The 105,118-nt window shown below is 37.9% G+C and overlaps 7 protein-coding genes across 11 annotated transcripts; 5 read left to right on the top strand and 2 right to left on the bottom strand.

The window, feature by feature from the left end:
• Positions 1 to 11,902: 11,902 nt before the first annotated feature.
• On the bottom strand, positions 11,903 to 31,868 carry LOC114541372 (non-structural maintenance of chromosomes element 1 homolog). Of its 2 annotated transcripts, none has more exons than XM_028561310.1 (9): positions 31,680 to 31,868; positions 17,238 to 17,359; positions 16,499 to 16,576; positions 16,087 to 16,188; positions 15,526 to 15,567; positions 14,901 to 15,017; positions 14,399 to 14,466; positions 12,465 to 12,538; positions 11,903 to 12,320 (listed from the first exon to the last, which is right to left on the bottom strand). In XM_028561310.1, the coding sequence occupies exons 1-9, from the start codon at positions 31,783 to 31,785 to the stop codon at positions 12,232 to 12,234; spliced, it is 798 nt and encodes a 265-aa protein (XP_028417111.1). In that variant the 5' UTR covers positions 31,786 to 31,868; the 3' UTR covers positions 11,903 to 12,231. The 2 variants fall into 2 exon arrangements, with proteins under 2 accessions (XP_028417111.1, XP_028417117.1); XM_028561316.1 differs by having other exon boundaries at positions 11,903 to 12,317.
• A 1,644-nt stretch (positions 31,869 to 33,512) lies between these two features.
• LOC114542265 (nuclear inhibitor of protein phosphatase 1-like) lies at positions 33,513 to 42,701 on the top strand. 2 transcript variants are annotated; one of them, XM_028561948.1, is made up of 8 exons: positions 33,552 to 33,576; positions 33,647 to 33,707; positions 34,003 to 34,073; positions 34,462 to 34,615; positions 35,488 to 35,738; positions 37,205 to 37,349; positions 40,006 to 40,070; positions 40,793 to 42,701. In XM_028561948.1, exons 3-8 carry the CDS (start codon positions 34,056 to 34,058, stop codon positions 41,108 to 41,110), a joined length of 951 nt encoding a protein of 316 aa, XP_028417749.1. In that variant the 5' UTR covers positions 33,552 to 33,576; positions 33,647 to 33,707; positions 34,003 to 34,055; the 3' UTR covers positions 41,111 to 42,701. The 2 variants fall into 2 exon arrangements, with proteins under 2 accessions (XP_028417742.1, XP_028417749.1); XM_028561941.1 differs by lacking the exon at positions 34,003 to 34,073 and having other exon boundaries at positions 33,513 to 33,576; positions 40,793 to 42,699.
• An 8,672-nt stretch (positions 42,702 to 51,373) lies between these two features.
• LOC114541833 lies at positions 51,374 to 53,310 on the top strand. Its single transcript, XM_028561648.1, has 4 exons — positions 51,374 to 52,232; positions 52,535 to 52,644; positions 52,781 to 52,972; positions 53,230 to 53,310. The coding sequence occupies exons 1-4, from the start codon at positions 51,480 to 51,482 to the stop codon at positions 53,234 to 53,236; spliced, it is 1,062 nt and encodes a 353-aa protein (XP_028417449.1). The 5' UTR covers positions 51,374 to 51,479; the 3' UTR covers positions 53,237 to 53,310.
• Positions 53,311 to 53,941: 631 nt separating this feature from the next.
• On the bottom strand, positions 53,942 to 55,895 carry LOC114539559 (alpha-protein kinase 2-like). The gene is made up of 2 exons (XM_028560206.1): positions 55,543 to 55,895; positions 53,942 to 54,823 (listed from the first exon to the last, which is right to left on the bottom strand). Exons 1-2 carry the CDS (start codon positions 55,867 to 55,869, stop codon positions 53,942 to 53,944), a joined length of 1,209 nt encoding a protein of 402 aa, XP_028416007.1. The 5' UTR covers positions 55,870 to 55,895.
• A 495-nt stretch (positions 55,896 to 56,390) lies between these two features.
• LOC114539553 (cell division control protein 2 homolog) lies at positions 56,391 to 57,465 on the top strand. Its single transcript, XM_028560193.1, has 2 exons — positions 56,391 to 56,527; positions 56,941 to 57,465. The coding sequence occupies exons 1-2, from the start codon at positions 56,492 to 56,494 to the stop codon at positions 57,463 to 57,465; spliced, it is 561 nt and encodes a 186-aa protein (XP_028415994.1). The 5' UTR covers positions 56,391 to 56,491.
• Positions 57,466 to 63,753: 6,288 nt separating this feature from the next.
• Positions 63,754 to 77,516, top strand: LOC114541998 (putative ankyrin repeat protein RF_0381). 2 transcript variants are annotated; one of them, XM_028561780.1, is made up of 4 exons: positions 63,754 to 63,843; positions 74,613 to 75,998; positions 76,422 to 76,551; positions 76,621 to 77,516. In XM_028561780.1, the coding sequence occupies exons 2-4, from the start codon at positions 74,688 to 74,690 to the stop codon at positions 77,247 to 77,249; spliced, it is 2,070 nt and encodes a 689-aa protein (XP_028417581.1). In that variant the 5' UTR covers positions 63,754 to 63,843; positions 74,613 to 74,687; the 3' UTR covers positions 77,250 to 77,516. The 2 variants fall into 2 exon arrangements, with proteins under 2 accessions (XP_028417581.1, XP_028417580.1); XM_028561779.1 differs by having other exon boundaries at positions 76,422 to 77,516.
• Positions 64,778 to 73,076, top strand: LOC114542024. Of its 2 annotated transcripts, XM_028561786.1 has the most exons (6): positions 64,778 to 66,132; positions 66,218 to 66,350; positions 66,444 to 66,583; positions 66,664 to 66,842; positions 67,096 to 68,567; positions 72,996 to 73,076. In XM_028561786.1, exons 1-4 carry the CDS (start codon positions 65,023 to 65,025, stop codon positions 66,688 to 66,690), a joined length of 1,410 nt encoding a protein of 469 aa, XP_028417587.1. In that variant the 5' UTR covers positions 64,778 to 65,022; the 3' UTR covers positions 66,691 to 66,842; positions 67,096 to 68,567; positions 72,996 to 73,076. The 2 variants fall into 2 exon arrangements, with proteins under 2 accessions (XP_028417587.1, XP_028417583.1); XM_028561782.1 differs by having other exon boundaries at positions 66,444 to 66,842.
• Positions 77,517 to 105,118: the final 27,602 nt, after the last annotated feature.

The following is a 105,118-nucleotide window of genomic DNA, read 5'->3' as shown; positions in this document are numbered from 1 at the left end:
CGTGGCGGTAACAACATACCAACCAACCGTAACAAATTGACAATATCATAATGAGATTTATCTCCGCGTTAAGCTCCCTCTTACAAAATGCAAACAGTGAGTCTCGAACATGAAATCTATCGTGTAGAATCATTTGGTCACCGAATATTGCTTTCATTACGATGGGATATCGTGCTAGTAAACTTAGCGTATAGGTCATGGCGTGCGACCGGAAATATGGCTGCGTATCAAAAAGACTGCGCTCGAGTCTTATCGCTGTCGTCATCTATATATAAATTAAATTGCTTCCACGAGACAACACGTGCCTGATGTCAATAATACAGTGGATGACACAGCCGCACACTTATTGAGTCATATCATAATGGCTTACCGTCGAGCTGCGCAGTTGGGTTATCGGAACGAAGTATAAATGAATCAGCAAGCAGTCTCTTTAATCTTTACAAATGAGTCAACTTGATGTTAAAGTTCAATAGTTGCGAACAGTCGAGTTTATCTGTAGCCAGGGTGTAGGTTTATGCATTCTGTAATTGTAGCATTACGATGGCCTCCTACACACCACAGGCATCCCTTGTGTAACCAGAGATGTCAAGTGAGAGACATCGCGTTAAAAATTCAGTTTTAACAGGAACTACGAGTATAACTTTGCGAGATTCGTCAGGTTCACGTTTGGCTACGCGGGTTTTTCCGCTTTCAACCGCGTGTTTTTTGTACGTACGCGCGTATACGCACGTAAAAGCTTAAGCCTTCTAAGTTGTTGTATGGTTAATTTTATGGCCGAAAAACCACACGAAATCATTAACGGAATCCAAACTTCCAAGCGTCTATTCAATTGTTGATTTCATAAGTGTCATTTGATTTTAAATCATTTTAAACTTTTACGTGCAAGTACAAAAATACGAATACAAAAAACGCGACAGTGGAATGCAGCCCTTAGTCTATATCTCGCGAAAGTAAGCAGTGAGGACGGCAATTTTAGTCTACAATTCACTATCAAAATCCTGTCGACTGCTATAGATTTCCCAAATATTGCAACATCTTAGTGAAAAAGTGGAAAATTCCCAGCATATAAATTTCATGAATCCACTATCAGTACAGTTACTGCTGTATTATAACTAAGCTTTGGGGAAAGTATATCTTAGGCTCTAATGTTAGACATGCACGCAAAGAAAGAGCACTTCTTTTTTTCCACGCATGCATATTCAAACCAGAGCATTAAACCAGTATGTAAACACAAACTTTATTCAGAACCTGGCATCAAATGTGGTAGAACAACTGCCAGTATAGACGAAAAACGTCTCGACGTTTCGGCCAGAGAGGCTATATTTGTGAGGAGAAATAGTAAGATAATATCATTGCTGTTATACTAACTCTCGTGACGAAGGCCTTTCTTAGGTTGAAACGTCGATAATTCTTTTCTATTTTAGGCAGTTCTTATGCCACATTTGTTGTTGCGAAGTTGTTTGAAGTCGCTGCCACACTGGCTGCTCCCTGGTTATATTTACTCAGAACGTAAAGAAATTGTCGCAACAACTTGCAGGAACTTTCAAATTACTTGTTGAGAGCTCTGAAGTACATTAATTTTTATTTTTCTTTCCTATTCGGTGCTGTGTATATTGCGCATGCCTTCACATATCGTCCAGTGAGCAAAAACAAATAAACCCTGGAAGAAAATCTTTGATAATGAGGAGGAAGGAACGCATGCAATGATTCTTCGAAGTAACCTCAAATAAATCAACTATCGATATATATATTTAATTTAAACATCTCATCCCATTCCATTCCGGTGTTACGTCACAATAATTCAGGTTAGTTCTTCCGTGGCGGCCTAATTCAGCGCTGGGAATATCAATATTATATATAAGATAGGGATATAGGAATGCGGCCTAGGCTGATGTTAGGAAGGATCACAATTGACTTTCATTTTATGGATTGAGTGTTTCGCGTGTAAAAAATAGCCCCCAATCGAAAAACGCAGACAGTTCCTCGACCTTTTATACGCCTAGCTTGCAGTGCAAGAATTTCTTGACGGTGAAATGTCTAAAATAACGATTGAACCAAGGCAGATTAAGATTATGCTCACGAAAATTGGTAGTTTTGATCGAAAGATGTACTTTTGTACATTGCTTTTGAAGCGATTTTAATTGAATAATATCAACTGTTATTAAAAATCATTAGTCGCGATGTTCGAAAAGCCACGAAATTTCTTTGAGGTCATCAACAAGGCGCCCGTCGTTAAGTATTTTAATTACGCCAATAATGAGAGTTTTAATTTTGTCTGGAATAACGGCGGGTTTAAATGATAATTCAGCTAATGAGATTTATGCGGTACAAAGCAAAAACCTCAATGACTTTCATTTTGCTTCAGATCATCTGATTTTAATATTTCATTAAATACACGAAGTAAATATATATGCACGATATATATTTGCTCTTCTTGGAAAACATTTAAACTGTGGTCAAGAAAATGCGGTTAAAAATATTGATAATAATAAGATAATAAGGTAATACAAGATTGCTTTTACCGATCGTCAGTGTTATCAAATATACCCAGGTGATTTTCTGTAGTATCAGTAGCAATTTTCAACTTTTCAACATTTCAAAAGTGTCAACCGGGGTTTTTTATTTAACTAGTAGGTTTTTTCTACACTGCCTTATTACTATCATCACAGTCACTCACAGAAGCATAAAATCAAATTCTCATTCGCCTAGTTCATTACATGATAATCTGAGCATTTTAGGGCTTAAAATGCTACACTGTTTTGCGAGGCATAAACATATAATACTGTTTTGAGAGGCTGATACTGGAACCTCTCCATATATTCCAGCTTTGTGTGGTGAGGAATACTTGCGTGCAGCGTCTGAATAACGAGCAGAAAACAACGGAAACAGAATAAATACCATTGTTTAGAGTCTCAAAAAAATTATAACATGAAAAATTAATGCCTGGGCGTGCGACGATAAATCCCTTAACAATAACATGTTATTAAAAAACCTACAAAATTGAATTCTCGACACAGACCGAACGCAACGCAAATTTTTAGTTTTTAGAAGCATGTATATATGATTAAATTTTGGAAGCATAAAAGTTTGGAATCTACGCCTATGGTCTATGGATGCCAGACCAGTAAAATGCATTATCGTTAAGTAATCTGCAAGAAACAGCATGCATGCATGATAGATTAAAATTTATTTACTTTTGATAAGTAAAAAAAACTATAAAAAATCGCGTCGCGTTGCCAAATCGCGTCCTGTCCGTGTGCGCCTTAATTTACACGGCATGATATTGAAAAACACTGGTAAATATAAATTCTTACACCCTATTAAATTTTGAATTTGTAATAGGAGCCGAGCTCGTGCATTTTCTTGCGAAATAAGACTAGATAATATTGATGCAAAGGAAATCATGACGCAAAACTAATCGTCCAATACAAACATGGAAATACAGCTAATACACGCTTGAAATATACACAACATCTTTATTGTTTTAGCTCTTAGACAGTAGTCGTTTGTGGGATAGCCTCGCACAGTTTAGTGACTCAGCAAAGAATCCAGTGTTAGTATTACGAAAATATGTACGATATCAAATAAAGTCAATTCAGGTGGGTAAACATGACAAGTTAGCCCAAGAGCAGGATTAATTTTGTGATTAAATCATCTTGACGTATTTTCCTAAGCTGTTTAATCCCTTTAATAAGCACACGTGTGCATCACAAATATTGACATTATATCTTGGCGATCGTACAGCATGTCTGATGACCCCTGGTCTATTTATATATATATACACAATATAACGTGCAAGCATTGCATAAAATTTCTGAAACCATAGTATGGAAATTCCGATGCAAATTCCATTTCCAAACAGATGAGGATAACTTCTTGCAATTGTTTCAACCTGTATGCTAAGCCCCCATAACTATGGACTAATAAGAAATCACATACAATCGCTCCCAAAAAACTTCAGGATAGTAACTTTATTTTATGGTGCGACACCTTGAATTCAAGTACTTTACCCTAAATAGAACTATCGATTTATTGAGGAGATTTGAGTTGAGTAACACTAGGTTTTTGTTGGCCTTAAAGCTTCAATGTTGCAATACCACGGTGCAGTGAACCAAGACTAATTTGAATATAGTATATATGAAAGACAAAACATCCATACATATATATATATATATAGGAGCTAATTCTGATAGGTGTAAATTACTTTCAACGAGGACTGTGGTGTGATGCAGGAAAGCTGAGGCTTACTCATGAGCTATCACAGTAAGATTGTGGCTTGAATCAGCACGCAACAAAATGTTTTGAAGAAACAGTTTAACTTTTTGAATGATGGGTATTATTACTAGGGCATTGTATACGCTTTTAATTGAAAAAGAGCAAAGAAAGTGGATCTAAAAAGAGCTTAAAAACAGTCGCTTCAATATGAAAAACATTAGGCTCACTTGATTTGTGCGTTGATTATTTTCTCAGTTCTCTTAATTAAAATTGCAGAGCAATGCCCTAAAGACGAGAATTTTAAAAGTGTAACTAGATGTGGGCGTATCAAAACCTGCTAGTTCCCAGATAACAAGTATATAAAAAAAGGAATTTAAACACGTGCAATAATGGCCATGATTTAAGTCCTCTAAAATCCAATAAAAGCATGTGTTGCGTTTAGGTACAAATCATAATTGATTTTATTCTTATAAAATTCCACAATATCAACACAGCCCGGAAATTTGATATGTTTTGAAACACGGGTAACAACTAAAATATATCCACATTTGCATGTTCATGAAGAAATATGTTGAGAATTTGCAAAAAAATATTGTGATATGTCGATCTTAATTGTTTTGCAATTTGAAACAGTTTTATAAACGAATTTAATTTGTTTATGTCAAATCAATTTAGGTGGGACATATTATTAGGTATAACAAGTCTACGTTAAAGACCTAATTAACTCAGACTGCAGTCGATTATAGAGGCGAAATCACGCCTAAGAACATACAGTATTGTCGTAAGGACCGTTTACACTTGCAATTTTTGCTGCGATTTTATGTGCGATTTTCATCTTTTGATAGATGTGAACGAGTAAATTAATTACGAATGTTCAAATATATAAGATGTCTTACACATCAAAAGATGAAAATCGCACATAAAATCGCAGCAAATATCGCAAGTGTAAACGATCGCCTGTAGAATGAATGTACATGAGGAACATATACAGAATAAAGTCCCGAAAGCATATATAGGAGCATATGCACTCTAGGGGGAAGTAATGCTAGATCTTTTCCAAACTCGCAAAATACAAAACATAGTGGTATGGGTCTAACCAAAAAAGTTATTTACGAGTTTGGATCGTTTAAGAAAACAAAGTTAAAACGTTTTATTTGCATGTGACATCAATAAAGTTCCAATTGGATATATACTGGCCTAATCATGACGTGTTGGTGTGGTAATGTTGGTCATGTTTCTGTTGGAAGTGCAAGCTTATCTGCTTGAAATGCGAAATTTTCTTTCTGCAAAAGTTTACGTTGATTTTGACATCTGATACTCTCACATCGCAAATAGAAAGTGCCAGAACTATCCTGAAATGCCCAAAAATAGTAAAGATAGTGAGTACAAAAGAGCCATTATGGCGTCAATGATTATCATATAATGCTTGTACTATCAAGACCCGGTTACTTTTCAAGCATTGTTATACCCTTCAAGGCTCACTTATTAGTTTATTAAATATCAAGGTTACCTACAGTGCAGGACAAATGCACAAAGATGTTATTAGTCAAAGGAGGAAGCTAACCAGGTGTATGATATGACAAAACAGCGTGAAATGTCTATACTATCACACTCAAAGAATGATAAATGATCCCAGACAATGGTCAGGTGTAATTACATATCACACAATCTACCATATTACCCTTGACTTCACATTATCAATGGAAGAGATGGTATCATAATTAATAAAAGCATCTTAAAAAGACATACGAATGCAAAACTGTGTAATTGAAAAGGGTAATGAAAGATCGTATGATCCACCTCTTATCAGATCGGGGTACCCTTGAGTAATCACTTTCAATACAATAGAAGTGCTTAAATTATTTCCACAGATTACAACTACAATACAAATAGAAGGCTTTAATTGACAGAGACTCGTGCTTTAAACGAAATTTATACGCTAGGAATAGGCACGAGTCGTGGCATGCTGATGTCAAAACTATATGATCTCCAATTTTGGCTCAACCAAACCTAGCTACATAATATATGTTTAGTATAGTATATAATTCTGTATATATGCATGGTCGTAAAGTTTTGCAGTATATATGATCTATGATTATAGGGAACCCTTAAACAAGGTAATAATTTACCTAAATAGCTAAATAGCCAAAGCTTGTGAGAAATAAAGAATCTATTTACAGTACTTTTTGTGTTCGTTAATCGGTAGGTCTACGTTTTCAATAAGACGATGTTTTGTCTTGGAGAATAGCGTAATAGTATACATGCTCTTCTGTAACCGCAGTTTTCGCGCCAAATGTTGAACAAAGCACACCATGGGTTATTATTCATCTATTTAGCTAATAGTAAACTGAGTGCCTCCATGAGTTTCCAATAGGAATTGCGTAACAAGACTTATAATATTATACGTGAAGCAAAATAATTTTGCATTACGGTCATAAAGTGGTATATCGATTAAAACTCATTTTGGGTGGGTGTTTAATTTTAGCACAATTATTTACGAAGACAACCCGTATTCTTATTCGAACCGATCGACCAGCTTATATGATATAGACGATATCTATTTATCTTTAGTATACACCTGACTATTGTCTATTACAAATCCTACATTCTGATTGGCTACTCAACCATCGTCTATTCGTGATAGTGCACGTTTGGGAAAAATTCGCTCGCGCGACCGTATAAAATTGAATTAATTAAATTATTTTTCGGTGAAATTTTGCGGTGTATCGATTATTTCCTCGAAATTAATATATCTAAGTACAGGGTGTATACTAAAACAATTAGACAACTCGCCTTCGTTGCCTATGAGCGGATAGTCAACTCAGGCTTCGCCTTCGTTGACTATTCGCTCATAGACAACTCGGACTCGTTGTCTAATTGTTAAATGTACGTACACTCACAAAAAATCCACAATGCATAGCGCTACGAATTGATAATAAGGGAAGCGAAATATCAAGAAATCCCCAAAGAATCTCAGGTACATAGAATATAATACGCTAGATGGTTCTATTAAGTAAAAAGGTATAGTCTGTTTATCACACCATGATTCATTCTTTGAAGCTACTAAACTTCCAATAGCGGCAACCCACCGTTCCAAATAGTGAAACATTTTAACGCCGTTCAATTATACAAAAGCTTCATAAAGCGTATTAACAATGCAGAAATATTGGCTATGTCGTAATTGTTTTCCTAGTGGAAAGAACTATTAGATCAATAGCAGAACCGTGCACATGAATGAACGTTTTAAGTAAGTCTACAATGTCAATATGATCACATCCTAAAATAGCCGAACGTATATACGGTTATCTATAGCTCACTTGAGCTAAATCTCTTTTCAAACGGCATGCATTATAAAAGCCTTAATTCTATATATAGTAAAAACGCAAGAAATTTCGATATATATATATATATATATATATATATATATATATATATATATATATATATATATAATAATACTTATATGAAGTACAAAATTATAGTTTCAGGAAAACAATTTAACAAAAGCTTAATACTTCATCACAATTTCTTTGCACTTTTGTAGAACTTAATCGTAATAGCCTCACATGCATGATTTTACATACACTGTGTACTATGTAACATATTTCGATACAATAAAGCTTACTCTGAGGACTATAAGAGGACTAACCACGATTGTAATTCACGATTTGCGCAATTTCGTGCTTTTTGATCTACGCAAGATAATCCAACCAAATTACCACAGCTGCATGAAGAAAGAGTATCAAAATTAGTGCAAATGCAAAGTTTGGTTGTGAAATGTCGTAACATGCGAAAAATATAGCCTTGCAAATTTGGCAAATTTGTATATACTTTTGTAAATTGTTACCACATTCGGGCCTTTGCAAGGCTATATTTTCCACATTTTGCGACATTTCGCATGCAACCCGAGTAACTTAACATTTTACTAATTGTGATTTGATTGGATTATCTTGCATAGATCAAAAAGTAGTGTATAATGTAAAAGATCTATTAAATCAACATCTATTCATTGACCATAGTATTATATATTTGCCGACACATATAGCAAGAGAGATTGTTAAAATAAGGAGCCTATTGTTCGCTAGTGAAACTTTTGCTATATGCATGCGTAATTAATTATTTAAGATAAGCAAGTGAAACGGTCATTGCAAAATAGAGCAGTCTTTTTCACATTAACTATAATTAATTGTGTCGAATGATCAACGATATCCAACTTTAGCAAACAATTATACACAAGTTAAAATTACACTGGCTCCAGGGGCCGGTTGTATCAAGCCCGTTTAGCTTAAACGGTGTTACTTAACGGTGATACTAAAAAAAATTACAATATTTTCTATCTTTATATACTATGAGCAAAACTCAACTAAGGCGCAGTAAATGACATATTAAAACTGCACAGCATTTAATGCTATTTTTTACTCAACGAGTAAAAGAAATATAATTTGAACTTTTTCATACGTGCGCAGAATCATTTGCACCATTTGAACTTTACCGCGCGTGCGCAAATGCACGCTTTCATAAAGAAAGTGCTTGAGTGCAAAGCAGACGTATAAGTATAATAAAGTAGTTTACTATAGTTTCTAGTGAAGCTTGAGTTTCCTTTGCCGCACAATAGAATCACTATAGACTGAGTTAATGAGTTAAACTGTGTATATATATATATATATATATATATAATTTCTGAAGAAGGCTGCGGCATGTGGCCGAAAATTTAAGCTTAGTATATTTTTAATAAAATCTTTTAGTTTTACTTCTGGCCGTGGTAGTTACAATTGTTTCCTATATATATATATATATATATATATAATAATATATTATATATTATATATATATATATTATATATATATATATATATATATATATATATATATATGTATATATATATATATATATATATATATATATATATCTATGAGAAAGGTATCTAACATACGGCTAACGCACTCATAGTCATAGAACAACTGCATGCAAGACTTGTTTATTGTACTTGGTATATTGTTAAATAAATTTAGCCGACGTGGATGTACCTACGCACATGCACGCATGCACGTATAAAGATAAGAGAAAGCATTTTGTATATACAAAACTCGGAAGCTGCATGGTTTGAAAATATCTATAATATATATCTGGATGCAATGAGCGCTCATGCAGGGTTTGCAAGAAACGTATATACGGATTGAAAAACGTTTTAGGAACCCTTCAATCAGGGAATAACATGGAAGAGATTGAAAACTATGTAAGTCTTTAGAGATAGATAGGGCGCTGTTTAAGGATGGAAAGCAATGTTGTAGCTAAATAAGATCAGTCGAAAAACATTGAAAAGGATTTCAATGAAGAAATTCGAAGACGTATATTTAGCATCACTTTTCTAAATTCAACGAGGTGCATGGATTGCATGTGTAGCTTTATTCTGAGTTATTAATAGACTTCTGAATCAAAGTTCTAATGTCGCATGCATGCGTGTTGTAAGACTGCATGGAACACCCCACTGTCAAAACTCGTATTAGTTTAATAAAGAATTTTTAATTTGGAGCCGAACTGTCCCAGCTACAGACTATACAGCGGCGTCATTTTTGGAGCGATGCCACGAGTTCACAGGGGGCTCTATTGACTAGAACTCCACTAAACTTGCAAGTTGCATGAAGCTATTGTGAATATGCCAAAACTATATAGATAGAATGGAGTATATTTATATACAAGAAGATCATTAACTGATAAACATGAGACAGCCTTGACCTCCGACAATTTCAAGCAGCCAGATACATGCAAAAAAACACTCCATGCTGGCTAATATAGAACTGAACTAACTTTAAGATACAGATCAACATTGCACCAATTTGAGCAGTTTCTCCATTAAAGCATTGAAAAATTTACTTTAACCAGTCTATTGTCGTATAAAGATTAGTCAAATTAGCTTGCTGTTTGAATTTCCAAAAATCTATAGCAATGAAGTATTGATCCACAGTTGATTCGCACTTATACGTCTCCTCTAAAAGCTCATCACATGCATGCACTGAAACTTATATTCAATGGGAGATATGACATAACTCTACATAACGATTCCTTTGCAATATTTCCAGTCGAATATAGTGCTTGATTTTCAATGTTTTACTTCATACCTTTCCATTGATTAAGAGAGGACCATCTCTTTGATCAGTAAAAACACAATTTCTTTCACACTCAATGTGTGTGAATGTGAGTGAGCTTTTTGAATACAGGCGTTTTATTAACAAATCCTATATATGCACTGCCTAATTTTTCATTTCTGTATGTTCGGCCATGCATGCATATGATGAAAAGGTTTGCAAAATAATTGCAGCACTCTACAGATAATATTGAGTTTATTAAATAGACTTTAACAAATTCCTATTAGAACCTAATTGGGTTCCGGAGGATTATTTTGTATATATAGTATACAATAAGTTATAAACAAGCGATTATATAGTTACAAGTTAAAGTGAGTCACAACTCATGTATTCATGTATTTCCCAATATAAAATATTACTTTTGACTGAATTTTGACGTTTGGTTGAATACCATGAAGTTTACATAACCCCACATCAGTATCTATATAATATGTTCACCTTTGATGAAAGTTTTCACTTTGCAATTAGAGTTACCTCCTGGACCCCCAGGATAAAGTATAGTGCTAAAGCTTCCATAGCGTCCGAACCTTTGGAGCCGTAAGGCAAATCACAAAAGAGCAGCTGTCAATCTCGTTCTGATACGCGACGATTACGAATCTTCTCTATGGTCTGCAGAATCTGACAACTGAACAAGCGAAGCAGTGGGGCGTGGGCGCCGGGATTCCTCCGACGAAAGGAAGGATATTGGCCCTGTTCTATTATTCAAAATAATAACATTTTAATTAACTTCTTATTAGATGATTGTCATTGTGTGTATGATCGGCGTTTCAACTCTTTAAAGCCCGTTAGCCAGTATACAGACAGCGTTTGTACATAATTGGTAGATCATATAGTTGTTTTTTTATGACATACTTATAGCATAGTTAAATGTTTTATACAACTGCGCCAAGTTCAAATGTTCACACAAAATGTTCACACTTTTTGCGACGATTACAGTCGCTAATTCCCTAATCACGTTGCTGAATTTCGTTGTCGGCGCGGACAAATTTGCGTCGTGGAAAACAGTTAACGATTGGCAAATTCTATCGCTCTTTACTTTATACACTAGCTCTAGCAAAGGCTTTCGTCAGAAAGATATGGTCGTATATGTCAGAATGCAAAAAAATGGAAAATATAGTTTTGAAAGCAAAATCTCAACATTTCGTTTCGCGCGCTTTTCTCAACCCTCGCAACATTCCCGCGTGTTTGGATCAGGCCATCCAAACACGGAAACCATCAAGAAATTGTTAATCATTTATAGTGAGGAGAATTGAGCAAATTATTTCCCAAATTATTTCGTCGAAATTCCCCCCAACGGATGAATGGATGGTCTATAAATAATACAATACGGTATACTGTCTGTAGGTGCGTGTAGTCCACGCGAGACGTGACGTCAGATAAATAGTATCACATCCCAGCCAGAAATTGGGGACTGGGATGTGACATCCCGGAAAATCAACTGCTCATGTGGTACAAATACTGCTTTCCAATTGGACAATTTGAATTGTAAGCATAATATACGCCTATATTTGTACTCTCGAGACAAGGCAATGTTCGGCAAAAGACCATATGATCTATATTTATTGGCCGCAAAGTGCGACTTTTGAACACAACAAAAATTAACAATTTTTTTAAAATAATCCCCAGATAATCTTAAAACGAACGATTGTTCGCCACCGTAAAGCTGTAACATGGTCACGTTGTTTATGTATCCAGATTTCGTCGGATTAATGTTTAAAACGGTTGCAAAACCTACTCATTTATGTTACCATCGATCCTGCGCAAAGTCTCTTGTTCTGTGCGCATCAACTATTAATGACTTTTAAAATAATGTCGACAGTCAAGCTGTAATCTTTCGCAAGCGAATATACGCATCTGATTGAAGATACATCATCGCCTGGTTCTCTTTCGACCTGGACGAGTTACATTGGACGACTGTCTTGGTTCCTCAGGTTGAGAGTTCGTCGCAGTATCAGCTTCTTAAATGATAAACGCGGTATGAATGATAGAAGCTTACTTAAGTAGGTATACTCAGCCTTTATTTTACGTTAATATATCTGTTTTTTACAGAACCTACAGTAAAACAGTTCTTACATGCACATATAAACACATAAGTGCATTACCTTCGTTTTGACAAAGTGTTTCATCGATTTCATGAGGCCAATCAATATTACAGTTAGAACATTTTCTTACGCTTCTATAACGACCAATAGAACAAAAAAATTAAAATATACTTTCAATACCGTTCTCATGATGTTATAACCTACAGTATTTGGGTCCGGGTGCAATTTAGCCTAATCCATCTGCCACCGCTAGTATTACAACTGCCCCTGCCACTACTGCTACTACTCTCACTGCCAAACCTATCTTCGCTGCCACCCCTGCACCCACCTTGTACCACTACCACTCTCACTTCTACGCCCATCTACACTGCTACACCCGCACCACTGCCACACCTATCTTCACTGCCACCCTTCCACCTACCTTGTAACACTACCACTCTCACTGCTTCCCCCATCTTCACTGTTACCATCCTACCTGCACCACCCACTGCGCCACACCTATCTCCACTGCCACCCTTCCACCTACTTTGTAACACTACCACTCTCACTGCTACACCAATCTTCACTGCTACATCCATTTTCACTGCTACCCCCGCACCACTGCCACACCTATCTTCACTGCCACCCTTCCACCTACCTTGTAACACTACCACTCTCACTGCTACACCAATCTTCACTGCTACGCCCATCTTCACTGCTACCCCCGCACCACTGCCACACCTATCACCACTGCCACACCTATCTCCACTGCCACCCTCTGCACCTACCTTGTAACACTACCATTCTCACTGCTACACCCATCTACACTGCTACACCCGCACCATTGCCAAACCAATCTCCACTGCCACCCTTCCACCTAAAACTCTCACTGCCACACCTATCTCCACTGCCACCCCTGCACCTACCTTGTAACACGACCACTCTCACTGCTACGCCCATCTACACTGCTACCCCCGCACCACTACCACACCTATCGCCGCTGACACTCCCGCACCTACTACGTATTACTATCTCTCCCACTGCCAAACCCATCTCCATCGCCATCCAGTAATAATCTGCTACTACCTCTTCCACTTCCACACCTATCCGCACTACCACTACCTCTGCCACACTTATCCACACTGCGACTTTTGTACCTACTTCGCACCACTACCTCTACCACAATTATCTACTCTGCGACTCCTGTACCTACTTCGTACCACTACCTCTGCCACAATTATCCACACTGCGACTACTGTACCTACTTCGTACCACTACCTCTGCCACAATTATCCACACTGCGACTACTGTACCTACTTTGTACCACTACCACTACCTCTGCACACTGCGACTCCTGTACCTACCTCGTACCACTACCACTACCTCTGCCACACTTATCCACACTGCGACTCCTGTACCTACTTCGTACCACTACCACTACCTCTGCCACACTTATCCACTCTACGACTCCTGTACCTACTTAGCACCACTACCTCTACCACAATTATCCACACTGCGACTCCTGAACCTACTTCGTACCACTACCTCTGCCACAATTATCCACACTGCGACTACTGTACCTACTTTGTACCACTACCTCTGCCACACTTATCCACACTGCGACTCCTGTACCTACCTCGTACCACTACCACTACCTCTGCCACACTTATCCACACTGCGACTCCTGTACCTACTTCGTACCACTACCACTACGTCTGCCACTATTATCCACACTGCGACTACTGTACCTACTTTGCACCACTACCACTACCTCAGCCACACTTATCCACACTGCAACTCCTGTACCTACTTCGTACCACTACCTCTGCCACACTTATCCACACTGCGACTCCTGTACCTACTTTGTACTACCTCTGCCACACTTATCCACACTGCGACTCCTGTACCTACTTTGTACCATTGCCTTTCCCACTGAAACTCCCACTACCACACCTATCCTCACGCCCACTTCCACTGATAATACAATGCAGAAAATGCAATTTGCTACATCTCACCTTCCTTTAAAATATCTTGCCGCGCAATGATGATGTATTTTGAAATCACAAGCAACACAACTTTGCCCCTAGTTAAGAATTAAAAGGAATTGGAAAAATTATACACGGCGACTAAACTGATTGTAAATCTACAGTCCAGGGGTGTCCAGTCGTAATATCAACAAACAATTTGTTTACATTTTGTTGTTAATTTTTTTTTAACTACGACGAACGGTCGCCTTATCCCAAACATTATTGGTTAAATGAATATAGGAATGAGTGTGCAGAAACGAGTGCGAGTCCGCATCCAAAACATGCGAAATGTATAAATCATTAAATACTTTTAGGCACGAAGCGCATGCTCGCTGGCCAGTCATTTTTGACACCATTATTCCCTTTTTAGTGAAAAAACAGCAAAAATAAAATACCACAGGCGACAGGTTCGATGAAAAGGTTATAATTTATGAAAAATGGAGTTTATCTGAAGACAGAAAATGCAGATAATAGGTGTGAATATACCCACCCGAAGAACAAAATCCATACATATTTTACAATCCATCACATAGTCTTCATAAACTCTCTTGAGGTACGGTTGAAGTTCCAGTACAGCTCGAGGACCGAGCCAATAATCACCTAACGACTAAATAAAGATTACTTATTTTAAATAGTTAGAAAAGAGAAAAGATTCACCACACTCACGAAGAAGATGGACGTTCTTGGAAGAAAAACCAAAAGGAGTCTATTTTCTTTGTCATGGTGATATTTTATGTCAATAGCCATTTTCTTTTTAATATTTTCCGGTCATGCATTCCAAGGAAACATACATCCTCTTCGTAATAGTAAATAGTTGCTCAATACTTTTATCCTTAATGATCATCTTTACGACCTTGTAACATAACACCTTGTAAATAGATCTAATTAGCTTATATATATTCAAATTTAGTCTGAAGATGTCTTAAGTTAAAGACGAATGTTTAATGGCTTTGTTAAAAGTTATATGTTGGGTTTTCATATTTATTCTAAGAATTCGTTTCCCGCCAGGCATATCTCTGGCTAGGATATTGATCAATAGTTGTTCAATGATCACGGACCATCGGTCATACATCATTAGAGATGAACTGCGACTTGTGAGAGCGAAGAAAGTTTACCTGAGAAAGCCACTTGCCTTTTACCCACATATTGAGAAGTTTCTAGTGATATAAAAAAGTAAACAGTTTTCGACATAAAACAATTTGTCAACTTAATATAAGAAAATATATCTAAGGAGAAACAGTTTTTAAAATGATCAATGATTTAAAATTTTCAAAAACACGACCACCATCTTGAAATGCGTTCGTGATGGATCCTGAGGGCTGGATGGGGATTTGACCGCTTTCACGTTTGTGAAAACGTTTTTTAGATCACTATCTTATAGAACAGCGAATTAATCGTGAATTTCATGTTCCAACCATAGCGTGCGTAAAATTTATGACTGCTGCTACAATGTCTTAAAGAAAGTGTTGTCCACAGTAAATGTGTCGTATGGTTCCTCATAGTAACTACTTTGCAATCGGCAGCACTCCCCTCACTAAAGAAGACTGTGAAAAATTGTCACCTGCAGTAAAGGCAGACTATGGAGAGAAGTACCTGATGCAAGGGATTTACTGCAGAATCTCTGTTTTGCATCTTAACTGCAGTTACAGTAAAACTAATAATCAATTGCCATGTACCTCAGCATGTGAAGCACTCATCGATTTCTGTAAATCAGCAGCGCCGTGAAGAAGTTCCACGGAAGTTGCCGTTCCATCATCCGACTGGACAAAAGTATCTAACTACAAAGATTAAAAAAATAAAGATATCATGTGATCCAAACATAGAGATTTAGACATCACGTGATCCAAACATACAGTATGGGGGAGGGAGAGAAAGCTCTGGGGAGGGGGGAAGCTTGGAAGATACGTGCTTGAGAGCAAATTTCCACTACCCTTAATTCCATCTATCATGCCGTGGCAATTATATCTGTGGTAACTAAATATGGTAACCTATTTATATATACATGTCTACTGTGGTACATATGGGTTATTATATCCAGTATTTAACGAATATATATTCATACGAAAACTGTTCAGCAAAAATTCTTACCACTTTCCTGAAATATTCGACGTCATGTGCCGTGTAGCTTGTCGCAAGCTTCGAAATTTGATCTTCACTACTGTTCACCTAGACCAACACAGCGAACACAGTATAAGCTTACCATCACCTACTCGCAAGCATCACCATCCACGCTCGCTCTGTTCAACCCCCGGTAGCTCAGTGACAATCTTGAGCATTCCTCCTTACACTTTTTTACGATTCAAAGGGAAATAACTCTGTTTTGTATTTGTAAATTTTGTATGGGGCAAACTGGAAATGGCAATTTAGGGGAAAACATTAACTCTCTTCGTGAACGTTCCAAAAATATTCTTGGACGATTGAAAAGGCGTATTGTATATTATATTGTGAGATTCATGGATAATTAACGAGTCTAATTTTGGTTATTTGTATGCATCTGTAATTCTCCAATTAGTAATTCATATATTAACTTTGATACAACTAATCTTAATTAGTATTCATAACTTTGTTAAGGCTATTCTCCATTACCGTCTGCTTCACTCGCGCAGCGGGGCGGACGTAATGGGGAATCGCCTTTATGGATCTAATGGACAGCGTTTACACACATCCTGAATATGCATTAAGCTTAATTTATTCATTTCACAAGCACGTTAAAATACTCGCGGCCGATCTGTATGGCATTTACAATGCCTCGTTCTAGTTTCTACCACTCGCCATTGTAAATAGCCATACAAAGCGGCGTATTTTAACTAGTAGCCACTAATCATACCAATCCGTAGTAATATTTCCCGTCATCTTCTGAAACGCCTTTTCGTATTTCCAAAAACAACGGTTGTAGAGCATTATTAATGGTGTTTATACATCTCTGGAAATTGGCTGGATCAAAATTATCTGTGAAAGAAAAGGCATTTTTAGCAACGCATCTTCTGCCCGATATAGTTACTACCTTTTTTTTACTTACGCAGTCATGTACGCAAAAAGACATGTACATAAATGACTAGCGGAATATTAAGGACGTGCTACACGGTGCAATCTTTTATGCAACTTGCAATCACAATTCTAGTTTGGGTATAGATGTAAATTAACAATTAGAAAACTTTAGTCTTTAATACACTCTATATGCATCGACTTTTATTACACTTTGAAGACTCTTTACTAATCTGAAAAATTGCATGGTGTAACACGGCCTTTAGGGTCGGTAAACTCATCCGAGACTGGAAACTCGACGGGGAAGGGGACAGGGGGAGAGAGTGCATGGGGGGAAGGGGGCGGGGGGAAACTCAGTCTGCACAAAAAGGCCTCGGTCCGTTAGGTCTCAGTAAAAAGATCGCTCTCGTTAAATAAGAGTTAAGTTAGTAATACGAAAATATCTGTAATTTGCGGCATGAAGGTGTTGAGTCAAATGGTAATCTGAATAATAATAATATGCTGTAAGCCTTTAAATTTCTCATGGTTATTCACTAATGGGTAACAAAACAAAATGCTTTATCACTTTATTCATAGTGCTCAGAGATATTCCAGTGTAATTCCACATGTAGCAATACGTACATTGGGCGCGAATGTGAATTTTTTGCGCAAGCAGCAATGCTTTTTAAAGCCTTCAAAGCTGTTAACTTTATTTGTTATATAGGTGGCATCCTATGTGATTGGTTCATTCGTAGTCACATGACTTTAAATAAATGCAATGTTTCCCGCCAGGGAAACAAGTGAAAAATTGTTGCCCGCTCGACTTCGTCTCGGGAAACATTCAAACTCTTAGGAAAACAAAACTCACTATTTTCCTCGGGAGCATACATTAGGTGTATAACATTTACTGGGATATTTTGCTTATGCTCTGGCTTAGAGGATGCAATTTTTCTCGCAACTTTCAATGCTATTCTACTTTTGGGAGATGTAAATTTCGCGAAACTTTCGGGCTCATTATGCCATACATAAATACATTTCGAAAATTCTTCACTAATTTACATCTCTCAAAAGTAGAATTGCATTGCAAAGTTCATGAAATTTCGCACCGTGTTAACGAGGGGCATCAATGTTTTTCGCCTTTGTCCGCCGGTCGAACAATGTTAATTAAGCAGAGGGAGCGATTTTTGTTTTGATACTTTTGTTTGCATAAATAAAGGCTATATCCAAGGAATGCAGTCATTACGCAATACAACAAAAATTTTCATTTCTCACTAGAGTCTTGACAGATGTGAGCTTTGCTTTCATGTTACACCATTTATATACGTACATGTGAGTCTCCAAAAGCTGCTTTTTCGTTTCAACGTTACGTGCGTGCACATACGAGCAAAAAACGCGAGAGAAGAAAGCAACCCTTAGGGCGAATTCATTATCGCAATTTTTTGCGCGTACTTGCAAGTACGTACACGCACGCAAAAGTCGAAAAACTTCTAAGATGTTGTATAATTAATTTTATGCCAGAAAAAAACACACTAAATCATCAACAGAATCCAAACTTTATGAAATCAACGATCTATTTATTCGATGATTTTTATTTGATGATTTTTATTTGATCAGTCAAATTATTTTAAACGTTTACGTAAGTTGAATCACCGACAATTCGTTTTGCAACTTTGTCTGAAAGAACGAAAATGCTGAAAAACAAAAACTTGCTTTTATATTAGGGTGCTCTTCCATTATTAGGTGGAATTCTACGAAATTTTACGAAATCTTTGGATCGATATTTCTTTTCAATTGTGCTCTGTCTGGCAAGTAAATCCTCTTCATAGTCGACTTTTTACAATCAAAATGAGATTGAGCGAAATAATTATTCCGTGCGATCGAAGAAACCCCACCTAAACTAGGAAACTGTCTTTAAACGTGCAATACTGTGGCAACATTGAGAAAAAGTATCGCGATAGCATGATATTGAAATGAAGCATAGATGCAAATTAGCGTTGTTAATTTTTTATTATCGCTCTTTGTTTTACTTTTATTTTGACTTATGCAAATTACGCGTCACACAGCGCCGGTTATTCTTGTCATAAAAACAATAATTGAACATTATTATATCTAAATTCTAACACGTTAAAACTGGCGGAACTTTTCCGAATGTTCCGCATTTTTCACGCCCGTGGTTTTTGACAGGGGAACCAACAGATTAGCATCGGCCCGTTTGAGAAACACTATATTCCTTAATAAAAAGTGTTTAACGGGGCTGAGTAAAAACAGCTGTAAAAACACCCCAATTTAGAAATTAAAAACATCGCAATTCAAGGCCCTGTTACACGATGCAATTTTTCTTGCAACTTGCAATGCAATTCTACTTTTGAGAAATGTTTTTGGGAACAACGTATCTTTTGTGTTAATTACACTTCATTCATTTTTCTTCTGCAAGACTCTTCACTAATTTACATCTCTTAGAAGTAGAATTGCATTGCAAGTTGCAAGAAAAATTGCACCGTGTCGCACGGCCTTTATTCACTGTCGCTGCTGATGCAAGTAATGAAAATTGAAGTTAGGAGTTTTTCTAGCAGTTTTTCCAAATATTTGATGAACTCCTTAAAAACCAACTGATAAATTTGAGCAAATGAATTACTCGATAGTTTTCCGAACGCTTCTATTGCAGCGACTGTAAGTTTTAGTTTTTAAGTTAATTACTTTAGTCGACATGCTGTGCAGTTTTCAAACTATAGGAGTACTAAGGGATTCAAAATCCCAAGCGAGTTATGCAATCTGCCGACTAAATTTCCAACTGCGTACGAAAATATATTAAAATTTACATAAATACAACAGTAATTAATGCTACTTCCCACACAATGGGTTTCTATCTTTCGCTTGCCCAAGTTCGTCCAGACGGATGATCGGTCTCTACTCTAGTATAAATCGGCGCAATCGTTACGATAAGAAAAATTGGGATCTCTTACACACAGAGAGCGAGGAGAAAGCTTTTCCTGTAGTGTTCACCTACTTCTATACTTATATAATCATATATAGTATAAGCACCTTATAGTCCTTATTCAACGGGCGCTTTTTCTCGGCCAAATGCGAAATATTTCTTAAATAAATAAATCGCTACACGCGAAAATTATCGCTATAGTTAGTAGTGGAAAACTGACACGGGGTCGGAACTGCTTTCTTTTGGCAAATGTTTGTTTTTCGCACAAACCGTTAATCAACTCGCATTTGGTCCTCATGTTGTATGAGAAACAACACTAAAACCGAATACTCGAAAGCAATATTCGAGATATCAAATACGTGAAAAAATTCACTCCTATAGAAATTGTCGCAAGCGCACTCCATATAGTACGATAGAGAATAAATTGTCCTTGTACACTACAACTAATTCCCAATCAATACAGGTAATAAAGTGGTATTATCAACGTAATACAGGCTGCAAACATCTAATACGCCCCTCATGAAAAACAGCAATGCTGATGAGGCTAGCACGATGAGCCTAGCAATCTTTGTACGCCCCTCATGAAAAACAGCAATGCTGATGAGGCCAGCGTGTTTAAATACGCAAAGTATTATGTATGTATGTATGTATGTATGTATGTATATATATGTATGTATGTAAGAATGCCAAAGAAAATTATTTCGAATGCGACTTAGTGACTGCATGACCTGACGAATTTTTAAGTTAAAGACGTTTTAATACCACTTTATTATTTATTATTATTATTTAATGAAACTAACATTGTAACCCAAAGGTTAAATTGCGTTAGAATTTACATACAAACGATATATTAAAAGCTATTTAAGTAAAGCTACTATACTAGACTATATTAAAAATTTAGAAAATTGAGGAATATTAAAATAATTGTTTTAAAACTCTTTGTGGAAAGAAAGAGTTTTTAAATCGTTCGGTATGGCAGCGATAATGATTATATAGATTGTTATAGCGTAGTTCATAGTTAGTCACTCTCTTTGCGGGCAGATACTCTTCAAAGTAGGCACTATCAATATTATGTTGGAAGAACCTAGTTGAAAGATTCTCTCGACGACCCTGCAACGTATCAAGATTCAAGTTGGGCCTTGGCGGGATGTCCTTCAATTGGATTTCAAGCGGGAACTCTTCTGGCATGTAACATTGGCGAATGTACTTTCGTCCATAACTCTGTTTCCACGTTTACCTTTCTGGCAAAATCGGCGGAAGTGTGAGCGGTATTTCTTCATGCCAAAGAAATATATCAGGGGATCAAAACACGAATTCAAGAATGCAAACGCAATTAGCCAACGATAAGCGATGCGTCTTTCATTCTTCGATAGACCTTTATTGGCTGTTGAAAAAATACGATATGTTGAATAGGGTAAGAACACTGCGTAGGCCGAACACACCATGATAAAGGTTACACAAATCGTCCGTTTTAAAGGGTAAGCTTGTCTTGCAACCGTCTTGGCACGAAGTTGTCTCTTGATGTTCTTCACTTGAGCTCTTGCTGTTCGTATTATGATAGAGTAGATGACGGAGAGCATAAACACATGTAGGAAAGACAAGGCAGTAAGGAAAAGTTCGTATTCTGTGTGGAAGAGAAACACCAAACTGAAATAATGACCGACTCCAAGCAAAATGGCCGTTATCCACGAGGCAGCAATGGCAATCCAAAACACTTGCGATGTAAAAACAACTGTATACCTTAATGGCCAAACTACTGCAAACCATTTTTCAATTCCTATCAGTACGATCGCATTTGAAGTTGAGAATGTACATGCAACAAATAGCGACGTGTAAATGTTCGAATTCGCCGTCACAGCATTGAGAAGAAGGAGGTATGATCTCCAAGGAACGTACGTAGCGAGAGCGAAAATGTCAGCTATTGTTAAATTCAAGATGAGTTTATCAGCTGCTGTTTTGAGGGAGCCTCTTCTAAGGAGGAAATACAGCAATACCATCGAATTTGCGATGCAGCCGAAAACGCTTTGACTAGCCGTGAACACGCTAAGAAACATCGTAACCCTTGTATTCATTAGATCCGCCATTACCAAAATTAATATCCAACTGCACTATCGGATCTTGTCAACACAGTCAATATTGATGACAGAACTATAGTCTATACCGTTGCAATATGTCTATATTTACATCTCTAATTCGAAGTTTAACAGCTATATAATTGAGCATCAGATAAATAATTCAGAAACGTTATAGGCTAATAAATTATTAACATATACATCAAAACATGGCAATCTTTCTCAAAAGCATACCGAATTGAGTTAACAGTCGACGCTTACGCAATGGGGCAGATTCATTTCTGCCTGTGAAAAACTGCTATTTCCCCAACATCGGCCCTGCGTTCGGCGCGAACATGTGATATAATTTATAGATCTTCATCCAAGGAATGATAATTTTGACTTCATACATAAAAACAGCACGGTTAACCGCCTTGTTTTTGTAAAAAGTTCGACTAAACACACCAGCAGCTTATCCTAAACACACTAGCCATTTATCCTAAACACACTAGCCATTTATCCTAAACACACCAGCCGGCAACGGCTAATTTGGCAGCTGTATATTCATGTGCGCAAAAAGACACTTTCTTTTTAAAAGAGTTATTACTTCGGAAAGTAAAATTTACAATCTCTCAACGCAGACACTTGAGGCCGGATTTGCTTTCTATTTTGAACTTATCCACCGTTTAAGCTAAGGCTTGATACAACCGGCCCCTGGTTTCCAACTGCATGGCCGGGTTACATGGATGCTGGGTTTCTTATAGAGGCCGTTAATTTAATAAATCCCATAGTTTTCATCATAAAGCAAAGATCAGAAAGAAACTTGTTTGTCCATGAAGCAGAGCTAAAACTGATGGCTTGGGTTATTAGAGAAATTTGCTGAGCAAACACGACGTGACGCCCAGGACTGTACCTAGGACGTCGCGAAATGGCGTGATATGTCCATCAATGGTTACGATTACGCCATATCCAAGCGCTATCTTCAAGGCGTCCTGTCCTGGGCGTCACGTCGTGTTTGCTAAATTTCGCTATCTAGAGATGTAAGACGGGTTGAAGACAACGTCAACACAATAGTCGCCATGGTTGGCTTTTTATCGTAATTGTCGTGAATATTTCCTTTTCACCGGCGAGAAATATTTCGGATGCAAATTTGTCCTTTTTCCTGTATTCATTCCAATCAGTCACTGTTGACAGCACACAAGTAGAAAAATCAATTATACATCAGTCACCTTGACATGTTCACGACAATTAAGAGGCCTGTTTACACTTGCCAAGATTGTAGGTGCGATTTTCTTCTTCTCATGGATGTGAACAAATGAATAAGTTATGCATCTTAGAAAAGCGCACGTCAGTGAACTCAAAAAAGACTGGAACGATAACCCATAACGCCACCATTTTGAAGCCAATTGAAGGCTTTCACAATCTCGCGATTTACTCTGGCAACGAAGGCTCTGGGATAATCCAAACTATTGTATTGAACGAACAATCACAATCGTTTCTGATTTCGATTATCCCAGAGCCTAACATCTGGAAAAATTGCCCGCGCTGACCAATATAATCGCTGCATGGCACTTGAACAAAAAGTTCATATCTCCGCAAAAAATTGAATAAAAGATATGTAATGAACGCGCCAAAGCAAATGCTTTCAGCCATCTTTAAAAATAAACCTTCCTCTTATTAATTAGGGATATAATTTAGTTAGCCAAACTCAGGTGTCAATCAATTTATACGTCATAGGTTATCAAATATGTAGGGTGGTGCATGAGTGTCTAGAGGGAGAATCGTGTAAGCCGTGATAGTGAGAGGGTGATTTATCTGTGATCCGAATAAAGAGAAAAAATTAACGGAGTGTGTTGGCTTAAACATAGTCTCTAACGGCAATCCTCGACACAAGTGGCACCTCCGCAACGGGATAATTATACTGTGAGAAATGGAAGAGTTCGAGAAACAACTCGACGCAAAACGCAAACTGATCGAAGCAACACGTGTAACGAAAGATTGAAAATCGAAACACAGCAAGCATTGAGCGACAGAAAACCACTTTAACCAAGAACGTGAATGAAATATACGAGCTAAAAGTGGAGGTACAAAGAAGTACGAAGAACAAAGGGAGATGATCAAACAGAGATTAAAACCTGGACGGACGCCATTGACAACGAGACTTGGGACAATGCGATCGCGAACGCCCTTAAAACAACGAAGGCATGAGAGCAAGAGGAAAACCAACATGAAAAACGACGTGAACAAAAGACCCCAGCGGAAGAACGGAACGACCGGCTTAGTGTAGTCCCTGACTGCAGGCTAGGCTTTTTAAGCACTAGAACTAGAACAAGAACTAGAACAAGAACTAGAACTAGAACTAAAACTAGAGCTAGAACTAGAACGGACGATGATGGAACAACAGATGCAACACGAACAGAAAATCAAAGCGTTACGAAAGGAAAACGAGGCTACCTAAGTTTGAAATAACGAAAGTCAACGGGACGCTTATATATTAGTTTCACTTCTGGAATCAATTCGATGCAGATATTGATAAAACCGAAGTTGCACCGGTAACGAAGTTTTCTTATACCTAAAGGAACTTGTATAGACCCCAAAGTGAGATCATCGATTGACGGATTGCCATTTTCGACCGAAGGATATGAACGCGCGAAGAACATCCTTAAAACAAAGTATGGAGACACGAGCGAGATTGTGAAGGCGTACAAGGAGCCAATACCGGTAAGATCCACGCCTTTTACAGTAAATTATTGTTTAACGTACAGTCTTTGGAAACATTGGGAAAACTTAAAGAAGTAAACGCGAATGTACAAAACATCATGCATCTGCCAACCATACAAGGAGCCAATACTTGTAAGACTCACGCCTTTTACAGTAAATTGTTGTTTAACGTACAGTCTTTAGAAACATTGGGAAAACTTAAAGAAGTAAACGGGTATGTGCGCATGTGTCTAGATAGTGGGATTTTATTAATCTAGTTGACGCTCTTAGGGAATGGACGGAGCGAAATCCTACCAAAAGCAACGAAAGACCATCATACTTGGCAAAACCAAACGCATTTGATGCGCGCCAAAGCGAGTGAAAACAGGGACGGTGCGCCTATTGTAGTGAGAAAAGCCACACGAACAGAGAGATACTGAACATTGTAATTCAGAAACCGGACGTGTTCGATCGATTATTGGAAAAGTGTAGCTTTTGGAAAACCCTGAGAATATGTGTATGGATCTCACGATTCATGCCTAACGCTGGGAAAGTGAAGAAAAGCAAACATGGTCCCTTGTCAACTGGAGATGCAAAAGAACAAGAGATTTGGTGGATAGCGAGGGTATAGCAAAGGAACCAGCATTTACCCGAATTCAAAGAAGATTCAACCGCGCGAGACTCAACCTTAACTCGAACGGAAATAAGATTCTCGAATGCCACGGTCGCATACAAGGAGACTATCCCACCTACCTACCAGACAACGACCCGTACACGGAGAAACCAGTAGAGCACTCCCAAAAGGAGACCCTCCATGGGGGAGTGGGGCTGAAGATGACGAAAGTGCGACAGAGATACTGGATTCCACGGCTGAGAATACTCTCCAGACGCGTCATTAAGAAGTGCTTCGGTTGCAAACGATTACATACGATTTCCTTCCCAAACCCACAACCCGGGAAATTACCCAAAGATCGAACCGAGGGAGCATTTCCTCTCCAAGTCGTGCGGGTCGACTACGCAGGACCTATATGGTACAGTAAACGAGGCAAGAAAGTGAGCAAAGCATACATCATCATATATGCTTGTTCATTGAGTTGCGCGTTGTACCTCGAGCTGACGACGTCCATGAGTACCAAGGAATACCTATAGCAACACTTAAACGATTCATTGCAAGAAAAGGACGGCCAGCGAAGGTCTCCGCGGACAACGCGAAGCCGTTCGTTACCGGAGCAAAGTGCTTAAGACGCATGACGAAAAGTTTAACGATTTCCTGGCAAAGATGTCAAACAAGTGGCAATTCAACTTGAGCCGAGCACCCTGGTGGGGTGGGCACTATGAGAGGTTGATTGGACACGTAAATCAAGCTTTGTGTAAGTCAATTGGCAACGGATATTTATCCTGGTTGGAACCGGAACAATTATTCTGGAAATAACCGGCCGCTGAGCTACGTTGAAGATGATGTCCAATGACCAATATTAACAACAAACGCGTTGCAAATTCGGCCAACCGAATATTCTACCAGAACAACAAGAGGATCGGATCGGAAACTCAGATCTCCGAAGCGAGCGAGGTACCTTCGGCGATGCAAAGACGTTCTTTGGAAGAGATGGTCTTGTGAATACTTGAAAGCCCTGCGTGAACGACATAAAATGAAACATGGCGGCAAAGTCCTCCGGTTAAAAGTCGGTGACGTAGTTATCGTGAAAGGCGAGGAAAGAAATCGAGGCAAGTGGAGAGTTGGAATGGTCGACAGACTAATAGTTGGGGAAGACGGCATCGCTCGAGGGGGGAAAGTACGAGCGGGCCAGAGCACATTAGAACGCGCAGTTCAACATCTGTACCCGATGGAGTTGTCCCGTGACGTGGCTGCGAAGACTACAAAGTCAGGATCAAAACCAGCGAAACTCAGAGCAGATGTTCCTGACCACGACGGAACGCAGCCGCGATAGCAGAATCTCGTATTCAAGACATGGCGGATAATGATCAAAACAAGGCTAACTTTAAATATACAATTTGTTAAGTATAGCGAACAATTTATATAGTAATTCCTAAATGTTTATTCAAAGTTTATAATTCGATCATTTACGTTAAATTAGCTATAATCAGGGTTATCATGGACGGTGAACGAAAACAATCCATATATATTCATTTCGCTGAAATGGAATAGGGTGAGTGTGTTGAGAACTATGGGGATATTATTAATTAAGGATAAAATTTAGTTAGACAAAATAAGTGTCAATCAATTTATACGTCACAGGTTATCAAATATGTAGGGTGGTGCATGAATATCTAGAGGAAGAATCGTGTAAGTCGTGATAGAGAGATCTATCTGAGAAAAACGTGAACGTGTTGGCTTAAACATAGCTCTTTTAACGGCATTTCTCAACAGTATATACAGCCACAGCGCTTAAAGAATAGACCAATCGTCATGTCGGAACCCTATAACAAAAACCACTAAAAAAAACGCGACAAGATAAAGCTCAACAAGCGATGTTTTGCAAACAGTCGCTAGTATGCGTCAATACAGAAGTGTTCTGTCACGTAAAAATCTGGTCGCTTGCTTTTGCATCGTTCCGACGTCCCCGCCGAAGATCTACATGGTTCTTCTCAAAAAATCCCTAAATGTATATTATTTTAGTTAGAGAGATATTTACAAAGCAACTAGCAGTATAGGGAAGATGTATGTTCCAGGCGGACGCCGTAATACACGTCAATGCCCATGCAGCTTAAATCACATCGCTCTGCAATTGAGACCGACTTTCTCTTGTAACATTAGAGAGCGCAGGCATTTCCTCTGCAGTTTCGCTGTTGATTCGTGATAATCGTTGTCTGAACCTTGTTCTGTATTTCTTCATGCCAAAGAAATATATCAAGGGATCAAAACACGAATTCAAGAAGGTGAATGCATTTAACCAACGCCAGGTGACATGTTTTTCATCATTCGATATACTTTTATCAGCAGTTGAAACGACTCGATACACAGCATAAGGAAGAAAGACCGCGTAGAAAAAACAGACGATGAGGAATGTTGTACGGATTGTTCTTTTCATGGAATAGTGTTGATTTGAAGTTGTACTTGTGAAAGAACCAAACCGTCTTGCCATCTCCCTTGCTTGGACTCTTGCGGTCCGGAGTATAACAGCGTAGATGATAGAGAGTATGATCAACTGTGAAAATGACAAGGCACAAAGCAAGAGTTCGTATTCTTTATGAATATCGATTTCATAACTCACGGCATGACCGACTCCAAGCAAAATGGCTGTCAACCACGAAACAACAACAGCAATCCATAACACATTCGACGTAATCAATACTCTATACCTTAATGGCCAAACCACTGCAATGAATCTATCAAATCCAATCAGCAATATCGCATTACCGGTCGAGAATATACACACGACAAACAGCGAGGTGTAGATTTTAAAATTCCCCGTCGTAGTCCTGAGAAAAAGAAGGTAAGATCTCCACGGTACATACGTTACGAGGGCAAAAAAATCCGCTATAGATAAATTTAGGATAAGTTTGTCAGCTGTTGCGCTTAGAGATCTTCTTGACAAAAGAAAATACAAAAGTACTAACGTATTTGTAATACAGCCGACAACACTTTGACTGGCGGTAAACACACCAAGGAATGTTGCGACATTTGAACTCAGCAGCTTCGCCATTACCAAATATTCAATTTTTCTTAACCGTTTTACATCACAACATCTCTTCACTGAAATGACCGAATTCGTCTGTGTCGATTGTTTAAACAGCGGTTTCTCAACATCCAGTTAACTCCGAATTAATGAGTTTTTAAGAAGCGAATGTAGCTTTTTATTGCAGATGAATTGATACGTCTTTAATTATGTATATTTGACCCTCGACCGATGACAAATATAGCTACATGACAAATATATTATACCAGCCGAGTAATAATTAATCAAAGTTATTTCGCTTATTTTTGCATGATCATTGTGAAACCAAAAGTAATAAAATTCTTTCTTTCAGGCAGCCGATTTCCAAGGACACGCGGGGCAGTTGTGTACATATACATGTACACGTTTATACAGCTATATCAATCAATCAATCAATTGTGATTGATGTCCAAAGAGCAGATGTTAAAGTCTTGCGGACATGCATTTTTTTTATCTGACAAAAAATTAAGACAAAAACTGTGACGAAAGTGACAAAATTAAAAGATTAGTAAAGAGGAACAGCAGTGCCAAACAACATCTTGTGGAAAATGAATTGGCATTTGGCAATTCCAATTCGTGCATCCATTTTGATTCCAAAGCAAAGGCAAAAGGTAAACCTAACGCTTTGGCAAAGCAAAAACGTAATGTCACAGGGTCAGGTGTACGACGCATGCAAGTCATTTGTATAATATATGTTTAAAGCTGATTGCGGTGACGAAATCCTCGCGCATTCCCGTTTGATCCCAGAATACAAGGCATGCCCACCTCCTTCACCCCCTTCCCAAGGGTATAATGCCGATACGGGCATTTAGCTCAACGGTAATATACAATGAATTGCCCAAGAAATTGAAGGCGAAAATTAAGTCGAAAATTGATTAGTCCGTGAAAATACTGTTACAAGATGAAGAAAATGAATTGCTCAAAATTTGTCAGAAAATGAATTGGTAAGATAATGAATTGCTCAAAATTTGTCGGAACGCTTTTATTTCCGCAGGCCACAGTGATATCACTGATCAATATGGGATTAATTGTCTTACAACTACAAGGGCCTTATCATAGGCTGTGTGTAGGAGGTCTAAGTATAAAACAAATACTGTCTTTTTCTCTTCCCATTGCCAAATGTGTCAGGAAAAAGTGATGCAAGTGCAGAAGTTAGGAAATGAAGTAATAAAGAGAGTCTTCAAATAACTCTCATAGTCAAATTGGATTAAGCTACGTACGCTGAATTTAAGAGAGGCAAATTAATATTTACCATTTCACATTTCAAAATATGGCACAAACTGTACTGAACTAAACTTTTGACTTCGAATTTGACTTCCACTGACATGTTTAGGGTCATTCTTATTTTGATATTTGGCAGATACTAGTCGTTGCTCATTTAATGCAAATGTTGTCAATTTTCACACCAGTTGAGCAGCTTATACTCAATGTCTTTGTGTGGGACTTTGTATGTCTTTGTGTCAATATCTTTTTTTTTAACTTTCCAATCCATTCTAATGCTAGGATAACTTTTACAGTTATCTTACTTAACTTAGACACCAGCCTTAAGTTGACAACATTTGACGTAGACATGCCATGCACGTGGACACTGGTGCGGGACTGCCCGTGCCACAAATCTTAATAAGTAGTTGTATTAGACGGTTTCCATTACTGCGTTAGCTGAATACACTACATAATGCTTTGTGAGTATTATATAATTCTACCTACTCTTGAATCATTCTTGTGGTGGTGTTCACAGTGTGTAGTGGGGGTCTACTTATTTATGGATATTATATATTTGTGTGTGTATTTTTGAACGTATTTCGTACGTACGGGGGTTGCACCTTGCATGGGACTTCGCTTCCCGTTTGTGCATACTCCTTTTAAGTCAGAAACTTACTCGTTATGCATAATATTAATTATATATGTAATGTACTCAATAAATATTAAAAGCAAGCGAGAAGTTGAAAAACACAGAACAGTATCATGCAAAATGGGATAGAAACAGGTCTATTTATAAAATAAATGTACTGCATGCAGATGGTAAAATTTCAAGATCAAGACATTTATCCATCTATATCATGATGCTTTGTATACAATTGTATAAGAACAGTCAGAATATTAAACATTACCTTGATTCACTATATTTATAAATGAATATCAGCTGGAATTTATGTCCAGAAAAGTGAGAAACATGCTAAATTTTAGCAATTCCAAATCAAAAAGCCTAGCCATTGTTACGAGCAGATATATATAAAGCAGAAGCAACTGCACCACTTTTTTATAAATATTAGAAATAGCCAGCACTTGTCCTTCGCACTAATCTAAAATATTGCAGGCTTTTAAATATACATACTCCTGCATCTGTGAATGACAGCACTTGGAAATTTAAACATGCAATGTTTCCATATCATGTAATGGAAGAAATTGCTATACCACTGTAAGTTTAATAAACTCACCAGGTTGTAGTACTGGGTTCAACTTATCTTCAGTCAAACCCAGTGTTCTGCAGTAACATTGCAACATTGCCCCACAAGATGGAAGCCATTTTGAGGAATGCAAATGTTGAATGTGCAATATACTTTAAAATCCATCAGGTGCAATTTGGAAAATATTCTGAGCATTGTGGATATAAATTGGAATGTTGCAATTGTTTATGGGCTAATTTAGTTAAAATCGGTCCAAACATGGTATCTGACACCAGTGGGCACCACTATAGCAGGACCATGTGTCAGAAATATTCAAATAATATATATTGTTATATAGGTGCTGTGTACTTTAAATGTGATTGGTTCATTCCTAGTAATTCGGAAAACAGTGAGTTTTGTTTTCCCTCGAGTCTCAATGTTTCAGACTTTTGGGAAAAATGTTTCAAACATTCAGACCCTTGGGAAAACAATACTCACTATTTCCCTCGGGAGCATACATTAAGTGTATAATATCGCTATTGTCATCTTCCATACCTTGAAATACTTCAACACAACTTGAATATGACTCTTTGGCTTCTTTCTCTGACATGAATGGCCTTGCCATAAAGCATTGAAGATAAAGACGGTGTGATTTCTGCATTTTGCACCTGAAATTTTTTATTTAGACTAATTTTAAAGTTCTCATATGCTGTGTGTTTACAGCATAGGTTTTCAGTGACAATTTTCCCGCGAACTTCTGAACGGCGTTGAATTTCACTTTGAAATGACGGGTTGCTCCACCCGATCGCGGGCAAGCAGTAAGCCAGTGAACTCTATATACAAACTGGAAAGCTAAGTAGCGATCAGTGATAAACTGCCTAGTGCAGTAGTGCCCAGGGGTGGCGCCAGAAGGAGGGCAAGGGGGGCTACAGCCCCTCGTCGGGGAGCTTTAGCCCCCCTGTCGGGGAAAAATTTACAATTCGTCGTGGAATGAACGGGAGATATATGAGTTGCCCTCTATTGTTTTTAGTTCTCTCATATCAAACAGATAAACTTCTTCAAAATTTAACTTAGTATTTCATATTGTACATGGTTGGTAGCATAAAAATTTTCATGAAAAAGTCCGTGATAAGACTCTGAAATGCAAATTTCCAAATATCTAGAGCAATCAAACTTCAAAAATTTCCACCCTCGGCGCCAACCAAGCTGGCGCCTCGTGAGCATAAGCTCCAAATCTAAGGCATGGGACTGTAGCAATAAACCGAAAGCTGGGCTTCCTACAATTACACGTTAAATAACCAGGAGTTCAGCCTAGGCCCCCCTGTCGGGGACCTTAGCCCCTGTGCCGGGGAATTCCTTGCGCCACCCCTGGTAGTGCCTATCCATTTATTCCCATATTCCCAGTTTTCATTGTATACATTAAAGTTCGCTGGCCTATCCAGATGATTCCAGTGAACTGATCTGGACGTTCGTTTTAAGATAATTGTTATATAACTATAGTCCCAAATTTCTACACTTAATAGAAACAGTAGCGTAGCCAGCCTGACGATTTTGTCCCGCATGTAAATTTCGAGTTATTATAATTACTCCGGCTACCGTAGGTACGCCGGAGTCTTAAAACACCAGCGGCCGGAAGTTTTGGGCGTCACAAATGCGACCTACGTTCATGGAGTTAACCGCTTTTTTCCCCGAACGGTTCACGGGCTCACGTCAAAATGGCCGTGGATTATAAAGGATTTTTAATTTTGGGTTTTCCATCAAATACTGCGACTGTTTTCCTTGGCATTAGCACTCGTAGTGCGTCGGGTTTTACTCGTAGGATTTTGGCACAATCAGTCGTTAGATCATTGGTGAATATTGTAGCTTCGCAGGTTTGCATCATATACAGTAACTTCGATTTTAATATACTGTATACAGGATGTGCCTGTTTATTAACGGATATTTTGTGGAAGATAAACGAATTTAACAAGCTTTAACAATGTGTGGAGATTTTACATTGGAACTCTAGGCCATTAAAACTCTACAGATGTCACGTATCATTGTTGTCTCCGTTTTATAGCTCATCTATTAAAATAATATTGGTAGCAACAGCTAAATTTTGCCCTCAAGAAAGAGCAATATTGCTCTCAGGCATCATAAACCCCTGCCCGGTCTCGTTATTTTGACGGACGCATGTATATGGTACGCCACCTGTGCCGTAGCCGGAGTGTACGCCTGCCCAGGCGTCTTGTTACTCTTGTCTTTAGAAATTCATTGTTTTCACAATCAACGAACTCCGAAATGGTTTTTCATTACGGTTTCGCTTTTGCGAGCGTGCTTGCTGGTTTACACGCGTGGCGCGCGCGAATGCTGCGTGACCATGCGTGCCTCATTAGTTCCCCGCGTGAGGAAACATGGCGGACAAAAAGCCAAAAAATGTTCCAAGTCCGGCTGCATTTACTCCACCAAAATGGTAGTAGTTTACTCTCTTTTTTTTAATATTTCGTCTCTAATTTTGTATTAACTCGTATGATTCGTTACAGGGCGGGAAAACCTTCGGCTGGATTACATTTGGACGTAACGAAGAATGGTAGCGTTGTTGAGGTGCAGTATGAGACGAGTATTGATCAGCTTGATAACTGACCTAATTGACAGTATAGATGCCTCAGTGATATGCTATTTTGTTGTTCCGTCGTTAAAAATCGATAATATGATCAAATTGACAGCAATTTAATCCACACAGCATATTCTTCTATGCTTAGCTGTTAACTGTTGTGTAGTTCATGAGGTATTCAGTCATTTCAGTGATATACTGGGGTATTGAGTCCACTGACTATCATAAGTGCCTTAATATTTTCATCTAGGTTTTAATGATTTCAGTTTTACTCATTTAATTAAGGTACTTTTATGCAGTAACACGAACATGCTGTCATCTTAGGGTTAGACCCCACTATGCCAAGTGCCAAGCAGGTACTTTACACTTTACCCAAGTAATTGCATGCATTAGTAGTCGCTAAATGGTTAATGTAAATACCTAATGGTTCATGGTTACAATAAGGGTTTTTAGGGTCAAATCATTTAGGGTTAAATCATTAAACTGAGGCGATAGATTACTTGGGTACGGCAAGGTGTAACATTTCCTACCACTAAGACATTTAAGAACTTTTTCTTCTTGTTTGTGAGCCCCCAAAATTTCCACCAAAATTTTTGGCAAAAAGGCATGATTTTTGAGGCTCTCTACTCCAGCCATAGAAATTTACAGCATTTTCTCTTAAATATTGCAAATATATTCCAGGAGGTCTAATGGTATGTGGGTTTTACAGCAGTGTGTGCTCAATATTTTTTGTTTCTTATTTAGAAGCTGATTATTGATCAAAAACCTTTCTATCTGTTTGGACGAAATAAAGATTCCTGTGATTTTCCACTCGATCACACCTCATGTTCAAGGGTTCATTCTGCTTTAGTCTTTCATAAACATTTAAACAGACCATTCCTTATTGATCTAAAAAGCAGTAAGTACAATGTTTTGATTTGAAGAACTTAAATAAGTTTACCAGGCTCTGTTTGTACCCTGAGACAAACTGTAATCCCAGATTGACTGCAACATATCGTACATGAATAATTCTGAGTGTAATTAAATATATCTTATTGTCTGAAAAACTGGACTGGCACCAGTCAGAATTTTTTGTGAAAAAAATTTAACTAAATGACTTTACTCTCCAAACATCATTAAGTAGGAATATAAATATTATTTATGTATCTTGGTGTGGATATATTTTTTGACTAGTGGTGCTAAATATTTTCATCCAAAATCATGAAAATGGAAGCAAATAGTAATGCAAACTGTATTCAGGAAAATGTTTTAAAATGGCAAAGAATTTTAAACCAAGCATTCATTGCATGACAGAAATTATTGCATGACAACAATTTTTGACAACAATTGGATTGTCTATGGTCTGCCCTATCACACACCTGCATAGCAATAAGAGGGTGGATGAAGGTGCAACCCTACCACACTTGGTACGTCATCACTCCAGTGATAATCTGTTGATGATTTGCAAGAAAAGCTTAATTCTGGTTTAATTCCCCACTTTTATACCCCCTCGCTCATTTTCAGCTGTGATGGCATAGCAATAGAAGGGTGGGTGAGGATGCAAGCCCCCCCCCCCCCTACAATTTCTTCAAGATCATATTTCTTACACTTCAAAGACCTGAAAGATAAAGGGCAAGGGGGTGTATGCGATGAAATGTTTTGCTATCAGCCATCATTCATTCCCTAGCCTCACCTCCCTCCCCTCACTCGTTTTGTGCTTGTAATACCTCTGTCACCCACCAATGCATCTGGCACATATTGATTTCATGTTTTTTTCACTTCACGTTTTAGCTCATGGAACATTCATTGGCCATATTCGTCTTGAAAGTGACAAGCCAACTCAACTTCCTGTTGAAAGTGTCATTCACTTTGGCGCATCAACACGGACGTACACGTTACGAGAAAAACCGACATTACCAAGCGCTATGCAAGCGACAATGCATGGTAATAGTGAACAAAATGTGGATAAAGAGGATAATGAGGATAATGAAGGTTCAACTGGGGGATTTTTAGGATTGCCGGAGTCCGATACAGATCTTAAGGTCAGTTCCGTTTTAACATCTCAACTTAAATTAGAGCTACAAAGATATAGAAGCTATAAAGGAACCGGTTGTACAAAATTCCGCATTACATTTCGGGCATTTGAATAGTAGCTAGATAACTCCCGAATTCACGATTCTGATTGGCCATTTCTGTTTTGGACTCCCAGCTTTGGTTGGTTCGCAGAATGGCCAATAACAACAATCACTATTATCATTTAGTATTCCACTTCTGTATTTATATGAACAAAGTCTAAACATCGATAGTGGTTTAGAGCATGTTTTTAGGTAAAGATACGAAAGTGTTCAATTGATTTTCCAAGAACGCTTACGTTTAGAATTTTCTCTAAGAGTTGTAAATTACTGGAAAGTGTTTTCAAAATGTATGTATAAGAAAACTTCCGTGAAGTGCACAAAAATTTCGTAGTTGCCAAATTTATATCTCGGAGAAGCTGAATCGGATTGCAAGCTTCATGAAAAATTGCAGCGTTCAACACGACCTTAAGAGCCGTTTAATACCACTTCGTTCTTCTTAACGTATCGTATTTATTTCCTTTTTGGCACTCGGCTAGAACTAGTGACTTTAAAACAATGGGTTACATTACGGTACCGCTTGAATTGGAGAACAGCCTTAAGAGTTTGGAGGATTAAGGGAATGCAAACCGTAACAGTGTGAATTCATAACTAATTTCTACCATCAGAGTACTCTGGGAAAGCTTGACGTTAGGAGTTTCATTACACTAGTGTGAAATGTTTTTAAGCGAATCTAGTCTTCGAAAGAATAAATTCCACAAAGGTTTCAGTTCATTTTGAATAACCGCTCAGGCTACTATTCTGTCTATTATGACCGGTTCGTGTAGCATATTGTCAATGTCGTATTTTACTGTTTTGTTTCCAAGAAGAATGAAAAAATATTGAATTCAACATCGTGTGAATGCAATGCTAAAAGGAAACATTTGAAACCGTGATTACTGTATGAAATATTGGCAGCTGAGTTTCTTAACGGCATCGTGTGAATTTGGTCCTAATAATGATATATGTTCTACCCTCTTTCTCCAAAGCCATTATCAAGCTTTAACACGAATCTACTCGTTTCACGAGAACGACACGAGACTGCAATCACAGCTTCAATATTTGAACCGAAGGGTACAGTAATTACCACCCACGCAGTACCACCCAGTTTAAGATAACTATTGTAAGGAACAATGAAGTTTCACTCAATGCCTAGCTGTTACACAGAGCATTTTTTTATACAACTTGCAATGCAATTATACTTTTGAGAGATGTATATTACTGATGAATCCTCAAAATATAAGTCATCGGTGGGGTGTAATTTACGCGGAAGTTTCGTTGTTACCAAATTTACATCTCTCAAAAGCAGAATTGTATTGCATGTTGCACTGTGCAACCGGGCCTTTACAGACGTTGAAACATGATAGAAGTATGATTTAAAACTCGTTTCTCACCAGGATTTGACAGATTTTAACACGGCGCATAATAAAAGACTATCGTCTATTGCAATTGAAGAATCCGGAACTGCGCTGCCAAAATTAAAGAGACGACGTGTTTCCACTGGTATATCATTTAAAGATGGTTATGAAATCATAAATCCAGGTAAGAATACATCATTCCGTATTAAACTAAATTCAGTTAAAAATAGCATCACAAATTTAGTCAAATTAGGAGGTTTTGTTCTGAAGCATTGAAGTAGAAAAATCTTCGCCGTGCTGTTACAACTTTTCAAAATGAGACGAAATTTGCCAAATTTGTACGGCGTACAGTATACTGTATATATTTCACATTTTCAGTAATTTGCACTCAAACTTTCCAATTTTACTTGTTTGGGGATGCTCTACCCTGATGTAGCTATAGCTACAACCCAGTGCTGTTGCATGTTTGTTCAGCATTTAGTTAATAACTGAGTTATTTCTGTTAAGAATATTTTCTGTTCCTCATATTGCTTGTGAGTTGTGGCCTTACAACCTCGTAAGCCAAGGCAGTGAGGCGTAGGTAGAAAAGTCTGGCTTGCGAGGTTTGTGGTCTCATTGCACAAAATGGTTTCCTGACAAAGTTCACTAATTTCGTATATTTCGCGGGGAGAAAACAACCACCTTTAGCTCGAAAGTACAGGGTTCCCAAAACAGAATAAAGAATTACTAAACGGTTTTCTACGCTTTCCATAGGAAGCCCAGACAAATGAGTTGAAGTTAATAAAAATCCGTAAAACACTTGAGATATGTGTTAAAATTAGTTAAAGTATGTAATATGCTACAAAACTACTGTTAGAACCATGTATGTAGCGTGCTTCAGAGGCGCTGCCATTTGACTATGCAACTAGTGACGTAACTTACTATATTATTAGGAAGGATGGAAACTCTCGCCTCAATTTTCAACATGTTCACAAATTAAAACACAAATTACTATAGTAAAACGGCACGTCGACTGCTAAATGCCTACCCTAGGTTTAAGTTGAATAATCAAACTATTTTTTTATCACAAAAATAATGCTGAATTCAAAAGAAAGCGCTGGAAAAATGTACACAAACTTTGTAAATTTGCCGAAACTTTCGTGAATTCATGCGGGATGTAAGTACCTACCCAAAATGGCGGCGGCAGAAGAATCTGATTGGTCGATCATTCTTTGTTTACCTTTCTCGACCAATCAGATTGGTTTATCATACTTTGTTTACCTTTCTCGACCAATCAGATTCTTCTGCCGCCGCCATTTTGGGTAGGTACTTACATCCCGCATGAATTCACGAAAATTTCGGCAAATTTACAAAGTTTGTGTACGTTTTTCCAGCGCTTTCTTTTGAATTCAGCATTATTTTTGTGATAAAAAAATAGTTTGATTATTCAACTTAAACCTAGGGTAGGCATTTAGCAGTCGACGTGCCGTTTTACTATAGTAATTTGTGTTTTAATTTGTGAACATGTTGAAAATTGAGGCGAGAGTTTCCATCCTTCCTAATAATATAGTAAGTTACGTCACTAGTTGCATAGTCAAATGGCAGCGCCTCTGAAGCACGCTACATACATGGTTCTAACAGTAGTTTTGTAGCATATTACATACTTTAATTAATTTTAACACATATCTCAAGTGTTTTACGGATTTTTATTAGCTTCAACTCATTTGTCTGGGCTTCCTTTGCGCTTTCCGAAAGTCTCGCAACATCCCGAGTACATGGATGACGCAATCCTGCGCCAAAAATTTTTGACCAATCAAATTGCGTGTTTCACTGTAATTATTATATAATCCGCTTTAATACTTATGTATTCGTTGGAACAATAATTTACTCTGTTATCAGATTGATTATTGACACTAGTTTAATAAACTTGACATTTTTTGTGCCTCTGGTATTTCATGTATTTTGTACTGTAACAGTGTAAGTGAAAGCAAAACCAACCAAAGGTATAAGAACCTTTTCTAATATCTATATGTTGTATGCGGGTTCCGTTTTTGTTTTTTTGGGCACACCCTAATTCCAGCCATTATGAACCTTACAGATACGGCTATATTTTCCCGCTTATTTAGCTAACAATTTAATCGCTGTGATGTTAGATCGCGTATTTCTTGGATGTTCGCACTCGTTTGGAAAAGTCGTCGTGTATAGAGTGTAATTTATTACTTTAAAGCCCAGTTTGTAGCTACTAAACTCAATTTATTTGCTCGCCTCTCCTAAAATAGGTATCCATAGGAATCTCGTCTGTGCTTGCGGCCTTCTTCCTTACACAAATAAAATTAGGTAGCTACGTGCAAGTTCATGCAGGAAAAGACTGAGGTTTTTGTAAACAGATCGTCAGTTAATTTCACAGCTTCCCGGTGATCTGTTTATACTAAAACCTCTTTTCCTGCTTGAAGCTGTTTCAAAATAGGGCCATTTAAGGGCGCCATAAGAATAGCAACGCTATAATACTTAAGACTGCTTTCCACCTACGCGTGTACGCAAAATTTTAAATGCTTTTAACTTTTTATTATTTAACATCTAGGTCAACGTATGCATACTAAAATATGCAGAAAACTAAGTTCCTTTGATTTATTCACTCAGTGTTTTCAAAGATAACTTGTATAAGGACTTTTACGTGCGTATGAAAAACGCGTAAGTGGAAAACAGCCTTTACTCATATATCCGTTGGCTCGCACGAGTTAGCTACAGTATCTAGGTTTCCAAGCCCTTCGTCGAACTGGCTGCGTCGTAAATTGTAAACACCCTGAATGCCGTTAGGTAGTGCGGTCTAAAAAAGTAACATATTTCAATTTGTTTTGCAGAAGACGTTGATCCCTCAGTTGGTAAATTTCGTAATATGATTCAAACGAGTATTGTGCAGGTTAAGGTATGATATAATTAAGCAGAGTAGCTGAAGCTACAGTACACTGTATCATGACAGCAGAATCCTTTGTTGCTCCAGGTTACGTCTAGAAATTTAGATTAATCACTTATTTTTTAAATTTAACTTATAGCTATTTTTATTTATTTATTAGCTTATATTTTAGCCGGGCAGTGTCAGCCAGCGCTCAAGAGGGTTGTAATCCATTTTGCTGTATATTATCGATTATAGCTACATTTTGTTATTGTTTATGAAACTATTGTCGAAATTTTGTGATCAATGTTTAGTTACAAGAACTATGGCGTAAACTGAAATAAAGTATATTTCAAGGCATATTAAAGCCTCGCGTTTACACTACGCTCGATTTATTGCAACCGCACGGCTAAAATAGGTACCTGCGTGCCCATTTCATCCGTGCCCGGCCTTTGTTTTGGTAGTCTAGGCACTAATGAAATTGAGTACGGGTACCCAATAAATTGAATGCAGTATAAACAGGGCTTAAGTTGTTTCGACCTATAATTTTATCAATTATTACGCATGTTTTGTTTCGAAAGTTGATATTCACATTTTTCACCATATTTTTCATAATTTGGCGCGTAAATGTGCTTCCGCGGTGTTTTCTGTACTAAATTTCAATTTGCGTCAAAAAACGTCGATGTTTCAACTCGAAATGCCCTTGTGTATAACAACCGTATTCGTAACGTCTTTCCGCTTTTTTTATTATCCAGGAACCAAGGCATGCATCAAAAATTGGCAGTATGACAGAAAGTATCACAAAGAGAATGAACAGTTTCGCTTATAAGGAAGAATTATACACAGACCTTCCAGCTCTTGACGGCCATGAACATGATACCACGTTACATTCAGTACAGAGTGGAAGTAGAGTAACGGCTGCACCGGACGTTGAGGGACCCGAGTATACTGATGTTGATAGAACTGTACATGAAAACACGTTTGCACCGTCTATGCCGCAAGAGGCGCCGAAGAAGAAATACGCAAAGGAGGCCTGGCCTGGCAAAAAACACGGCTCGTCGCTTTTGATGTGAAATGGACCCTAAAATTATCGCTGGCAAATCGATATTTGCGGATACTCTCATAAATGCGTGCAATTCCCAAATGCATACCAAGCCAATGTGCTCCGTCTACCAACCTTTGTATATTACAACTTTCCATGGTCATATTGTATAGAGCGTTACGCCACATTTCGCCGTTTACGCGTTAGTAAACCCCTGGAAACTGTATCTTGGCAGCATCGTGGCCAATCGTCATACGCATGCGCGATGTAACATTAGTCACGCACAGTGAACCCTAATAAAACTGGAATGATAACTCCACAATAATGTCCAGTCAATGGATGAAGCCGATTTGAATATAATATGCCGGTTAAGGCGGGAGCCGCCCGAGCAAAACACGCTTTCAAAAGACGCAACGAATTTACCCTTTCTAGATAGAATAAAGTAATCTGCATCATCTAACTGGGAAAACGGGCGAGGTACCAGCGTTTTACTTGAAATATTTAAAAAATTTGAAAAAAAACTTCGCCTTCATGACATTCGTTTGCACCATTTCACATTCATAAAACTTGTTTTTTGGTTAAATCAAAAAACAAGTTTTGAGTCAATGCTTAAGCTTTTATTCATGCTGAGATGAGATGGGCTTCAGCGTTGTTTTGGTCTTGTAATCTCAACTCTTCGCCTTCATTGCGGCCTTCTTACTATTTGGCTTCAAAGATGGCGGCCAAGTTGTCGTTCCAGTCTTTAGAGTTCACTGAACTCGCATGCCCTGGCGTTTGACTGCATTTTTTTAACTGGATAGCTAAATTGACGTGCAATGCCAGTCCCTTTCTCGTTTTTTCGGCTGCGCAGCTTGCAAAGAATGTTCAGGTTTTTGAACTGTTATATATACGAGATTTTATGAGATCATACTCTAGCTTGTTAAGGTGGTGTTATACAAGAAAATTATTTTACTTCAAAAAGTATAAGAATCTTTTCATGCTATATTGCAAGCCAAGTTGTTTTGAAAAAAAGACTTGTAAGTGTTTTCAATCACTATAGTTACCCAGACCAGACACACTCAATTGTGGAAAATTGTCGATTTTTGTAAACACGATAACAAACTAGGTTTTAACTCTAGAACGACGGAATTAGTTTTATTTAGTCCTAAATATTTTTGCCTCGGAGCTGAACTAGAATAAATAAATCTTTTCCAGTATTAAACGTTTTACAGGATATAAATATAAAATTTCTACGATCTGTCTCAAAATAAACCCTCGTTATTTTACTTTGAACGAAATACAACACTTTTAGGTTCACGCGTCCAAGCCAATTGCCTTTAAAGTCTACCATAAAAATTTTATCAAGATAGCTTTACTACTTTGAGTTATCTTCTCCCAAAATAAGGCGAATGAGAACGATTAAGAAGACATTTAAGTTTGCACTCTTGAAATTTTAAAAACAGAATAAATCGTGATTTTTGTGTATACGACCACCTTAAGTAATACTCTTCCCCCGGAAATATCTTCCGCTATCTTGGCTTAATGAAATCTTAATTCTTAAATATCTTTTTCGTAATAATTTATTATAGTTAGTTTATCAGTAGGAAATTACCTCTCATAGCTACAAGATTATCTCGACATTAGCAGAGCGGGCAGGGATGAGAACACTGAATTTTGTAATATTTTAATGCAGCTCGACTGAATTACATCACGCCATTAAAATTGTCTACTGATTTGTAATGTGTGGAATAATATTGCATACATTCAACGCATTTTTCGGCCAAGACTTTTTTTATAAAAAATATTAATCAAATGATTGAATTTTACATAGTTCTAGACATTCCTAGATGATTACTCTCTAATTGGCTTCAAAGATGGTGGCCAAGTTAGCGTTCCAGGTTTTATTACAGTTCTGGGACTGGGGCTTTTATATTCAGTTCCGCCTTACGGATTTAAATCGCAATCGAACCCCACTCCCAATGACCCAATCATGGAATCTGGTTACATCTCTGAGGACATTTATAAATCCTGAATGGCAACACGCTACCTAATATACAGGGACAGGGTGTCTAAAAAAAAACGCATCACTACTTGAAAATGCAAGAACTAATACCGCTCTAAAGCGCAATAGATCAGCACCGGTAGGAATTGAAAATGGCTCCTAATCCTTCATTTAAAATGCTAAAAGTGATTTTAGCTGAACTATAGTGCAAACCCGAACAATATTAATATTCTTGCATATTTAAGTTGAGACACCCTTTAGTTCTATGTTGATTACAATTTTGAATAATAATGTGGACAACAAAATAGCACTAAGTCTGGTTCAAATCAATATTGCAACTAACTGATAGTTCTCAGACGTGAATATAATATTTTCAAAAGGTGAGTTTTATGGTAGATATCAATGTCTATGAAAATTTAAAATTAAACGAGACTTACCTGGAATTTGAAGTTTGATGATAATTATATCAAATCTGCTGTGCTACGAAGGGTTAACATGAGATGCACGGCTCGCGCTGCCGTGAGTCAACCTAGGGCGAGAATCCACGACAAAGGTTTCTTTCGTTGTTCAGCCATATGTTCGGGTACAAGGACCAATCTTTTGACGTGTTCCATTTATAGAAAGTTAGCCAATTGTCCCAAAACTGAAGTGAGTAGAAGCGGTAGGAAGCCCTCCCCTTTCTGGACAAGACGTGCTCTTCTTTTTGCAATTGGATTTCGTTTGTCAGCTGCAAACTTTATATGTTTGGAGTGTGGTGCAATCTTTTTCGCTGTTTTTGATTTCAGTTTAATTGTATCAAACCAGACGTTCAAAAGACACTGTCTTATAGCTTCCAGTAGATCGTCTTCGGTTGCTTTTAAAATAGCTTTTCTCAGTTCGGGTTTACACTTGGCTAATACTTTCAGAAGTTCGGAGTTCCTTTTCATGCAAGCAGACATGGTCAAATGATTGTTTTGCAAAAATCATGCCTTACTTATACTCTTGGTTGGTAAACGTAATGTTTATCTGTTGGAAAGATACCAGATCTAACTCGAATTTCATCGGGACACGCTGGCGTAAGGTCGACAAACAAATAGGAATAAGGCTGTTTCGTTGCCAACTGGTAGGCTTGTTGGAAATATTTCGTGTGACTAGGATATAACTGTTTAGCTAGATGAATAATTTGACTTGCGTCGCGAACGTTTTTCGTTAGACACAAATAACTTGCATTTAAGGATATGGTACGGTGATCTTTGCTGTGATGAAATAGGTTTTGTACAATGTATATGACACTAAGGTTACCATGATGTGATTTTTTCGTAAATAATTTTGAAATAACTCCGTCCTTTTCACCCATCATGTCGTCAATGACATATAAATTACGTGTTTCAGGATTAATACTGTCTAGTATATCATCTGGCAGGCCTTGTATGAATTTTATTCTAGGCATTAAATTTTGTATTTCTCCAAACGTATCTTGGTACTCAGCGTAATAGTACACAATATTTTGTGGAGGTTTATCTATCATGACGTTGACATAGCTCAAAGGTTTTTTCACAAATGTAGTTTTTCCCGACTTGGTACTTCCAGAAACTAAGAGGCCAAACGGGTGTGTTAACTGTATGGAGTACATGATGAAAATGAGACTTGTAACAACGTGTCAGACGATTTATACCATTCTCCTAATGATTCTATGCAATTCCGTTAAAACTAAATCCAAGTCCAAAGGTGCGCTTTTTGCACGTATAAGATAAGGCTGCCTTTGCGTAGAGGAAAGGTTATGAACACCTGCTAAGTCGTTAGATAATTTCAATAAATTTTTCTTACCACAAATCGGACAGTCTTTACGCGCTCGAGGCATGATGCCAACTGAATACGTCTCGAACTACTTCGCTTATAAGTGTCCCTTCAGGGACTTTTTTTGTCCCTGGTGTCCCTGGAAGATTAAAAGTGTCCCTTCAGGGACTTTTTTGTCCCTGGTGTCCCTGGAAGATTAAAAGTGTCCCTTCAGGGACTTTTTTTGTCCCTGGTGTCCCTGGAAGATTAAAAGTGTCCCTTCAGGGACTTTTTTGTCCCTGGTGTCCCTGGAAGATTAAAAGTGTCCCTTCAGGGACTTTTTTTGTTCCTGGTGTCCCTGGAAGATTAAAAGTGTCCCTTCAGGGACTTTTTTTGTCCCTGGTGTCCCTGGAAGATTAAAAGTGTCCCTTCAGGGACTTTTTTTTTGTCCCTGGTGTCCCTGGAAGATTAAAAGTGTCCCTTCAGGGACTTTTTTTGTCCCTGGTGTCCCTGGAAGATTAAAAGTGTCCCTTCAGGGACTTTTTTTGTCCCTGGTGTCCCGGAAAAGCTAGGATCGGGTTCTTCCCGAGATGCCAACTGAATACGTCTCGAACTACTTCGCTTATAAAAGTGTCCCTCCCTGGACGTGTTTTGTCCCTGAAGCTCTGGATGTGTGAAGGGCTTTTCAAAGAGAAACATATAGCGGGACTGTTTGTCCCTCGCGGGACTTTTTTAGTCCCTAAAGCTCTGGATGTATGAAGGGCTTTTCAAAGAGAAACATATAGCGGGACTGTTTGTCCCTCGCGGGACTTTTTTAGTCCCTAAAGCTCTGGATGTATGAAGGGTTTTTCAAAGACAACTTTACACTCGACGCAATTGATCGGATATTTGGCCGTCGTATGCTGTAGGGTTTAAAATGTACTTGTAGTTATTATTGTACTTTGCTAATCAGTCCATAATAACTAAATCTGCCTCCCACTCTTCGTCCATAGCTGCTATTATAACACGATTACGCTTGAAACGAAATCGAACTGGCTTGTGAAGAGCGTACGTATCTTGAGTTCTCAACTATGCTCGTATTTTATTCCGTGATATTTGATACTTGTGATCGTCTCTAACAGCACGATAAAGGGCGTCTACGCCACCAAAACTTGCTGGACTTTCTGGGCTGTAATACAGGTTGCTCAGATATTTTTCGGCCATCAACGTCAAAAGCCTGAATTACAATACTGCCCCCGCAACAGGCGGAAATGCAACGTATTTTGCGAAAGAAATTTCTGATTGAGAATTGAGATTTCAGGGAGCGCTTTACCACAGCAAGTCATCCTCTCGCCACAAAGGTTTCAGCGAAGTGAATGTCCTGAGGTTTGCAAACTGATATATAAAGCTTATAACATACATGATCATGTTAAAACAATCGCCCATTTTTTGCTTGGTTGTGCTTTTGGAACGCTTATATTCCGGAAAGACGGAATACAATACCTAACATTGCGCCGTATACATTTCTCGCTTTTGCAGTTTAAGTATATGCAAGCTAAATAGGCACAAAGTCGACCAAAGTTTGAAACATTTATTTCTTTGTACAGCTGTTCGTAATCACGACAATCACTTTGCAATATACCCCCATGGTTTAAAAGCATGGTGTTTACATGAAACTTTAAAGTTTCTTTATCGATTTGAACATGATTTTGCTTCAGCTCGTCAACAATCACGTCGAAACCATTCATTGTGCACGACCAAGATCCAAATGAATACAGACAAGCAAGCAGCGTGATATTTACGCAATGCATTTATTGAACTTAAAAATTGTACAGACGGCTGCGAAATTAAGGAAAAACGTTTATCTATATACACACATAGTTTCACTCTTCACTATGCATTACGTTATACAATCTATTAAATGTTATGTTCAGGATTACTTAATAACAGTCTGTTTGTGCCTTCGTTGTCATCGGCAATTCCCCCATGTATTCAGCGTATGCGTCGTGAGGATTTTCCCGTGCGCTGGAAAAGGTAAGGCCTGTTTCGGATACCATATACGTGTACAGGGCTGGATTACTTTGCAATAGGCCAACTCTCTGAATGTGCGGAAAGTGATCTTGGTTAAAAGGATTCTCTGGTACGATTTTCCATTCGAAAAAGCCACAAGATTTTTCTCGGTCGTTTGGGCAGCAGAAGAACAGACGTCCTTGATTTTCTCCCTCCTTTTTAACTTTTCGCACACAGCAGTTTAACCCGTGCTGACACTTCGGTTTCGGGAGCTCTAATCTGTCACCCCATTGCCAAAAGTTACACGGATTTTTACGATCGCAGCAAACATAGAACGGTCTCCCAAAGTTACGTTTACTTAGATCCTTCACCACTTTCATCTTGGTCAGTCTTTGGTGTGTGTCACACAGCGGATGAATCGCGCCATTCGCCCTCCACATCATCATAGCCGTATCAAATAGCAAACGATCTTGTTCAGAGCAAAAGAATTCGCAAGATTTAGGGTTGTTCTTGTTACAAACCCAAACTTTCCTTTCTTGGTAGAGATTGTGGTCGCAGGCACTCCATGTAAGCACTCCATTGCTGTGTTTTCTTGGGCAATTTCTGTTCGATGTGCGATATTTATGTGCAAGCTACCCTTTTTTAGAGGCGAACATGTTCAGGTTCGTCCTGTCATTAAAACTTATTACCAGTAATGTATGCATAAACGCGTTTGAACAAAGTCATCAACTGACAATGTGTGTAAACAAATGCTTGTGCGCACATCATCACGCGTGGGAGTAGCGCACACCGTAGCGCTCACAAATTACCTTTTGTAAACAATATGTTTGATACGAGAAGGATCTCCTCGCAAATCTGAACATTCCCTCCATCAATTTGGAGTGTTTTGGATGCCCGAAAGCGCAAATACTGATAAAAAATCTAGTATGGCTCAACATTGTCCTAAAGTTGAAGTAGAAGCGTACGGGTTATGGCTGGAGAGAGACAAATGTAATCACAAACAAAAATAAAAAAACCTGTTCCCTTCAGATTATTTAAGAAATGAACTCTTAAAATGAACGAACAGTCCTAGTAGGATTGAAAGAAACATTCTCATAATATCACGTAGTGAAAATAAACAGTCCTAATGCTATGGAAAGAAACATACTTTTAAAATGTTGACATACTAAATGTGTATAACCTGACAAATAAAACATTTTCCTCGCAAATCCTTACTGTGTACTTAATTACGGTTTAATAACGTCACACTCTCACCCTGCGTGGAGACCACGCATAACTTCGGGAAAATCCGACAGTTTTCGACGTCCCGCATGGGAATCACGCGGTGCGTGATTTTTCCGCTATATGGAGGGGGTTACCTACTGAGACAGTCATAAGGAAGGTTCTATTTTGATAATATATACGATACACACAGTCGTCAAACCTTAAACTTTACATGAAAACTGTCAAAAACGCATTGCCAAAAAGTCATATGTTGCAATGATTGTTGCAAGATTTGATATTCTTTGTATTTGTGTCAAAAATGTGAATGTGCAAGCAAACTTCTAAGCGTTGAAGATAATAAATATTGCCAGATTTTCACTACAAAAAGCCTGAGAACTAGTTTCGTTTATCGCTTGCAATGCGGGGGAAATCTGTTCTCGGCAGGTCGTCTTCAACATCACAGCATGTGGTTGTTTGATAACAAAGACCACTGTCGACAACACTTGATTCTGATCAAAGATTAGGTTTGCTTTGCCGAAAACGAAGATGACAAAATTTTTATCTAAATTACTTGTTTCATTATCCAAGCTGTACGACGCTCTTTATTATGATGTAGAACATAAACCATTGAACTGATTAAAGGTGGGTAAGTACAGTATTAATTAATTAGGACTGTTAGAGCTTTTAAAAAAACTTTTTATGAAAAAAATAAACCATAAAATGTACGAATTTAATAATTACTGGCTGTCTTGTAAATATTTAAAAAAATGTATAGAAAGGAGGATGTAGTGGAAGTACTGCATATTTGAGTATGGTAATTAACATCAAGTCGAGGGTATAAATATGGCAGCTTCTGTATAAAGTTTAGTCACGCATATAGATTAAAACTTGTCTTTACTCGAAGAGGTCTGGCTGTGCTTTTGTACAAGAACACACAACAAACATAAACCGTTGAACTGATTGAAGGTGGGTAAGTAGTTTATAATCACAGTAATTTGCTTCAGCACTGTAGAAATCAGAAGCGACTAGAAATTATGTTATGGTTGAGTCGCATATTTGTGCAATGCATTGCGTGTCATATTATTAAATTGCCAAACTAACTACAAGAATTCTACATCAGTTAAGAACAGAAAATACATGAGTTAAGAAGTGTTCATGTCAACCTCAGAGGGGTTACCTCAAAGAGGGGTATTTTGTTGAGGTAAAGTTTCACACGATTTCATTTTGGTGGAACCAATTAACTTGTGATGTATGGAATGTAGTCTGTTATTGATAAAGCAGTTCATTGGTTTTATTTGCATCTAATTGGTTTTATTGGTTTTATTAAACATCCATCAGAAGTGAATTGTATCCGACGAAATTGGATTGTGTGAACATAGCTTTAAAGTTCGAGCGTTGCAGCTTACAATATATTTAATTTAATGCTGAGTTCTTAAAGCACAAGTAGTCGCAGACTGTAGTAAAATACAAAAGAACTGCTCTGACCGTTTTTGACGTGCAAAGAAAAACGGTCCTTAAAGACCCAAGCCTTGCTAGAAACGAATGTAAAAAGCGAGCCCTGTAGTCAGGGACGAAAATCTATTCGTCGTGTGTCTGAAAATCTGATTTCGTTCTAACTGAGCCAAATGAACGTGTTTGTTTAGATTTTTTCTCTGGACGAATAAAAATGCTGAAATACGACTGACAATTTTAGTGAGAATATTGCCGTCTTCTCATGCATTTGTACAGAGCCGTCGTGAGAAGTTTAAATAGCGTGTTGATTCATAAATCTATGACTTTGTTTATAATATTATACAGTTAAGTAAATCGCAGATCACTGATCAAAGAAATCAGTCAGGCATAGGACGAATGAAAATACACCCTCTAATTCGAATTTATTTTCAATTTAAAACTGTCTATAATTGTATTGCACTATTTATTTTTTCCCTCGCAGTGGTGCTTCTTTGCTAAACTAAGCAACTAATCTATGGTACTTGTGCTATAAAGCCTCTATATCCAAGCGAATAGTAAAATTTTGCTGAAAGTCGAACAACGACTAATCCCAACGAAACTCAATAGGTTTGACCACTGCTCATGTTGTTCACCTTTGGGACAATAGAACAATGAATTTCTTAACCGCTCAAGGCCCCTCGAAATGAAATTGTCTCATTTTTACAATCTCAACGTTTGTAATAGAAATTTCAATGGAGAACAAAGCAAGTGGAAGTACAAGTGTCCGCGAATGTGGTTCGAAACATCTTCGAGACGATGGAATAACTTCTCAGAGTCCAATGCGGTCTCCATCATTAGCAATTGTGAAGTTTTTGGTTGAATATTGTGGTGCTGACTTAAGTTGTAAAGATGAGTCGGGACAAAACTGCTTTACATCATGCTGTTGATGTTGGTGAAACGGACATTGTCAAATATTTTGTTGAACAATGTGGCGTTGACGTAAATGACAAGGATAAAAAAGGGTGGACAGCCCTGAGCTACGCTGTTACTAAATATACGCCAGAAATTGTGACAGATCTTGTTGAACATGGCGCTGATGTAAATGACAAGGATAAAAAAGGGTGGACAGTTCTGCACCATGCTGTCACTAAAGGTACGCCAGAAATTGTAAAATATCTTGTTGAACATGGCGCTGATGTAAATGCGGATAATAACGGGTGGACAGTTCTGCACCGTGCTGTCACTAAAGATACACCAGAAATTGTAAAATATCTTGTTGAACATGGCGCTGATGTAAATAGCAAGAATATTTACCGGAGTACAGTGTTGCACTGTGCTGTTAGTAAAGGTACGGTAGAAATTGTAAAATATCTTGTTGAACATGGCGCTGATGTAAATGGCAAGGATACTAGCGAGCGTACAGTATTGCGCTATGCTGTTAATAGATTAGAGATTGTCGAGTATTTAGTTGAAAAGGGTGCTGACGTGACTCTTCACACTCACAATCTTGGCATTAACACCCTCAAGATGGCTGTTGTGAGAAATTCAGTTACTTTGATCAAACGTCTGTTGGAAAAGAGGTGGCCGAGGGCTGCCACATAATATTTTCTTAATTTTTATGTACTTAAAATTAAAAATAAAAACAATGTTAAATTTGAAATTGAATGCAAAGTCAATCAGAGTTTTAAATACATTACAAATTGCGTAGAGTTAAAACGCAAAACAAAAACAGATTGAAAATAAAGTACAACTTAAATTGAAAATAAAAAGCAATGTACAATGAAAACTCAAACAGAAGTAAAAGTAAATATCTCTGTGGCCGAGCGCTGCCAATACCATAATACCATGCGCGCACGAGTGATGGCTCCAGTACTGAACTATATAGTTCAGTGGGTTCCAGCGTATGGTTTCGACCAGTGGTTTCGACGTGTGATCAGCGGACGCAGACGTTCAGTCACATTTCACAATCCATTCCATGTAAATAAAAACTTTAGTTGTTGTTGAATGTTGGAGTTCCTCGTTCTGGTTTAAAAGAGCAATAATGTCCGACCTTAGAGAAGCGTTGTGGAAAAACGATAATGTTCTACAAGAAGCCATGGTAAAGTATGTAAGACAAGGCCTACAAAGGCGCGAAATTTTGGATTTCCTAACTCGTGACTTTCCGCAATACACGTGGAGTCTTTATAGATCACTGGACAGAAGACTTCGTCATTTTAGTATATATTTCAACGATGATAGTGTAACAGTAGATGAAGTTATTCAGGCAGTTCAAACCGAACTGAAGGGGCCGGGGTTGTTATTGGGATATCGTGCAATGCACAAGAAAATTCGCCAAGAACATTGCCTCAATGTTACTCGAGATCAAGTGTACGATGTTATGAACGAATTGTGCCCGGAAGGTCTCGAAGCAAGAGGTGGCGTCGGTGAAAAGGAGCAACGAAAAAAAGGAAATTTTACCACGAAAGGCACTAATTGGGTCCACTCTCTCGACGGCCACGATAAGCTAATGGGATACCAAAATTCAACTTTCCCATTAGCTATATATGGTTGCCTGGACACCGCAAGTCGAAAACTTCTCTGGCTAAGAATATGGGTGACCAATTGCGACCCTAAGATCATTGGGAAATGGTACCTGGAGCATCTCTATGAAACACGAATAATTTCTGCCATTCTCAGAGTAGACAAAGGCACAGAGACAGGGGTGATGGCTACAATGCATTCATTTTTGAGGAGGTACCACGGGGATATGGATCCACAAGACACCGTTATTTATGGGCCATCAACAGCAAATCAAGTAAGGTTCATCTTAATGGTATTATGCATTCAAAATATATTCTAGTTTCTCTGGCTAAACAATGAAGTCTTGAGACTTTTAGATTAATGCTAACATACAAAATTGAAATATATTCCAGCCACCCAATGCATCATGTCCTATATGTTGGGCATTAGCTAGTTAATGTTACTAGTATATGGTGGTGGTAGGGTTGTTGGACTAATTATTACTTTACCCCAAAGCTGTTATGTAGTGTATAGTTGCACTACACAACAGCTTTGTCATATTGGCAGCTGTTCAAATGCTTCATTGTGCATTTTCAGATTGAAAGGTGGTGGAAAGAGCTTCATCAAAGAATGGAAAAATTCTTTAAAAGTCAATTATGTTGGCTGAAAGACCAAGCCCACTACGACCCCCATAATAACACTGACAGGTGAACACAGTAACAACATATAATTAGCCTTTGTTCATAGCATCAACACCCCTCATCTTTACTATATAGAAATAATTTGTTAGCAACTCATCATCATCAAAACATGCAATATATAATTATTTGATTTTTAATACAGAATGCTTTTAGCCTTCATCATGGTGCCACTCATACAGAAGGAGTTAGACATTTTTCGGGAAAAGGTGTGGAACACACACAGAATTAGGCTACAGAAAGACACAGTACTTCCTGATGGTGTACCAGATCATATTTACAACTTTCCTGAACAGTATGATCTTGAAGAATGTGATAAGTTACAATGTGCAACAAGGTTCATGCATTGATAATTAGCAATAAAAAAATACTGTTTGTATAACTCACTAACCATGGAGTTATGAATCTTCTGTTTCCATCACTAGTTACTGATTATGATGACCTCAAATATTAAGATCACACTGATTTTATGAATATAATTGATCAATTGAAGGGGCTTGCTAATGGTTTTAATGTTTTTTACTTGTTTACATGCCACATGAATGTGAACTGCCACTTGTAGCAGTAAATATTTTAAATATTCTCTAACTGCAGGTTTTGAAGTAAGTGAGAACCAACTTGAAGAGGCTGCAAAAGAATCGGGTGTTCTAGATGTGCCAGGCGACTTTCTTACTGAAGAATTCAGAGCAGAATGCGAGCGCCTAATTCCAGATTATGACACAATCAAACCAGATGAATGGATAACTGCATATTTATACTTGAAGGACAAATGCAGTGTTTCAATGTAATTTTGCTGTTATTGAAATGAAAAATTAACTCAAATCATACATATTAACTTATTACAGAACTACTGCCCATAATTGTTCTTATCGATAATAAATACCAAAAGCAAACATTTCCAACACAACCTAAAACATGTATATATATATATATATATATATATATATATATATATATATATATATATATATATATATATATATATATACATACATGCAACAGTTAATAGAATACATGGTTTAAAGAATACATCAATGGAAGGACAGTGAACATCATTAATTGTATCTTTACCCAACTAACAGCAATAGTTTTGACTAAAATTCTTTTTCATCTGTGGATTTGTGAAAAACAGAAGCATGATTAAAATGGATTTTTTTGCAAAAATACACATACACTCATATTTAATGAGCTGTCTTGTACATGTATTCTATTAACTGGAACACCACATTTTCTCAGAGTTCATGTGTTTACATACAAAGACAATGTTGGCCACCAGTTCACAATGTAGGATTCACCTAGGATGTAATCATTTAGCCTTTGGCCTTAATTTAAGACCTAAGAGTTCACAATATTTATTGCAATAATGATTGTTAAAAAAGCCAATAATTGCTCCTTCAGCCAAATTACCAGTACAAAACATATAGTTACCATCATCACCCACCAGCTCTAGGGTGGCAATTTCGGGGTCGTAGAGGGTATGCCCAGCACCCTGGACATCTAAAACAATCAATTTGCCCTCGGATTTTTCATATGTGAAGTGAGCAAATGCTTGTGCCTTGTTGCAAATATCTCCATCCTCACAAATATATCCGTCGTTATTAATGTATTTTACAAATTCCCCGTCTATGTACTCTTCAATTGTAACATATTTCCCTTCATCCGTTTTGCCCATAAAGACTTTTTTGTATTCAAAGATTTGCCCAAAATCTTTAATTCCATCCTTGGCAACTTTTTGCTGTAATTGTGAAGCAAAATTTTTTGCCAAATAGTGCATTTGCACTGACTTCTGTGTGTGTGTTTGTTCGGTCTCTTTTGTTTGTGTAATTGTGTCAACAGCACTTGGCAAATACTTCTTCACTACCCATGTAGTTTCTTCAAAGCCTGGTGTTATACTGGTGGCTTTAAATGCTTTTCGGAAACCACCAGCAGCAAACGGTGACTCTTCAATCATGAATTCTGCTTTTATAGGCACTGTTGACCAAAGCATGTGTTTAAAATTAAATTGAAATATAGAAATAATAGTGGATTCTTTCTTTGGAAAGGCTTTTCCTAGATGCAGCATGTCTTTTAGCGATAAACTTTTGGGGTAGAATTTGCTTTTGTTGCTTTGTTTTGATGTATTTGTATTCTTCTGAGGGCTAGGATGAGACATAGCCGTTCTGCCTGTTCGCCTGATTTTTTTCTGTGGCTATAATTAAAAGTATAAAGAAAGAATGTTCTCAGAATTCATTCCACTTGAATAAATTGGTTTTTATAAAGGGTGTGGCATCTTGTTCGCTGAATTGTGACATAGGGCGATGGAAAATTCCATAATACACTTTACACACAAAAGCAGATAGTATCAGGCATTATAATACGGAATTTTTACAAGGACACACATTGTCTTTAGGTTCAATAATCACTCAGTCTTAGAAATTACAACGTGAAATTACAACGCAAGCATATAAAAAAGAGCATAGCCATGCAAAGCACGGTCCGTCAGTCTCTAGCCTTTTTTAATATATAATATATTTAATAATGTCAATTTTATAATAGAAACAATAATTATTTTAAATAGTCAAATTAAAATTATATTAGACATTTTTGTCCATGAGGCATGATTTTTAACTACACACTTTTCCATTTACAAGGACACATTCGCCTTTGACAAGGACACAAAGTGTGTCAAAAACACGCGTATTATAATGCCTGGATAGTATACTAGAGCTACATAAATTGGGTATAACGATAACTAGCTGCTTGACCTTTTTTGTGTGTTTCGCACACAAATTAATCCTGCATATTTAATAGTTTTTTGTTTGTAATAAATCAACCTGGACTTCTAACGGGAATCTTCAACCCACTATAGTCTATAGAGAAAATGTATACAGAGGAGAACACACACAAAAGACTATTATATGATTATTGCATTATTAACGAACAAACCTGATCTTCGAGAGCTAGATCTTCGACTTCATCATCGAAAATTGCGCTGACTTCGCTTGGCGTTTCGGGTTTAATGAATCGCACGTAAAATACCTTTTTGTTCGGTATTTGGCTCATAGTTTTACACGATGGGCCACGTTCGCCTGCCAGGATGTCACAGACTGTGCCTTTCTCAATTTGTCCCGCAAAATGCTTTTGGCAAGATTGAACAATGTTTTCGAACGTTAATTCCTCATAATCAAACGGCACAAATTCTTGGGGGCCGATTCGGGAATATTTCTGCTGTTTACCAGACACTTCCGAGCTCATTCTCTGAACTACAATTTCGTCCGCGACCTCATTCGACTCTCCTTTACCTTTCTTCACTTTAGCCATTCTTTTTGCTTTTGTTGTAACTTGAACTGCCTCCAATTAGACATTTTGACAATAGCAATATTTTCCTCGCACGTGTGTGGGTATTTACGGAATGGACTGTAAATAACTATGCATATAATCATGCACGCCCGCGAATCACTCGTGCGCGCATGGTATTATGGTATTGGCAGCGCTCGGCCACAGAGATATTTACTTTTACTTCTGTTTGAGTTTTCATTGTACATTGCTTTTTATTTTCAATTTAAGTTGTACTTTATTTTCAATCTGTTTTTGTTTTGCGTTTTAACTCTACGCAATTTGCAATGTATTTAAAACTCTGATTGACTTTGCATTCAATTTCAAATTTAACATTGTTTTTATTTTTAATTTTAAGTACATAAAAATTAAGAAAATATTATGTGGCAGCCCTCGGCCACCATACATCACTGTGTGGAGAGCTGGACCATTTTTTGTTGAGGGAAGACATATAAGTCTTCTTGAATTGAGTATTCAGCTTAGTCATGATGAAATTACAACAATCCTCAAAAGGTCCATAAATCATTGTGAGAAGATTCAGATGTTGAATAAAATGAATTGCAACCAGTTAAAAGAGGTAATGTTTCAAACATGCACGAGATATTTTTGAACCGAGCCGTACAAGCTATACTTGATAATTCGAAATATGTCTATCTGCAGGGGCGTAGGAACCGGGGGGTTGGCGTCAGGGGCACGTGCGACCCCAAAATTTTTCTATGGATAAAAAGTGCTCGTTTTATTAACCAAACCTGGAAGCTGGTGCCCCCCCCAATCTCTGGATGCTTCGTACGCCCCCGTCTATCTGCTAAAATATCATGCATGGCGGATTTCTGTGAAGCTATCTCGGAATAGGGTTTCCATGGTAACGACTTCGTATGAAAAATGCCTTAGTATCTGAGCTTTGACTATTTGCCTTCACTGATAACAATGCTCAAATCGTTTTTGCTCCTAACTTTTCACAATAGATAATTTGTACTTTTTCGTCCATAGACTGAAACACCAATGCAGGCTTCTGTCGCAGAGAATCGATTCAAAATTGGTGCTGGTGGTTTTTCTTGTGTCTATGTTGGTCTCATGAAGGATGGAAGTGAAGTTGCTGTTAAGAGAATTTTGGTACAAAGTGAGGATGAAACAGTTGAAAACGAAAAGGAAATCATGAGTCTCATTGAAACAAACTCTCCATTTATAGTGAAATATCGACATTTTCACCGTGACGATACCTTCATGTATCTTATTGTTGATCTTTGCGAAGAAACCTTGAGGGAACTTGTTCATGCATGCAGTATTGGACATCTGAAAAGGCAAGGTCCACGAATGATTAGGGAAATTCTATCAGGACTAGAATTTCTTCATGGCAAAGGAATATTGCACAGAGATCTAAAACCATCAAACGTCCTGGTTGATATCGAAGGTCGCATGAAATTGGCAGATTTTGGAATAAGTCGCGTTGTTAATGAAGATGAAACGACAGTTGAAACAGATGCAAAAGGTACTCGTGGATGGATGCTACCGTAAGTAATTGAAGCAATAGTTAAAAAAGAAAAAAGTCGTTTTAAAAGGAAATCAGATGTCCAGGTCGCGGGTATGATTGCTTTTTCATCTTAACTAAAGGTGAACACACTTTTGGATCTGAATTAGACCGAATGAAAAATATTTTGGAGAATAATCCTGTCAATTTGGAGAAACTTGGTGATCGCACAGCTCGTAGGTTTTTGTCGTGGTTGATTAATCACAAGATTGATCATAGACCTTACGCTCACGAAACACTGAGAGATATCTTTTTTAGCAACACCACATGAAACACAGCGAGCAATTAGACAACCAACCTCGACGTTTGTTTGAAATGACGAATCCTTCCTAGCCCAAGTTTGTCCATAAATGAAAAATAATTAGCGAGGTTGTTTTATCGCACCCATTGGGCATTGCATATTTTTTACACTTGAAATATCCTTGTTATAAAGAGCTTAACACAACGTGTTGTTTGTTTAGGTAGAATATAAATATTACTACAGTCCTCAATATATTGTACACTTTTTCAAAGAAATATTTCATAACTGAGGGGCTGTTCACATGAGCCAGGTTACCGAGATGAATTTAAAAAGGGTGCTTGGATTATCGAGAACTAGCCATTTCCAGCTGATCTGAGATCATGACGTCATAAAGCGTCTCGACAAAACTGAGTTATTATACGCCTGGTGTTATTTGTCTCTATTCTTCTAACTAATAGTATAAAGGGTGAAAAATTTAAACTCTAATTTACAGTTGAGAAAAAATGTTTCAGAAACTGATTATTGATCAAAAACCTTTCTATCTGTTCGGACGAAATAAAGATTCCTGTGATTTTCCACTGAATCACACCTCATGTTCAAGAGTTCATTCTGCTTTAGTCTTTCATAAACATTTAAACAGACCATTCCTTATTGATCTAAAAGCAGTAAGTACAATGTTTTGATTTGAAGAAGTTAAACAAGTACGATCGTACTATAGTGGACCAGAGAGTGCGTGTCCAAGTTTCTGAACTGTATTATATTTACAACAATAGAGAGGACAATGTATTTCTAATGGTTTGCGTTTACTTATATACAGGCTGAATATTAAAGATATATAGGCTGAATATTAATGATATGTATATATTATTTGCTGCACATAAAGTCAAGAATTGCTTGTAACTTGCTTCAACGGTCAAAAGTAAAAATTCGAACTCCGTCAATCGATGCGGAATATTGCTTAGAATAATTGTGCCAAGTTTCATTCCGATCAAACAAGTAATGATAGAGCCTTAGCGTTTTTTTAAAGAGCATCGCCCCCTAACAAGAAGAAGAAGAAGAAAGAGATCTAGAAGAAGAAGATTAGCAGCGGTTAGGGACCAGTTCCTGGTCCAATAAGTTTACCAGGCTCTGTCTGTACCCTGAGACAAACTGACATCCCAGCTTGACTGTAACATATTGTACATGAATAATTCTGAGTGTAATTAAAGATATCTTATTATCTGAAAAACTGGACTGCCACCAGTAAGAATTTTTTGTGAAGAAATTTGACCTAAATGACTTTACTCTCCAAACATAATAAAGTAGGAATATAAATATTAGTTATGTATCTTGATGTGGATGCAAGTTTCAAAACTAGTGCTAAATATTTTAACCCAAAATCATGAAAATCAAAGCAAATAGTAAAGCAAACTGTATTCAGGAAAATGCTTTATAATGGCAAAGAATTTTAAACCATTTTTAAACCATTTTATGACAGAATTTATTGTATGACAACAATTTTTGACGAAAATTGGATTGTCTCTGGTCTGCCCTATCACGCACTTGCATAGCAATCGGAGGGTGGGTGAAGGTGCAATCCTACCGCACTTTACTTCCTGGTTAAATTTTTCATTCTTGGAAAACTCGGAAAATTGCATGATAGAGGGTGTATGCAATGACATTTTGCAATAAGCCATCACCTCACACCTTTATACCCCCCTCATTTTTTTTCAGCTGTGATGGCATAGTAATAGGAGGGTGGGTGAGGGTGCAACCCTCCCCCGCTTTTCTTCAAGATCATATTTCTTACACTTCAAAGACCTGAAAGATAAAGGGCAACGGGGTGTATGCGATGAAATGTTTTTCCTTCAGCCATCATTCCCCAGCTTTACCCCCCCCCCCCTCACTTGTTTTGGGAAAAACCAACATTACCAAGTGCTATGCAAGCGACAATGCCTGGTAATAGTGAACAAAATGTGAATAGAGAGGATTAGAGGATAATGAAGGTTCAACGGGGGGATTTTTGGGATTGCCGGAGTCCGATACAGATCTTAAGGTGAGTTCCGTTCTTTTTTACGATTTTCTTTGATCAAAATGTATGTATATAAGTAAATTTCCGTGAAATGCACAAAACTTTCGTAGTTGCCAAATTTACATCTCTGAAAAATTGAATCGGATCGTAAGTTTCATGATTGCAAAATTGCAGGGTTCAACGCGCTTGTTTTTTTCGACTTAACCTATCGTATTTATTTCCTTCCTGGGCACTCGGCTTGAACTAGTGACTTTAAAACAATGGGTTATATTACGGTACCGTTTGAAGTAAAGAACAGCTCTAAGAGTTTGTAAGGGAATGCAAACCGTAACAGTGTGAACCCATAACCAATTTCTACCATCAGAGTACTCTGTGAAAGTTCCAATATAACCAGGGAGCAGCGTGGCATTGTCTTAAAACAACTTAGCATCAAATGTGGTATAACAACTGCCTAAAATAGACAAAACACTTCTCGACATTTCGACCTGAGGGCCTTCGTCAGGAAAGTTAGTATGACAAACTGTTTACAACTACATATTCAGTGCATAATATTCAAGTTGACTCATTCCATAGAGATGTAAGAGTGTCATTTAATTTTGACTTATCCACCGTTTAAGCTTAACGGGCTTGATACAACCGGCCCCAGTACCACTCAGTTTAAGATAGCTATTGTAAGGAACGATGAAGTTTCACTCAGTGCCCTGTTACATGACAAGCAGCCCGGTCACTGCTGTTAGGTCATGCTATTATATATGTATATAATTACAATAAGGCTGGCAACTCTCTTGCAAAAAATATATTACATACATTAATACCATCGCTTAAAACAAAAATACTACGCTAGTTTCTTAAAAAAAACCCAGATACAAAACACCTTGGATATATTGACTATATTTATCTGTCGTTTTTAGACTTGAAAAAAAACTCTAAAATGCTCAAATTTGGCGAATTAAAAGTGTATTTTTGTTGAAATTTTGCGAAACAGAGGCGGGATGCAATTTACTTGACAAACGTCATCATCGGAGAATTCGTCCGCAAAATTTTTGATTAGCTGTGGCAAGTTCGGAAAATAACGAAAATCTTTTTTCTTCATTGAGTTGGCCTTCGTTATTTTTCCTGTGGCTACACGGTGGAATTTTTTATGCAACTTGCAATGCATTCATACTTTTGAGAGATGTATATTACCGATCAATCCACAAAATGTAAGTCTAAGAAACCTACACAGATCTAAGAAATTTACACGGAAGTTTCGTCGTTACCAAATTTACATCTCTCAAAAGTAGGATTGTATTGCAGGTTGCACTGTGTAACCGGGCCTTTACAGACGTTCAAACATGATAGTAAATGGCAAGAGAATTGACGCGTGGACAGTCTTGCACTTCGCAGTTAAAAAAGGTACACTAGAAATAGTAGAATATCTCGTTGAACAAGGCGCTGATGTAAATGGAAAAAGACTAACAGGTGGACAGTCTTGCACTCCGCTGTTAAAAATGGTACCGTAGAAATAGCGGAATATCTTGTCGAAAAAGGCGCTGATGTAAATGGCAAGAAAAATGACGGCTGGACTGTGATGCACGCTGCTGTTGCTAGAGTTGCGATAGACGTACTAGAAATAGTAAAATATCTGGTTGAAAATGGAGCCGATGTAAATGGAAAAGATACTGACGGATCGACAGTGCTGCACAGTGCTGTTGCTGGAGGTACGCTAGAAATAGTGAAATATCTTGTTGAAAATGGAGCTGATGTAAATGCAAAAAATACTGACGGATAGACAGTCCTGCACACTGCTGTTACTAAAGGTAGGCTAGAAATAGTAAAATGTCTTGTTATTAAACATGGTGCTGACGTAACTCTTAAAAGTAAACGCAGTGTTCATACTCTTGGCATTGACATCCTGAAGATTGCCGTTGAGAAAAATTCAGTTGCTTTGGTCAATCTTCTGTTGGAAAAGAACATCGCTGTGTGGAGAGCTGGAACATTTTTTGTTGAAGGAAGACAAATGAGTCTTCTGGAATGGAGTATTCACCTTGGTCATACTAAAGTAATATTCATTGTGAACTATCGACATGTTCACCGTGGCGATGACTTTACGTATCTTATTGTTGATCTTTGCGAAGAAAATATGAGGGAACTTGTTCAAGCATCCAGTATTGAACATCTACAAGGTCTTGACTTTCTTCATGATAAAGGAATATTGCACAGAGATCTAAAACCATCAAACGTCCTGGTTGATAATGAAGGCTGTATGAAATTGGCAGATTTTGGAATAAGCCGCGTTCTAAAAGACGATGACACGACAATTGAAACAGATGCAAAAGGTACTCGTGGATGGATGCCACCGTAAGTAATTGAAGCAATAGTTAAAAAAGAAAAAAGTCGTTTTAAAAGGAAATCAGATGTCCAGGTCGCGGGTATGATTGCTTTCTTCATCTTAACCAAAGGTGAACACCCTTTTGGATCTGAATTAGATCGAATGAAAAATATTTCAGAGGATAACCCTGTCAATTTGGAGAAACTTGGTAATCGAAGAGCTCGTAGGTTAGTGTCGTGGCTGATTAATCACAAGATTGATGATAGACCTTACGCTCACGAAACACTGAGATATCTTTTTTAGCAACACCACAAGGAACACAGCGAGCAATTAGACGACTTTTTTTGATGAATCCTTCCTGGCTTCCGCTGCTTCATTGAAAAGGGAATTTGGAGCGACACAAGGGCGACGGAACAAAGCTAATTTTAAAATAATTATCACTGTAGTATAGTAGAGGGGGGATAAGTTTGTCCTTGAAAGGCAAACTTATAGCGACAAAAATTAGACACAAGGGCGACAGAATCAGTCGCAGTAGATTTGCATTTCGTAGACAGTCGGTAGCAACTTTGATGGTCGGTAGCATCATTTACAGTTTTGGAAGTCGCCGTGCACTTTGCGACACTTTCCGAATAAAAATCGACAAGAAGGTATTTTAATTATTTGCGAGTTTTGCTTTATCTACGTGATGTCCCGAATTTAGGATTCTGCCTATTCGCAGGTTGGATAATTGACAGGACCGGGGGGGAGTAAAGCGAAGCGAACACGTAACACGAGGAGATACGAACGACAAACGTTTACGAGAGAGTTTAGGCGAAATTTTGTATTTTATTTTTACTTTTTTCATATTAAATATTCCATTTTACTTTATGTGAGTGTGTGCGGAATTACGGGTCGGTACAGTGATTCTCAATCCTATTTCAATCATCGGGATAATAGTTTAGCAGAATGTGCTGTAGTTCTTATTAATAAATGGAAATTAGGTACAGTTGGAATAAATATATATATATATATATATATTTCTTACACTTAGAATATCCTCAACACAACGTGTGGTTGGTTCAGGTAGAACCTCAATATCACAGTCCACATGCAATATATTATTGTACACTATTTGAAAGAAAGATTTCATAACTGAAATATTTCATACCAAGATGACTTTAAAAAATCTGTATGGACAATGAAGAACTAACTAGCCATTTGTCATCACGTCTTTAAAATTATAGGATTATATTTGTTCGTTACGAGAACGATTTTGCTAGGCACTAACTGTAAATAGTCCCAGATTTAATTGACGCTGTATTGCCTGCGACATGACTTATGCTGTATGGAAGCAGTAGCGTAGCCAGCCTGTCGATTTCTCCCGCTATGCTAATATTTTAGTGTTCACTGACTGTGAAAACAATAGATTTCTAAAGGCATGAATAATTATAATAACTCGAAATTTACATAGCGGGACAAAATCGTCAGGCTGGCTACGCCACTGTATGGAAGGTGTTAAGATAGAGCTAGAAGCAATAGAGACTCGGTGATTGTTTTTATTTACACTTCTTTTGCTGACGAAAATGAAAAATATTTAATTGCAGTACGTAGAATCTTTGTGGTGTTTAGATGCTCCAGGTTTAATCTGTAACTCGAGCTGCAAAGCGGAAATTGGATCTTACTGGTTTATTGACTATTGTGAAATACCGCAGACAATGGTTGATTTTGATGACAAAGATTTTTATCCAATATATTTGTTTCATTTTCGATGCTGTATCGGCACTCTTTATTATGATGTATAGAACATAAACCATTGAAAGTGGGTAAGTAGATTATAATCACAATGATTTGCTTCAGCACTACAGAACTCAAAAGCGGCTAGAAATCGTGTTATGATCGAAACGAGCAGCATATATTTGTGCGAGGTTTGTGTGTCACATTCCCGTGTGATTGCCACACTACACAAATATTACTAGGTTACCTGCACTGTAGGGATTGCTGCGAGCATTTTAGCGTCCAAGTGAACTGTCATATGAAATGTTGATAAACTAAATCGGTTTTAAATAATAGTAATAGCAGGTTTAAAACACGTAAAGTGAACCTCTATTGAGCGTTAACTCGCTGGGGCTGTACATGAATTAATACCTGTTAGCGAGAACACTGTCAATGACGTCCTATAGAACGCCATGACTGTCTTAAGTGATCAAACATCGTTATACGTGGTGCTTTTAATAATATACGCGGCCGTTTAATCATTATACGTGGTCCTTTTAATTATATACGCGGCAGTTTCATCATTATACGTGGTGCATTTAATAATATACGCGGCCGTTTTATCATTATACGTGGTAGTTCTATTGTTATACGTGGTGCTTTCAACAATATACGCGGTAGTTTTATCATTATACGTGGTGCATTCAACATTATACGCGGTGGTTCTATTATTATACCTGGTGCATTCAACATTATACGCGGTAGTTTTATCATTATACGTGGTGCATTCAACATTATACGCGGTGGTTCTATAATTCATTATGCGTGGTGCTTTTGATATTATGCGTGGTAGTTTTATTATTACACATGGTGCTTTTGACATTATACGCAGTAGTTTTATTATTATACATGGTACTTTTAATATTATACGCTTCTATATGCATTCGCTCTGCTTTCACTATTATATGCGGTAGTTTTGTTACTCACGATACCAGGACGAAATAAAACTCCCGTATTTTATTTCGCAATTTCGCCGCCGAATCTGCAGTTATTATAGCCAGTTCATTTGATAGTCGATAGTAATACTTCATGCAACATTGGTATGGAATTTAACATGGCCGACTTTTTGCAAAAATGGAGAAAATTTTACAGCAGCTTGGACTAGCAAATCTTTTAAGTCTATTTGTCGCAGAAAGGGTGGATGAGAAAATCGTTCTTTCTTCAACGGACAGCGAACTTTCTCGCATTGGGGTCTCAACTATTGGGGATAGGGTGCGATTACGGGAATTATGCAAAAAATCTCTAGAGTTAACTGCTCAAGGAGTCAAGGGGGTTCTACATCAGGAGCCTTAGCCTCTCAAGAAGTTCGAAAATTGTTTCACAATAACCGAAGAGGAAGTAAAAAGGGAACAAAACAATCGAGGAAAAGGACTTGGACAGCCCAAATGGTTTGCTTGGCAGATAGAATGGCGTACAAAGTCCCCACTGCAGCCGAAAAACAAGTTCTGTTTAAGGCAGGGCTAGGATGTAAGAAGATCAAATTCGATGTAGATGATGACGAGGAAACAGTCGTGAAGAAAATAACTTCAAGTGAGACTGAGAATGGCTCGTCTGAAGTTCTTGGTTTTCCACAGCTTAATTATGATTGTGGTGTGTTTGAACTGATGAGATGCGTAGCGAATTGCAGGGAACTTGTTGTTGTTGATGGCTCATGGTCTGTAAAAGACTTAAAAGCAAATGGCGGTCCTCAGGCAAAAATCTATCTGAGACCTATCCAAAAGTCTGTCTTGACAAAACCTCTTTTTTCTCGAAAAAAGTCAGAAGTAAAAGAAAAGTGCATTAGTTGTGATCAAGAATTTTTAGTACATGAACTGCGAAAACACAGTTTTCGGTGCACAAAGATGTTTGATACAAGTGATGAGGGTGAAGAAGAAAAGCAAGAAGATGTAACCCACATACCTAATGATGGTCCAGGCCAAACTGATGATTTGGAAATTGAACCATTTATCATGTCTTCAGTCGCATCTGAATCAGTTATATCAATAACAGTACAACTACCAACTCTACAAGTTTCTGTTAATCATGCAACACCTCCTATCATTATTGATCCAGATGAGAGTGTCTCTGACACCCATGAAAAGACGGTTGATAATATCATTGCAGAATTAGTCCAATATTGTCATTCTAATGATGTATCAGATCCTGTGGAGATTCTTTCCTGCTACCAATCCATGTTTGTTAAAGGAAGAGCACTGGAAATCAAAGACCCATCAGTTTGTGAAGAAGACGATACAAATATCATTTTTATTGATCGTGAAAATGTATTGGATACAGGATTTGATGAAATTGATCAAATCCAAAACTTGCGTACAACATTAGAAATTGAGTTCTATGGGGAGGTACAGTGAATAAATTTATTTCAATACTGCATTTGTCTGTGTGTATATATAAATTTATTTATGTGATATAATAAATATTTTTAAGAGTGCCAAAAACTATGGAGGACCTCGCAAAGAGTTCTTTGTGTTGATTTTGAATGCAATCAAACATAAATATTTTGATAAAGGACTGAGAAAGCACTTCTGTGATCAATATGAAACAGTTGGAAAGATCCTAGGTATGCACATAGCCATTAAAATGTTGTTCATATTCAAATACTAAAACTGTGTCATTCAAAATAATTGCACTGAAAATTGTTATTTAAATCTAGGATTGAGTATCGTTCAAAATGGCAAAATCCCTAAGTTCATAGATGATGAAATTTTGGAAAGATTACTGCAGATTAACCCTAATGAAGATTCTTGCATTATTCAACTTCGAAAGGGTTTAAAACAGATAGGAATAATTCAGGTGAGCAAATTTAAGAATAATGATCACCAAATCCAATTAAATCTAAAAAATTAGTGCTAATCAGTTTTTTGTTGTTTTAGATTAGCAAGACAGATGCCAATATTTAGGCATCTGTTTATCCCAAGTCAAAGTGAAAATATATCAATCAGAATGGTTATCCACTTATCAAAGCCTAAGTTCAGTGAAGAGGGTTCAAATTCATTGAAATTTGAAAAAGAAGTATATGCTATATTCGTTAAATATCTTCGCGAAGTTACAGGTAATGCATGTATAAATATATATATATATATATATATATATATATATATATATATATATATATATATATATATATATATATATATATTTATTGAGCATGCAAAGCATTATTGTTTTCTTAAGATTAATTATTCAGGTGAGTCAATGTGAACCATTTTAAATAATGTACAGTACTATGGTTTGTATGCTCAATGGTCATAATTTTGCTGGCAAAACGTTTTTTGAATATGTATATACCTACATGATTTATTTAGCTGGAAGAAGAAGTAACATATCCTTGGGAAATATTTTACAATTTGTTACTGGGATGGATGAAGAGCCAGTTCTTGGTTACACCCTGCAACCTAAAATTGTTTTCACTGAAGTAGAATCATCATTTGTTCCAACTGCAAATACATGCATAAATCAACTCAATCTTCCTAGACCAACAATGGGAAAACCTTTACCAGCTAATAACACCAACATCTTCGAACTATATGACTATGCATTCCTTAATTGCTATTTTGGTATGGCTTAGATGTGGTTGTGAAAATGTACTGTAGATTTAATGTAAATATAAGTTGTAGCTTCCAAATTTATGGTTTATGGGTTAAAGGTTGGTTTTCATGCGACATAATTTGTCGTAATTCTTTGTTATGGAAAGTCTTTGTTATGGAAATATTATGTAAAATTAAATGGGTAAAAGTTTATATTGTTTTCCATAACCTTATGATGAAAATTCACATTGACAAAAGTTATGTTTGTACAAATAAATGTTAAAGTTCGATGTGATTGTTCATTATTTCAAGAGTTTCTTCATACTTATCTACGCCATGGTTGTTAGATGTCCATGTACTTGGCACCCTATATGCCATCTCTTGCAGGCAATCTTCACTCAGCTCTACTTGAGGTGCCTCAAAAATTGGTCGCTGGCTAACATCATTATCTTGCTCATCTATGTTACCCTCAACACCATACATTGCAATATCAGCCATGTTGATGTCATTGTTAATGGGGTTTTGTATCTGACCAGACACATTTGCATTGGTGACGATCGTGTTGTACGTAGCTTGTGTCTTGCCCAGGCATCCCGCCATGTTGCTAACTTCTCACTTATTTTGGAATAATAAACATGATGAAGTGCTGCGATGTGCAGATCATTAAGTGGATCAAGTATACTTGATTCTTCCATAAAGTAAAACAACTTGTAGTAGTAGCCAAGGACACCAGTAAATACATCTTTCCACAATCTCTCAATCCTCTGATTGTGGGTGCTTTTACCAGTTATCATGCTCGCCCGATTTGCACCCTGCTTCTCAATCATAAATTGGGCTATATGGACATTTTCTAAACCATTGTCGCCTCGTACCCTGCTAGGTAAACCGTATGTTTGAATACCGTCTAAAAACCCCCGTAAGAGTGTATGAGCTTTGTTGTTGTTGAAGCATTTCAAGGCAACACATAGTCGACTAAAACAATCCAGGCAACCAAAAATGACAAAATTCCAACGAACAAGCTTATGGTTTGTATCCAAATGCCACAAAGCATTTGGGCATGGCACGTTGTAAACACGTCGGTGTAAACGACCTCGCTTTCTATCTTCAACTCCATCTGAATCCACTCTGTGAATGCTGTCTCGTAATCTCGCACGCTGTACTCTTACACCTCTACCGCGGAGAATTTGGTTCAACATGTTCTCTCCACACAAAGGAAAATCTTTGCATAAAGTTTTAACTTCACTGTCAGGGTCCTACTAATAACCGACAACAACCGACAACAACCGACAACAAGCTAAAAATTAACGACAGAAAGCTTATAATCATCGATAACGATCTAATAGACGCTAATATTATGTTTCTTCGACTTTATTTTTACAATAACAGTAATAATATTACGAATTTCGAGCCCGTCTTGTTGGCTTTTTTATGCTTCCGCGCGCCATGACTGAAGCGAGTGCTTCCACACTGAAAATTTATAATTGCCTTTAGATGTTCATTTCGGTGCCAAAAAGTTATAATATGTATTTACAATACTACACTAGAAATACATGCATGCAGCAACCCCTCGCCATTTAATAATAATAATAATAATAATAATGAATTTATTACAGTATCTCCACTAAAGAGTGGCTCTTCATCTGTAAAATACTACACTCTATAAAACCTATATTAAACTATATTTACAATATATTAAAATTTCCTACAAACTAAGTCTATTTGTAGCCTTCTCTTTTAAATGTTTCAATAAAAGACCTTTAAACTCATTTAATGAAGTGCAATTTCTAATAGCAGAAGGTAAGCAGTTAAAACTTTTGAATGTGCTGTCTTGAAAGGTGCCTGGTGTTTTTGGCACCTTTAATGTTGTCTCTGTCGAAGATCTTAGTGACCTTCCAGGAGTATAAACATCTAATTTGAGGTACGATGGCCAATTAGTAAAATACATGGCCTTGAAAGCAGCAAGGAGCAGATGACTTTCCCTACACTCAGCAATGGGTAGCCATCGTAATATTACTAGATCAGATATTCTAGCATATCGCCCAAGAACAAAGCTGGCAGCAGCTAGCTGCACACGCTGAAGGCGTTTTAAAAGATAATCTGAAATTGGATGACTGACAATGTCATTATAGTTGATTTTGGAGATAATGAGACACTCCGACAATTGCTTTCTTACATCAAAGGGAGCAATGTGCTTCAGTTTTCTAACGACCGCCAACGTCCGATAGCAGGTAGATATCTTGGAGTTTATTTCATCATTCCACCTTAGGTTTTGATGAACTTGCGTACCAAGCAAGGGGAAGGTTGAAACTTGCTCAATTTTCTTTCCATTTACATCAAGGTCTAGAGAAACTGCATCAAGACCATGCACCCGTGACATTTGGGGAGTTGACAAAAGCATAGCCTTTGTCTTTTTCGGGTTAAGAGTTAAATTGCATTGCGAAGACCAAGATGACAGCCTGTCGAGCGCAGATTGTATTTCCGATTTTCCATTCTCAATTTCAGTTGGTTTGCAGTGTTTATAGATTGTCGTGTCGTCTGCATATTGGTGTGAGTTGACTTCGGGTGGCAAAACTTCCGATAAATCGTTAGTGTACAAGTTAAAGAGTACTGGGCCTAAAATTGAACCCTGAGGTACTCCGAACGTCACACCAATATGTTTTGAAGCATGATCATCGATTTGAACATACTGTCTCCGTCCTGTCAGATAACTTGCTATCCACCTCATGGATGACTTGGAAAAACCTAGCTGGTTTAATTTGATCAATACTGTCTCATAAGCCACAGTATCAAAAGCTTTCGAATAATCTGCCATGACAGCAATTGTGACTTCGCCCCGTTTCATAGCCTTTAATATATCGTCCCTTATTGCAAGCAGAGTTGTTGTTGTAGAATGGCATTTTCGATAAGCACTTAAATTTGGATGGAGAACAGAGTTGTCTGTGAGATAATGAGCCATTTGCTGCAAAGCAAGCTTTTCATATACCTTTGATAACACTGGTAATATGGAAACTGGGCGATAATCATCATTCGTCTTAGGTTCATTCACTTTAGGAATGGGACTGATACGAGCTATCTTCCATAAAGATGGAAATTCCTTCTGTTTAACACATGTATTTATGATATATGTGAGAGGTGATGCCAAGTGCTCCGCAACGAGTTTAATAAATTTAGTTGGTATATTATCAGGACCGGTAGAACAATCAGATCGTAGTCCTTTGATTTCCCGCAAAACTTCATCATAACTTACACGTCGAAAGTCGAATGACAGACTTGAGTCTTCACCGAACTGAGTGATTAGTTGATGTAATTGCTCCATTACCACGGGGGAAGACACAGAAGTAACACGTTCAGCAGTCTGGGCAAAATACGTGTTGAGTTGATCCGGGTCGACACGAAGTGGCTGATGGCTTGGATTCAAAATGCGATGTATTGTCTTCCAAACTTTCGTGGGTCTCTTACACGAAAGCGCTTTCATCATAAACGTTCTTTTTGCCTTCTTGATTACCTTTTTGAGTTGATTCCGAGTGTCTCTAAATATATTCCATGCACTTTCATTGCTAGGGCGTTTATGTGCTTCTTGGCGTTCAATTCTACATTTCTTTTGGAGGGAAAGGATGTTAGGTTCATTCAGCCATGGTGCGGGCGGCCTTGTTAATTTAGTGCGCCGCAAAGGCGCATGTCTATCCAGACACTCTAGAACCATAGCATTTAGGACGCTAATTTGATCGTCAGGATCTTCGAAAGCATACACAGTCTCAAATGGGAGTGCAGCGAAGTCATTCACATATGAAGTCTCGTCAAACTGTCTCTCGTTCCTAATGAACTTATACCTGGGTTCGTATCGAGGAACCCGTACGTTGACAGTAATGTATGGCGCGTCGTGATCACTGACTAAAGGGCATGGTAAGACGTTACTATATGTGATACGTTGCGGTAGATTTGTTACAATATGATCAATAAGTGTCCTAGATGACTTGGTCGTTCTCGTTGCCTTGGTGATCACCTGTTCCAAATTCAGAGAATCTAGCACTTCGGTGTACCGTTTAACGTCTGGGTTGTTCTGCTTGAGCATATCGATGTTCACATCACCTGCTAAAAGAAGCATTCCGTCCCATGAAGAAACAATTTCACTAATAAATTTTCTAATATATCTAACCACTCTGAAAAATGCATTTGACTCTGCGACCGATATATGGTACCCAATAGCATTTTACTGTTTTTGTTTCGACCTGGGAGCTCAATCCATAAATGCTCGATTTTTGGATAGCGATTCTCAATGTCTGCTCGTCGTTTAAACTTTATTGTTTCTTTCACATACACCCCAACCCCACCACCTTTTACTTTGTCCCTGTTGCGGAAAGCATTGCAGTATCCAGGGATATTAACATGTTGGAGTAATAAAGGATTATTCTTTAACCACGTCTCACTCATACTTATAACATCAAATGGGTACTGCCTCAAGGTCATCTTCAGCCCGTCAAATGTTGAGATCATACTTTGCGTATTTATGTGCATGATCTTCATTTGTTTATCCCTATTATTCAGTGCTTCGAGATGTATATCTTCCATGACTTCACTATCGCTGGAAGCCATGCTTTCTTCGTCCGATAGTGATAAATTGTGCATGTGGAAGGGCAAAAAACTACCTATGCATTTAGGGCATACCCATGTCCTCGGGGTAGAAGAGGAGACGCTTTTATGGTCGATATCTTGGGTGCACTTTGCGTGTATAAAGTCAAAACATTCGGTACAAACACAACGCTTGTGGTTTTTCGCTACTGGTTTCTCACACTGTGTACACCGAGGTGCCGTCTGTCTTCGATTGTGGATGGACGTGCTGTTAGTATTTGGTCCAGGATTTATCTCAACATCGCCACACACCAATAGTAGACGAAACGTAGCCGTCGAATTGTTGTAATATCTAATTCTTCTAGATATCCATTTTCTTCGGTCTGGCAAGGAATTTACAACAAAAACAGATGACAATGGTGCAAACAATAGACTTCCGTTTTGCCAATGTGATTCATCAGCAATGCAAATTCCATATCCATTTAACAACTTAAGTTGAATTCTTGAAGCAAGAATATAATCCATGAAACTACCATTTCTGTTCCACTGTAAAGTTATTCCCGAATAAATATCCACCGGGCCATTTGCTATTGCTTTTATACATGTCTCAAGGCCAGAATTTTCATCTTGTGATGCAAAAGAAAGGCAAAAAAACAGCCAAAGCACGGAGCAAACGAACCGCCGCATGATACACATGGTTGAACCATGAAAATCAGAACTGAACTGTGTGTCAAACATTGTCATTTCAAACGAAGCAAAATATTTCCTGAGCTAGCCAGACCTAACCTTCAATATTATGAAATGTCCTAAATGTAAAGCCGATAGCTGATGTTTCGGAAACAAACACAGTCGTAAAGGTGAAGTGAAATCATCCGTTTTCCTGCTGCTTTCCGTTGCATTAAGTTACAGACTTTCACAGTTTAAGTGAGAGTTAATACTTCATTATAGCTAAACCTTCAAAACATCAAAACAGCACAAATAATATAAATAACCAAGCAGTGAACGTCGAATGCTGTTTTTCGATTATTAAATTCATGCAGTGATTGCAGTCGACTCTATAAACCTTTAAAGTGATATTTGTTATATTAAAACTCCGAATTACACTCAAGTTCATCGTCTGTAATGTCGCTGAATGCTAACTTACTCAGCCCAAACATTCTCATCCTTCTATAAACTGTGCTTTCGGAAATGGTTTTAAAGCACACACTTTGGAACTTCAAACTTTGGCGCTCCGCAACCACTATTTACTCTTGCAAGCTGTTCCCCCCAAAATTTTACGCATTCAACTCTTACTCTCATCATATCTGCGCGATTTTGAATACCTAGTATCTCGAACTCGTAAGCAGCAAGTTGCAAACAATATTTGGAGTGATTTACTCCTCGGCAAACTTAGAAATATATTTTCTAGATGAAGCTTCTTTAAAATTCCCTCCATCTTTGATTTTGTTAATATGTCTTACATAAAGTATACCTATAAAACCACCGGGTTAAATTTCCACTTAGGAAAAATACTGCATCTAATAGTGGAAACACCGCAAATGTAGCAGGCTTTGCCAGGCTACCAGTGATTACGACGTATACACGTATAATGATAAAACGGCCGCGTATATTATTAAATGCACCACGTATATATAATGATAAAACTGCCACGTATATAATTAAAAGGACCACGTATAATGATTAAACGGCCGCGTATTTAAGACAATCATGGCGTTCCATAGACGTCAATATGTAGGTCAATATATGCTATATCAAGTTCTAACTTTTATCTTGAAATTGTTTTGAAATAGGCTGGTTTATATTATGATTTCGCGAGTTAATTAGCTATACTGAAGAAAAAAGATTTATAAATGTTCAATTGCCCAAAGGATTTGTAGATTGCACTCGGCAAAAAGGAATCATCTGAAAATAGCCATTTTACAGTGTCATGAATACCAATTTCCCTGGTGTTGGATAGACCCGGGAGTGTTTTTCCCGCTCTCAAGGGTAAAGGAGAGAACGCTGTCTTGCGAGTTACAGCTCGTTGAAGTCAAAGTCTTCAGAAGCAGCTACTTTTAAAAATATTTTAACATACGAATCACAAGAGGAATATTAACAATAATAGTAATATTAGGTAGAATTTTGCGCGCGTAGCGACATTTTCCCCGCAACAAAGTTGAAAGTATTGTACTTTTCAGTTTCCGCGCGGAAAGTATTGTTTGGGCGCAAAATTCTGCCTAGCGAAAATACAGGCCCTGAGCAGTAGCTAGTTTAAAATTTGTGTTCTAAGCATAAAAAACGCGCACGACCACAATTCCTTGCGCTAAATAAAATTTAGTTCAGAACCCCTTCTCTGCACAAATTGGACTGTTACGCTCGCTCGCTTCAGGCTCGCTCGCTTCAGGTTCGCTCGCTCCGCAGCAATTATATCAGTGAATCAAGCAGCGTCCATGTTAACCTCAGAAACCTATTTTTTATTTGAAGCAGAAGTATTTTGTTAAACTAAGGTACCAGTGTTGCAAGCGCAATATTATTGGCGCGGCACGCCGGGACGGCTAAAATTGGTACTAAAAGTCTCGAATCCAATTTTATTAGTGCTCGGGCTACGAATACAAAGGCCTAGCACCGATAAAACATTTTACAACATTTACACACGATAATTATATAACTATAGTTTTCATCCATTTGGATCCACAAAGAATACAATTGTTTTAAACTATGAGTAAATTTCTCTTTCTTTTCTAAAGTCGAACAACAACTATTCCCAACGATACTCACTAAACTTCACCACTGGCTGGTTGTTCTTAACGTTTATAATAGAAATGGATATAAAGCCAGAAACAAGTGGAAGTACAAGTGTCCGCGAATATGGTTCGAAACATCTTCAAGACGATGGAATAACTTCTCAGAGTCCAATGCAGTCTACATCATTAGCAATTGTGAAGTTTTTGGTTAAATATTGTGGTGCTGACTTAAGTTGTAAAGATGAGTGGGGCAAAAATGCTTTACATTTTACTGTTGATTTTGGTGAAACAGACTTTGTTAAATATTTTGTTGAACAATGTGGCGCTGATGTAAATGACAAGGATAATAACGGGTGGACAGTTCTGCACTATGCTGTCACTAAAGTTACGCCAGAAATTGTAAAATATCTTGTTGAACATGGTGCTGATGTAAATGACAAGGATAAAAAAGGGTGGACAGTTCTGCACTATGCTGTCACTAAAGGTACGCCAGAAATTGTAAAATATCTGGTTGAACATGGCGCTGATGTAAATGACAAGGATAAAAAAGGGTGGACAGTTCTGCACCATGCTGTCACTAAAGGTACGCCAGAAATTGTAAAATATCTTGTTGAACATGGCGCTGATGTAACTGACAAGGATAAAAAAGGGTTGACAGTTCTGCACCATGCTGTCACTAAAGGTACGCCAGAAATTGTAAAATATCTTGTTGAACATGGCGCTGATGTAAATGACAAGGATAAAAAAGGGTGGACAGCGCTGAACTACGCTGTTACTAAAGATACGCCAGAAATTGTGAAAGACCTTGTTGAACATGGCGCTGATGTAAATGCGAAGAATAATAACGGGTGGACAGTTCTGCACCATGCTGTCACTAAAGGTACACCAGAAACTGTAAAATATCTTGTTGAACATGGCACTGATGTAAATGAGGTGAAAAATAACGGGTGGACTGTGCTGCACGATGCTATTATTAAAGGTACGGTAGAAATTGTAAAATATCTTGTTGAACATGGCGCTGATGTAAATGCCAAGGATATTAACGGGTGTACATTGTTGCAGTATGCTGTTAGGTTTAATAGATTACAGATTGTAAAGTATTTAGTTGAAATGTGTGCTGACGTGACTCTTCGCACTCACAATCTTGGCATTGACATCCTCAAGATGGCTGTTGTGAAAAATTCAGTTGCTTTGATCAATCTTCTGTTGGAGAAGAACTTCGCTGTGTGGAGAGCTGGACCATTTCTTGTTCAGGGAAGACATATAAGTCTTCTTGAATTGAGTATTCAGCTTGGTCATGATGAAATTACAACTATCCTCAAAAGGTCCATAAATCATTGTGAGAAGATTCAGATGTTGAAAGCAATGAATTGCAACCAGTTAAAAGAGGTAATGTTTCAAACATACACGAGATATTTTAAAACCGAGTGGTACAAGCTATACTTGATAATTCGAAATATGTCTATCTGCAAGGGCGTAGGAACCGGGGGGGGGGGTTAGCGTCAGGGGCACGTGCGACCCCAAAATTTTTCAAGGGACAAAAAGTGCCCTTTTTATTAACCAAACCTGGAAGCTGGTACCCCCCCCCCCCAATCTCTGGATGCTTCTTACGCCTCCGTCTATCTGCTAAAATATCATGCATGGCGGACTTTCTGTGAAGCTATCTCGGAATAGGGTTTCCATGGTAACGATTTCGTATGAAAAATGCCTTAGTAACTGAGCTTTGACTATTTGCCTTCACTGATAACAATGCTCAAATCGTTTTTGCTCCTAACTTTTCACAATAGATAATTTGTACTTTTTCGTCCATAGACTGAAACACCGATGCAGGCTTTTGTCGCAAAGAATCGATTCAAAATTGGTGCTGGTGGTTTTTCTTGTGTCTATGTTGGTCTCATGAAGGATGGAAGTGAAGTTGCTGTTAAGAGAATTTTGGTACAAAGTGAGGATGAAACTGTTGAAAACGAAAAGGAAATCATGAGTCTCATTGAAACAAAGTCTCCATTTATAGTGAAATATCGACATTTTCACCGTGACGATACCTTCATGTATCTTATTGTTGATCTTTGCGAAGAAACCTTGAGGGAACTTGTTCATGCATGCAGTATTGGACATTTAAAAGAGCAAGGTCCACGAATGATTAAGGAAATTCTATCAGGACTAGAATTTCTTCATGGCAAAGGAATATTGCACAGAGATCTAAAACCATCAAACGTCCTGGTTGATATCGAAGGTCGCATGAAATTGGCAGATTTTGGAATAAGTCGCGTTGTTAATGAAGATGAAACAACAGTTGAAACAGATGCAAAAGGTACTCGTGGATGGATGCCACCGGAAGTAATTGAAGCAATAGTTAAAAAAGAAAAAAGTCGTTTTAAAAGGAAATCAGATGTCCAGGTGGCGGGTATGATTGCTTTTTTCATCTTAACCAAAGGTGAACACCCTTTTGGATCTGAATTAGATCGAATGAAAAATATTTTAGAAGATAATCCTGTCAATTTGGAGAAACTTGGTAATCGCACAGCTCTTAGGTTTGTGTCGTGGCTGATTAATCACAAGATTGATGATAGACCTTACGCTCACGAAACAATGAGAGATATCTTTTTTAGCAACAACATATGGAGCATAGCGAGCAATTAGACAACCAACCACGATTTGTTTGAAATGACGAATCCTTCCTAGTCCAAGTTTGTCCGTTTGTACAAGGTTTTGATTTGAAGAAGTTAAACAACTTCAGACTCCATTTGTACCCTAAGACAAACTGACATCCCAGCTTGGCTGTAACATATTGTACATAGATAATTCTGAGTGTAATATATCTTATTGTCTGAAAAACTGGACTGGCACCAATCAGAATTTTTCGTGAAGAAATTTGACCTACATGACTTTACTCTCCAAGCAGCATAAAGTAGGAATATAAATATTAGTTATGTATCTTGGTGTGGATACATTTTTTAACTAGTGCTAAATATTTTCGTTCAACTGTATTCAGGAAAATGTTTAAAAATGGCAATTAAAGAATTTTGAACCAAGCATTCAGTGCATGACAGAAATTATTGCATCACAACAATTTTTGTCAAAAATCATATTCCTGTCACAGTTGCTGTTGCTATTTAAGTTTTGCCAATATTGCAAGGGAGATGACCCTCTCGTTGTAACTACGACGGACGGTACCCTGCTAATTGTGAGGACAACTTGTGCCAATCCCGTTTGTAGCCGAAAAAACAACATATGGAGAAGGCAAGGTTTCGCTATTCTTGTATCTGGAGGATCACCCACTAAAGTGCTCAACATGTTTCGACACATGGGACTCGTTGGAATGTGCAATGAATCTTACTATAGACACCAAGGGGTATGTATATATATAACTGACTCAGGTCTTAGACCCCAGGGCAAATTGAGGTGTAACTTCCAGTATACCAGTTGTGATTTTTCTTTTAAGAAAATGTTGTTTCCGACAATCTTTCTTCACTGGGAAGATTACCGAAGAAATATTCTGGATCGATTACAAGCATTGGAATCTTTGGTTATTTCTGGTGATGCACGGCATGATAGCATGGAGCATAGTGCAAAATACGGTGCTTATGCAATATTTTGTTGTACGTCAGCTGAAATAATTGATTTTAGTTTGATCCAGGTAATATACCAATGAAAATAACTCAAGTTCTCGTTTTTGCTCATATAATTGATTCGAGTTTTTTATAGAGAAATGAAGTTGGAAGCAGCCCTGCAATGGAATTTGAATGGTTCCAAAGATGTTTGAACTTTCTCCTAGCTGAAGGCCTGGACATTTCCACCTTTGTGTCAGACAGACATCAAACAATAGCGAAACACATGAGGGAGAAACTACCAAAGATAGACATTATTTCGACATATGGCACTTGAAAAAGAGTAAGTATCTATTATTTGCAGCAGTTTTGTTTATAAATACACATCATAATAAGTACACTGCACTATTGTTTTACTCAACCTATGTATTTTTCACCTCAAGAGCTGCATAAGGTCTTGACTAAGCTGGCTATAAAGAGGCAGATTGTGAAGAACTGGCAGAATGGATACAACCCTGTATAAACAACCTTTACTGGAGTGCAGCATCTACTTACTCAGGAAATGGCAGGATACTGGCTAAGTTCAAGTCTTTCCTTGGTCATATTGTTAACAAACATGATGGGTTTGATGACCCATTTATGATAAATGTGTTCATGGTGAACTGACTCCAAGAAAGTGGATTCTACCTGGTATGCTTTGTAAAAATAGCTCTTCGCTAATACTGCCCAGATGTTATTAATTTGATACAATTTCTTTTCTTCACAATAAACTATAGATTCTCCAGCCTACACAAAACAAAGTGGTGCTATGCTAAAGAAGGCCTTTGTTAAGGCCTTAAACAAGCTTCACCATTGGACCAAACTAGTTGTTTGGAAGGTTTCCACTCTGTTATCAATCAGTTCTTCCCAAAAATGAATGCTTATTCATTTGCTGGTATATACTGCAGGTAGGTTTTACTCTATTAGTAATAAACTAACAGCAACTGATTTGGTTAGCTTATTATTTTGATTAAAATTTCTACATCATTTAGACACATCGTGGCAGCAATCCATTTTAATGCCAACTTATGTCGTAAGGCAAAACTCCATGAAGATGGTACACCACAGGTCAAGGTTTCTTATCCAAAGTTTAAAGGTGGCGATGCCACTCATAGGGAAAGCAAAGTAAAACAAAACTTTGGTAAGGAAGTTAAAAGAATGAATGGTGCAATGAGCATTAATGAACTATGACTGATGTGTGTTATCGTATTAATCAATAAATCTTTGTGATTAGAATATGTGGAAGAGATATATCAGACTTAATGTAATCGATGTCAATATACACTTATTCAAATTTGCATGCTCATTAGTCACACTTCATTACTTAATTGTGCTAGTGCACTACAATTATAATTATTATACAGGGTGTCCCAAAAAAAACGAAAACTATTGAAATCATCCATAACAATGCCATTGTTAGAGTTTGAATGCCTAAGCACTCTGTTGGGCCCACAAGTGTATAAATCGGGGTTGCCATAAGCATTTTTATGCATGCATATGATGCCGTCAAATTTGCTAGTTCGCAAAAATGATATTTATTAACAATATTTACAATTTACAAATATGGATAACATTATTTAAATGTGCATCTCAAGGACCATGTCCTTCGACATGTCCCCTTTCTCTAGCAACACAAAGCATTTAGCATTTTATAAGTTGCATTAAATCCCCACGGGCTGAAATTCGTGAACACAGCATTCAAATTTTAACAATGAGTGATTTCAATAGTTTTCGTTTTTTTTGGGACACCCTGTATATCCTAGGAACAATTAAGGCCGGCGCACACTAGAGCTATGTGCTTAGCAAAAAGTCATTCGTGGCAATTGGCGTAAGCCAGTTGTTCTCGTGTGCGGGCGACTTTTCGGGCGACTTTGGTCATTCGTGCCACTTACGGCAAATAACTAGCATGTTTGATAATTTCTGCCTCGCGTGCCGAAATCTTTCCGTGTGCGGCAAACTGAAAGCTATCTGCTTATGGATTGTCTTAGCAGCGCATGAGTATTATACGACATCCAAGATAGCGGTGCAAACAAAGCAAAACGAACAAGGGCGTAGGAAGCATCCAAAGGTTGGGGGGGCACCAGCTTCTAGGGGCACTTTTGGTTAATAAAAATGGCGGTTTAAATGGTTAATAAAAAATATATATAGGGACGGTTTGATTCAGAGACCGCCGACCGCAGAGCATTTTTCGTATTTCTTGGGCTTCGTACTGCTTGGGGGGTCCGGGGGCATGCTCCCCCGAGAAAATTTTGAGATATATAGGCCTCTGAAATGGCCGCAAATCCCTCTCAATTTAAGGATTATTGGGAAATAGTAGATACTTTTTTGTTTCTTTTCGCTTCCCAAAAAGGCTTTTTTTTTCACAAAAAGGGCACTTTTGGTCCCTTGAAAAATCTTGGGGGGGCACGTGCCCCCAGTACCCCCCCCTTCCTACGCCACTGAAAACGAATTGGTGGCTGAGGCCATATTGGGAGACAAACTGGTTTATTTTTGGCCAGAATACAGGTGTTTATACGATGTGAATTCTACAGATTTTAGAAAAAGAGAGAAACGGGAATGCGCTATATATTGCAGAAATAACTAGTAAGCTTTCTCAAACAGGTAATATAATTAATAGCACTTGGATAACGGTGTTTAAAGCGGACGTCTAGTCTAGTCCGACACAACAGCAACAAAAATAACAACACCTCTCCTTCTTCACTTCCATCCATAATTTTGTTTTTGCAATCTGTCCGCCATTTTGAATGTATACTTTCGTATATTACGCATGCGCTGTTAAGACAATCCATAAGCAGATAGCTTTCAGTTTGCCGCACACGGAAAGATTTTGGCACGCGAGGCAGAAATTATCAAACATGCTAGATATTTGCCGTAAGTGGCACGAATGACCAAAGACGCCTGAAAAGTCTCCCACACACGAGAGCAACTGGCTTACGCCAATTGCCACGAATGACTTTTTGCTAAGCACATAGCTTTAGTGTGCGCCGGCCTTTAACGTTTGTATAGCACCTTAACACCAAAGCGCCAAAATTAAATTTCTCCTCGCTCGGCTTATTATAAAACCGTGAAATGTCTGTTCATTCGACCATCCTGTGGATAACATAATATCCTTAATGTTACAGTTATTGGACGCTAAAAAGGATGTAGTTGCTGCTCGAACACTATGACCTTTAAATTTGCTAACATCTAAACCTACAGCTAGCAAAACAGACTTTATTCATCCAGATATAGTATCTTTGGAAACAGGTCCATACGGTTTCACATAACTCAGTAGCAATTGCTTTCTATCATGGCTATTTTCATCAGTTTTCTTGATATACTCTAAGAGATGAGTAACGACGCCAAGGTGAGGCTCAAATGGAGATTTTAAAAACTCGAGGGGTTTGACATCAGTTCCGACACGTGTCTGTTTGACTTTCTCCATGACGTGGAAAGTTCACTTGTCCGCAACGAGATTCATGTTATCGACAGTGAGAAGATGAATAGTTTGACAGCGTTGTCCACTGAGTAAGGTCAATAAAAAAGAAACTTCAACAATAAGGTCCTTGAATATCAGCGCGGAAGGTATTGGCTTTCGAAAAAACTATAAGACTTTGCTAACATCCCATGTTGTCTGGTAACGCGGTAGAGCCGGGCGCAGTTCAAATACACCTTCATAAAGTGCTAAACAATAGGTAGCTGTCCGAAAGTGACTTCACTATCACTTAACTGCAAAATAGAAGATAGAGAACACCTCGTCGAGTTCGTTGAGCGATAGGACAACCCCGAGTCAAACAGCGATAACAGAAAATCTAACGTCCGTGGTAAGGGAGGGCCTAACAGCGTGTTGGCCTAAAAAAGGCTCAATCCAGCATGTAGCTTGGTAGGCTTGGGGACCTTGAAATCGACTGGAAGTGGAAGGGTTTCCCCGGGAAACTGTATTGGCAAACTTGTTTGTAGCCTGAAGATCTATCTAAGGAGCTGTTTACATGAGCCCGGTTACCCGAGATTCAACGAAGCATGAGATGACTTTGAGGTATTGAAATAAGTCTTTATGACACCAAACAAGCACATGCTATTGTTGTGGTGATTATACGACTGCCAGGATCATGCTCATTTCAGTACCTCAAAATCATCTCACGCGTCGTTGAATCTCGGGTAACCGGGCTCATGTAAACAGCCCCTAACACAGAAACATGATTATCTTTATTATGTTAAGAACCTGATCATTTATTACAAGAGCAAAGAGAGTTTTCACTATATTATATCATAGGAAATAGGATTCATGCGCTTTTAAATGTCATTAAAAGCTTGATTGTCCACGTTGGCAAAGGTCAAAAAAACATTTTTTAAATTATATAAATATCAGTTACACTTGTCCCTCTTGCGACAGAAACAGGAACACTTTATTGGGATGTAATTCAGCAAAGTCTGACAAATTATATAAACCATGCTGCATTTATTGTTTGCTTTAGTTAGCTAAAAGTTGCATTATTTCAGACAAGTTTTTACTGTGTTCTATGCAGGAAATTTTTGTTCATACTAAGTCTCAATAAAGGTAAGTGATGCTTCTGTCTCCTACAACAAAAACAGGACCCTTGGGATGGGATACCAGTTTGGGAGTGACTTCAGAGAACAAATTTTCATATTTACAAACGAAAGTAACAGTCTCCAGTTTCCCGCCTGCTTCAGGGTAGCACAGAATGAAATAGGAATCCTTTTCCCTAACCAAGGTTAAAACCAATATTTTACAAATTTCGTAGTGAAATGCCACGCACAATACCTCATGATCTTCTGGGACTTTTATTGTTGTCTTCAGATTTCCTTCCTTAGTGTATATTTGAACCGCCGTACGATCGTTTGTTGGTATCATGATTTCATTCTGCTGGGAAATACTCAATGAAAATACCCCACTTGAGTCACGTTTAAACTTGTATTTCAATTGACACGTCTTGTCACAAACATACACATGAGGGTTTCCGCGTTCGATGATGATAAGATCATCGTCTTTGCATATCGCGATATTAATACTAGAGACACCTTTGCGTTCGAGAAAATTCAATTTATGATTTGCTTTTACATTGTAATTCTCGTCCAATATCGTCAACGTGAATCTTTCATTCAAACTTTTTCTCACCACGTATAAACATTGTTGTTCATATCAACAGCAAGCGGCGTTAAAATACGACTTGCAAATTCAGGTATTTCAACCGTTAACGTTTGATTTTTCTTGCCTTATGGATAATCATGATGTGGGCACCAGACCCAGTACCAGGTACAGCAAGAACATGCCCCTGACTGTTCACAGCAGATAAGGCGGATATTATTTCTTCATTAAGGAACTGTTTGTAGGGAGGATGAGGCAATTCCTTTCCCATCGACGTTCTTGTTGAAATTTCTTTCCAGTTTGTTATTGGGTGAAAACTACGATCAGGAAGTTCAATCGTTGGCATGCAGGCGAACACTTCAAACGAATACTTGCTGCTGAATTTCCCGACATATTGAAACAACACAGAGTTTATTAACATAACCGACTTGACGTTCTCCACTCGTCGAGTTTTATTCAACAACGATTTGACTCCACCGTTCAAATACACCGAGAATATTTCTTGAATGGTTGGTAAACTATGAAGCTTCTTCAAAAACGACAAACACCCAGTGCTTGCGGTCTCAGGACTATCGAGATGTTCCAGTATTTCTGAAACTATTCGTAGCTTCGCAGCAAAAATTCGATGTTCGATACTAAATGCCTCGTTCCAGAAAGCAGTGGTTGCTGCCTTGCGCGCATCTTTGGATCTTTTTCTCGCAGTTTCAAACTCTCTGTCCGAGTTGATTTTAAGCTTTTCCATGGCGCGAGGAAGCTCTATTGCTTGGTTTAAGATACCAGACTTAATAACGCTCGAAGGTTCACCTAGTTCGTCGTGAGTTTCACTCGCTTTGTGCCCGGGATTTGATTTATCAAGGGGAACACTGAGTAACTCTACTCCTTCTTCTAGCAAGTTATAACTGGCGAGTTAAGTTGATCTAGAAAGGCCATCGATTTTAAACTTGATATCATTTAACTCTCGTACGACAATCTTACGAATTTCTGCATCGGTTACATTGCCGTCTTTGAGTTTGTCTGCCGTCGAGTCTCGAACCTTATTCCATAATAAACCAACTGTTGAACTGAGAATACTTGTCACAATTGAAGACATACCGAGTTTTTTTACGGAAGCCAAAAATTAAGGCTAAATTTTGACTAAACCCTGGTGAATACGTTGAATTCGGTTCAAACACATTCAATGAAATGATTCCTAACGATGTTTTTATCTACGTTCTTCCGGGAACTTCATCACATGAGAAACAGGCGAGATATGAAGGTGGTTCAAGTTTTCAGTATAGAATTACCTCGTTAACATCGTCTACAATATATCTGGGAGCGATCTCGTATATAAATATCCCAGCTGTATTTCACTTTAGTCTTATGTCACTGCACGAGCCAAGTTTTATAGGAAGAGTTATAGACACGAGCGAGATGAAATCATCGCGTGTTCGTAATTGAACAAAACATAGTTTCAACAGAACTAAGTTAGGGGTATAGGTATTTACAAAAGTACATAAATTAGGCATATAAAAGTTAACAATAATATATAGATACTTGACCTTACATTACCGAATTCATAAATTAGTCATGACACCAACAATTAGGTATTCGTGAAAAAATCTTGCAAGAAATTCGGACTAACAAACCGAAATCACTTCTCTCGCCATGCAGCATGCGTTTTTTCTCTCTGAAATTTCTTTGTTTAACCTCACGCGTAGGCTAACTTAAACTCTTAAAATGCACATGGGAGGGCAGAAAGTATGATTGGGCGATCAATCAAGAAAGGAAAATAATAAATAAATGTGCTAGGAGAGCTTGTTGCGCATGTCTGTTACTGAACAATAGCAGAATATAATCTTGTAGTTTAAATGTAATTTAGATTTAACAAGAAAGACTAATAGAAATCGGTTTCATTCACGGTAACTAAAGCACAATTAAAGTTTAACAGGAAAGTTTGCGCAACAAGCTGATAACCCGCACCTGCCCGACTTCTTCTCGTCCGCCTGCAACTCGCATAACAATAAGATTATATCGTATACTGTATAATTAAAGTAAACGACGATGACTATGTGCTTGGAGATAACGATAGACGATTGTGGATGCCGATGGACAATAATGGACATTAGACGACGGTATAGATAGACGGGGTAAGGATACGCCGTGTTATTGCATGGTGGTGATGATAAGAAATGGTGATGATGAATCACTTTTATTTCTTACCAGTGCCAGTTGTGTGATCTTGATTGCTTCTAGTGTTACGGATTTGCGTTGGTCGTCGTTGAGGGAGGAAACTGTAGTACTGGTAAATATTGAAGTCAGTATAACCAGATCTGGTACATTTTCATGGATAACGATGGATCGTTACGTATATTGTTTAATCTTGTGCATCGGTGGATAACAATTGACAATCACGGACAATGATGGAAGCGATGTAGAGTAATGATGCCGTTGGTCATGAGAATGAAAGAGTTCTACATCATCGGTTGAGTTAGCTCTCACCAGAATAATTGCTTATCAAAACCTTGCGAGTAAACTCGTGTTATGCCAGATCATGAATAAAATAATTACAATGCAACATTCGCTCTTCAAAATCAGAATTCAGCATGACGACAGACAGGCATCAGATGTAATGTAACAAAATTTAAGCGTGTGTTGTTTGGGAAGTGTTTCTCTTCAGATAGTTTCGACTGTCTCTTGAGGTTGTTAAATCAGTTAAGAGTTTGAGCTCGGCTCAAATGAACGAACGAATGAATGAATAAACGAATGCAATAATCGGATACGCTCGGGCCATTTAGGAAAGTAGTTCCTTCTTCCGCTTTCGGTAGATGTCTACACAGATTTTTTCGATTGGTGCTCCAACTAAATGCGTCTTAATGGGAGCTTTGCTAAATTAGTAAGCCTCCTTACTAATTTGTTCGAAAACTGTCTTTCCAGAATCACATATTCGTGCAACTAGATTGTCGTCGTCGTTCAATTGACTTTCTCTCTCAACGTCACTACTTTGTTGTCCGCTATCGTTGCTTATGAGCATGCAGGCTTTCGCGCGTTTCCTTCGCGTGTTTATATTAGCTGGATCCTGACACCTTGCCCGCCCAGCTACCGTCCATTTCCCTGAATTCGCGTATTACGCTCTGTTGACGTACTTCTCCGATCATTCCGCAATTCTCGGCGACGATTTTCGAGATTTCCTTCAAGTGGTCGATTTCTCTGTTCCCAGTTTTTCCCTTCGTTTTCTTTAATGGGTTGATCCATTCTCGATCGGTGGTAATCAAGACAGTGCTTCTGCAAATGATTCCCACGACACGTCCAGCATTTTTGCGGAGGTGACGTTGATCTGTTAAACCTTGTATTCATGTCTGGCTGTCTGCCCATTTTGCCGGTTAAATTTCTCATTTCTTTTGTGAATTCATTAAGTTGATCCATCATACTCTTCCACGGAGTGGTTTTGGCTATCGAGTTTGGTCTCGGGGTTCTTCAATTCGGATCTCGCGCACATACCGCGACCGTCGTTTGCTGGCCAGTGCGAACGACTATGACTCCAAGGCAATTTCCAAGGCTTGACGCAGTGTAGTTTCATAGTGGTCTGCTCTGCGCAATTCATAAGCGAATCTCGTCGTCGTGCACCGCATCCACAAAATGATCCTCAGCCAAGGCTTCAAGCATTTCTTACGTGCCGTTAGGATATATAAGTCGAACCAATCTTTCAATGTCTCCCGCCAATTCTGTGAGGCTCTGGCTTTCGTCGCGACGTCGTAAACGAGTTTGTAAAGTAGCTCGATTTAATTTAGACTGACACAAGGTCCCGTAACGGCGATCTAATGCTTGCAAAAGGGTTTTGTATAGTCACGCCTACTTGAATCTGACAGACAATTTAGGACGTTTGCTGCTTGCCCCTGCAAACTGGTTGCAAGAAAAGCGGCCTTTTCCCGATCTTCCAAGCCATTTATATTTCTGCGACAATTTCAAATTGTGTTCTATATGCATCCAAGGACGTTTTGCCATCATAATTAAATGTTGTTGGTCTTTGCGATAGTTTATGTACTATTGATATATACGCAAAATCTTTCTGCCTTCGAACTGTACTCGCCCGATTTTCTTTTTTTTGATAACTTTGGTATTTCTCCAAAAGTGTTGTCAACAGGTTTTACACACACGCGCCCGATTACTTGAAGTGTTGAGGCACTTTGTGTGCAAAAGTTTATCATCAATGTCTTTGCAAATCTCTTGGCTAAATTCCGCTTTAATTTCTTGTTTCATATCCTCGATCGTCGATGCCAGAAGACTTGAGTACATATTTTAAGCTTTTTCGTCTTTGACTTTCACTTCTTCGATTATCTCTCGTCTCAATTTGTCAAATCTACAGTAAATATCTGCTTCAAAATCACTCAACCAACGATTAATTGTTAAAACTTCATTCTTTTTGTGTTCGCTGCCAATCTCTTATCTCCTCAATGAACTGCTGTTGCATTATTTGCTGCGTCTTTATTATTCTCGTCTGCTTAGTTAACAACAAACATATTTCTCTCGCCTTCATTCCTGTGTCTTCAATAACCGCAATACCGACTTGCGCTCGTTCACAACCTGTTCTGACTGATTCTCAATCTGCCTTTCCGCCGCTTCTTGCAATCTTGTTATTGGCATTTTTGCCACTCCGTGTTAACATTTAAAACTTTATCCTGCTGAATACGCCAATTGTAACGTTTTCGTTCCAAAAACATACACTAAAACCTACACTGTAATCGATGTCAATATGCTCATTATAGTCACACTTTATTACTTAATTGTGCTAATGCACTACAATTATAATTATTATATATCCTAGGAACAATTAACGTTTGCATAGCACTCTAACACCAAAGCGCCAAAATTAAATTTCTCCTCGCTGGGCTTATTATAAAACCGTTGAAATGTCTGTTCATTTGACCATCCTGCGGATAACCAAATTTTAATACATGTGTATAGGGACTTTTAGCACAGCAGAATGATGAAATAAAAATCGTATTTCACTGTGTAAATTGATTTCATGCAATTTGATTGGACGTACGATGCTTTTCACGTGTGAAAAAATACCATACACGGCTTTTGATTGGACGTACGATATTCTTCATACGTGAAAAATTGTCGTATGTCATTTTGCCGGCAATTTGTTTACATTTTCTTTCAAGATGGCGTCGAAATATAGGAGTGAAATTCAAAAAATAATTCTCATATTCAAGATATTCTTACATTCAGCACATTCTCAAATCTTTCGGAAAGAATATCTAACTTCTATTGAACAAAATTACAAAGAAACTGAACGGTAATAAATATGTTTTGATGCATAAAGTTTCGATTTTGTTGCTCGCTGTGTTCAGTTTTGTATATTAAAAGCGTGTCGTTGTTAAATTGATCTCTATATACACATTTAATAAACAAATTACTTCATGGTTGGCTCGTTTGTACGATTTTTATTATGCACTCGTTGCGAAGGATCGCAAACTCACTCGTTTGCTGCGCTCACTCGTTCGTATTGCGATCCTTCACAACTTGTGCATAAAAATCGTACGCACTCGCCAACCATGAAGTAATCTCTATATCCTTAATGTTACAGTTATTGGACGCTAAAAAGGATGTAGTTGATGCTCCAACACTATGACCTTTAAATTTGCTGACATCTAAATTAACCAACAGGTACCAAAACAGACTTTATCCATCGAGATATAGTATTTTTGGAAACACTAAACGCTAAACAGGTCCATACAGTTTCACATATCTCAGTAGAAATTGCTTTCTATCATGGCTATTTTCACCAGTTCTCTTGATATACTCTAAGAGATGAGTAACGACGCAAAGCTGAAGTTCAAATGGATATTTCAAAAACTTGAGGGGTCCGACATCAGTTCCGACACGTGTCTGTTTGACTTTCTCCATGACGTGGAAAGTTCACTTGTCCGCAACGAGATTCATGTTATCGACAGTGAGAAGAAGAATAGTTTGACCACAGATTACCCAGATGTCTCACTTCTGACTAAAAACCGTAAGCGGTTCGTCACTGCGCATCGCTTTCTGCGCACGCTTAGCAAGTGACTAGAAGCATCCCCCCCCCTGAGATATTTCAAAATGGAGTCGAACAACAAACCAATGTTCACTGCAACAAACAAAGAATAATCTTTTCTCCTGTGCTAGAGAAAAGGTCCGTGTGGTTTGGTTTGTGTTTGTAACTTTCGTCAGCTTAACCCGTATTAGAAAATCGAGTTAAGAGTATCTCATTTTTAAAATTGTACGTTTATTTAACCTTTTTCAATTGTCGTAGGGGCGGTAAAGGTCGGAAATAATTATATAAAATGTGATCGTATAGCGATTAAAGTAAATGCTGATGCCAATGATTGGTATAAGTAATTTTATTGTTGATAACTGTTATACCAATTCATTTAGGTTTTTAAAATATAAAGTGAAATACAGTCAAATACTATTTTGACCCCTCATAGTGTTTATGCAATTCCAACCTGAAAAGGTTACTGCAACTTGACCCTTTCCAAGATTTCTTGAATTTCGGTCCATTCCATGGTTTGTGATGTTTCTAACATCATAGCCCTCTCCTTGACCTCTGTAACTTTCCTTTTGACCCCTTCAACTGAGCTATACTGAAAAGTCTTCAAACAGGTCTAACGTCGTTGTTACAAATGGTAATGGTACAGAGTACACTGCTCATGGGGTGAAGTGACCAAGGACTGGTTCAATTAAATTGCATTAAATTGCAAAATCTGCAATTCTGATTAGCTAATTCTGCCAGTAACATGTTATGAATTCATGTGCTGTTTGACAATGTTTGTAAGTACTGTAGCCACAGCACTTGAACTGTTATGATGGAACCTGTATGAACAGCAATGTTATGATGGAACCTGTCCTTAAAGAAACATGTCACTCTACTTTTCAACTAAGCTCTTACCTCACTATATAATGATTACCAAATGGAAGTGCAACTCCAGATATGACTTAAAACATATCTTTAGGAGTTTGTTTCCCCTTTGTATTTTCTTTGACTCTTATCTGGCTACTGTTTTGTTTCACAAATTTGCCAGAATTTTTGAGTTCAAGTGCTGTGGCTACAGTACTTACAAACATTGTCAAACAGCACATGAATTCATAACATGTTACTGGCAGAATTAGCTAATCAGAATTGCAGATTTTGCAATTTAATGCAATTTAATTGAACCAGTCCTTGGTCACTCCACCCCATGAGCAGTGTACTCTGTACCATTACCATTCTTAACAATGACGTTAGACCTGTTTGAAGACTTTTCAGTATAGCTCAGTTGAAGGGGTCAAAAGGAAAGTTACAGAGGTCAAGGAGAGGGCTATGATGTTAGAAACATCACAAACCATGGAATGGACCGAAATTCAAGCAATCTTGGAAAGAGTCAAGTTGCAGTAACCTTTTCAGGTTGGAATTGCATAAACACTATGAGGGGTCAAAATAGTATTTGACTGTATTTCACTTTATATTTTAAACCTAAATAAATTGGTATAACAGTTATCAACAATAAAAAGTAAACACAAGTGTCAAAGTCCACTTTTTACACTCCTTAGTAAGAGATTTAAGTAAATTTTAAACAGTTCTTTAAACTCTAGTCACTTGCTAAGCGTGCGCAGAAAGCGATGCGCAGTGACGAACCGCTTACGCTTTTTTAATGAGAAGTGAGACATCTGGGTAATCTGTGGTTTGACTGCGTTGTCCACTGAGTAAGGTCAATAAGAAGGAAGCTTTAACAGTAAGGTCCTTCAAAGTCAGCGCGGAAGGTATAGGCTGCTTTCGAAAAAACTATAAGACCTTGCTAACATCCCATGTTGTCTGGTAACGCGGTAGAGCCGGGCGCAGTTCGAATACACCTTTCATATAGTGCTAAAAAATAGGTAGCTGTCCAAAAGTGACTTCACTATCACTTAACTGCAAAATATAAGATAAAGCAAACCTCGCCGAGTTGATTGAGCGATTGGACAAACCTGAGTCAAACAGCGATGGCAGAAATTCTAACGTCCGTGGTAAGGGAGGGCCTAATTCCGTTTGGCCTAAAAAATGCTCAGTCCCGGGCTGTAGCTTGGTAGGCTTGGGGACCTTGAGATAAACTGGAATGGTTTCCGTGGGAAAATTTATTTGCAAACTTGTTTGTAGCCTGAATATCTATCGAAGACAGAAACACGATTATCTTTATTATGTTAAGAACCTGATCATTTATTACAGGAGCAAAGAAAGTTTTCACTATATTTTATCATATGAAGTAGGATTCGTCCCCGTTGGCAAGTGTCAAAAAACATTATCAATAGTTTAAATTATTTAAATATAAGTTACAATTGTTTCTCTTACAAGAGAAAAGGAACATTTTATTGGTACGTATTTCAGCAAAGTCTCACAAATTATATAAACCATGCTGCATCTATTGTTTGCTTTAGTTAACTCAAAGTTGCACTATTTCAGACAAGTATTTACTGTGTTTTATGCAGAAAATGTTAGTTCATACTAAATCTCATTAAACTGAGGTAAGTGATGCTTCTGTCTCTTACAACAACAACAGGACCTTTGGGATGGGATACCAGTTTGGGAAACCATGAATCTTCACAACAGAAGGTAAGCGCCTCCAGTTTCCCGCCCGCTTCAGGATAGCACAGAATGAAATAGGAATGCTTTTCTCTAACCCTGGTTAAAACCAATATTTTACAAATTTCGTAGTGAAATGCGACGCTCCGTACCTTATCATCTTCTGGGACTTTTATTGTTGTCTTCAGATTTCCTTCCTTGGTGTATATTTGAACCGCCGTATCATCGTGTGTTGGTATCATGATTTCATTCTGCTGGGAAATACTCAATGAAAACGCCCTCCTCGAGTCACGTTTAAACTCGTATTTCAATTGACCCGTCTTGTCACAAACATACACATGAGGGTTTTTGAGAGCGTAGGCTTCGTGTTGGATGATGATAATATCATCGTCTCTGCATATCGCGATGTTAATATTATTGACACTTCTGCTACTGAGAAAATCCAATGTATGATTTGCTTTGACATTGTAATTCTCGTCCAATATCGTCAACATGAATACTACACCAGAACGTTCGCTCACCACGTAAACATTGTTATTCATATCAACAGCAATAGCAAGCGACTCTAAAGTAATATCACCTGCAAATTCAGGTATTTCAACCCGTTTGATTTTTCCTGCCTCATGGATAATCATGATCTGGTCACTAGACCCAGTATCAGAGACAGTAAGAACATCCCCCTGACTGTTCACAGCAGATAAGTAGGGTACTATTTTTTCATCAACGAACTGTTCGTTTGGAGGATAAGGCAATTCCTCTCCCATAGACTTTCTTGTTGAAATTTCTTTCCAATTTATTATTGAGTGAAAACTACGATCAGGAAGTTCAATCGTTGGTATGCAGGCGGACACGTCTAATGAACACTTATTACTGAATTTCCAAACATACTGAAACAACACATAGTTGATGAACATAACCGACTTGACGTTCTCCACTCGTTGAGTTTTATTCAACACCGATTTGATTCCACGGTTTAAATACACCGTGAATATCTCTTGAATGGCTGGTAAGCTATGCAGCTTCTTCAAAAACGACAAACACCCAGTTATTGCAGTCTCAGGACTATCGACATGTTCCAGTATTTCTGAAACTATTCGTAGCTTTGCGGCAAAAATTCGATCTTCGATACTAAGGCCCTGTTTACATGAGAGGCGGGACGGGACGTTTGCCGGGACGGGACAATGACCGGGATCTCGCCTTGTATATGTTTGTATAATATCTTTCGTGCGGTGTTTATATGAAAGCGGGATGTTTTTTGTCCCGTCCCGCCAGGGCGGGATCCCGCTTCGAGCAAGCGGGATCCCGGTTTAAGCGGGACGTTTTTTGTCATATAAACGCTCGATCTCGCTTGACCGGGACAGCATTACGCTGACATAGCATTATTTTATCAATCACGTGACAACAGAACAACATGGCGTCCACAAAAAGAACTGCTGAGTTTTCTGATATCGACGCAACAATGGCAACATTGGAGGAAAAAAAAAGCCAAAAAAGGCTTTTCGATTTAATGATGACATGATTGGTAATCTAATAAGGCATTTACTGGAATTTAAAGTTAAATGCGAATACAATAACATAGATTTTGACGCCGATAAGCCTGCACAGTATTCGAAGATCAGAGAAGAAATGTCGAAAGACTATATTGATGACGAAGATATGTTTGGGCCCGAATCTGTAACAAAGATCGCGGAAAATGCAACAAAAGAAGAGAAGAAGATATATAACGCGAAGTTAAAATTAGTTAATCGAGGATATCAGCGGATTCGAGAAAAAATAAAGGATCTTCGACAGGGTTTTTCCAAGGCGGTTTTGAACGGTACTCGAAGCGGCAGCGGTAAAATTGTGTATGACCATTACGATAGGCTTAAGCAAATTTGGGGAGGTTGCCCGAACATACAACCACTTTCAAGTGGAATTGATACCAGCAGCGTCAATACAATGGGTGAGACTATTGATGCGAATGATGCCCTTCACGACAGTGCCATTGTCAGTGAGGAAGAAGCATCAAGAGAGCGTGATCTCATTGGGGAACTTGATGATGATTTCTTTGTTACCAAAGAGCCTGATAATACCATTTTACAATCCAGTACCAAAGCAACAGAAGCTACAAGTTTCAAAACACTTGAATCTAAAAAACAAGTAGAGAAACCTAAAGATCATGCGGTAATGCTCATTGATGACAAGAGGAAACATCTGGAGCGACGCCTATCTGCGGCACAACGTGATTCTCTTCTTCTCAAAGAAGCTAAAGAAGACCGAGAAGAGCGTAGGGAGTTTCGTGCGATGATGAAAAATGCAAACGAGTCCTTTGTGCATGCCTTGGATAACATGAGCCAGTCCATGCTGTCTATTAGCAATGCTATTGCTAAATCATTGGAAGCTGTTAGCAACTCATCATCTGTACGCCCTGCACCTGTGGCATTGCCTTACTACAACCTGGAAGATCAAGGTCAACCAAGAGTTCACCAAGGTGGTCTGGAGTATTTTCAAATGCAGCCAACTAGATCAGGGTTTTACCAGCAAAATCAGTGAACAAACATGCATTGTTGATGCACAATTTCTGTTTGGTTTCATTATAATATCAATATAAACAACATATAATATTTATTAACTTTGAGGAACACTTCATTTAACTGGGCAATTCCATTCACACCCTTTCCTACAGTATGTATGAGGTCCAACATTGATTTGAAACTGTTCAGTTCAGTTAATTGAAGTTTCAAAAATTTTAATGACTACATATAAAACTTTAAATCCATTGCCCTGAGGAATTTTAGAATTAAAACTAGAGCCCTCAAAAAACCTCATCCATGGGAGAGAGGGTGATCAATTACCCAGTCATCAAAAGGAATTGCACCAGAAGAAACTGTTTTGTTAAGAAACATACTGTTAAGATTACTGTTAAGATTAATGTTAAGTTGGTATGATTACTGTTAATGTGCACACGCAATGATTACTGTTAAGATGCACACCTTGTCCTTTACCATAACTAAATGTTGAGCTGTTATTTGGCATTTATTTGTTAATTTCCTCAGAAAATATTTCTTTTACAGTTTCATTCTGTGTTCAAACTATTTTCTATGTATTCCCGTAGTATGTCTCTAACCACTTCTCCTTCAGCTAAATTTCCAGAAAGAACTGGGTGTGGGCCATTTCCACTGTCACCTTCACTTTCGTGTTGCTCAATGTGAAATTTTACTAATTCAGGATCAATTGCACATTTATTGAGCTCACAATAATTATGAAGTACAAAACATGAGTAAACAACAGTGGGAACAAAATCCAAAGCTAAGTCAATCTTCTTGGTGAGTATACTCCATCTGGCTTTGAGTCGTCCAAACGCACACTCCACTGGATTTCTGGCAGATCTTAACATATTGTTAAATACAACTTCTGAGTTGCGTGAGCATTTGTCATATTCCTTTATACAATATGTTGTCAATGGATAGGCAGGGTCTCCAATTAGGTAATTTGGAACTTTGCTTCTTCCTGGAACAACTTCTTGGTAAGTGATTGGCATTTCCTGATTGCGTAACTTCATACCAACGTTTGAATTTGAAAAAACTTTCGCATCGTGCACGCTACCTGGCCACGTGCAGTCTATGTCCATGAACATTCCCTTAAAGTCACAAATAGCTTGAACGTTCAAGGAAAAGTACTGCTTATAGCAAAAGTAGTCCTGGGAGTGTTCAGTTGGTCTTAAAATAGGCACATGGGTGCCGTCGATGGGTTCGTCAATCGGTTTATTATAAAACCTTTGAAATGTCTGTTCATTCGACCATCCTGCAGATGAACATAGTATCCTTAGTGTTACAGTTATTCGACGCTAAAAAGGATGTAGTTGCTGCTCGAACACTATATGACTTTTAAATTTCCAAACATCTAAACCTACAGCTACCAAAACAGACTTTATCCATCCAGATATAGTGCATGTCTTTGGAAACAGGTCCATATGGTTTCACGTAACTAAGTAGAAATTGCTTTCTATCCTGGCTATTTTCATAAGTTCTCTTGATATACTCTAAGAGATGAGTAATGACACAAAGCTGAAGCTCAACTAGATATTTCAAAAACTCCAGGGGTTTGACATCAGTTCCGACACGTGTCTATTTGACTTCCTCCATGACGTGGAAAGTGCACTTGTCCGCAACGAGAATCATGTTATCGACAGTGAGAAGATGAATAGTTTGACAGCGTTGTCCACTGAGTAAGTTCAATAAGAGGGAGACTTTAACAGTAAGGTCCTTCAAAGTCAGCGCGGAAGGTATAGGCTGCTGTCGAAAAAACTATAAGACCTTGCTAACATCCCATGTCGTCTGGTAACGCGGTAGAGCCTGGCGCAGTTCGAATACACCTTTCATAAAGTGCTAAACAATAGGTAGCTGTCCGAAAGTGACTTCACTATCACTTAAATGCAAAATAGATGATAAAGCAAACCTCGCCGAGTTGATTGAGCGATAGGACAAACCTGAGTCAAACAGTGATAGCAGAAAATCTAACGTCCGTGGTAAGGGAGGGCCTAACTCCGTAAAAAAAACTGTGGAAAACTGTATTTACTCCCTGGGAAACTGTATTTACAAACTTGTTTGTAGCCTGAAGATCTTTCTAACACAGAAACATGATTATCTTTATTATGTTAAGAACCTGATAATTTATTACAAGAGCAAAGAAAGTTTTCACTATATTATATCATAGGAAATAGGATTCATACGCTGTAATTTAAATGTCGTTAAAAGCTTATTGTCCATGTTGGCAAATGTCAAAAAAGATTATTATTTAAAATTTTTTAAATAAGTTACACTTGTCTCTCTTACAACAGAAACAGGAACACTTTAATGGACGTAATTCAGCAAAGTCTCACAAATTATATAAACCATGCTGCATCTATTGTTTGCTTTAGTTAACTCAAACTTGCACTATTTCAGACAAGTTTTTACTGTGTATTATGCAGAAAATGTTTATTCATATTAAATCTCATTAAAGGTAAGTGATGCTTCTGCCTCTTACAACAACAACAGGACCCTTGGGATGTGATACCAGTTTGGGAGTGAGCCATTTCTCATATTTACAAATGAAGGTAAGAGTCTCCAGCTCCCCGCCTGCTTCGGTGTAGCACAGAATGAAATAGGAATGCTTTTCTCTAACCCAGGTTAAAATGAATATTTTACAAATTCCGTAGTGAAATGCCACGCTGCATACCTCGTGTTTTTCTGGGACTTTTATTGTTGTCTTCAGATTTCCTTCCTTGGTGTATATTTGAACCGCCGTATGATCGTGTGTTGGTATCATGATTTCATTCTGATGGGAAATACTCAATGAAAATGCCAACCTGGAGTCGCGTTTAAACACGTATTTCAATTGACCCGTCTTGTCACAAACATACACATGAGGATCTTCGTGTTGGATGATGATAATATCATCGTCTTGGCATATCGCGATCTTAACTAGAAACGTACTGAGAAAATCCAATGTATAATTTGCTTTTACATTGTAATTCTCGTCCAATATCGTCAACATGAACACTTCGTTCAAACGTCCTTTCACCACGTAAACATTGTTGTTCATATCAACAGCAAGAGGCGCTAAAAAATTACCAGCAAATTCAGGTAATCCAACCCGTTTGACTTTTCCTGCCTCATGGATGATCATGATGTGGTCACCGGACCCGGTACCAGGGACAGTAAGAACATCCCCTTGACTGTTCACAGCAGATAAGTAGGGTACTATTTTTTCATCAAGGAACTGTTCGTTTGGAGGATAAGGCAATTCCTTTCGCATAGATTTTCTTGTTGAAATTTCGTTCCAATTTCTTATTGGGTGAAAACTACGACCAGGAAGTTCAATCGTTGGTATGCAGGCGGGCACTTCAAACAAATACTTGCTGCTGAATTTCCCGATATATTGAAACAACACATAGTTGATTAACATAACCGACTTGACGTTCTCCACTCGTCGAGTTTTATTCAACAACGATTTGACTCCGCCGTTCAAATACACCGAGAATATTTCTTGAATGGCTGGTAAGCTATGAAGCTTCTTCAAAAACGACAAACACCCAGTGATTGCGGTCTCAGGACTATCGAGATGTTCCAGAATTTCTGAAACTATTCGTAGCTTCGCAGCAAAAATTCGATCTTCAATACTAAATGCCTCATTCCAGAAAGCAGTGGTTGCTGTCTCGCGCGCTTTCTCGAATCTTTTTTTCGCAGTTTCAAACTCTTTGTCCGAGTTGATCTTAAGCTTTTCCATGGCGCGAGGAAGCTCTATTGCTTGGTTTAAGATACCAGACTGTATAACGCTCGAAGTTTCCTCTTGTTCGTCCTGAGTTTCGCTCGCTTTCTGCTCGGGATTTGATTTATCAAGAGAAACACTGAGTAACTCAACTCCTTCTTCTAGAAAATTATAACTGGCGAGTAAAGTTGATCGGGAAAGGCCATCGATTTTAGACTTGATATCATTTAACTCGCGTACGACAAACTTTCGAATTTCTGCATCGGTTACATCGCCGTCTTTGAATTTGTCTGCCGTCGAGTCTCTGACCTTATTCCATAATAAACCAAGTATTGAACGGAGAATGCTTGTCACAATTGAAGTCATAACGAGTTTCTGTACTGAAGACACCAGCAAATAATGAATTTTGACTGAACACGAACACAGGATAAACACAAACGCGTGCACGAACAATTCTTGTGTAGATGTGATTGTTCCTGGTTGCTGCGTCCAACTGATTCAAGGGTTGGTCAAGTTTACAGGGTCAGAGTTTCTTTATCTAAACTATATTGGAACAGGATATTGCATTATGCAAATATTGACTATATTTACACTTCATTCGCAAGGGATGTTTTATGCACAATCATCTGGGAATATGTATTTGTTTTATCTTATTAAGAGTAGGTGTGTTATCGCTTGTCTGATCACATGAGCCCAGATTTCTAACGGAAGATGGTATCGTTGTTATTGGAAACAAAATATCCGTTGTTCTGAGCTGTGTCACCGCCCAGTTTTCCGCGAAATGCGAAAATGAAACAATTCGTTATAATGGCTAAAAATACCGACCGAAATTAGGCTTAAAACTAAGCTGGATTGCGCGTTGTTATATTTTAGTAGCTAGTGGCGCTGGTTGTAACTACGGTTGTTGTAACTAGGAACTGAATTAGAGCTATTTTGTGCCCATGGTGAGTATTAATATTAACTTTTATTTTGGGCTCTGGCCAATAATGAATATCTTTGGCATCGTTGCAAATGGCTTTAATATAAATAGCAACGATAGAAACTGCAATAACAGGTGACCAAAGTGGGATGTTAATTGATGTTGAGGGATAATAATGTATAGACATTGGATGATAATGATGGACCACAACAAATAGCTATTTAATTTATATGATCACGTATGATCGATGGATAACGGTGGACAATTATGCACAACGATGGATAACGATTATGACGAATGGAATAAAGGCGATATCTGGTGTGATGATTAATAATGAAAAATTGTGATGATGGATCACTTTTATTTCTTACCCGTTCCAGTAATATGGTATTGATTGTCCTTTGTGTTTCCAATAGCATTTCATCCTTATTTACAGACCACTGAAAGTATTTCCACTGTGAAATGACAGTTATCTACATAAGTCTAAAAATTTGAGCACCATTAGAGCACTGTATTAGAGAGATGTTTGTATTAGAGAGATGTTTGTATTACAGAGATGTTTGTATTAGAGAGATGTCTGTATTAGAGAGATGTCTGTATTAGAGATGTGTATTAGAGAGATGTGTATTAGAGAGATGTTGTATTAGAGAATTTCTGTATTAGAGAGATGTTTGTATTAGAGAGATTTTGTATTAGAGAGATGTATTAGAGAGATATCTGTATTAGAGAGATTTCTGTATTAGAGAGATGTCTGTATTAGAGAGATGTTTGTATTAGAGAAATTTCTGTATTAGAGAGATGTTTGTATTAGAGAGATGTCTTTATTAGAGAGATGTCTGTATTAGAGATATGTGTGTATTAGAGAGATGTCTGTATTAGAGAGATGTTTGTATTAGAGAAATTTCCGTATTAGAGAGATGTTTGTATTAGAGAGATTTCTGTATTAGAGAGACGTCTGTATTAGAGAGATATCTGTATTAGAGAGATTTCTGTATTAGAGAGATGTCTGTATTAGAGAGATGTTTGTATTAGAGAAATTTCTGTATTAGAGAGATGTTTGTATTAGAGAGATTTCTGTATTAGAGAGACGTCTGTATTAGAGAGATATCTGTATTAGAGAGATGTCTGTATTACAGAGATGTCTGTATTACAGAGATGTTTGTATGAGAGCGATGTCTATGTTAGAAATATGATACTATTCGCTTCAAATAATCATTAAAAGCAATCGTGGGCTATTTCTATTCAAAAATCAAAATATAAATATATATATATATATATATATATATATATATATATATAATTATATACAATACTGAACGGTAAACTCTCTAACAATAGATTTGCACGGACGCATGCAAGTCTTCTTGCCAATCTTTGTGACTTTTGTCATGCAACATCCTACATACTAGTGGCTTAATCCTAAAATATTGGGAATGTTAAGATATAGAATGAACATAAAACATGAACATATCTTATTGCGTGAATTTATAAACATAATTCGTGAAATCTTTTCCGACACCAGACCAGCAGTCGTTGGAAGCACCATATTTGTCATATTCAGTCATATTTCTTGCGCCCCAACACTCTCCGTAAAATTGCACAGCAAAGTACTAAATAACAACATAATCAATGGAAGCGAGTGGTCCAGTTATAATTGACTTAATTGAGGCCTAGAGAAACATGAAAGCCTTGCACTGGCCTGATATTTTATAAATACCTTGCATCCTTTGTCATAAGCAACACAGCCAGGCGCATTCTCTGACGGTTTTTTGCATGTCATACCAGTCTATTTTATCCCGAGATTCGCACTCGAGTCTGGCAAAGCTCTTTTATAACGATCGTTAAAACATCCCTGTGCTTTGTACACCTAAATATATATGAAGAGCTGTGTTCGACGTTTGCCTTGTGTGTTTATTTCAAGAACCGAACAATTGTCATTTGAACAAAGAGCTTTTGTAAAATTCATTTAAGATAAGTTTTCGGTAACAAAGTATCTTTGTCTCAAAATACGAGCCCCTCTTTACTGTAGAAAGTTCACTTAAATATGTATCTTTGTTAATGAACACAAAGGTCATTGATGTGTACCTAATTTTATATTTAAAAGATTACAGTGAAAGTCGGTTGCTATTTGTTGTCCTAAATTCGGATCAAAAAGATTTGTTTTGCCCCAAATGTTGCCGAATGACTCAGCATCACAGCACATGCCAAAACTGATTAACACAGTGTGGGATCAAGACATCGCCACGCAACACGACTAACACGAGTCACGACAGGGAAAGACAACGATCTCAGCCACTGATCTACGTATGTCACCGATATCCGACTAAATTTAAGTGCTTCAAGCAAAGGACCTACCGTAACATTCCTCGTTCGTAAAATTCTGCCGTTCAGATTCCACGCCATGCGACGATGCCCCAGGGCAGTCCGCGTGGTTTGAAGAGAGACAATATCTTTGCCTTTTCTTAACACAATCTTTGCTGCAAAGCAAAAAACTGGACCACTCGCTAAACCCAACGCCATTGACTATTTGAAAAGACGTGATATTCATTTAAGAAAGTTGAACATGGAGCAACAAGCTGTTAGTAATAAATTTTAATCTTGCAGCAAGACTTGATTTCAATCTTGCTGAGATACACAAACCACTCTAACTATAGCCAGCGTGATAAAACCAAGTGGAAAGATATCTCGATATATAGAGAAGTATATATAGTATATTATGAGTATTCGATTAGAACTAATGACTTCAAAACAATGAGATACGCTACGTTTCGATACGATACAGTTGAAGTGGAAAAAGGCCTTCATAGCCTTAAAGCCCGCTGCACACGAGAGCTATTATTGATGACGTGATGTATAATGTGCCTATATATGGACATGCGAAGCCATTTATTTGCCATTTTCACGTCATCTTTGACGTTCATGTCCTCATGCTAAATCTCCCTATTAGCTGAGCTAAAGACCTCGCGAGGCTGTTAGCTCAACGAGTTACTCTTAGGTGCGGATAGTTTTTTTGTGAGGAATTCGCCTCTAGAGCAAGTTTCTCACGTGTGCGGATGCTTTTTGGGTCGAGCTAACTGCCTCGCGAGGTCGTTAGCTCAGCTGATAGCTCTCGCATGTGGCCGCGTTAATCAGCGATAGCCATTCAAATCACATTCAAAATACCCTCATCAAATCATAATATTTTAATTAGAGATTTCGCCTGAGGGTTTTCGCCGCAGCGTGGGCCGTGGAGCGTAGGTAAAAAAGCCTGGCTTTCTGAAAACCTCAGTTCCGAAATCGAAAACTATTCAAAAGCATTTTTTATACGAGACAATGACTTTAATTTTATTAACGCTCAGCTTACAAACTTTATATATCAAGTATATGTTCATAATTATAACGATGCACTGTACAAAAACATCTCTCTAAACTAGTTGAATAACAATCTACAGTCAGGTCAGGCTTGGCTTTATTCGTGCAAACTAACTTCTACACTCGTGTATCATGAATATGGTATAGCATTCATTGATCTAATCGACCCCATGAATAATAATTTTAAGCGGACTTCACGAGGCCAGATCATCATGACTGGTTTTAACTCATATTAAGCGGTTACTTGTAACTTAAACATTAATCTTGGTTTGCTGGTGCGATAAAGAGGAGAAGAGCTTGTTATAAGCTCTTATGTATTCTTTATGTCTTAAGGCATAGATAAAGGCGTTAGCAATCGAGTTGATGCCAACGACCTCCTGGGCCCAAGATAATATAACTATAGCTGATTTGGGATCGGTGAAACATGAAAAACAGGTAGACCATAGCGTCATCACAACAAAATAGGGCAGGAAACAAACTGTCAGAACTCCGAATATAATTGTGAATGTTCTTATCACCTTCATTTGCTTCAAGAGCTCACGTAACCAAGCTACATTGCGTTTTGGCATTTGTTCAGGGTATTCTTGCTCAGGAGGCACCATTTCTCTTGGAACTCTCCATTTCCTTTGAACAATTTTTAACAGTTTGTAGTTGAGAATCGCTGTGACATCGATGGGAATTGACAGCAAAATAATCCTTGAGAGCAGAAATAGATCTATTGCATTTGACCGAACAAAATCATTCTCCAGTTTGGGATGTTCTTTGCTGAAATTATACACGATTGGAAGCTGTACCGTGGCAGTTAACCAAATGACACAAAGGACCGCCTTAACTCTTCGCGTTGTCACCATGATTGGGTATCTCAGAGGCTTCGCTATAAACACGTATCTATCAACGGTGATGGACAGTAAAAACGTCGTTGAAAGAAACAGGGAGAAATGAAGAGTAGAATTACTGAACTTGTGGAAAACATCGTCATACTTCTTATGAACTAGAAAGTACCGAATAATCGTCTTTGGATAGATTGCGAGGCAGACCAAAAGATCAGCAATAGCAAGATTCGTTACCAGCCAGCTGCTAAGCGTTCGGTCGTTGTTCAGACATATGTTGTAAAAGATGACAGCCGCATTTCCAAGCACTCCAACAAAGAGAAAAATAAAACTGAGTATCATTAAGATTAAGCATTTACAGCGAAAATACTCATGATCACGACTCTTCGTCGTGAAGGTGGTGAATTCATTCTTCTATTTCGGCTCTTTTTTAAAAACCCTCTGCCCTTCTGCCAGTAGCGACAGTTCAAAACATCTGAAGAAATTGAATCATCGCGTTTACTTTTAATATAAATGACGCGACATTTGTCTTTTGAACACAAGAGCTTCAAGTGCTCTGTTATTTTGTCTATCTTACCGTTATTGTGTATCGTATATTAATAATCTTAATGACGCACCGCTCGTGACACGAATGACAAAAGCCGTTCATAATGGCACGCGCGCACGTGAGGGATCCATGGATCCATGAAATTAGGCTGGATTTCCATTTGGTGCAAAATGGCGCGCGATCGTTTTTTTTGCGATCGCTTTCTTTTCATAGCATTCAGTCAAGCTCATCTAAGGGATTAGTTCTGCATGATTGTCGATCATTTCAAAGGTTTGGAAAGGCTGCTTTCCCAGTAGCTAAACCAGCCTGGCAATTAAGTGCCGCTCTACTAATTTTTTGATGCTGTAAAAACAATGAATTTCTAAACGGAAATGAATAATTAAACAATAACATGAAATTTGCATAATTTACACGTGTTTTTCAATTCTAATGCTTGTAATTTCTTTATTATTTAACATTGGTTGAGTAAATGAATACGTACTACAACAAGTGCTTTCGATTTTTATACTTATCATTTTAAAGATAACATATATTATAAGCATTTTGACTTTTACGTTGGTAATGGTGTGTATAAAAGGAGTGCTTTCCATTTACACGTTTTTTTACACTCAGGCTGCTTCCCATTTATAGCGTTAACTGTGGTAATGGGTACAATGGCTCCTTTCCATTTACACGATTTTTAAATTTACACGGGCGGAAAATTTTAAATACTTTCAATTTTTAACTATTTAACACATATAGCTGGTTACGCTACTAGTTAATAAGGCCAGAGTTGCTTTCTACTTAGGGCTGCTTTCATGTACCTCTCATGTACATATATACGCGTTTTTTTTAAAAACTTTTTAAAACTCTCTCGATTTTAGGTGGCACAAAATTGTTCGTTTTTTAGACTAAATATATATCAATTTTACACACACTAATCCTTTTATAAATCGCACAAGTCGGCGTTACTATATTTGTCGCACGATGGCCTGCCCAGTCTCTCACACGTGCGACGTTTGCATAGTCTCATTTAATATATTCCAATGGAATATATAATTATGGAATTCTAATGGCATAATTTTCGTACTCGTACTCGTAGTCTCTGCTAAAGCTCCCTATTCTATAGCAAGTTTCAAAGTTCATTTCTTTACATGCACGTCACGTGAAAGGCCATAACTCTTTACCGTAAAATCTTGTTTGTCAGGTTTTAACTAGTTTGTCGTCACAATCCTACGTCACATCTCGCGACAAATGACCTTTATATCTCAGTCGAATGCTTTATCTTCATTTCATAAAGTTCTGTTCGCACGATCCAATTTTGTTGGATCTAATTCACTTCTGATGCCGGGATGTTTCATAGTCTGTTGTCTTGTTATGTAATGTATATGAGCAGCAAATCCACTGAAGCCAATGCACTCAGCG

The sequence above is a fragment of the Dendronephthya gigantea genome, unplaced genomic scaffold (genome assembly GCF_004324835.1).
Source record: "Dendronephthya gigantea isolate DGI-Jeju-01 unplaced genomic scaffold, DenGig_1.0 000003F, whole genome shotgun sequence".
Lineage (NCBI taxonomy): Eukaryota > Metazoa > Cnidaria > Anthozoa > Malacalcyonacea > Nephtheidae > Dendronephthya > Dendronephthya gigantea.
Note: the sequence above shows the minus strand (reverse complement) of the source record. Positions and strands in the feature narration are given on the sequence as shown.

What these genes read in the sequence shown, in the direction of transcription:
- LOC114541372 (XM_028561310.1), bottom strand. Translation starts at nt 31,785, where the DNA reads ATGCAGAAATCACACCGTCTTTATCTTCAATGCTTTATGGCAAGGCCA. An exon ending in TGAGTGCTTCACATGCTGAG is followed by an intron (nt 15,568 to 16,086) that starts GTACATGGCAAT and finishes TTATATCACTAG; the next exon opens with AAACTTCTCAATATGTGGGT. An exon ending in GCAAGATATTTTAAAGGAAG is followed by an intron (nt 12,539 to 14,398) that starts GTGAGATGTAGC and finishes TGGTCGTTATAG; the next exon opens with AAGCGTAAGAAAATGTTCTA.
- LOC114541833 (XM_028561648.1), top strand. Translation starts at nt 51,480, where the DNA reads ATGTCCGACCTTAGAGAAGCGTTGTGGAAAAACGATAATGTTCTACAA. An exon ending in GGCCATCAACAGCAAATCAA is followed by an intron (nt 52,233 to 52,534) that starts GTAAGGTTCATC and finishes GTGCATTTTCAG; the next exon opens with ATTGAAAGGTGGTGGAAAGA. An exon ending in CCCCATAATAACACTGACAG is followed by an intron (nt 52,645 to 52,780) that starts GTGAACACAGTA and finishes TTTTTAATACAG; the next exon opens with AATGCTTTTAGCCTTCATCA.
- LOC114539559 (XM_028560206.1), bottom strand. Translation starts at nt 55,869, where the DNA reads ATGAGCTCGGAAGTGTCTGGTAAACAGCAGAAATATTCCCGAATCGGC. An exon ending in AGGTTTGTTCGTTAATAATG is followed by an intron (nt 54,824 to 55,542) that starts CAATAATCATAT and finishes TTTTAATTATAG; the next exon opens with CCACAGAAAAAAATCAGGCG.
- LOC114542024 (XM_028561782.1), top strand. Translation starts at nt 65,023, where the DNA reads ATGCAAAAAATCTCTAGAGTTAACTGCTCAAGGAGTCAAGGGGGTTCT. An exon ending in AAATTGAGTTCTATGGGGAG is followed by an intron (nt 66,133 to 66,217) that starts GTACAGTGAATA and finishes AATATTTTTAAG; the next exon opens with AGTGCCAAAAACTATGGAGG. An exon ending in AACAGTTGGAAAGATCCTAG is followed by an intron (nt 66,351 to 66,443) that starts GTATGCACATAG and finishes ATTTAAATCTAG; the next exon opens with GATTGAGTATCGTTCAAAAT.
- LOC114541998 (XM_028561779.1), top strand. Translation starts at nt 74,688, where the DNA reads ATGGATATAAAGCCAGAAACAAGTGGAAGTACAAGTGTCCGCGAATAT. An exon ending in ATTGCAACCAGTTAAAAGAG is followed by an intron (nt 75,999 to 76,421) that starts GTAATGTTTCAA and finishes TTTCGTCCATAG; the next exon opens with ACTGAAACACCGATGCAGGC.
- LOC114542265 (XM_028561941.1), top strand. Translation starts at nt 33,518, where the DNA reads ATGGCGGACAAAAAGCCAAAAAATGTTCCAAGTCCGGCTGCATTTACT. An exon ending in AGTCCGATACAGATCTTAAG is followed by an intron (nt 35,739 to 37,204) that starts GTCAGTTCCGTT and finishes GTTTCTCACCAG; the next exon opens with GATTTGACAGATTTTAACAC. An exon ending in TTATGAAATCATAAATCCAG is followed by an intron (nt 37,350 to 40,005) that starts GTAAGAATACAT and finishes TTTGTTTTGCAG; the next exon opens with AAGACGTTGATCCCTCAGTT.
- LOC114539553 (XM_028560193.1), top strand. Translation starts at nt 56,492, where the DNA reads ATGTTGAATAAAATGAATTGCAACCAGTTAAAAGAG. An exon ending in ATTGCAACCAGTTAAAAGAG is followed by an intron (nt 56,528 to 56,940) that starts GTAATGTTTCAA and finishes TTTCGTCCATAG; the next exon opens with ACTGAAACACCAATGCAGGC.